This window comes from Pinus tabuliformis, chromosome 4_2 (genome assembly GCF_031772625.1).
Source record: "Pinus tabuliformis cultivar Carrire ecotype Pingquan chromosome 4_2, CPIR1, whole genome shotgun sequence".
NCBI classification, from domain to species: Eukaryota; Viridiplantae; Streptophyta; class Pinopsida; order Pinales; family Pinaceae; genus Pinus; species Pinus tabuliformis.
Genome location: NC_142304.1, coordinates 556,835,033 through 556,979,211, shown reverse-complemented (window position 1 = coordinate 556,979,211; position 144,179 = coordinate 556,835,033). Strand labels below are relative to the sequence as shown.

At 39.2% G+C, this 144,179-nt stretch overlaps 1 pseudogene; it reads right to left on the bottom strand.

Annotated features, from left to right (window-relative positions):
- Positions 1-26,001: 26,001 nt before the first annotated feature.
- LOC149170474 (F-box only protein 6-like) lies at positions 26,002-82,770 on the bottom strand (annotated as a pseudogene).
- Positions 82,771-144,179: the final 61,409 nt, after the last annotated feature.

Below are 144,179 nucleotides of genomic sequence, written 5' to 3'. Positions count from 1 at the left end.
AGGACTATTCTTATCTTGGGTTCCCAACCCTCAAAGAATATCAGTCCTATTGCCTACTCTTGTCTTGGATGCCCTACACATCCTTAAAGAGTATCAGATACCAGATGATTACCCAATCCTCCCATTCTTTCTTCCCAAGTGAAGACAAGAATGTTGTGTCTATCTTGTGTCTACATTTCCATTCATGGCCTTCATCTAGACTTACGGATGTTAGTCTTGGTCTAGTGCATGACCCATGAAATGGAAAACACAATTGTAACTCCTTTGTAATAAGGGGTGATCCAAAACTCCCTCTTTATTAGGGACCTGTCAAAGCTCCCTTTTAACTAGGGACTCTTTCCTTCATCGACAACTTCTCCTTTGTGGGTCCTTCAGTTGCTTGTTCTCCTTCCTTTCTTGATGTCATGAAGTCTTTGTTCGAACTTATTTTATGTAGGGTACCATCCATCGATCACTTTCCTTCCCAGATTGTCATGTATTCCTTCATGGAAAGTGGCTTTCTTGTCATTCATCAGGTTTTCTTTTTATCTTGGCCACTCTTTTGTCATCTTGTCCATGCTTTTGAATATTCTTCTCATGGATGCTTAAATGTACTTGCTTGTTTACATGTTTTCACCTAGTAGCCCATCATGACTTCATCCTAATATTGCTTGAACATTGGTTTTTATTTTGTTGGATGGCTTCTTCATCATGACATCTCTGTAGAGTAGAATCAATTATCTGCATATTTTATATCTCCAAGGCCTTCATAGGTGTCAAGGGTCCTTTCTTCCTTTATCAGAGTTGTATTGCCTTCTTTCAGGAGATATCTTCAAAGTATCTTGTTAGACAGTGATTCTCAGTGATCATGGTGTTCTTCCACATGCTTGATCTCTTTCTTCATTTGCTTCTTCTCAGATGGATAGGTCAACCATCTAATGCTTCTTGTGAGAGCATTCCTTCATTGCATTGTGGTACATGCCTTCGAGCATGCTCTTGGTGAAAGAGATTCTTTCATGTTTGATAATGTTATAGAACTATCCCATGACTTAATAATATACAAATGATAACATGACTAAACTTTAATGCATACATACCTCATCTTGATTCTAATTTGATCATCCTTTGGTGTGTCCCTTATTGCTTCATCTTAGCTTGCCTGCATATCATCCTTTTTCTTGATTCCCATGAATGGGATTCCCAACGAGACATATTCCTTGGTTCATGAACCTTCTTTTGAAGATTCCATCATAGGATCGTAAAGATCCTTTCCTTGGAAATGTTTCTTTTCCTTTGATGATGGAGGTCTTCTAAGATACTTAATCATGATCAAAATTTTCTTTTATCATGGATGAGGTTCTATACTAGTTATGCTCCTTGTATATGAATATCTTGAGCTATATCTACCATGCTACTATATTCTAGAAGATATTTCTACCCATGCATTTTCATTCTCATTATTAAATGCTACATCTTCGTGAGTATCTAGAACTCTATGTACATCATGCTTCTAGATTCTAGAGGATGTTTCTAGCCATGCAATTTTAATCTATTCCTACATGCTCCTATCTTACTCAAAACTTTGAAAGAAGTCTAGAAGTAAAGAGTTTGACCTAGTCATAGTAGAGATCCAGAGGATCTTCCTTCTTTCCTTCTTCTTTCATCTCTTGAGTTAGGTGAGCTTATTCCCTCTTCCCTTTGTTGTTGTTGTCCTTCTTAAGCTTAGGACAATTCCTTTTGTAGTGTCCATATTCTTGGCATCCAAAACATTGGATTTTGGACATGTCTTTGTTGTTTGTTCTTCGTGGACCAAACTTGCCAAATTTACCCTTTCTTTTGGCCATGGTAGCAAATGCTTTCTCCTTTGATCCCACATCTTCTTTTACCTTAAGTCTGGTTTCCTTTGTCCTGCATAGAGACCATATTTCACTGAGAGTGGTTACTTCTTTCTTGGCATATATGCTTGATGTGAAGTTTCCCCACTCCTCAGGTAGAGAATTAAGTACTACAATTGTCATCTCTCTGTCAAATATGACTTCCCCAAGCTCTTGAAGTTGATCTCTTATTTCAGAGATTTTCATGAAGTAGGGAGCTATTGCTTCCTTTGTTATCTTCATCTTGTATAATTCATTCCTCAGAGATATTACTTCTCCGGTTGTGGATACCGAGAATAGATCTACTAGCTTATCATAAATTTATTTTGATATCTCAAACTTGGAGACATAAGGAATGAGAGAGTATTTGATTGATTCTATCAGAATCCTTTGAGCTCTTGTCTCATCCTTATTGTACTTGGCTAAGGCTTGAGTTTGTTCCTTAGCAGGGATAGTGATATTCCCTTTGATATGCTCTAGGAGTTCATTCTGCTTGAGAAGTAGATCAATACTCTTCTTCCATGCAATAAAGTTATTGGTTCCTACCAATTTATTTCTTTCCTTGCAAAAAGACATTGATGTATATTCAGAAGGGGACATGTACTTACTTGATAGATCTTGAGATGTAATGGATTTTCTTCCTCCTTGAAGACTTGATGGCTTGTCTTCCCTAGATCTTGATGTTCGTCAAGTTGCCTTTTCCAAGTGGAATTGCTTGATGATGAGATTTGCTTGAAGACTTGTAACTTGATGTAGGTCCTGCTTCAATATGTTCTTCTTTGTAGGTGCCTTTATGTAAGGCTCTTCTTCTAGCTTTGTAGAATTCCTTGATGAATGATGTATTGTGTACCCTTCTTGTCCTTGAAGTGATTGAGACTTATAGGCTTGATGCTTCAACTTTGTAGATGATTCTTCTTGATGAGTGTTCTTGAGTTGCCCTTTCCTTGATGTGTCACCTTAGCTCTAATACCATGTTGAAGAATATAGGGCAAAGTAGCGTAGTGTGATTCTTCGTTACTTGATAACAATTTGTGGAGTATTTTTACTTTTCTTTTTAGATTCTTCTTCTTTTTCTTCTTCTTAGTGCATATGTGTGTACTTCCTCAAACTGCTACCAAAACATAAAAACAAGAACACAGGATGTCTGCTCTCTGCCAGGGCCACAACCTCTCTTCTCTTGAGAGGAAAACCCTTTAGTGAATTTCCCTTATTGAAGCTTCTATTGATCAATGCCAAACCCTAGACCCCTGACTAAGAGATCCTCCAAGCACAAGTCAAGTCTCCACTCCTTTCTACACCATATACCCTGACACTTCTTCCGACACTTCTTCCAACACTTTGTTTCCCGACACTTTGTCCTCCTACTTCCGGCACTTCATTTTCTAACTATGAATCTTGTTTAGAGATAGACCTTCTTTGATTGAGTCTTCTATATGAGATGTTCCTCTTATATCCCTTGCTCAAGTATACTTCAAACTTTAACCAACCGAGATCCTTCTTGAGTGTATGACTGTTCTGCTACCCTAGTTTATTGCACGTGTGGAGAGTATTACTAAGTGATATATGTCCCTCTTCTCCTTCACTTGAGTATCTTTCTTTCAAACTGGAGGAGGGGGCCTTGTAGGCCTATTTTTAGCCCAAACGAAGGTAGGTGTGTGTCTATGGGTTGCTGCTATCCTAAATGCAGGGAAAACCCTCAGATTTCACCACACGTGTGACTATAGCAACCCTTGGAACAAACTCTAGAATTCGGTGATGTACCCTTTCTCTTCGCTGCCTTTTGGAGACATTCTTACTTCGTCTTCCTTCCTTTTCCTTCACAGTTTTCAGAGCTCTTGAATGTGTTCTATTTGGAGTGGACAACCTCTACAAATAGAGGATTGTCCCTCCATTTAAGCCGACTTGGAGGTCGACTTGAGCCCATGCTTTTAGGCCGACTTGTCCTCTTAATTGTAGGCCGATTTTGAGGGCAGTTTGGTGGCTGATTTGTTGAGCAGAATTCAGATAGTTTCCATGGAGTTGTAGCATGCTTGATGGAGCTTCTTGAAGGTGCCATTGCATAGGAGTAGACTTGACTTTGCTTGGAGGTTTTCCCTTTTACTTTAATATATATTTATATATGGTGTAATATGCCTTCAAGGCCTTCAATAATTACTCTTGACTATTTGACTCACCTATAACACTTTGACATGTACTAGACCTACTTCAATGAGAAAGAAACTCATTGTCATATATTATAAAAAATAATATTTCTTTTCTTGAATAAGCACAAATATCAAAAGTACATTTATGAGGACCGAACCTAGTTACACTTCCTTCAACAGGTCCGACCTTCAAACTAATCCCTAGAGCCAACTTGTGTCTGTGGAGGTTTTAAAAGTGATCTAAGTTGAACAAGTAGACTCAACTTGGCTGACTTTAAAATATATTTGGAGGGAATTTATTTATGTTGTGTTTGGGGTGCCCCTTGGATGGTCTCAAACTAGAATTGAAGGATATTTGTTTGAATAATCCCCTTTTTGTTTCGTCCACATGCCCCCATGGAAAAATATTTGGAATCATTGCTTATGAAGATAGGAGAGCATTTTGGTGGCCTTTAGAGGTTAGGATTCCCATATTGGATCCTTATTTTTCCACTTGGAAAAATATCATTTCAAGATTGTATGTGGAGCATTGACATTTGAAGGGCCTTTGGTGGTTGGATGCTTTGCATTGAAGCCCCTTTGTCCTGGATTTGAGTATACATAGTACTTTGAGGGCTCCTTCCATTTATAAACTGTACACTTCTCTTGGAAAGGCCCTACATTACATTATTTAGGATTATTTACCTAAGCAAGAGGTTTTTTACCCTCTCCATAGGCTAGATTAGGGGGCTTTCACTTAGAAAAATATTTTTTTAATGTATAAGGAAGTTGAGTCTCTTTCCCTATAAATAGAGAGGCACTTCCTCTCATTTTCTCATGGTTGGGTCGGGGGAAAAATCCCTTAGCAAGTCTAAAAATTATGTAATTTTACTTTTCTCTTAAATTTGGCTATTGATGGATGAGTTAAGCAACCTCTTGGGGAGGACTTGTTGATGTGTATTGCACTTTTTTTTTGGATGGATATTGGTAAAGCTTGGTTTAATGCATGATAATCTAAGTATGGACTTTCATCTTCTTAGTTATGTTTATGGATGATGGTAATTAAGTGTTGAACAACTAGGTATAGTGTTTTATTTTCATTATCCCTTTTAAACAAGCCCTACATCCAAGTCTTTGAGGAAGGAGCAAGTGGGTTACTTCCCATATCCTTGTTGAAAAGCCTTGATTAAAGTTTCTAGGGTTAGTGAGCAGGCTTACCCTAGTCTTTTGAACCTAGTTTTACTCAATCCTCTTCAACTGTGTTGATCCTTACTACAAAGAATGAAATTTCCCAACTAAAGCACAAAACCTGCATTACTAATAGGATATTGTAGAGACAAAACAATTTAATATGCATAACATGGGAAAGATGATGTAAATAGCTTGTGTAAATAAAGAGAGTAAAATTTATTTACTCCTAGCAATCCCTTATTAATATGCATGACAAGGGAAAAATTATGTAAATAACTCATAAATACCCAAATTAGTATGCATGACATGGGGAAAACTATATAAAAATCTCATGTATATATCCAAATTAGTATGCATGACATGGGGAAAACTATATAAAAATCTCATGTATATATCCAAATTAATATGCATGACATGGGAAAAACTATGTAAATAACTTGTGTAAATAAAGAAAGTAAAATTTCTTTACTCCTGGCAATCCCTTATTCCTGATCGAATACCCACAAAATTTATCAGACTAAAAGTTCTATATGCTCGCATTCAAGTGTTGCATACAAGAAACTGCAAAGAATGAATTTGCCTGACTAAACTACAAAACCTCCATTACTAATAGGATTATGTATTGGATAACATAAAGTTCATGGAACCTTGATGGCAACCCCAATGTTTGCACTGTAGGGCTCAAAAAGGGGCAAATGACATTTTGGCCATGATTGTGGAATAAACCTATGGATGCATGAGACAACAAATATACAAAGCAACAAAAGAATGAAGAGAACAATTGTACACGTTACTACATCTAGTTTAAGATTCCCAATATATCTTATGTTAGGAATAGGCTAGTGTTGGCTTCTCAAACTCTCATTGGTTGACAAAGATTATGTAGCTTCCAGTAGAGCCACACCAAATGTCCACGTTATGCTCCCAGATCCAATAGTTATTTTCTCATCTTTTAAATACAACCCATTTGTAAGGAGTGCTACTACATATGCTGCACGAAAACAATACTCTTCTACAAATGGTTGTGGAACTACAATTTATGAGCATATTTCCATGTTTTTGAACAAAATTGTCACCTTTCTCTAATATCTCATGATAGGTGGCAACAAAAGATAGATTATAAAATTTGTAGACAAAAAAGAATCTAGACAGTGCATAAAAACTCCCATCTGGTGGTGGATGATGCTTTTTAAGGGCACAAGGGTACTTCTCACAATTTGTAGCTACAGATGAATGTGACCATAAAGAGGCATTAATAGTGGATTTAGCCAGTGCTTGGCATTCTACCCAGTCAGAGTCACCAACCAACTCAATCTCTGTTCCATAAATTTATTTCCTTGTAATCCTCCTACCATTTTGAATATTTCTAGCTTGATGTGGATAACATTTAGAACAATGATATGATTGTTTATAGCCAGCTTGCAAACACAAATGTTTTATCTGCTAATTCATTTGATTGTTGGAATAGTGTAGTTCTTCATGGCTCCTCTATGAAAGCTTCTTGTGTAGGAGTATGACTGAATTCTCAAAGGAATCATTCAAACCATAAGCTGGAAGTGAATATGCATAAAGTTGGTGCTCCACTGACCCAATGTTTAACTTCACAACATATTCACCTTTTGTCTCTTCCCCAGGTTCAAAAGTAACTTCCATTGAGGAACCACCTAAGTCAAGTGCACCAAATTTTTTGTGCCCATGTGTATTACCTATCTTATCCATGTTGTAATTAAGAGCCACCCATCCATAATAGGCCTCTTCTACCCCACTAATAACCCTTACCCAACTCCTCTGACACATAAATGGATATGACACCAATATTTTCCATGCCTTGTCCAAAATCCACTTTGCATCAAAAATTGGCAGGTTGCGAAGGTTAGTTGTAGGCAAAAGAAAAACATGAATATTTCTATGTGCATAAGAAGGAATATGTTGCTCTGCCCAATTCAGAAGATGTTCTATGGAAACCCTCAATCCAAATTCATTGTACAAAAATTTATCAAGTCGAGGTTTAGTTTGCACCCTAAGATATGCAAGGCCATTCTCATGACCATAAATTTTAGCATATTCTCCAGATACTGAATTCACCACTACTGGAAGATTTTCTTGAACCTTCCTACTATCACGTGACCACTCATACACATGAAATTGAGTACCTGTGCTTCTGCAATCCAAAATTATTATGAAGTGTGATGGATTTAGAGCCTAGAAAGATATTTTCCACCCATATCCTAAATAAGCAACATTTAAAAATAGGAAAAGAAATAAAAAACCTGCAACTATTTTTATCCACCTTCCATTAAGAGAGAATATGGAAAAAATACGTTTTCCTTTGAAAGTTTATCCTTTTGCATATTCAAAGATGAATACATTGTTTGAACCAATCTTGAATGAATTCCTGGTTCTGAATTAGTTTTACTAGTGATGCTTTACAACTCTGGAAGAGAGGATGCATGATGCAGGCTACATGCTCTTCCATAGTCTACATGTTTCAAATCAAAAGGGGGACTAGAGAGTGGTAATGGACTAGATGAGTGTGAAAATCCTGAAGTTGGTGTGGATGCTGAGAAATGTTGGGAAATCACCACATATGCTATGGCCAAACTATTGAGCCCCATCTAGTATTTTTGTCCACCTTCTGACATGTCTTTCCAAGAGAAATAACAACTCTAGAATTTTTGAATATAAAACACTATAATCAGTATAAAAAACCTGTAATTATTGCACAAATAAGCCCTGATCCTTCAGTAGAGTAGTTGAATCCAACACAGTTTCGTGCCATAAGCTAACAAGTACAATGTTTAAACTTGCACCTTTGTCATCGCAGTTAGTCATTTGAAGAATGATGCTGCAACAAATAATTTTTCTCTAAGCCTACCTTCCACTGATAATGTTGGATGTCATGTTGATTTATATTCTCATCACATGGTTCCTGTTACCACGTGAACAGAGTTAAAACCATTGAGACCATCTTTGGCATTGAGATTAAAATTCTTTGTGCAAATTAAGGAAAGTACAATCAAACTCAGTCACTTTTTCTTCAGTTGGTTTGCAGTTTGCTCCAGTCGCGTAACCTTTTTATATGGTTGAAGTCTAATTAACTATTGACAATAATTTTTAATAAATTAAACAATCCTAATGAGCTTAATGAAATAAATGTGATTAATATGAGTTCAATGAAAGAAATTAGCCTGACAATAGGCAATGCAAGAGAGAAAATACACTGTTAGGCTTGTAACACTGGAAATTACCATACATCTAATATTCAATAGTCTCAAGATTATGTTGTAAGTGGCATACAATTGCAACACAGATCTTGAAGAAGACATTATGATTACATATGATGGTTTTGAGAAATTTAAAGCATCCTGTCTTTTAAAAGGAGAAAAAAAGGGTTGTACCTTTTGTTTGATCTGCACAGAAAGGACCAAAACAAGATTGAAGCATCCAAAATTTTCCAGCCGTCTAGGCCACCAATCGACAGACCTCCTCCCTTAACTATGTGCCGGTGATTTGGATGGATCTGTTGCGGTGCTTCGCCCCTGTGCGGTCTCCATGAATCCCCTCACTAAATCATCTATAGTTGGCCAATAACACCATAGAAACCCAAAATCATTTCATTACTATACAATCATTGGTAAATGTCGAACTTCTCTTTCAGAACCAGTGCCAAAGGAGGGTATTACAAAAGCATTATCAATAGATTCATTACCTTACATCAAACAAATTTTGAGAGGTTTTATTCTTTTTAAGTTACCAAAACTTGGCAATATCTTAACTTAAAAATTACACCCTGGATGCTGTCACTTTTTTCCTTTCACGATATTAGCATTATGTACGAGCAACGCAGGAAATCTCTCAGCCCAAAAGAAACAGGTTGATTATGGAAACCAATAAAAAGACTTCTTACAAGCAAACATTTGTAAAAAAAAAGCAAGTGAAAACATAACCTCAAACATACAGGGAGATATGGAGTAGATGGCTAAGAATCAAGCACATCAACAACCATTCAAAACATTTCTATTTATATAAAAATTTGTTAAAACTTGCATCTTATAGATCTCCATAATATAAATATCTCTTCTAAACCACATTTGAGAATGTTTTTGGAAAAAAGAAAATTGTTGGTAAAGAAACTTTACATACTATAGTGAACCATGAAAGCAATAACACTCACCTCAACTTCAAAATAGCCAGAATGGAGTCTAGTTGGTAACCTCATCATATCATACACACTCCCCACATCAACAAAATTCATAGTACTATTGGTCACTAATTTGGAGCATCAATGTATGTAATCTTTTTGAATGATCTCTTTTGTCACAACAAAAGCTGTAGACTCATAACAAGTAATATCACGTAATTGGGTCCCTGTTGAAGATTCATTCATCTCATTTTGTCGGCAGTGATCAAAACCCTTAGATTTACCATTTTGATCAATCTCAAAAGAAAAATAACCATGGGGGCACTTGTCCTTTGAAATGCAAATATTTCCTTTAAGCTCTCCAGAATATAAGATGCCGCTCTCTTCTGAGCTATGAGTAGAGGAAAGCACATCCATTGAGGTTGATATGGAATTATGATGGTCTGACTGGAATTTCTTGCAAAGATGTCACTGGCAAAGAAAATCCATCGGCATAAAAGGCTCTTGCTGCTCCTGTAGAATTTTTGAAAGAGGACGTTGATATTTTTGTTTGTTATAGAGCTTATGCACAACTTCCATCTGGAAAACACAATCCATGGGCACTATCAGGATGGTATGATAAATCCCAACTAGAAAGTTCACAATTAAATAGAGTATGTAGTGAACTTAGTTTCAAGCTAACCTTGAAGTGTCTAATGCAAGTACTTTGTCTAGTCTTGGGGAAATCTGAAGCTGGTAGACAAAAGAGAATCATGTGAATTTAAAAAAAAAAGACATGTAAAATTTGCAATGCTTTTAAATGGAACAATATATACAGTGCTTTGATTTCCTGTAGTTGTTCTTTGAAAGGGTCAATATCAAAAAATGAATATGGCACCCTATACAAATACATGGATTTATAAATCTCTTTATTTTCGTCATTTGTATAAAATAAATAAATCTGTATCCAACTCATTTTGAAAAGAATAACACCTTTTTATTTTAACTTGGTGAAGCTTGGGGTTCATATTTTTCTGTGGTTATTATTAGACACCCACATCCTCCCTATTCCCTGGGAGGTTCCCTACAATTTGACGATCAACAATATGAGCGAAGCTCTTCCAACTCCCAATATCTGTATCACAAGTCTTCGTCCTACCCTGTTTTGATGGACTCAGGAAGTTGAACAAGATCTTATGCATCCAAAGAAATTGTGAATCACATGTTGAGTATCTTCAGAGAAGGAAAACACAACTTTTCTCAGTTATCCAACCGAATTGATAATTATTTGTGTACAAACATCTGCAGAGAGGACCTTGCAATCAACAATTGCATTCTTCAATATTCCTTGATTACAAGGATTGTTCAAGCATAAAGATAAGTGAGGCTTCCAATTGTAAGGGAAAGGGTTTTCCTTAATAGGCATGGATTTCTACATGTGCCTGTGGAGCAGGAATATATATGCATTGATGCATTGCACTAAAAAATACTTGGTATATTTGAGCTTCTTGTTGAAGTTGACCTTTTTGTTAGTGGGTTCAAAGGTGTGATGTTTGCTCCAAAAGGTCTACTATCATTTGTCAGCTTCACCTAGGAATATAACATATGTGAAGTTAGCACAAAAGAGATCAAAAAGTGAAAGTCCACTACAAAAATGCACGTCTCTTTCTTTGCAAGGAGACATTATGAATAGGTGCACCTTGTTTTCTAGGTTTCGCCTTTCTTTCATGTGGAGAGAAGAATTGCTTGTCCCAATGTTCTTTGACATGTTGGACTTCACTTTCTATTGTAAATGACAAATTTTAGGTCAATGCAGAGAACAAACAATTCATAACTTTCTTGAATATGAATAATTTTAAGTTGTAATACAAATTGCTTTATTTTTTGAGAAAATTTTAAAGCTTTAGCAACTATCATTATAATTGAATATTGAATGGAAGTAAACCAGACAACATCTCAACTTAATCAAATTCTTAGCAATGGATTAGGAGAAGGGAATTCTTGAAGAAGGCTTTTAAAAGGAATTTTGACATAAATGGTTTAGTATCTTAAATCACATCAAATCAAAGACTTTCATAATGCATGAAGTTACTCTGACTAAAATTCAGCACCCTAAAGCCAGAAGCTACCATGCAAAGACTATCAACTGAAGTCACATTCATAATATATCAAGAGCAACATTTTGTTTCTCTATAGAGAGAAGCACCAATGAAGGTGGGATGAATTTAAAATTATGTACTTTAACATGAAAAGGTATATAATAAATCAAATCACAGAAAGAAACAAAAAACAATAAATGTGAAGTCTTCATATATCATATATTTTATATGGAAATATCTAAAAGCTAATAGTCTCTACAAATTATCAGAGCAACAGTTGATTCATTGTATAGTAACTTTTGAAGGCATTAAGAAGTTAAAGTCAAACTTCGAGAGCCAAATCATGGGTGATTAATAGTTTGATGAATCATGGTTGTAGCGACACCTCTCAAACTCCATGAATAATGTCTTAGAAATAATTTCACCTTCTTATATTGCTTAAAAGTTAACAGAGAAAGCAGTTGGACAACTTATGTGTAGCTCTACTTCAATTTTATCTCTTGACCCAAATAGTGTGTAAAACCCTCGAATGCACTGAATTTAGTTAAAATTCAACAGATCAAGTTCAATACCGTGATATCAATTTAACTGCATATGCTTAGTTTTATATCGCCCAGTCCACTCCATCATCATGTGTGAAGAAACTTCTTTGGTAAAAAATAAGACTAAACACTTGCTTGTATGTAGAGCATCCTAGAATTGGCTAAATTTTATTTTAATTTCAACAAATCATCATCAATACTGTAACATGAATTTACTGCATATGCTTAGTTTTATATTGACAAGTTTTCCTCGTCACCATGTGCAAAGCAACTTCTACGAAGTAAAACATAAGACTAGACATGTTAGGATTATGCTTGTGTAAGTTCTTAGCTAAGAGAGCACTACAACAAATGCCAAAAATCAAGAAGATCAAACATTATTGAGGCCTGCAAAAGACACAAAAGAGGTGCCCCAATTGAAGACAATAGGAATAACATACCATATTATGAAGAATGGGTAGCCCTCTCCACCAACTAAATACTCATAAAAGAAATCAATTTAGGGAAAGCAAGATTCCTTTTCAGCAGTCAGCACTGAGATATGATTATAATATTGTCTTTACAAAACAGTTTCAAGTAAAAAACTACAAAATTGTGAATACAATGACATTTAGTAGTATTAAATGAATAATTACAAAATCCAAGGGATGCGATATAATATGTGCTTAGTGCACATATCAGCTGTACAAACTGGACAAACAGATAGGGTGACATTCTTGCTAGAGAACTAACTCCTCCTAAGGAACTTCACTCACTAAAGTTTTCAATTTGAATCAAGGCTTCCTTTTACCTACCAAGGACAAACTAATTGTAATCATTGCCTATTAAATATGGTGTCATAATCTAGTATAGTAATAATCAGAAGACTAGTTTCAGGTAAATTAAGAATATAAATGTTTTATTCTCTCCTCATTATACCATCACTAACGTTGACCATTAGAAAGAAAACTACATCTCATAGTACATAAACTGATGAACGTCATTTTGCAAATATACCAATCTAATCAAGAGCATGCATGATCTAAAATGTATAATCAACATTCATAAGTTCTCAGCCACATCCATAGCTTGAAATAGATAAACACCACTATGCTACAAGACTGTCACTTTGAATCACTAAACCTTATAAACCATAACCGAAAAAGATGCCATACATGACCACAAATTCTACCTAATCTTGACATCTAAGTAAACCACTGTGAAGGTAATTATATTATTCATGTTAAAATCAAAGAAATTCCATCTTAGACCAGACCATCTGTTGTAGCATCTATATCTTTCTTGTTTTTTACTAAAGCCCTTTTTCTAGTACCAACCTCAAGTTTCTCCAAGTCCCCAGCTATTGCAAGATAGCCATACAATACCCTCTTTTTCAGCTTAGTTTTTTCATCAGTGTCTACTAAGTTTGAATTCTCTTCACCATTTTCTTGATTCACAGTTGAAGATTGAACTCGTAGCCAATCTTTCCGCCCATGATTATTACTTTCAAAATATTTGATTAGTTGCTCTGCCTCTTGTAAACCAGCAGAAGAGGGAGAGAATTTTACAATTATTATGCCTTGATGGCCACCTCTTCCATATACTGCCTTTGACTTTCCACCAGTAAACCCAAGCTCTGCAAGCAATGACCAACAACAAGAATCTTACAAACAAATATCATAAATCCCCGGATAGAATATCATCTAAATATTTTGTGGGCCATAGCTTATCAAGGTAATTTAAGACAAGCATAAAAAATGTTAAATATCTAAACATTTATAAAATAAACAAAAGAATTGAAGTATCAGTTTAGATACACAAGCTTCAGCCATCTAAAGCAAAATGTTAAGAAGAATACCATGTTAAGTTGCTTGCAATGAGTTAAACACAACCAGGCCTATATAGATCTATATAGGTGTACTGACTGCAAGTGGAGGTGGTCTCCGTTGAGGTGGTGGTCGAGATAACTCAGGATTTGAGACCAGAAGGTACTTTGCCCCTAACTTAGAACCAATCTGCATGTGCCAATAATAAAGGTGTTTAGGCCGACATAACCCCTCAGAAAATACTACTACTCTCTATATATTTTTACTAGGATAGTAGAGGTAACTAAGTACTTAATTTGTTATTATACAACATGAAAATTATAAAAATATCAAATTCTTAGTTCTCCAAAGTCACTTTGTGTTTCTATTAAAAAAAAGTCACCACTGAAATTTCAAATGTATCAATAAAGAGTAAGGATGGGGGACCATCATTGGCAACCATGACAATCACTCTTACATTTTGGAAAACAAAATCGTTGGCTTCCTCAAAAGGATTTCATTGTGCAATGGACTTAGAATAAAATTGCTATAACCTGTAGGAAATAAAAGCCCTAATTGTTTCCAGACCAATATGCATCATATTAGATGTTTGTCTTATCAGAAACTTTCAAGTTATCAAAATGAGAATTGAGGTACATGATGTATTTTTAGTCCTTGGATAATCCAAGATGAATTGGTACATGAGAGATATTCCTTGGTGGATTTGCACAGTTGAGAAAGCTTGCTCAATGTATGCTTGACCTCAAAATGGTTTTTGACTTAAGAGTTTCTCTTAGGCATCGAAGTTCTCTTGGAAATTTGGTGCATGCCCTTCACTGGGGCCCCATGGAGATCCACTTGCTTAGAGAGCGCCCATGGATGAGGAGCATTGTGTGGCTTGGAGGAGGTCATCAAAGATTAGTTGGCATGTGATAGCTTGGATTTTTGTTCGAAGGTTTGGAGATGGATCAAGGACACCTAAGGCTTCAATAGTATTTTTACAAGGGCAGTTGGCTGAATTTATTACATTGCCTACGAGGATCGATGGAGTAAATGGAGGCTTGTAATGAAGGGACATGAGTGGGGGTACATTAAGGGATTTTCTTATTTTAATAGATAGCAGCAACAAAATTTTCAGAGTAACACTGAAGATTGAGTATAACTAAAAAAAAAAATTGAAACAGAAAATGAAGTACTATTCTAACTCTCTGCATCACATATCTATGTTGACCCTATATCTCAGAGCAATATGAACATATTTTCTATAACAAAACCATTTAGTCCTTCAGAAATTTATTTTTTGAAAAATTAAGTCTGGGCATCAGAAAATGGGAAAAGAAAAGTAATACAAACCAATGGAAAAACAAAATCCTAAATAAGAGAAAATGGAAAAGGAAATTTTTTTTTATTACAAACTAGTGGCCATTTTTTGTAAAATTGAATGAAAATATGAAGGCCTATGTGACTGCAATGTGAAAAGTGAGGTGTGTTGCATTTTGTAGCCAGAGATGAAGGTTGGATGACTCATCAACTCTTTGTATTTGTGCATGTATATTTGTGTAATGATGCATTGATTGAGCTCTCAACTTCAAGATGCATATCAAACCCCAATTTATGTCATGAGACCAAATTTTCAAGGCATATGGATGACAACAACAGGCTTGAAACATGAGTTAAGTTGCACTTCTTTAACCACACACAAGAACAAAAAATATCATAAAACGTTATGGAAGGAAATGAGCAAGGACCTTTGGTTCCACCACCATTGGTGGCATGGTCAGCTGTTGGTGAAACCAACATTCTAATCTCCTTAGCATTATGATCAACTGCCACTGTTCTTCCTAGGTCAATGAACTCAACTCCACCTTGGCATCAAAAGTGTAATTGCATAAAAGGAATGTCGGTCTCATGCCAATAGGTCTCCTACGATGAATGCGCAGGAACCTAGTACATAGACCATTTTTCTCTTCGCTTAGCTACCCGGGGCTTATTTCCCTTTCCAAATATCAATAATACTTTTCCAAGGAAATATAAAATAAGAATATTTTACTATATTCTAAAAGGTGAAGATGCTGAAATCGTGCCACAATGTGTAAAATATATTTCCTCAAACCACCAACTATATAAATAAAACAATAATAGTTATAATAATAAAACTAGATCTATCGATTTATGCATGAAATGAGAACTATAAGCATTTAAGGGACTAAAAAATATTTGACCAAAACAAACCAAAAATTTCAAACTCGACAAAATCCTCTAAACACAAGCAAAAAAAAAACCACTAAAATTTTCTAAGATATCAGAGCTAGACATCAACACAATTTCATGTACTTGAATAAGGCCATTGTTGCTTAGCGTTAGACTTATTAAACTAGTTATTTATCATTTAATACTAGGACACTATCTATGTGAAAAGAAATAGGTCCCAACTTCATCAAATCTGACTTCATTTCCAATCAAAGATCAAATCCAACTTCATTTCCAGTACCAATATAAAATCACACCCTTTATAAATATTAACACCTAACCACTTAGACCCCTCATATAATCCTTTTCATAGCCCAACAAAAATATATCCCTGACAAAAATTAAACTTTTCAAAAATATAACATGATCATTTAAGACACTAAATACTAAATATGAACACTACTAGATAAGCAATAATTCAAGGTCAGTTCAATCAACCTTCATGCAATGAAGAAAAATCACTAACTCCTTTTGCGATATTGAATTCCACATTATTGTAATCAATAACTATGCTGACACTTGAGATGCTAATGTTGTGTCAAAGTAACCATTTCTCACTACCGACAAATTTTGAAATACAGGATGGTGCTAAAGTTAAAGACACAAAATAACAAAAAATAGACCTATAAGACTATATTGGTTGAGTGTGGCAGGGACACCAATAACAAAGACTAGAGATATTTATACAATGTGATAGTTACTAGTGTGTGCCTATTGTGCGATCAGTGGTATGGTGGAGAGACCTACCAATAAGGGATGTTGGTCTCGGGAAAGTATAGTAGGGAGATCCATAGAGCATTTATGTAAAAGGAATATGAGAAGTGTTGTCTTCAAGTTGGGTTATGTTATGGTAAATTTTTGTTGGTGATAAGAAGTGGTAACAAAAGACTTACATCAATAGGTAAAAAGTAGATTTGGGGCATGAGTTAGTCTGACTCATTTTATCTCATCCCTTAATGGTCCTAAGGTTATGTGGGGACTTGGACAACTTAGTACCTGAAAGACTTGAAAGCATGGCTGACAAATGAATGACAATACTCTATACAAAAGAATGTTGGTCTCATGTCAATAGGTCTCCTATGATGAATGCGGAGGAACCTAGTACATAAACCATCTTTCTCTTTGCTTAGCTACCCATGGCTCATTTCCCTTTCCAAATATCAATAATTATTTTCCAAGAAAATATAAAATAAGCATAGTAGTCTACTAGATTCTAAAAGTGAAGATGCTAAAGTCATGCCAGAATGTGAAAGCAAATAAAAACAAATTTCTTCAAACCACCAAATATATAAAGAAAACAATAATAATTATAAAACTAGGTCTATGAATCTAAGCATGAAGTAAGAACTGAAAGCATTCAAGGGACTAACATAATCTTTGACCAAAACAAAACTCAAAACTAACCAAAATGCCCCAAACACAAGCAACATATAACCCATTAAAATTTTCCAAGATATTAGAGCCAGACATCAAGGTAGTTTCATGTACTGGAATGATCCCATTGATGATTTGCGTTAGTCTTGTTAAATTAGTTATCTATCATTTAATACTAGTCAAACACTATATATGTGAAAAGAAATAAGTCCCAACCTCATCAAATCCAGCTTCATTTCTTGTCATAGATAAGAAACAAATAATGTAATGATTAAACATGAAACATCAATCTTAAGTAACATGCATCAAAGAAATGTAGGTGCAATGTTACAATGAAAAATACAAAATATAGAACCTATTTTTACCTGAATTTGACATTTAGTAATCTTGCATGATTAATGGAACATGTATACCAAAATAAGAGTCCTAAGGTATTTCAATTTCCCAGTTCTCATCTTGGTCCTCATTTTATACATTGTGAACATGATCTTCTCCAAATGAACTATCATTGTGAGCCTCCAAAACATTATGTTCTGTATCAAGTTCATTAGAGAAATTTGTTATATTGTTTTCTCCCCTTCTATCACAATCTGATTGCCAAAGAGCTAGTGCTCTTTCATATGGAAAATTGTTGATGTCATACTTTGTTACATATAATCTTAAACATGTATCCACATGTTTATCAAGCTTGTTACTCAACTTTGACTTCAAGAATGACGGTGCACTAAACATTTTCTCATCCTCCATTGACCCCAAAATCATGGTTTGACACAAATCTTCTAATTTAAAATATTCTCATATGTTTTCTTGCAGGTATTAGCTAGCACTTAAAGTAGTCCATAATCTTGTTATAACACCATTTTCATTAGGATTCTCCAAAAGAGGATATTACTTCCACATTGTTTTAGCAGAGTGTCCACCTTGTTGATACAATTTTGATGAATGTAAAATATTGTTTGATATCCACTTCACTATGGAAATTGAATCCAACGGAGCCCTTCCCTTCCTATATTTCCTTGTTACCCGCTTGCCCAATGGCTCCCTCTCTCATCAAGTCTACAGGAAAAAGACGCATATTGACTGTTATCTCCGTGCCCTGTCTCACCACCACCCATCCCAAAAGACAGGTTTCCTCAAAACCCTCTTTTCCAGAGCCTTAAAAATCTCCGACCCCCAATTCCTTTCTTTTGAAAAATCCCATCTAGTCAAGGCTTTCAAAGCCAATGACTATTCCTCTGCTCAAATTTCTAAAGCTTTGAAGTCTATGACTTACCCTAAGCCTAAAAAACTAGACCCCTCACCCTCTTGTGGCCAAGTCACCCTTCCTTACATCAAAGGGACCACTGATCTTATTGCTAAAATGTTGGCTAAGAAGAACATTAATACCGTATTTAAGCCCCTCAAAACCCTCAAGCAATTATTCCAGTCCGCTAAAGACTCATCAGATCCCATGCAAGGATCAGGGGCCTATAGAATTCCTTGTTCTTGCGGGAAAGCTTATATTGGCCAAACTAGTCGTCCTTTTAAAGCTTGCCTCAAGGAGCACATAACAGACACCAACCACAACCATGTGTCTAAATCAGCCTTAGTTGAGAACTCCTATAAATCTAAGCATTTAATGTGCTTCGATCAATATAAAATCATAGCTTCTGCGCCATTCTACAACTCTCGCATTATTCGAGAAGCCCTCGAAATCGAGAAAAACCCTAATAAATTTAATAGAGAGGATGGTTACAGGCTCAGTCAATCCTGGAAGCCCATTATCCACCATCTCATCCATTGACCATGGTTCCCCCTGTTTTCCATCTCCTCCCTCCTGTGCCTCTTTTCTCTCTTCCTTTCTCATAGTTGGCCTTTTAAATTTCTCCCTTTTGATTATCTTTTAGAAGCCCCATTCATTACATTTTTATAAACATCCTTCTCCTTCTTCGTTTTATTTTTTCTACGTTAACCTTCTATATTATAATCTTCCTTTGCTTAGCTAATTTATGTCTTTGGCTTATTTCTCAGATTACCTATTTACTTATTAAAACTCCCCCTACTCTATTAATTCCCTCTTTGGGTCCATACCCCTCCATTGGTCTCTTTTATATAAAATTTCAACCCTTTATGTAAATTTTCCAACCTATGGTTACTTTATTAATTGAATGGTGAATTTATAAAATTAATATTGTTTATTTCTAATAAAACTCATTTTCATCATAAATCTTATATTATATAAAAATAAATTTTAATTTGTTAAATCTCTTATAACATTTTTATCTCTGAAGATTTATCCTCTTGATAATTGAATTCACATTTCCCTTAAAAAAATCTTAAGAATTCTTCACCTCATTAATCTTTTTGATATCCCAATCCCGTTAATTCTAGTGGTTAAATATAATTTTTAATGCATAACTAGACAAGTATATTTACTCAATTGACCATTATACAAATTACATTTAACTGTTATAACATTTGGCTTATAATCCAATAATTTCTCCTATAAAAAGGCTCTCCAGCACTTGTTTAATTATAATTCTCTCTTTGGTCCCTGATGATGGATGGAGTCACCATCAGAAACATTGGACGGATCAACCACATTACATAGTGAATCCAGAAACATCAAATAATATGATTAATTGTGGAAGTCTCCAAACGCTCATCGAATGTAAAATACCTTCAATTTGTTCTCCATGTATCAAGACTTTCTTGCAAAAGTGGTCTACTAAACATTTTAATCTATTTTTGAAATCAACTTTTAAAGTTTTTGGACATTGACAATTGTTCCATTATTGAGGGTATACCACACACACGACCTGCAATAATTCATCTCGAGGAAATCCTTCTCTTATATATGATGATATTGATCTTGCAATTTCTATCAATTTTTGTCTCATTGAAATCACAATATTATCAAATTGGTCTCTTGACATGGGGCAATCTTTGGTGATTCATCCCGTTTTTCTAATATAATGAAAGGGAGCCATATACCCATGCACTGTGATACATAGTATCCCTTTTTCATCAAATGTCAATTTTTTTCTTCAATATTTTCTATATTGATGATCTTAGTCCAAGTTGTAAACTCTGGACCAGTAAAAGAGTTTGGCATCATATACAAATTATCCAATACAAGGCATGATGATTTTATCACATTTGTGTATTATTCAATATATTCTAAGACATTTTCACGAGGACATTCATTTCATGTAGCATAAGAAGAATTCCAGCCAATGTCAATAATGTCTCTATATCAGTTAATATGAAAATAAGATCTTGAGCTTTGTCTACATTGTAGCGATTTTCATGCATCAACCCTACCAAATATTTGAACTCACTAAATAGTCTTTGAGCTGGTCCATTCAATGAGATCCATCTTGTATCAACATCTTTCAATAGTTTTTTTCCATCCGCAACACCATCTGCAAATTGTTGAAACTCTAAAAATCATTTGGGACTACGAGAAAAGTATGCATGAGTCTCACGTACAAGATCTTTAACTTTTGAAATTGATGGAAACTTGCTTACTATTTTAAATGCACGATTCATCCTATGAGCCATACAATGAATATTAAGCATATATGGTGAAGCTAATAGTTGTAGTCTAACACAAAGGCCACTCCTTTGTCCTTGCATTACTGATGCTCCATTTGCTCCAACACATACCAACTTTTTAATGTAATTAGATAGGAATGACTAATATGGTCATTAACAATATAAATGCTCATGCAAATCCATGAAGTATTATCTACAGCCGTAACCTCATCCAAAGATAATGCGAAAAAGATAGCATTTGCAATATTCTCTTTCAAATCAACCTTTTCTATTTGATCTAGATATCTTGTCCATTCCCAACCACTAGTTACAGACCAATGAGAAGATAGAAAGTTTGACACTCGAAGAAAATATAGATATTTAATGTGATCTGGATAATCTGTCATAGGACAACCCTTAAATAAGATGTGAAATACAATGCTCAATTGTATCATCTTGGATAACAAACTTCTTTCCATTGCCTTTTCAAATAGAGATATGATGGTTCCTCGAGTTTCCTAGAGTTTTCTCTTACTTGTTAAATATTTTTTGTATTTTTCAGCATATTGGATATGTCAACATTCCTCAGAACATTTCCATTTGAGAATAGTTTTTTTCAGCATTTACAATTTTCTTTTCATACAACTTTCCTGCATGCTTTTGTATTGTATCTAAATTCATTTGAAATTTCACTACCTTGCAAGTTTTCCAACTACATGCATTACATCTAACTTCTTTGGAAACCTCATTCTCATTTGTAGGAGGTATTGCTTCAATAAATGGAAAACTTGAGACCCAATCTTCTTGGAATTGTCTCCCTTTGGTCCACTGGCCTTTTTTCCTTTTCCGTGAATGGATTGTGTCACCTTCCAAGGAAAAATCTTCAACATTTTCATCACCAATTTCTGTTGAAACTACATTTATCTCACCTTGATCACTTGAGGAACCTATTCTTTCATCCATCATATGGATATCAAATGCATTTTCACAATAGTTAACATCTCTCTCAGTAACAGATTGTTCAAAGGAGCTTGAAGCATGAAGAGAATGTGTATTCTTGGATGGATGCTTTTGAAAGTATGATAATACATCCATTTGCCTTGATGGTTTCTTCCCATGATTAGATTTTGACATCTCGCTGAATATTGCACAATTAAAATTTCAAACCTATCTACAAACTTGTATCAATAGTTTCCAAGAGTCGAGAATTACTAGATTTGTAAGTAGCATTCAAAGAAAAATAAGTGTAATGTTCACAAAAACCATTAAGCAATTTTTTATTAAAATGTTATGCCAAGCCCAAAAGCAAAAATAAATGATTGTACGCAAAACAATAACATCATGATTCATCATCTATAAAATAAAGAACATCATTCAAATGTAAAATATATAAAAAACTCCATTAAATTAATTCATATCTCCAAATCACCTGATGAACACTCGAAAGCTATAAACAAAACAACAAAGTATTACAATAACTTTAATCATCCTTTGCAAAACACCTCTCCATCCAAAGTTTACACACACACACACACACACACACACACACATCTATGGTGAGAATGTTCTCCAAGATCAAAGATTAATTAGAATAGGTGTTTCTTGCACTTATAGTTTTCCACTATACAATTTTTAATGTTGATGTATTTATAAACCAACTTATACATACTCAAGCATAAGTAGATATTTACTTCATGTATCCCCACCATACAGTGACTCAAAAGATGCACATTTCATACCTATGGTTTTTGTTTCTGGTGCTAAAATACATGTGGTTTTTGTTTCATGTCTTGTGGGCCCTGTTTGTCTTGTGGTTATTATCTATGAGATGGCCATAATAATAAGAATTCATTATACTAAATTAGCATAACCCCATACCGCTACAAGATGTAGAGAAATTGGGAACAACGTGTTCTGTTAAGGCACTCCTTGTGTGAAGGTTGTCGGCCCAAAATCCCGTGGGTACATTCAGATATTCCATGGGTACCTTACAATATTCCATGTCTATCTTAGTGAAAAAGGCTCTGCGATACCCATAAGTCATTCTTTGTGTTTGGATTCTCATATTGCCTCTGTAACTGAAGGTTTTTACTTGAGCCTTTTTCACTTGAATTTGTAAGGTATATGACAATGAATAACTTATGGGTATTGTAGAGCCTTTTTCACTTGAATTTGTAAGGTATATTTAGATGATTTTTTAGAATAATTCTAAATTTTAATACATTTGAGTCTTGATGAATGGACATATTGAGCTACCACCAACATTCCTTAACAACATCCTCACCTATAGACTATGAAGTACATAGGCCAATATGCTATTATATAAAATTCAAGTTATTGAAGTCACTCTCCTTCATTTCAATACTAGAAATAGGTGACAATTTTCTTTGTTCTATAGAAGTATGAGTTGGGATAACTGTGAAAAGTGGAGACACACTCTAATATGCCATTCTCTGAAATTCTAGTTAGTGAAGTTATTCTCCTTCATTTTGATAGTAGAAATAAGTGGCAATGTTTTTTGTCTTGTAGAATTATGAGTTGGGACAATTGTTTGAAAACTAAATTTCTCTTGTATGCTTCTAATTGTGTTGCTATAAGCAAATTCTTATCAATGTTTTTATAAATGGATTAAGATCCTATTACATCCTCTTAGTGTTCACTTATGGCATTAGTAGCTTAGGAGTACTCAACAATTTGGGGAAGTAAACGTGGCAGATGATGTGGGAAAACTATTACTAACTCATTAACAACAAATGAGACATCAACACAACAATCACACTTCATTTTTAGAATATAGAATAGCACAACCTAACCCTTACACTTCGTAGTATACCATGAACATGAAATTTCTTAAACCATAACAATATTTTGTGTTCACATCTGAAATAAGGCTGCCATGTGCCATGGTTGGGATTTAAAATTTGCATCCACATTCTATTTAAGTGCAGAATGGGAACTGCCTTCTTTGTTTGCATGAAATCTTGTCCAAACACCACCTAATAGTCATCCAATAGAACAATGGTGAGACTTGTCCTTCTGATCCATTCCCCCAACTTGATTCGAACATCCTTGACCATACCAACAATTATCTTCTCATCTAAGTTAATGGATTTGAATGAGGTTTGAATTGGCTCAAAATACAATCATAGACTCCTCACCACATCCTCTCTCACAAATTTATGAGTCATGGCACTCCAACTACTTCCATAGTGAAATTGATATTCTTTCTAAATATATCTTCCTAAAACAAGATACAATAGAGCATTGAGTAATGTCAACCAAATTGTGAAAAAGGTCTTCCTCCAACAAGATATATCATATAACAGAGAGCTGAGAAAATTCAACCAAATTGATGAAAGGGTCTACTATAGAGCACTGAATTTTGTGCATAAGCATAGTAAATATAACACCAATACTTAGTTTTACAGATTCTAATTTTTGGTCATTATCAAAAGCTGTGTGAAAACTGTTCCTATATTGCTTGATGTGCAAACTAGAGGTTTCCAGGAGAAATAAAACTCTAGAGAACTGAACTCCAAGGCAATTCTTGCCTAGCAACAACACATTGCTAGTTGTTTTCTACTGTGCAAGTACAATAAATTGCTACAATCCTAAGAAATTCTCTCTCATAATTTCTGTTGCTATATTTACACTATTCATTTGAAATAATTAATAATAATATTCCTCTAATTTTAAGGTCATTGCCTAGCCAAATACAAAATTTTCTCACCATGAAATAAATGAAAATCCCAAAACCAAGTAGTGTAGACTTCACACTGGCCTAAAGCTTCTAGATTCCCTTCATGACTAAATTTTTTTCTAACCATATTATATTTTTAAGGTCCCATCCTCCTTGTTCTTCAACAATGGTTGTAGAATTCGAAGCAGTGAGAGAAGATGTTTTTCTTTCTTGTTGTTGTCACTAGTTTGTTTTTTACATCTATTTGTTTTAAGGTGATTCAATGCACTGTTACATACACTTGTTACAAATAGGAAGTGTTGAAATCTTCCCCATCCCACCTTCAATGCTTATCAATAAAATTTTGTGATTCTTGTTAGCAAGACTATTTGAGTTTTCCTCTTTGACACCTATCAACCCTTTCATATCTACAGAAATAGTTGAATATACATCCATAGTTCCAAATTTATCTGTCTCACTTAAATATTTTTGTACACACCGTAGTAGCCTAGAAGTTACCTTATGAACTCTATTATAAATGGATTAAGATCCTATTACATCCTCTTAGTGTTCACTTCTAACATTAGTAGCTTAGGAGTACTCAATAATTTTGGGAAGTAAATGTGGCAGATGATGTGGGAAAAATATTGATAACTCATTAACAAAAAATGAGACATCAACACAACAATCGTACATCATTTTTAGAATATAAAATAACACAACCTAGCCCTTACACTTCAGATGTTAGTATGTCTGTTAACTTTCCCTATCTTTGTCACATAATTAGAGAGAGACACAAATGAAGGTAAAAAAGCCCACATTTTGAATGCAATTTACGAGATTGCATTATCGTGAATAGGTTAACTAAGATACCTACATTATACCATCGCATCAAGGCGAGGCTCCAATGCAAGGCAAAACTAACTTGGCTTACACAAGAAACTGTAAAGAGGACAGTGTGGCAATCCCCACCATCTATTCTCCAAAATATCATACATGAAAATGACTAGAGAGTAGTTTATGTAAAAGAAAATCTTGCCCCAAATACCAACAGTGAAAAAGTGATTAAGATTACCATGACTGAATTTACTGAAGAGATGATCAAGCATACTGCACACTTTTTTCCATTACTTAACAGGTTCATCGATCTCCCATATACTAATCTTATTCAAAACTCCAAGCTCCTTGATACCCCCAACAAGAATCAAGGACCCCTCTTGCTCCAGTATGTGCAGGCAAACCACAGGGGCCATGGTAACCTAAACCAAATCCCAAGTTCTGACATCAACATCAAAGTCCAACAAGTGATCAGGACCATGGGTGAGGTAGAACAAAAAACCTTATAAACGAGCAACATTCCTTATCTTTGTCAGATAATTACAGAGAGACACAATGAAGGTAAGAAGCCCACATTTTGAATGAAATTTATGAGATTGCATTATCGGGAATAGGTTAACTAAGATACCTACATTATACCATCGTGTCAACGCAGGGCTCCAATGCAAGGTAAAACCATCTTGGCTTACACAAGCGACTGTAAATAGGACAATGTGGCAATCCACACCATCTATTCTCCAAAAGATCATACATGAAAATGACTAGAGAGTAGTTTCTGTAAAAGCAAATCTTACCCTGAAGACCAACAGTGAAAAAGTGATTAAGATTACCATGGTTAAATTTACTAAAGAGATGATTGGGCATACTGTACACTTTCTGCCATTTCTTGACAAACTTGTTGAGCTCCCATATATTAATCTTCTTAAAAAATCCAAGCTCCTCGATAACCTCAACAAGAATCAAGGACCCCTCGTGCTCCAGTATATGTGGGAAAACCACAGGGGGCATGGTAACCTCAACCAAATCCCAAGTTCTAACATCAACATCAAAGGCCAACAAGTGATCAGGACCATGGGTGAGGTAGAATAAAAAGCCATCTAAATGAGCAACATTCCCCAACATGGCAAACCTCCCGTCAAAACTACCACAAATGTTCCATGAATCACTCCTAGAATCATACACCTATGAAGAAATCCCATCAACAATACTTACAACCAAAATTTGATACTCACTGCCTCTCTTTGGATACACCACCATTGCTACCACATAGGGAGAATTCATAGGTAACATGGGAGGCAAAATCCTATGGCTTTTGGTGAATAAATTATAGACAACAAGGGACCCCTTTCTGTTCTCTGCTACCAACATACCCCCACCTAATACTATAGGCTTACGAAGCCTTGAACATGTTACAAAACAAGGGCATGAAGATGACATGTAGGACATGGGAATAACAACCCACTTGTCATCTATAGGATTATAGGCAACAACAACATTTCTATTACAATTTTCTGCAAACAGAATGAAGAAAAGGTCTTGCAGGGGTAGCCTCTTGTAGGCCATCAGAAATGAATTTGAATACACACCATTGAATTCCAGGTTGTGCAAACTCTCAAAATCCTAAATAGGTTCGAAATCAACAGTCTAGCCAAGATATTCTCCCACAAATGATATGGAATATCAGCTGCCTGCAGTCCTTGTATTTCGCTCTGCTCCTTCATGATAAGAACCAATCTAAAAAGCAATCAAAAAGCCTCCTAATCCCTTAAAAACTTCGCAAGTCATAAGTTCAAGGTCATTTCCCAACATTATCAATTCATCATTGTCCTTGTTTGAAGAATCAAGATAATAAGTTTTACAATTGTATCCAAGTCTCCGATAGCATGCATCTGTACACACCATTGATGAATTATCATATACCACTTTTATTCTCTTGATCTGTAAACTGGGTAGTTTTATTCAATTTCAATAACTGCCTTAATATATATTTCACAATATTCCTGCTGACTGGTTAGTTACCATGTTGTTTGGTCACTTAGGGAATTTCCCATGAAAATACTACGTTCTGCCAAATTTTGAAAGCATATTCTGCAGACAATGTGAGACTAAGCATATTAAAAAATATGACCATATAGTTTGTTGGCAATTCAACAAAACCCATATTCAACATAGGGACTCAAACACAATATATGTGGGACTACCACGGGTGAAAAATAAAATGATGGATTTCAAGTACATTTGCAATAGCTTCTAATTGGATGACACTGAAATTATACCACGATACACAACATTCCCACGTCCATCCCCATATTTGTATTTTAATTTATTTTTGAATTATAATCTGTCTAGAATCAAATAAGAACCCTCGTTATATATTATGAATAGTTAATATAGAAGATATTTTAAAAAAATCCCTTGCATACAAGAGGTCAAACTTATTGTTTTGTAGACAATTTGAGAAACTATCAAGGCTTATAGTTTTATAATGAATCGATTTATCATAGCTATCCTCTCTCATATAATTTCCAATGATTTCCATGACAAGAAACACTTCATCTTTGAAACTGTAGCTCCAGAAAGTGGAGACATGTATTAGCCATAAAGAAGCTCATTGAACTCCTATGGACATTCAAATACTAGGCAAGCTAATGCAGGAAAAATATTCTAGGACGATTTGCTCATAAATATATATATACCATCTCAAAATGAGTAAACCACCAAATTTCTCAAGGTCATCATAATCACCCGTTTCCTATTTATTCAATTACATTCCCATGATAGGTTACTGCAAACAAAAAACTAGGTTTTAATAAACAATACAAACATCACAACTACTAAATATATCCTAATCAGAGATTTATATACAATTACATGTCAAGCTCTTCTAAGGTGCATAAAAAGATTCTCCTAGCATGAAAAGCAAAGCAATTCTAAGGTACTGCAATTCCATTCAAACTGCAACTCCCATTTGAAGAGTAACAAGACTCTGCAAAAGGTAGTGCAATTGGAAGGATGTGATAATGGAAACCATACCAATAGTTTTGGATAACCTACCTCCCAAAACCTCCCAACATATGATGTGCTCCTTGCCACAATTCTTGTTATACACAAAAAATAAAACTTTACGAAAATGTACACATTTAGGATTTCTGAAAAATATTTGTGCATGCAGCCAAACATATCAAAGATGAAAAACTAATCACTGGAAGACAAATATTAAATAGCTCTACCAATGGCTATGGGAAAACCGAAAGCACAAAAAATTAACCCAATACAATGACTTGGAAATACCCTGCCAGTAGTAGTAACCACCTTGCCTCAAACAAGATCGTATTCAAAAAATGACTAGAGAATTTACACATCTGCACAGTAGAATTCACACACTCACACTATAGAATTCACACAGGCACAACTTACACACCCATAGCTCAACAATGAGGACTATAGAATTTCTACAGGCGAATCGCCTAAATTCAACCCTACCCTCGATTTCCTAGAATGGTATAGGGATATTGCAACCAAATATGACCTGCAAACCAGGAAATCGAGGAATTTGTAACCAAATCCAACCTCCAATCCAGGAAATCAGGCAATTGCAACCAAATCCAACCTCCAAACCAGGAAATCGGGCGATTGCAACCAAATCCAATCTCCAAACCAGGCGAATCGGGCCTTTGGATTGTTTATCTACCTTATTTTTATGGCTAAAATGTAATAATGATTTATTTTTAAAATAATTTTTGGACTAACTATAGAAAAGGGGCGCAATATAAAAAAATATCTCCTCCAAAATATAAAACCCCTTAAATTTCACCCTTGGGCTAAGATTCACCCCTAAAATTTTCTATGGATTGAAGCTGTTATTTTGCATGAATAAATATTTGTTCGTGATTATTTTGCAACATGTCCAAGTCGAAATCACCAACAAGAACAACTGGGTATTTGTTCGATGTGTGATGTGTGCTATAAAATGAACATGATGAGTTCAATTATATCATCAACACTTGTATTTGTTGCAATGTATATATTTTCAAGTCTAATTGCTTTCCCTTCAAGATAGAAAGTTGCAATTGTTGACTCAATATGGCTTGTTGTATAAATGAGTTGATCGTAAATATAGTTATTTTTTTTGCAATGTGTGAGAATGCCATGTAAGTGAAACAAGTGTATGCAGTGATATTTGTTTGTAAACATTGGATTTGATGGAAGTGATTTTGTTTTTGTTTCTTGGAAACAAAGGATGTTAGTATTCATTAGATCATAGTCAACAACGATATCCCCAAAGTGTAATGATAATTTGCGTGTGTTTAATGAGCATATTGCCAAACATTCATTTGTTTGAGTTGAATATAAGCTATATTCAAGTTGATAAGAACCACTTTGTCTAAGTCTTTGTAGTTCAGTGGAAACTTTGTCACAAAGAAAAAAGTTTATATGTTCCAATTTGTTTAGCAAATACAAGGATTTAATATATTTGATATGAGACAATGTAGTGTAGATAAGTCCATGTTGCCTAATCCCTTTTGTATCAAACTCCAATCTATCCATTATCAAGCCTTGTGATCAATGTATGGTTTGTGCATATGCTAGTTAAATAGGAAATTGTTCTTGTGTGCATTTTTTTTTTTCTATTTGATTCAATATGCCTACAAATTCTAGTAATAAGTGTCCAATTAGACATTATTCCATCTTTGACCAAGTGGACCATTTTTCTTCGTTGAATAATGCCAACTGCTGGATCAACAAATTCAATCCAAATTGCACCATTCTAAAATGTTGTGGATGCTCTAAAAATATCTTCAACACCATTGACCAAGCCATATTGAATGTCATAATTCCTACCAATCAATTCAACAAATATATATTCTTTTAGCACAATGGTAGTTGGCAATTGCATATTGATGTTGCTATTGCAATTTGTTTTTATTGACTCATTTATGTTATCATATGCATTTAGTGTGATTGTTTCTGTGTTGATGAAAGATAACATTCTTTCATTATGTTCTTGTGATTTTTTGTTTAAGTAGAAGAGATATGGAATGTATGTGAACCTGTCATAATTCTGTGTAAAATGGACATAAATTCTTTGTTTTTTTGTCGCATAACGTCTTTTAGTTCATAAATTTTGACATTGTCTTTCAAAAAAAATGTAAGGAGCAGTAGTTCCTTTAAGAATCATCCAAGAATCATGCATAGGTGCTGCTTGGCACAAGTCGCCACCAAATATTACGTGAAGATTGCCAAATGGAGTAGTTGGAGTATGCATGATTTCATGAAGTCGCTTGCCAATGTTATATAATAGTTAAGAGCCAATTAATGAAGCTTCATATATGAGCAGTGTAGGAATTTACAGGGTAAGTTCCTCAGACAGAACACCAAAGGACACTGCTCACAACCAAATCGCAGATCAATACACCAGTATTTTTGACGTGGTTAAAACCCTCAAAGAGGGAAACAGTCCACGGCCTGAGCCAACGCGGCCACTTCAGGCAATTTATTAATAAAAGAATGAAAATTTACATATGTTTCTCTCATGCACGGATTTCTCTACAAATGACCCTCCATGCGCTTTAAATAGAAATCATGGACCAATCGGGTGTCAAGCCATAGATCAAGTGTCGGTAATACCGAGGAGAGAATGAACCGTTGGATCACTATATATCGTGACCGTCGGATTGTAAGTTACAAAATGTACAATGGTAAAGAAACACACTTTACCTAACTCTATACCTAACTCTATACTAGACCAAGTTGTACTTAACTATTTCCTATGTCTCGGAATATCCTAACATCCCCCCTTAAGAACAACTTGGGATAGGATTGAAGGATTTACAAATATGACACAATAGGAGAAGGAAGGAGGCACTAGAGCCTATCCCCCCTTAGTGACAACTTCCTGAACTCCAACCATAAATCGAAGTTTAGTGAACTTCGCCTCTGTGAGAGCCTTTGTGAAGATGTCTGCAACTTGATCATCTGTTGAACAATATTGCACTTCAAGAACATGGTCATGGATGAGCTTTCTGATGAAGTGCATGTGCAGTTCAATGTGTTTGCTGCGCTGATGTTGGACTGGATCTTTGCATAGCTGAATGGCACTTTGATTATCACACCAAAGTGTAGTCGGATGTTTCTGCTGAAAGCCAAACTCTGACAGGATCTGACGAAGCCACAAGGCTTCCTTACTAGCTTCTACGGCACCACGATACTCTGCTTCTGCTGAGGAAAGAGAAATGGCAGCTTGTTTCTTACAAGCCCATGTAATAGGTCCTGAACCAAGAGTGAACACATAACCGACAGTAGACTTCCGATCATCAGGGTCACCAGCCCAATTAGAATCAGTGAAACCAACCAATAGAGGAGCTGCTTCGGCACTATAATGAATCCCAAACTGAACTGTACCTCGAACATAACGAAGTATTCTTTTAGCTGCTTTCCAATGACTTTCACATGGGTGTTGCATAAACCGAGCAACAAGGCCAACAACAAAGGAAAGGTCAGGACGAGTATGAGTTAGATACAATAGTTTTCCTACAAGTTGACGGTATAAGGTAGCATCAACTTCAGGAGAAGTACAAGTGGCTAAAAGTTTGACTCCAGACTGAAAGGGAGAAGGGGCTGGATTACAGTCTTCCATGTGAAAATGACGTAGAATATCACAAGCATACTTGGACTGGGAAAGGGAAATACCCTCCTTGGATTGCAAGACTTGAAGACCAAGAAAATAGTGTAAGTGTCCCAAGTCTGTCATTTCAAATTTCCTTTTAAGGCTAGACTTCACATGGTTTATAAGGTTGGGATCACTACTAGTAAGGATAAGATCATCAACATAAAGAACAAGGATGATAAGAGAGTTGCCCACTTTCTTGGTGTAGACAGTATTGTCAGAATGACACCTAGAAAAGCCAGATTCTAAAAGAAAGCTATCCATTTTGGCATACCAAGCCCAAGGAGCTTGCTTGAGACCATAAAGGGATTTCTTAAGTCGACATACAAGGTTGGAGTCTGTTTGTATGAAGCCAATGGGTTGTTCCATATAGATTTCTTCATGCAAGTCCCCATGCAAGAAGGCAGATTTAACATCCATCTGATGGACTTCCCATTTGAAAGAGGTAGCAAGGGAAAGAAAAAGGCGGATAGAGTTCATTTTGGCAACAGGGGAGAAGGTTTCAGTGTAGTCAATGCCTTCAACCTGTGAAAAACCCTTAGCAACAAGACAAGCTTTATGTTTATCAACTTTGCCATCTGGTCCATACTTGGTTCTGTAAACCCATTTGCATCTAACAAGTTTTCGTCCCTTTGGTAGAGGAACAAGATCCCATGTATCATTTGCCAATAATGAATGATATTCTTCATTCATAGCTACTTCCCAATCTGGATGGCCTGAAGCTTCTGCAAAGGTGTCAGGATCATAATTTACTGGAGCTTGAGCCAGTAAAGAAGAGGCTCTCTCGAACTGAGAACGTGTGCGTCGCTGATCTGTAGGATCACCGGCAAGATCACCTGCTGCATCTCGAGTAGCACGAACCCATTTTGGAAGCTCAGGAGCTGAAGGAGGATCCTGAGATGGTGGGGGAGGATTGTCATCCTCACTTTCATCATCTGAAGAAGAAATGTTTTCAAAGGTAGAAGAGATAGGGAGAGGTGGCACATCCGCCGGACTAGGCTCGCAGGCCGATATATTTTCATCAAATTTTACATCTCTTCTAATGATAACATTTTTGGACTTAAATGGAATAAGTCTATAGCCTTTGACATCTTCAGAATATCCAACAAAAGTACATTTTTCACTCTTAGGTTCTAAAGCTTTATGCTTTTCATCTAGAATATGGGCCCACGCTTCACTTCCAAAAACACGAAAGTGACTTACATCTGGTTTGATTGAGCTCCATGCTTCTTTTGGAGTGATATTCTTTAAAGCCTTAGTAGGAGTACGATTTATTATGTAATTTGCACAGTTAATTGCTTCTGCCCAAAAACTAAGACCAAGTCCTTTAGATTGTAGCATACAATTAGCCATTTCCTTTAAGGTGCGATTCTTCCTTTCAGCTACACCATTTTGTTGTGGAGTATATGGAACAGTATGTTGCATTTGAATTCCATTCTCAGTGCAATAGTTGATGAATGTGTTTTTAACATATTCTCCACCATTATCAGATCTTAACTTAAGAATTTGATGTCCAGATTGTTTTTCAACAAAGGCCTTGAAGGCCAAAAAAGTGTTAAATACTTCACTCTTGAGTTTTAAGAAGTATACCCAAGTGCGTCTGGAGAAATCATCAATGAAAGTTAAGAAATACTTGCAGCCAGAGAATGACACAACTGGAAGTGGACCACATAAATCACTATGCACAAGTTGTAAAGGGGCTGAGGCGTGCCAAGAGGCACGTTTTTCAAAACTGTCCCGATGATGTTTTCCGAGTACACATTCGAAACAAACACCATCTCTGCAAGATACCATAGGAAGACCTGTCACCATATTTTCTTTACATAGATGCTGAAGGGAGCGATAGTTTAAGTGACCAAATCGCTCATGCCAAAGTTTGCACACTTCATCGTTATGAGCAACAAATACTGAGGGAAGATTTGATAACCCAAAGTTGTGAAACTTATACAACCTTGTAGAATCATCAGCAATGCCAGTAGCCAAAATCTGTTTAGGATCTCTTAAGTCCTTGATTACAACATCATGAGGTGAAAATTCAACGATTTTACCTTCACCTGAATGAGTTATTTGATATACAGATAGAAGGTTGCAGGATAAGGTTGGAACACATAATACATCATTAAACTGACCATTGTCTAGATGAACAGTTCCAGTCCCTACAACATTAAGAGATCTATCATCACCAACATATATATTTTTGGTGTTACAATCATTTAAAGAAGAAAACATGGCTTTGTTTTTGGCCATGTGATAAGAAGCTCCAGAATCAATGAGCCACTCATGAGAATGAGAAGAAGAAGATACATTTAATGCATAGCCAGACCGAGATGCTTGACAACCACATGCAGAAAGTGCCATTCCTGAAGATGAAGTTGAAGTTGAAGATTGCCCCAAATGGATGTTATGCTTCTTCATTGTTGCTTCCAAGGCTTCCATCTTCTTAAAGCATTTTGATTCTAAGTGGCCATCTCGATTACAAAAATTGCAATGTCTATCAGTCTTCTTCCCTTTGTTTTTATTTGTCTTATCATTTTGTTGAAATGATTTTTCATTTTGGGGCTGAAATTGCTTAGGACCCTTGTTTGGTTTAAGACCATTCTTTTTAGGATATGACTTCTTAGGATTCTTTGAATTTGGTTGCTGCTGGGCGGCTAACGCTTTCTTGGAAGAGTTTCCAAGATTAAGAAGACCAAGGTGTAAGAGTTTTTCTTGTTCTCTTATTAAAGAATCACAAAAAGAGTCAAAGGAAGGGGACTTGTAGTCTGTTCCTTGAGAAATGAAGGCTTCTCTTGTAGAATGGAAGGTGGAAACAAACACAGAGTAGGCTGGTCCCAACTTTGTAAGAATGGAATAGATAAGGTTACTATCTTCTTTCTTAACTTTAACACCTTCCAAGAGATATCTAAGGGTCTTGAACTTGGACAAGAAATCTTCAATGCAAGAAAAATTATTAGGGTCCAATGTAAGGAACTCATTTTCAAGTTGATGGGCTCTAAGTTCATTTTTAATCCCAAAAACTTTATTGATTTGTTTGATTGCTTCATCAGGAGTATCAAGTTCTGCAATATGGCATCTAAGATCTAGAGAAATAGACATCCCTATCAATCCACGTGCTTGATCTTGCCTATTTTCCCATTTAGTAGCCTTATCTTCATCCTTCGGTTTCTTTTCTTGGCCTGACGCTATTCTGTAGAGACCTTTACTTCTAAGTAAATCCTCAATGTAGGCCAACCATTGGAAGTAGTTGGTGCTGTCAAGGGTAAGTTGGTATTGACTTTCCATTTCAACGGAAACTGAAGCTAAAGATGCTAAAACTAAGTGTTCCAATGGATAAATCTCGAAAAATTAGGCTGGTTTAAAAAAAACGGCTCTGAAAACGGCTTCCGGATGAAGAAGTTATGGCTTTTTGAAAAAAAGTTGTTGAAGTTGCTGACGAGGTGCGGGAATGTGCGGAAATGAAAAAGTCCGCCCCCGCAAAATGGAGACTTGAACCCAAGACCTCTACTCTCTTAGAATAGTTTTGAACCAATTGAGCTATACAAAAAATTTGAGAGAGAGAGAGAGAGAGAGAGAGAGAGAGAGGGGGGGGGGTTGATGCTTTGGGTTGCGTCCTTGCTTTGAGAAGGCTCTTCTTCCCTACAAAACAAAAAACACAACACCCAACACGAACATGCAAAGAAAACGAACCTTACGGCTCGAAGTTAGCTTTAGCCAAAAAACTAAATATTTTCAAAAATGAACCTTGCGGCTCAAAGTTAGCTTTGGCCGGAAACTAAATATTTTCCTCAATGTTTCTGATTTTCCGAGATCACCCTAAGGTGCAGGGAAAAGAGCATATGCATGAGAAAAATCCTTCCTTTCTGTTTCTGATTTGCCTAGATCGCACAGAGTCGCAGGGCAAAGAGCATACACAGAAATGAAAGGTATAGATCTGGTAATAAAAAAAAGCTAAAGAAACCGAAACCGAAATAAACAGAGAGAAAATAACAATAAACTGCAAATAAACACTGTATACCTCCAGATCTTAAAAATGACGCAGCTAGGGCTACCGGAAACCTTTTCGCGTGAAACAAAAGGGGTTCCTCACTGGAACAGATGCTCCCAACACAACAGAGCAGTCCTCTCGGCCCGAAAGCAGTCAGAAACAACAAATCTAGGAAACAGTAGTCGGATGCAGTTCTACCGGCTTCAGATTTGGATCACCAACGGACGCGGCGCTCAAATAGCTCTGATACCATGTAGGAATTTACAGGGTAAGTTCCTCAGACAGAACACCAAAGGACACTGCTCACAACTAGATCACAGATCAATACACCAGTATTTTTGACGCGGTTAAAACCCTCAAAGAGGGAAACAGTCCACAGCCTGAGCCAACGCGGCCACTTCAGGCAATTTATTAATAAAAGAATGAAAATTTACATATGTTTCTCTCATGCATGGATTTCTCTACAAATGACCCTCCATGTGCTTTAAATAGAAATCATGGACCAATCGGGTGTCAAGCCACGGATCAAGTGTCGGTAATACCGAGGAGAGAATGAACCGTCAGATCACTATATATCGTGACCGTCGGATTGTAAGTTACAAAATGTACAACGGTAAAGAAACACACTTTACCTAACTCTATACCTAACTCTATACTAGACCAAGTTGTACTTAACTATTTCCTATGTGTCGGAATATCCTAACAAGCAGGAATTTAAATTGTTCATATCCTTTAGTCAATATATCAAGTGTGGTAGAGGTCAATGGCATCATGTCACACGATGAAAGAGGCAAATGCAAAGATGAATGTACCGTGACACCATTTGCAATGTATGCAACCTTGTCTGCAATTGCAACTATGATACCCTTTTTTTTCAAGGGGTCACTTTGTAAGTATTTTTTATAAAGTCACACTAGTGGATGGTAAGGTTCATGTGCAGTGATTTTTTTTCATGTTCCTGCACCTCCAGTGATAAAAAAATATAACGACTTCCTGGATTGTTTTTTTTCCATAGTACTATTTGTTTTATTATTGATTGTTGTTCTTGATTTAGGTGTCTCCGAATTTCATGATATGCTAGTGTGTCCAAAACAAAGGGATGTTTATTGAATTCATTGGTTTTTGTATATCCAATTTGGATGTTTCTAGATCTCACTTTCTCTTCCAGGTCACGTTGAATATCATATTTTTCAATAGAACAAGTATTAATTCCATTTTTCAATGGCAAGTGAAGCAAAAATATGTCCTTGTCTTTGGATGCAATTGTACTCAAAACAATTTCGATGTCACCCCATGATGACACTGAATGTTAAAATCATTTTTCAGTAGCATAGACAATGTGTTTTTGGGACAAGTATGCCTCAGTCCATGTCTAATGACCCTTCTTTAATATGTATTTAGATTTTCTGTATGGGATGTAGAACATCATTTTTTATTTACAATGGTTTTTTGAGTCCATTTGTTCATTGTATCGAATGAACCGTATGACACATGGGCATTTTTTTATCTAGTGGATAGTGATGGCCACTCGCCTATTCCATGTAGATCTCCAGTTGGTTTCATCCATTTCCTTGTTTATTGAAACATTTTCTATTTTTAGCTATTTTTTGTGTCCTGAACTTCTGGAGCAGTTTTAACCCCCTAAACGACGTTTTTTTGAGGTCCACAACAGAACCATATCCATAGGTAGGTGCATGTCACAAATCCTATAGTACTTAGAGAGATATTTCCAACAAGGTATCATGCGCATCAAACATAGATAATATGACCAAGCTATGACCTCAAGAATTTGGTTGCCTAACTAACCCCAATGAAACCCACAAAACCCTTGGCGTTCCATCTCCTGGGGTTAGGGTTTTAGTTTTTTATGGTTTTCCCTTGTTGTTCAATAATAAATGGGCCATTGAGCCTACTTGTAACACAGTTCAAAGGCATGTAGCCACCACATCTCTCCTCAGAGATAAGCTACCATCACCCGAGCAAGTTTATTTCCATTTTGTTTGTAAGCATATTTCAGTTTTTGATATTAATGGAATGAATGGTTATTTATACTACATCTCTGTATTTATGGTTATATATGTAATTTGTTGTGTTCTTGTTTAAGTTCAGATCAAATTTCTTTTTGTTTTTGTTGTTGTTGTTTTCATGGTTAAATATGAGGAAGCATATTTTGCCAAGAAAACTTTCTCAAGTTTATTGGGATGTGTGACATATTTATTAATCATTGTCATGCAAACAATATATTCAAAATTGTCGGGTTCTTACTGCAATAGAACATGCCTTTTAGCACATATGCTTGTTTTTCAGTTGGAGCAGTGTTAATGAAAATTGTCTTTCTAGAGGATGAGTACAAAGGAAATGAAAGAGCAATGTGGACTGCTAGTCGACTTGACATTTGTTGCATATTTAGCAATGCATTTCAAAGTTTATGAATAGTCTGAAAGTAGATGTCATTGTGCAATCCATCTTTGTCATATACGAGCTACAGTATGTTGCTGCGGCATAGACACCTAAAATGAATTGAGCATCTGTGTTTTCTTGCCACAATGGCGGTTTGTTTTTCGCAAATGAATTTATCCATACATCACAAGGATCTCTTTTGAGTGATACAATAGGTCGAGTGATACAAGAGCGAAGGAGCAACATGTCCTCATTTTTTGTAATTCCAAGTTCAGTTAGGAAAATGTCGAATGTTATGTTTTTTGAATAGACTTTGTTTTGTAGAAGAGAAGAAATATTTCTTTACATTACTTGATTCTCACGGTTTTCATTCAACAAAGGTTGTAAGATACAAGTTTCAACAATTGTTAGCAAAGCGAAACCAAATATACATGTATAATGTCTATGCTTTTTGCAATTTTTTGTGTGGTGATGAGTTTGAATTTGAGCCATTTTATCTGGAAAAAATGTTGAATCACATGTCAAATAATTATCAATGAAATCTTTGTCCCTCTGATTTGGAACTCTATGATAAAAAAATAATCACGCACATGACCAAACAATTCATTGCCGTTTGTAATCAAGGCGCATAGTGACAAGAATCTATGTCTATAATATCGACTATAAATGACTGGATGATGTCTGATCAATGTGTCAATGCATTGATCAGTAGAGTTGTTACTATGTTTTGCTACAAAACCAAGAGTTTGTTTTTCAATACATTTTTCAATGGATCCCAAAGATGCTCAGCACTAGTGAATGTGACAAAGAAGGTTGGTGGGCCAAGTTGTCATATCATTGAAAATATGTCATTTGTATATGTTAAAATTAATCAAGGGACATTTGAATGCTTTTTGAACATTGATATGCAATTGGTATTGCAACAATCTTTGAAGGTTTTTTTATTCTTGACATCTTTGGCAAGTAGTTTGTGTCATATGAGTTCTCCTTTCCGAATAGAAATCCAAGTTGAGCTGGAGCCCTGGTTTATCAATATACAAATTGGTTTAAAAAATATGTTCATAATGTGGCTTGAGAAGTCACTAGACATGTGCAACAACTCCCATTGTGAAATTTGTTGATAGGATAAGTGATTGACAACATCAATAGGTCGACTTGATCCATAAAATAATGTCGAGAGGTTAAGTTCTTCAAAGAATTTGTCTTGAAAAATGCCTAGGGGCTAGAATCCTTCATAACATGTAATTGGTATTATTATTGTATCAAGATTATAAATAATGTGGGAGTCTGAGTAACCATGTACAAGTGTTTCAGTTATCGACTCTAAATCATTATCAAAATTTGGTGAATCTAGTTGATCTAATGTTGGTTCAGTGTTCTCACGGTTTTCTTATTTTGATCAAATTGTTTTTTCCATTCCTTGTTGATTACTATTTTTTCATTTTTGTAGAAATAGGTGTTGTACAAGTAACATAAAGAAATCATTAATTTTTTGGGTCAAATGTTCCTTGGCAAATAAGCATTTTTGTACTCTATTTTTCTCTTTAGCATAACTGCAACTGTCATGCATTCATCAATATCTCTAGGTACAATTGTTTGAACCAAATTGGTAGGAACATTTATAATTGTGCATGTTAATCCAATTTGTGATATTTTTGTAACCAAGTTGTCTTATCTGCGCAAAATCCATTCTTGATGCTACTAATCTTTCCTCTAGGTGTGTCAGCTGTGCAACAAAGATCATTTTGGTTTCAACAAATATACAAAGGCAAGGAAAATGTAGGTATCTTTTCATTGAGTATTGAAATATTACAATATTTTAAAAGTTGTTCATCCATTTTAATGTGTTTGACTTTTGTTGTAGGCATGAGATAATGACAAGTGGACAATGTAGCTTTATGAATGCGTCCCATGTCTTTTCCAAAGTACAATCTATCACAAATGCAACATGCAATTGTAGGCGTGTCTTCGATTGATTGCATATATTTATCAACTGCTTTATTTGATTGCACATGCTTTTTCCATTCTTCATGTAGCAAGGCACCTTGTGCTTGCATTACATCTTTTAATTCATGCAAGCACATCGCTTATTCGATCCCCTGGAAGAAGGGACAAAGCCTAGTTTTCTCTTATGTTTGTCCATTGATGAAGAACGATTATCTTGTTTAGATGATGTGCAATTTTAGTCACTTAAACAAATTTTCTTTTCCTTAATGATATAATGTCAATTGTATGATATTTCAATTGGGTACAAGATGTAGTAGAAACAAACTCATTGTATAAAAATATGCCTAGAAGGCACATCTGTCATTGAGTTGTCATTTTCCCTTTTCGACATTACTTGGAGCATTCCATGTATGTTGTCATTATGGCTAATATTATCATAACTACTAATTTGCAAAAGTGCATGGTAATGTGCATGTGATGTGGATATTGGAAGATGCAAAAGGTACATGACTTTGGATGAAGTGTTTGATGAATACAATCTCAAAGAAATATTCCTCGTTTCTCTTTTCTAGATGCATATGTTTACATTATATATTTCACATATCCATTGTATTGCAAACCATTTTCCTTCTATATGTCCATATGCATATGGCATCGATAAGTTAATAATATAACCTTGCCACTCATTGATACATTGTTCCTTCTCAATGGTCCTAGCATGCAAGTGTTCCTCCAAGTAGTTGATAACTCTAATGTCATTGCAAATGAAACAATTGTTAAAAGTTTGTGCAATTGTTTTTTCTCACCGCAAACATATCAAACCATAGTGCAATTGTATAAATAGATTCGAACAAAGAGTCATTGAAGTCATTAACAAAACATCCATAGATTGCGAAGCCTTGTTGCAATAGGATTTGATCAATTGACAACATGTCAAATTGTCTAGATCGACATTTGTATGGACAAATGCATGAGAAATTGATCTAGGAATTGTAGTTAGAATGTTTGTTGTGCGATACAACAAGAGTGGTACAAAGTTGCGACATACAAGGTTATGGTTATGTAGCAAAATATTGGACTGATATCCATGAGTCTCTTGATTGAAGCGAAGATATGGTTGTCCATTTATGTATAGAAAAACATTCAATGGAATTGGAAACCAATCAAAGAACCATTTGAAACAAAAGGCATCTCCCCATAAGATAATTATAGATGGAGCATGAACAAAAGGTGTAGAAAATCCTTGCAATTACGTTTCAATATCATTAACATTGTGAGGTTCTCGAAGAAACTCAGTGTCAATTTAGTTCACAATGATTACAAAGCAGCGCATGTTGGTGATATAAGCAATGTCAAAATTGGTTTACAATTCCTTGTCGTATTTTAGCTGAAGTATAGCAGAAATGAAGAAGAACAACAAATGAGTCAAATAAACAATCATCAGGATAATAAGAAAAATGCTCCAATATATATAAATTGAATCTAGATAACTTGTGATCGATCTCTTACACATTGGTCTCATTCAATGCAAATGTATTTTTCGTTTTGATTAAAACATTATGACAAGTTGTGCAAAACAACACTACTCTATAATGCAAAGAGCAAAAATACATTGAATATTCAATCACCAGGCATCATTGTAGAGTGTTAGGTTCCTATACCAATAGGTTTCATTTTTCATGATTGACCTAGGAAGTGCTAAATATGTTCATCTTTTCATGCTGCAAAGGTTCCATATTTTGTAAAAAAATTAGAGAGAGTTAAAAAATGTAAAGAGGGTATGCCCTAAAAGAAAAATCAAAGGGCAAGAAAAATCAATTGGTCAGAAAAAATGATAAAAATGAACCCCAAAGAAAGACCATGAAAGTGGCTAGCCCAAATGCCACTGCTAGCTGGATGGATGGCCCAACAGTTCAATCCGGACCATGCCATGTTTTAAATTGCTTGTTCTAGACTAGAGAATGGATATTTCTCCAAACAGTTCAAGCTTGGCAGATCACTAGCTAGGTAGAGAAATTAAGGAGCCCAACTGCTCAATCTGGGCCCTTGGAAGAGATAAGAGTAGATTTAGATAGGAGGGCAATCAAAAGAAAAGAGGATAATCAGGGTTTGCAAGTCTAAGTGCACCCATGCAGAAGGAAGAAAAAATGTTAGGTTTATTAGGCTGGGTAGGTAGTTTAAGGTTGCAGAAGCAAGGTTTGGATCACCTGATGTGTTATCGGTCAGAGCTTGTCTCATCAATGAAAGAAATGTCAAAGCAGTTGTTTGATGGCAGAACTATGGAAGCATGTCTAACTCCCTTTCACCCTCCCCCTAAAAGTTTCTTACTAACACCCCTTAAGGACCTTGGGATCTGCCTAATAAGTCCTGCTCTCACTTCATTTTGTCAAATACTAAGTCAAGTTTTGGGTTTTCTTAAGGAAAAGAAGCCACATTTCTTGTGTGAAAACCTTTTCTAACACATTCCATTCACTTCTAAGTTTTCCTTCATAAACTTGGGTTCATGCCCCTACACTTTCACTCCACAAGGTCATATTAACTCTTAATTCTATTATATAGCTCCCTAGCTACTTTCCCACCCCTATTGCTACAAAAATTATATAAAATTCCAAAACATATTACATATCCTACCCTATAGCATTATAGCTATGTATATATAGTTTTGGGGAATAACAGTCCATTTGGGACTATTATCACCCCTTCCGCGTCCTAACTCCGGAGTTAACCTAACATTTGGTTAAGTTAATAACCTGTTTCCTCACTCCTTAACCCATAACATTTTACCATTCTACCCTATCGCGCTCATCGTTTAAAGTTCTGGTTTAAATGTTTATTTAAACATTAAACGTTACCCCGACGTATGCACATAAACCCACTTAACCAAAGTTTTCCCCCGCTGCATTCTGAATAATATTAAAATATATGGGCGGGTCCCTGCGCCGTATCACCCCGCCATGTTCGCGTCCTGTCAACTATTGATCTGTGCCCTGTAGATCTGACGGCCTAGGTGAATTTCAGAGCGCCCCCGACATACGGGAGTTAACTTCCGATAGCTCGGCAGTTTTCCCGCCGTACAAAAGACGCGTGTCCCGTTTTGATTGTATCGGGCCGCCTCTGACAAATACCGCCCTCGTACAGAAGGCGGTCCGATAAAACCACAAACCACCTTCTGTCTTCCCGCCCCTGACGTCAGTGCCACGTCGCCGCTCACGTCACTTTCGCGTCAACTTGTCGCTGCTCCGTGTCACCACCACCTCATCCCCCTTGCGTCCCCACCTTGCCACCGTGTCCTGTGCCACATCATCGGCCCCATCACCTGCCACGTCACCCTGCCGTACCTGGGACCCACCAATGATGTCATGCTGACGTCATCACAGAAAAGCGCCAAAAGCGCCAAATATGCCAAAATTTTCATAAAAACATGTGTTTCGACCATTTTGTTCATTTTTATTGGACAAGTTGGAAGCACCAGTGCATGCCGTTTTACGTCGTTTGTCCGCCCAAATGCAAATTTGACTATCCCAGCCGCTGCCGCCTGCAACTTCAACTCAATTTCTCGCCATTGAACCAGCTCGACACCCTCGGCTCTATAAAAACCAGGTATTTGCCCAAATTCTACCTGTTTACCCCTGTTTTCGCCGGTTTCTCTATTTTTCTTTCTTAAAACTCTGCAACTATCCAAACCAAGCACATTTCCACACCTAAATGTAGCCTGAATTTACTCAGTAACCCTCTGTTCACCAGGAACCCTCCGAACCCGCGACAACTTGCAAATTCACCATTAAAAAACGTTTTTAAGCTCGGGTTGCCAGCAAAACTCCATACAGCTCAGCATTCTCCCCTTTTACCACATTCCACTGTAAAAACTTCAGTAATTGGGCTGAGAACTATCCCCATTTCCCTTTGCAGTTTGCCCATAATTTTTTTAATCCCTGTCAATTCATCAAATAAAAGATAAGTTTTTCAAAAACTCTGCAAAGTAACCTCTTTATAATAGCCACAGACCTTGAAGTTTATTGCCTCATTTGAACTCATTGTGTAGCTATTTTGCAAATCCTCAGAAGCCCTTTCATCAGCCTGTTGTTACACTAATCCTGTTTCCAAGGATAAGCACATATAAACCTCAAAATTGCCACTCCCACAGAATTAAATATTGCTCCCCTGAATGCACCACATAGGAACCTGGAATGGCTGCCCCTTGCTGACAGAGATTACAAAATGAAGGAAACAGTGGAACTCACCAACAAATATCACATTGAAACCTTTTGTGAGTTAAGAAAGAGATATAGGAGCAATGCTGATATCCTTGGTATCTAGGAGTCCAATCTGCCAATTTATTATCTCCCACAAGTTAATGTATTCCCTGACCTTATCCATCAATGCTGTGAAAATTATGATCCCACTCAAAGGGCAGTTTTGGCTCCATCTGGGACTGTTTTGTTTCACATCACCCCTCAAGCCATAAATAGGATGCTCAATTTTGAGCCAACAAAGCCTTTGGTTCCTCTCTCCATGAAACTTTTGTTGGACCAAGGTGCCAAGCTGCTGTTATAGACATTTTTGTGCCTCGCAGCATGGAGCATGAAATGTCAATAATTACAGGGATCCTCAGTCCCTAAACATGTTTTTCTTACCCCTAGAGGAACAAGGTCAGCAAACCACAGCACTTCCTATCAGTTCTCTACCTGAAAACACTCAAAAACAGGCTATTTTTGGATCATGTCAGCTGCTCCACTGAGAAACTGCGCTGAATGTCAACTGCTCCTCCTTGTACCTGCGCTGAAAGTCAACTCTAAGGAAGGCTACCTGCGCTGGGCGAGATTGGCCAAGTGGCACAGTCATTCTGCAAGGTGTCAATTGCCCAGGAAGCTTCCAAACTGACACTTGGTTCAAGGAATTCGCCCTGTGATGAGTAAGAGGTACTTGATCTCCATGTGTAAGCAAGGATCTCCAAGTGGACTTAAGAACTGAAGATTAACTGAAGAGGGAGAGGACACAAGGCAACTTTATGTCAGTCTCAAGCTGACTCATCCTTTCTCCTTCTACCCTATATATAGAGCTCTTCTATGAGGTCTAGGGAGGCTGGAATTTTGTGCAAAGCAAGGAAGTGCTGTTGGTTTACAGTTAGAGCTATTGGATGATTGCTTTTATAGAGGAGAAGAGGAGATTTCTTGCTGCTGGGGAGGTGCTGCTGGATTGGAGCCATTTATGGTTGTAACCTTCTCAGAACCTTTTTCTTCTATCAATAAAGCTTTGATGTTCTCCTATATACTTGTATTGCAATGATGTATTGTTTTTATCTGTATATTTGATCCATTCTAATCCATGCATCAGTTATGAGTACATGTTTCTTGTAGTTTCCCTCTCTTGTTTTTGCAGGATCTTTGTGTAGTTGGGCCGGCAAAAGGAGCAAGGAGCTGGGAACAAGAGGCAAAGAGAGAAGACAGGATCGACAAAAGCGAAAGACATCGGTTGGTCAATCTTTTCTTCCTTCTCTGTACTTTCATAAAGGAAAAATATCAAAGCTTTACTTTCAGTTGTTGCTAAGGAACTATCACCCTTAGAGTAGGGATAGGGTCATTCCGAGTCGGATACTTTTCCCCACAACAAACTGGCGACTCCGCTGGGGAGCCTAGTATCTTGTTGGTGTTTGTAGTATCTTTGCTATTCATTTCCTGAACAAAAGAGTACCAAATCGAAAAGCTTTTGACTATATCAAAAGCGAAGTAGAGGGGCTGCTACTCTTGCTCATTTTCTGAGTAGGTTCATGATTTGAAGAGCTGATCTACAAAAGACTCTTGTGCTCTTTGTGATAGCTTTTCATCCTCTTGATCATCCCTTAGCTTGTACTTGACCTATAGCTTTTTATTTCAGCAAAAACAGTGAATTTTTGAGCTTTTTTATGACCCGGAAATCCTTGTAAACGCAACTCTCGTGTCTCAGTGCAGGCTGTCCAAAGGCAGTCTGCATTTCAGCGCAGGTACTCCCTTCGGGAATTGCGCTGAGAGTCAGTTTGACAGACCAGAGCCTGCGCTGGACCAGTTAGCCAGTGTCTTGCTGAGGTTTCCCACTGAGTCTTGGCCCTGTTTTCACTGTTATTTTGCTGCTGATTGCTTGTCATTTGTACTTGCTGTAAACCAACTTTCCTTGAAATTATTCCGCCTCAGTTGTATGATGAAACTGTGATTGTTCTTTCAGTATTTCTTGTTTCAGTTACAGTTTCCCATTGTGAAAAGCAAACCAGTATAGCTGTGGCCTCTTAGATCCTGAACTGTAAAAGTGTCTTTGTGATCTTAAGAGCTAGTTTTGTTACTGTTCATGGCCGTTTGAGTTTGTTTGTTTTTCATTTTTGTGGTTTGAATCTATACATTTCCAGTGTCTAAACAAGTCGATCTTAAGGTGTCTTTTGATTTTGGACAAGCTTGTTTACTTTCGCTTGAAATTAGATTCAAAGTTATACAACAGTTTCCTTTTTTGTCTTACATCAACATTAAGGAAAAAGAAAAGAAATATCTGCATTGTGCATGTGCATTATTGACAGTTTGCATGTGATTTAGGAAAAAAAAGCATTTAGTGTGTGTTCTATGATCTGTGAGAAAAGTTGATGTCTTTCTTTTCCCTCAGTAGATTAAGGTTTTCAAAGTTGAAAGATTGAAAAGTTTTGCTTCTCATCTTAGATTGCATTTAGGAAGTTGTATACATACATCTCGTGGTGATCCTTAAAGGCAAACTGCTAAGCAAGATCAACATTAAAATAAATCCAATTTACATAACAACGCTTTGTAACATAACGCAAACATCTAGAGGTCTAGGTAGAGACGTGTTCCGGCGTCGTTAAACATAGTGACTGTCGATCTCTACGAAGGTGGGTGATTCCTCCTGAGAGTCGGTAGCACTAATACGGACTTGTGCTCCCACGTACCGTCGCGTATATATTGGGAGACCCCTATAGGCAATTATCCTTTATCCATAGGAAGCCGTGTCGGCCGCCCTACTGATCGCGATGCAGTGAACACAGCATTCACGAAGATCGACCACCCGTACCGTAAAACGTATTCTGTGGTTTCGCGAAAAGTTTGGCACACCCTCTGCCTAGAACTCCAGAGCAGTTTCTTTTGGACTTTTTCAAACTCTATAACTGAAAAAGTCCAACCGAGCATTTGTCACTTCGGGCTCGTTAATACATCGAAGGCGACTAGAGTCATCTTTAGCTTTTTCTCGACTCTTAAAACATGAAAAAGCAAGTTTGTGTCTAAAAGCGTCGTTAATAAAATTTATTTTAAGCGGAACAAAATCACCTGTTATTCCCACGTTGATCTTTCAGTTGAAAAGTATGGAGCCCACCAACCAAGGAGGCAACCTTGGTGGAAGTCCAAATCCCTTCTCCTCTTGGGGAGATGTTGGTGCGCCTCATATGGCGACATTGTCACTTCCAGGATTGACAATTGGCCTACCTGTATGGCTCTTTTCAACTAATGTAGTCCAGATCGCCACTAATCCTGAACAGTCGAATCAACAGTCAGAACAGTCTAGAACTACCCACCAGCCTTCCACTTCTTACAATACTTCCTCTGATCCTTCATCTTCGCAAGGTAGAGCTGGCAAAAGTCAACCTCCCAAGGAGAAGAAGGAAAAGAAGAAGAAAGAAAAGAAGCAGAAGGAGCCTATGGCGAAGGCGACTGGGGGCAAGCAGAAGACAGCTGACAAAAACTCACACACTGCACCGACCGGGCCTAAATCGCCATGTGTCATATGTAGAGGAGACCATTTCCACAGAGATTGTCCCTGTATTCCCCGGATACTAAGGGACTGGTCCCCTCGTTTGCACAATTCGGGGGCATCAACCTCTGACAATCAAGTTGATTGCTTTCCGTCAACCAGCGAAAGTGAAGGATCAAGACAAAAAGGGGGAGTAAGATTCCCCTGTATGTTGTGTGAAGGCAGTCATGCCATCCACTGTTGTCCCTTCTTAGACGAAGCGAAGAGAGTTTTGGAAGATCGTCCGGTTTCACCGTTAAAACTTCCTCCTGGATACAAAAAACTCGTGCCAAGTCCTTCGTTGGTTGAAAATACAGCTGGCCCGCTCAAGTGGTCGGCTGAAGCGTTAGTCACTGAAAATGAACCTACTGAATCCAGACCGGACGAAAGTCCAAAGGTCGATACGGCAGTTGACCCGGTTCTACCTTCAGAAGTTTCATCTTCAAATGACACCGTCGCCGAAGAGTCATCTTCATGCGACACCCTCACTGAAGAGAATAAGGATGACACCATCCAGGTTCTTTTCATTAGCACCGACTCTGATGAGCGTCAGGGCAATGCGCCCATTCCTTTATCGCAGGAAGGAACATCATCAGGGTCATACCCGGCCGTATATTCGGTCCCACCACCAAGCAACCTGGTTGTATCCTTTGATTGGAATCAACTAGGCAGACCCCGGTTACCAGCCAGTGTACCATTCAGAATCATTGTCCAGATCTATAGAATGATTATGGCTGGTACTATCATTGATGAGGGGGCGTCTGTGAGTATCCTTTCCTCTGTTGCTTGGAAAGCACTGGGTTCCCCGGCGCTTTTACCTGAGTTAAGAAATCTCTCAGGTTTTGATAAAGGAACCAGTCGACCATTAGGAATCCTCCCCAATGTGCCTGTTACATTGAAAGGGAAGACCGTCAATTTGAACGTGATGGTCGTCCAGGGACCCTTGGATTATAACCTACTCCTTGGACGTGACTATATTTATTGCCTGGGAGCGATAGTCTCCTCACTCTTTAGAGTAATGTGTTTTCCACACGAAGGGAGGGTGGTCAAGCTCGTAGACCAACTTTCATTTCCGGGATCTCGCATCGCAAATAGTCAAATACCAATCCTAAATGGTCTGTTCACTCAAGATATGCCTCCACCCCCAGTCCTCCTTCCCGATGAGTGCGAGTGATTCAGAAAGAAAGACTGGAACCCAGGGGGCATGCACCTTGGTCTGCTTCGGGCAGAAGAAACCCTGGGTATAAGGTAGAATTTCCGCAGAAGAATATGACTAGTCCGTACCCCGTCCGTGGATGGAAGAGGGGTTGTTCTGGAATAGTATTCTTTTGTTAAAGTTATGTGTTTGGCAAAAGAGTCATTCACCTTTGTCTAAATAGGTGGGCACTGCCCAAGTGGGAATTCCCTTATTGCTACAAGTAGTAACCATCTTTGGGGAAAAGCAAGCCTCACCCATTAAAACAAATGTTTTGAAGGATAAGTAGGGGCAGCCTCCAAAGAAAGAGATTCTATTGTTGTGACAGAGGGTAACCATCTTTGAGTAACCCAATGATAGACATTGCCGAAGAAAGAGATTGATTTGCGGCAGCAAATAGAACCCTCTTCGGATAATAAGAAAGAGACAAGCCTCCCTCAATAATACCAATGTTTTGTCTTTGAGTAGTGTTCTTCTCTTGTCACAAATAGCTGTTCGTTAAAAGTTGGGCCGACGGGAAGACTGAGTACCGCGTAAGACCCCTTAAAATAACGAGAAGACTAGTATCGTTAACATTAGATTGGCAAGATGACAAGTAGCTGTGAACACCCAAAGAAAAGCAGAGGTAGGGGAGAGGAGGGGCAGCCTCGAAATTCTATCCTATGTCTGGGGGCATGCAAACTTTTGGAATGTGAGCGAGGGACGACTATTTATTTTTTAAATTTTTAGGTCCTCCCTTTAAACCTGTAGGTCTAACCCTTTAAACTCGTGGGATTAGCCGATTCCGACCTTGCATGAAGAAAGTCTGTGGGGCAAAGGTAAAAACTTGCCAAAATTGGAGCATAGCTTCGTGAGATAAAGCTCCTTAAAAAATAGCTATCTCACAGGAGGCGTTCTTATTCTATGACTGGTGTATCGAGCAGTTTTAGCACATAGTTCATGCTCGTTAAAAAATAAACGCAAGATTCGAGCAGTTTTAGCACATAGTTCATGCTCGTTAAAAAATAAATGCAAGATCCGAGCAGTTTTAGCGCATAGTTCATGCTCGTTAAAAAATAAACATAAGTTGTGAGCAATCTTCCCCTAGAGTTCAAGCTCACCCAGAAAAAATGAACCGGTAAATAACCTTGGTGAATGTAACCTTTGACAACCATATTAAAGCCCTTGGTCGTGTTCTTGCAGTCTCACCTCCATCCGTTCATTTGGCCAAACGTTCATCTCCATATGTTTGTTTACCCATTTTGAGGAACAGCTGCGAAGAGTGATTTCACTTAGCCATCCTTGTGACACTGCCGTGATTGGAATATTCCAACTTGTACCTGGAATCTGCTGCTATCCCTGTTTATCACTCGTTCCTCAAAAGACGAGTCTTCTTTGAGCTCTTTTCACTGACTCGTAAAATATGAAAAGTTTGTCGAGTTTTGGCCTTCCAGCTCGTTAAAGCGACCGGAAGAGCTATCCCTCCTCTAGATTTTAATCTTTTTGGACCTGAGGGATTATTGCACAAAAAGATCGAGCGCTTGTTTTGTTCGGCTCGTTAAAGCAATCGAAAATTCATCCCTTCTGTATTGTTTTATACTTTTTCGGACTTAAGGGATTAGATGACGAAAAAGGAATTATGGAGTTAACTTTCTGTACCTTTTCAGACTCTCTAAAAATGAAAAGGACCGAGTTTTCCTTGTCGTTAGACTCGTTAAAATGATTAAATAGCGACAAACTTGTCTTTAGACGAGAACGAGTTTCCCTATCGCTAAGCTCGTTAAATCATAGCGATGGGCTTGCCCGAAGGGCAGGTTATAGAACAAGCATATGTTATCCTCCTCAAGCTTGACAAAAATAAAGAGGTACTGGTCAAAAATGACTGGGGAAAAATTGGGAGAACATCAAAGCTTAATGGTAGCAAGTCGCTCTTGAACATGACACTTTTCTTCCGTACCACATCGGGTTGGGTTGTTTCATTCACCGGTCTCTTCACCATGGTCTTCGCCAAACCATCCACATTTTGGGGTAATGCTACCGATCCATCGCATCAGTGTCGTTATATGTTCAAGAGAGGTCATTCTGAAAGTGTCAACCGTGTCCCATCCACTGCCATACATTATCCTTCATCCATTCATGATCGCCACCCTGAATCATATGTCACAGTTTGTTTTCACCTCCACTAAAATCATTAGCTCCGTTCCGTGTCATTGATGTGGGATTCATTAAGGCCCTCCTTTGACGGATCGCTTCTTGTCGACTTCAGCTCATTATCCAAGAAGTTGATCTAGGAACAACCCCATCAGTACTTTGAAGCTTGCATGCCTCAATGGCAAGTTTCTCACTTCCGGCGACAGGTATACATCAATGACCTTCGACCAGAAGATTTTGCGTGGCGTTCGACGCCAAGTCCTTTATTCACGCCACGTGAATTGTACTGCAGTACCTTGAGGGTCATTATCATTATCGGTGATTCCTCTCGCGCTTGTTAACGGTTTTCATCATTGACCGGTAATCAAGCGATGTCTTTCCATGTTCGACTTCAGCGAAATTCTCACATGGATCGACTTGTACTTAGAGTGAAGATCGAACGAGTTTGAAGACCCCGGATCTAGTTTCATCCATCCGGGCTGCGATACATATTCAGGAAATATAAAAGCATTTGTCATGTACATCATTGCAGCAGATGATCATCCTACTCAAAGGATGATAATTTCAGCAGAGAATTATCAGTCTACCATCAGACGATCATCTGTTCTATGTACCAAAATGTATTTATAAAGCTGAGCATGGGAATGCCCGCCTCAGCTAGATCATGAAAACAGAATGAAAAATAATGTATTGTATTGTATTGTATTACAGGGCACCTCTCAGCACTTGAATGAACTTCGGACCCTCTGGATAAAGCATTTCACCCGATAAACGGCCTCATGCTTTAGGGGGCAACTGTTATAGACATTTTTGTGCCTCGCAGCATGGAGCATGAAATGTCAATAATTACAGGGATCCTCAGTCCCTAAACATGTTGTTCTTACCCCTAGAGGAACAAGGTCAGCAAACCACAGCACTTCCTATCAGTTCTCCACCTGAAAACACTCAAAAACAGGCTATTTTTGGATCATGTCAGCTGCTCCATTGAGCAACTGCGCTGAATGTCAACTGCTCCTCCTTGTACCTGCGCTGAAAGTCAACTCTAAGGAAGGCTACCTGCGCTGGGCGAGATTGGCCAAGTGGCACAGTCATTTTGCAAGGTGTCAATTGCCCAGGAAGCTTCCAAACTGACACTTGGTTCAAGGAATTCGCCCTGTGATGAGTAAGAGGTACTTGATCTCCATGTGTAAGCAAGGATCTCCAAGTGGACTTAAGAATTGAAGATTAACTGAAGAGGGAGAGGACACAAGGCAGCTTTATGTCAGTCTCAAGCTGACTCATCCTTTCTCCTTCTACCCTATATATAGAGCTCTTCTATGAGGTCTAGGGAGGCTGGAATTTTGTGCAAAGCAAGGAAGTGCTGTTGGTTTACAGTTAGAGCTATTGGATGATTGCTTTTATAGAGGAGAAGAGGAGATTTCTTGCTGCTGGGGAGGTGCTGCTGGATTGGAGCCATTTATGGTTGTAACCTTCTCAGAACCTTTTTCTTCTATCAATAAAGCTTTGATGTTCTCCTATATACTTGTATTGCAATGATGTATTGTTTTTATCTGTATATTTGATCCATTCTAATCCATGCATCAGTTATGAGTACATGTTTCTTGTAGTTTCCCTCTCTTGTTTTTGCAGGATCTTTGTGTAGCTGGGCCGACAAAAGGAGCAAGGAGCTGGGAACAAGAGGCAAAGAGAGAAGACAGGATCGACAAAAGCGAAAGACATCGGTTGGTCAATCTTTTCTTCCTTCTCTGTACTTTCATAAAGGAAAAATATCAAAGCTTTACTTTCAGTTGTTGCTAAGGAACTATCACCCTTAGAGTAGGGATAGGGTCATTCCGAGTCGGATACTTTTCCCCACAACAGCTGCCCAGCTCAGAGATCACAAGAATTGCCCAGCTGTTCATGCAACCAGATTGCCAATTCCAGCAGCCTCCTCCTTATCTGCATGTATGGTTTAATGAAACAGGAAGAATGCTGGTAGATATCATATCCTGCATCTTGGGATTCAATACTAGTGAGTATGTGGATGAGACAGTTTTAGTAATGTTGTCTATGTTTGCTCCAGGACAACTCCCTGCTGTCCAGTATGATTATGCCACCTGCATAGCTGATAAGATTCATGAGCAATTCATGAACCTGGAGAGAGAAAGGGTGTTCAAACATACCTCCTATATATATCACTTGCTGATGTACTATGAGCCTGATAGTTTCCCTGTTTTCCTCAGAAAATTAGATGCTAAGGGGGAGCGAAGGTCTATATTATTCTGGTCACCAGTCTGCCACCATGTTTATTACTCTCCATATACATATTGTGAGTTCATTGACCTTTTTTTCTATCCAGCTACTTGCTTATTATCAACAAATCCTCCTCCCAGACTTACTGATGAGATGCAAAAGATCGTGCAACTTTCCAAAAGCTACAGCATTGGTGACTGGTATTTTTACCAAAACCACATAGTAATCAGGGTTTATGGCTGTGAATTGGCCCCCTACAGATTGCCCAAATATGTCCCCATGAGACTATTTGCCTTGGAATACTTCCGACAATTTGGTAATGCAGATCTGATCCATTTCTATGGCAAAAGCAAAAAGGCATAGCTGAAAATCAGACATCATTTGGGCCCGTTCATTTTCAATAAGAGAGAAGAAGCCTGGGTGGAGGCAGACAAAATGTTGAAAAATTTTCTGTTACTAAAAACAAGCTTTTATTGGGCACCATATGACCCCAATCACTTTATAATCCTTAGAAGAATCAAATACAGGCTTGCAACATATGAACACTGCACTATCCCTCAAATTGAGCAATTTGCTAATCAACAAGAGTGGGTAAAGGGCACTCTAGTTGAAGAATTTTTTGAGGAAGAAATAGCAGAAAAATCAATCAAAGATCTTGAAAAAGCAGTTGACTTGGAATCTTTTGGATAGGTGTTTTTCACAGCTCCTTGGCATCTTGGAGAAGGTACCTCTTCTGCCATAGCTCCCGAGCAAACTGCCCAAGTAAGTGCCCCACCTGCAGCAACAGATAAAGGAAAAGCAGTGCAGCATTCAGAAGAGCAAGTGCAAAATTTGGAACAACAAGAAACAATGGCAGATCGGCCTACTTCTACAGATGGACAGAGTCAAGGGCAAGACCCTGTAACTCAAACAAAAGTGACTGAAATTCCTGTGTTACAGACACCTCTAAATGAGGAAAGGGCAAAGAAGAGGGATAGATAGGAAGAGACCCCTCCAGGGACATCCTCAGAGCAACAAGGAGAAAAGAGGCAAAGGTTAAATCCTTTTTCGGAAGAAGAAATGCCAAAGGGGCCCACAGAACAACAAATTCCCCCAAGCATGGAGACATCGGACAGCTCCTTTTAGCAGGAGCAAGAGAGACAACAGGGGGTGGAAGTAACATCCACCAGGAAACAGGGCAGACATGCCTCTGATATCAAAAAAGCATTCACTGATATCAAAGCTAGGAATGAGCCAGTGAGACTATAGCTATACAACCAGCTAATAAGGATGGCCCCTACCAATCAGCAAAGGCTAATGGCAGCCTATGACATCCAGGAAGGGAGAATAACCCTCGGTCACTTCAGACCTACAACTCAGCAACCCCAATCAGCTGCTGATTACATTAGAACCAATCTGGAAATGTTCGCCAAGGATATCCATCCAATGGACCAGATTGAATTGCACAAGCAGACTGGGGAGATGGTATATTCCACTTTAGTAGATAAAACAATGTTAGCCCACAGATTGAAAAACTCTTTGCACAATATTGCTTCCCAACTAGAGTTGGAGAAAGCTTCATCACAGGCAAAGGACAATAGAATCAAGTCCTTGGAGGAGATCATCATAGAGCTGGGACATGATCCCACTGATCCCAAGGGTGTGCAGGCTTTGATAAAAAAGAAGGATGAAGACATAGCTGCCCTAAGAAGACAAATCAAGCTGTCACCCACATTGCATCCTCAAGCTACAGAGGTGGCACAACAAAAAGAGGAGCAGGATGTAGTAGCTTTGCTTACAACCTTACATAAAAGGTTGGTAGAGACAGAGAGTGCCTTGGAGGCATCATTACAGGGGAGACAGGGAGAGTTGGCCTCTCAGCCAATTCAAACAGCTCAGATTCTCACAGCTGCTCCTCCCACGGCCACCACAACAGTCCCTCCCACTGTTACAACATCAGAAGCAGGTGCCTCAAGCTCAGCACCAATTTCAGCAACTACCTCAGCACCTACAGAGCAAGGCACCAGCTTGAGAATGGACAACATGATGAAAGAAATAGAAGCCTTGGAATTGCAAATGGCAGAATTGAAAGAAACCAAGGAAAAGCTGGCTAAGATTGAGGAAAAATATGATAAATCAAAACAAGAAGTGGCTGAGAAGACAAGGGAAGTCAAAGCCTTAGAAAGAAGAATAAAGGAGCTGGAGAAAGAGCTCACTTTTGATAGGACTCTAGCAGATATCAAGAAAATTTTGTGGGCCAAGATTGGCCAATCCATTACAGACCAATGGCAATCCATTGAAACTATTCATGAGCAAATGGATTTAATAATCTTGGCTCAGTTTGAAAACCAAAAGGCTAGAACATCTCTAGGAAACATGCCCAAGAAAGCTAACAGAATGATCCAATTTTTGAATACTCGCACCAAAGGGCAGTTGGCCGAATTGGGAATCAGGAATAGGACCGAAACTATTTTGCTAATAAAAAGGGTGTTAACCCTTAGGAATTTTGTGCAGACATTGGAAAGAAAATGACAAGAGATGCAAGCAGAGGTGGATGACTTCAGAATAAAGATCGCAGCATTATAGAACAGAGGGCTACCTAGCCTAGTAACCAGTGCTGGAAGACTGCTGTCACATGAGCATTATGCCAACAGAGTTAACAATTATGCTGCCAATCAAATCACAGCTTCCTCAAGCACTTTAGAAGATACAGGGCCTCCATCTGGACAGGCTGTCTTTGATAAATTAGAAAATCTATTCTATATTGCACATGAGATAAATCATCTCTTTGAAGACCAGCCAAATTTTTACAAATACACAGAAGCTGATGAAACACTGATAAAAATAGAAAGGCATCAGCTACCTACAGAAGATTTGTGGAGAGAAATGATGGAGACGTTGCTCAGGTGATTTTGATTATTAATTCTTTTTTGTAAACTACAGTTCAGCATATATAGATGGCACGGTCTAGCAAAGCAGCATAAAGAAGAATTGGAATGTTAATTACAGCTCATTAAAAGTAAAGTAGCCCAGCACCAAAGATGAAGACCATGAAGACCAAGACAACAACAGGCAGCATAACAACATCAGAAAAGCACACGCAGAATAAATGCGCGGCAGGCAGCCGACTCATTCAGCCCAGAAAGTCAAAAATTCTCTGACATAATAGACAGCTAGCAAGCCAATATTAACTACAGTGTTTAATTCTTCATTTACTTCCTTGGAAGGGTTGGTGATGTAATTTATTACATGAAGACTCATCATCTAGATATTTTGTATCATATTTTTGTATATATACCTCCCCATAGAACGTATTTGAGGTTGGTAGATGATTCTCTCTCAAAGAGCTGCGCTGTAAATTTTCAGACTTTCTAATACAAAGAGCTGGTGGAGTTTATGATTTTTGCACTGTCTGGATGTGAATGTGATGAGCTGCGTTCTGCTACAGAATTCCTGTGTTGTTTAATGAAACAATAAGTTTTCCTAAACCATGTTTTGTCTTTTCTATGTTTGCTAAATTCACATATATGTTTCATGATCTTAGTAACAGAGAAGGAAGAATAGCTCAGGACTTGTTTGAATACACCCTCTGCTCAATCTCTGTTTCTAACTGTGTTTTCTTCAGAATTAGTCATGAATATGAATTTTTAATTGTCATATTTTAACTGATTCTCTCATTATGAATGCTGTTTAGGAATTCTTAACTACTTCTAGATAATATTCTCACACTTTCCCCTTATCAACATAATGAAAGATCCTTGACTGCCTTTCATTCCCTGATTCTATACCATCGATTCCTAGATTTGAAGATTTGTTTCATGGATACCTGTCTGGCTCTGTAGTAGTACCTCTTCCCCAACAAGCACCTTCAGTAGTATACAGTCATTGACTCCATTGCCCAATGGTCTAAGCTATTCTGAGAAGTGCATATCAGTTCTATTTGAAATCTTCATCCAACCAAACTTAAAACAAAATCCTGTGCATTATAACTAGCCTAAAATTACACCAAAACAAAGTTAAATCATAAAGAGAGATCCCTCTCTGGTTGCAGGTAGGCTAGGACCTGTAGCTAAAAGATTGGTTAGTGGTTACCTCGGCCGTATTCCCTTGGGAGTCAAAGGGAACAACCTGAGTGATAACATCATTGGCGACTCCAATGGGGAACAGAACAAATTTTTCCAATTGCTGTCTATTCTTTAAAACTACAGATGAAGCCTGAATGCTAGCCAGCAAGCCTTTGAAACTGTTCTTGCTTTGCATTTACAGGATTAAATAAAAGCTGCTTCAGTCAATCTTCATTCTAGTTTTAAGGTCCAAACAACTGTTCGAAAAATTTGATCAATTCCTTCCTAAACTAGAAACTTTCCCGTAAAATACCAAAGATAAACTTGGAAGCTGGCTCCAAGGAAGAAAACCCGTTATACCAGGTCAAATCCTGACCCAGATCCTCCAGCGGTTTTTGACAATCCCAACTTAATCCCTAAGATCCTCAGAAAACAAGAAGAACAAGAAGATCTTGCTGATTCTAGCCCTGAAGCAGTTCAACAAAGTTATATTCCAACCCCTGCTAAACCTTCAGTCCGTCCTCACATAACTCCTTCTTCTCCTTCTTCCTCATCCACCTCTCAAAGCACCTCCTTTACACCACCATCTACTACCCATATTTCTACCACCGTTACTGCTGTTCTAGCTGTCCCATTTCTTCCTGTTGTTCCATTTGTTCCTGTAAATATGGCAAATAGATATGCCCCTTTGCAGCTACCTAGAAATCCTGGGGCTATGCCTCAGGATTATCAAAGTAAGATCACTTATTTTGATGGTACAGGTACATATACTGCCCTACAGCATACAAAGAAAATGCAAGACTACTTTGAGAATTATGAGATAGATGATGATGATGTGAGAATGAAAATTTTTGTCCAAAGTTTAACAGGTGAAGTAAGAACTTGGTTTAGGGCACTTGCTGCAAATTCCATAGCCAATCCGGATGCCATTTACCAAACATTTCTCAACATATGGGAAAAGAAAAAAGATCCACTGCACATTTTATCTGAGTATGACACTATAAAAAGAGGCCCACAAGAAACTGTCCTAGATTATTGTGCAAGATTCAACAATGTTTACAATGCCATCCCTCAAAACCTTAGACCTCCACCTGACTTAGCCTTAATCAAATTCCCTGATGGATTTGACTCTGACATGGCATATCAACTGAGGGAAAGAGCCCCTCTGACCTTAGCAGACATGCAGAATATAGCTGTTAGTGTAGAGGCAAACCTAATTGCTAAAAGAAATAGGGCAAGAGCTGAAAGAAGAACTACTTTTAAAGAAGAACCTTCAGCATTTGAACAAAAATTGGATGCAATCATCAAAGGTATGGACAGACTTGGGGATAGGGTGGAAACCATCGAGAGAAAGTCATCATGGGAAGGTCAACCAAGTACTGCTAGAAACCCAAACTTTAGAAAGAATCAAAATTCAAATGTTGGAAGGCCTGGTCCCGACCAAAACATCAGACCTCATTTTCAAGAAAACTATGCTGAAGCCTCAACATCTAGTGAACCAACCGAGGACCCTCACATCAACTTAATGGGTTTGGACAGTGAACATCAGGTCTTTCTAACACAAGAGGATCAAGAGGCCCATAATTGCAATCAATTTCAAACCAAATCAGGAGAGTCATTTGACTTTAGGGAAGGCTATGATGCAACATTTTATGAGGTACATAAACAGTATAAACTAAGGAGTAGAACCATAGATGTGCCAGAACCTGTCAAACCAAACGATTCTAAGCAACCAAAGAAAGTAAAAGATAAAGCTGCTCTCACATAATTCTTTGATAAAATAGACCCAAACCCAAGAGAAGTCACTGTGGAGGATACATCAGATGTACAGCCCTCTAAAAATCAGCCATCCTCATCCCTCCCCTCAAAAGCAAATTCAAACAGTCTTCCTGAAAATATCTCTAAAAAGAAGATACCTCAAAATAACAGTCAAAATCAAGAGAGGGTCATTGAAGATCTAACTGAAAAAGAAAGGCTTGCTGTCCCTAGCCCAAAGATTCAGATAGAAAAACCTTTTAACTTGGAAACAGAAATAGGTAAGCTGAAAATAGCTATTCCTCTCTCTGAACTTGCCAAACATGAAGTATATAGACAGCAAATCAATAGGTCACTCCAAATATCAGACAATAGGGATGCTGTAAATGTTCTAGATGATCAACCTGAATTACTGTTTGGTCCTGAAGTTAATGGAAAGACAACAAATGGAGGAGTTCCACCTTTTTATGTCAGTTTAAACATTCATGACAAGGTGTTACACAATGCAATGTTTGATTCAGGAGCTTCACACAACCTAATGCCTAAATCTGTGATGGAAAAACTAGACCTAGATATCACAAGACCATACAAAGATTTGTTCTCATTTGATTCCAGCCAAGTCAGGTGCCTAGGCCTAATTAAAGATTTGTGTGTTTCCTTGGTCCAATACCCAACCAAAACAATTCTGATGGATGTGGTGGTAGCTGCTATTCCACCCAAGTATGGCATGCTTTTATCCAGATCATGGGGGGCCAAACTCCAAGGATCCTTACAATTGGACAGGTCCTATGCCACTATTTCAGTCTTTGGACAACCAAAGAGATTGTACCGTGAAATACTAATGAAATATGTGGTGAGTAGTCAAGAAAAGCCCCAAAACTTCCCCATCTATTCAATACATTCCGACATGGATTCATTCATTTTGTATAATGCTGACATGTGCACCAAAACTGATGCCAAACTCCTGATAACAGCACAACCAGAGAGTATGAATGAACAATCTGCTGATCCAGATCAAAAAATTGTCAACGTGACTAATGCAATAAAGAAAAATGACACATCAAATGACTTACAAGAACCCAATCTGGCCATGGTGCGACTTTCTAAAAATCTCAATACTAATCATGACCATGAAATCTTATGGTATTTAGAGTTTGATGGCTCAGTCAAAAAATTAGGAGCAGGGGCAGGGGTCTGGGTACACAACATGCAAAATGACCAGGCTGAAGGTCATGCATATAGATTAAACTTCAGATGCACAAACAATATGGCTGAGTATGAAGCCCTTTTGTTAGGTCTCAAACTCATCAAAAACCTAGGTGCAACCAAAGTCTCAATTTTAGGGGATTTAGATCTGATCATACAACAAATGAAGGGAAATTTTGTCACAAATGATCTTAGATTGAGGGCTTACAGAGGTGCAGCCATTGAAATACTAAACACTTTGTTAGAATTTCAGCTCACCAAAATCTCAAGAAAACATAATTTACATGCTCATAGCTTGGCAACTTTTGCCAGCACATGCAAGCTACCCTTTGAACCCAATCACCATTTCACAGTTGAAATCAAACATAGGCCTGCTGTCCCTGTTAGACTAAAATTTGTCACCATGACTATTTACAGTCGGTATGGCTCCATCAACTGTCATACTGTCCTCCTTGGCAAGTCTTATACCTCTGCTCCTCATGTCAAACTCCAAGAAAGAGAGAAAGTCCTTAAAAAGTCAAATAACTCTGGTTACGCAGTTTCTCTTAACCTTACCTGCGTGTACGCACCTCAAGTTCACAATACCTGCGTACTTGTACGCTCTGTCTGTAAAGGGGTGGGTGCGTACTCCTGTAAAGGTCAAAAGGCGCGAGTTTTACTTCAAAAAAGTTACTTGTGGTCGAATCTAGAGCATTCTAGAAGATGGTTTGACGTGTATTAGGCGCCTCCAGATGGTTCATGCATCCCTATGAAAGAGGAACTTATCCCATCAAGAGGGGAGCTATCCCATTGAAAGAGGGGCTTATCCCATTGATGGTGGACCTGATTAACTTCCTCCAAAGCATTATAAATACAGGCATTGGGCCAGAGGGAGGGGAGGTTGAAAGCTGAACATTCCTAAGGGTAGATGCTGCTGAAATTAGGACTCCCTTATAGAGCTTGAGAGGAGAGATTCCCATCCTTTCGTAGCTTCATTTGGAAGTGGGTGAGCTGATCAAAGTAAAGGAGAACTCTTGCTGGACCCTGGGAGGGACCTGCACAACACCAAGGCACTGGTTGTAATGGTTTCTTTTGTTTCCACCTAATACAATTAAGTTCATTTTTCTCAACAAGTTGTTATATATAATTTGTTTCATATACTCCTTGGTCTTTATGATGAATATGTTTTATTTTATGAGTTATTCAGGTGCTATGTAATCGTTTGCTTGTTAGTGAATGCAAGTTTCAAAGAGAAGGAGGAGCTCATCTGGATCGGAGAGGCTGGACTGCTACGAACAGCGTTGGACTAAAGGTATGTTTTAAACACCTGATTTCTTGTATTCTAAATGCATATTTAGGGAAAGATAGTGCTTAATTGTCTTGTTTGTCACTAGAAAGCCTTAGCTTCTAGGGAGGTCGGTTTTGTCCGCAAAATTGACTCTTTCCGCATGACAAAATGGCGACTCCGCTGGGGAATCCATGGATTTGATTGATTTCTCTTTTGATTGATACTTTGATTTGAGAAAAGTCATTTTCTTTCTGGTTTTTGACTGATTGACTGTGAATTTGGGTGGAATAGATTAGGGTTAAGTTAGATTTTATTTTTCTTGGTTTTGCTAGCAGTACGCACCCTCTGCGTTAAGCACAGTGCGTACTTGTACGCACTGCAGCTTTGTACACAGAACGTACACGCACCTGTGCAAACAGGCTGCCTGCGTACCTTGTCAAAAGTTGAGAAAATTTCAATTTTTTCCTTTTTGCCTCTTAGATTTTGTTTATAATTTGTTTTTGCTGCCCAGATCCACTGGTTACCTGTCAGAGGTCTTCATCTAAGCTTGTTTCATTAGTATCAAGGGTTTTAGTGAAATTCATAGAAGTTCTAGCCCTAGGGTTTGATTTTTGCATTGGTCCTGTAGTTACTTTGGCTTTAGAAGTTGTAAAACCTTGGATATCCCTGGTCTTTTCAGTCTTCTTAAGAGTCGGACCTTTCATAAAATCCACCTTTGTGAGAAACCTACCTTTGTGTTGTCTCTTTGCGGAATTTCGAGAAAGCTTGTTGGTTAAGCTGTGAATTTCATTCTTAAGAAAAAGAACAAAAGATTTTGATTTTTTGTTTTCGACTGGTTTATGATTCTGCATGAACTAGTCCTTGGTTGAATTGTAACTGAGTAAAACATCCTGGAATTATACTTTGTAGGCTTTTGCCTCATTAGGTTTGCTTTTAGGTGAATTTCTCTTAGATTTGCTTTTAGGTAAAATTGATTTGATTGTCATAGAGTTTTTAAAATTGATTTTTGTTAAGTAGTTTTACATGCTTTGTTAATATAGGAAAAAATACAAAAATCTCTTTTGAAGAAAAGTTTGTTTTAGTAGCATTTCAAGTCTTTGAAAAGAAAAAGGAGTTTTCGTGAAATAATTAGTGGTCATGTGTTGTATGCTTTGGAAAAGATAAAGAGATTGTTTCTTTGATTTTCATTGCCAAGAAAGTTGTCTTTATATCAATTTTGCATTCTCCAACTCTCTTAGCTAGGGAATTCATTGAAAAAAGAAAAATAGTTTAAATCATCCTAGGTGCATCTTTTTAGTGGATTTGAGTCGAGTCTACACACCATCAGTTTCATCTCCACTACCTTTTGTCCTAAAGAAAAGCCATAAAATTAACGCTTAAAGTAAAATTAGCTTAGTAACTTTTTATTTACTAGGGCTCTGAAACACCAATATAGATCAGGCTAGTGTCTTGGAGTAGGAGAGTAATTAACTCTCCAAGACAGCAAAACCAAACAAGTAGCTCATCTTGTGGTAGGATAAATCCAGCTGTTACATTTATGCTCTGGGAAAGCTCCTCTTAAAGGAGAAGCACGAGATCGTGTCCGAACCAGTGAGGGGATCAATCCTCCTTCATTGGGAACGACGCTAGATACGCACGTACTACAAACGGTAAACCTCAGATTATTGTCGAGGAGCCTGGGGTCACTTGTCGGTAAACCTTGGATTATTGTCAAGGAGCCGGTAAGGGGATTGAGCTTGTTACTCTGCCCTTGCGTGCTATCGGATCGTAGACTGTTCCCCCAGGTATATTTGTTGCTGTTGGTGACCTTAGTGACCATTATCTTTAGGGTTCTACCCAAGGTGACGGTGGAGGGAAGATCCCACTGTACCTGGAGCAGACGTCGGCTAGACTCACTTGGATTTTCCGGGGGGTTCACTTCACCCGAGATGGTTAAAGTGGAGGAACTTGTGCCGGTCTATTCATTAAGCAGGTTTCCGGGGTAACTGTTCCACCCGCCACTTCTGTACTGAATTCGGCGATGTTGGACTTCATCACCAACTAGTGTTTTCGGTCCGGAAGGCTACTGTTTGTGTATGGTTTGACGCCCTAGATTCTTTAGGCGTGTGATTCGAATTTGTTTGGTTCTTTAGAGACTTTAGGCGGTTTGCTTTGAGATTTTACTTTTTTTGTGTGTGCAGTAGTTAAAAGTTTTTAACTGTGGCTGAATTACCGAGACAATCCCGTAGACTTCGAGGCCAGTCTCCTGAGATTGTAACCGTGGCCGATTTGTTGAGGAAGTCCCGTAGACTTCGGGGCCAACCTCCTGAAGACGTCCCGCGTCATTACGAAGGTTTAAAAGTCCTTGTAACTCCTAGTGGTAGTAAAGTAGGTTCACCTGAAGAAGGAGAGTCTTCGTTGGTAGTTCATCCTGATTACCAAAGTCTAGAAACAGGTTATAATCCTGAAGCTATTGCAGTGTCTGAGCTTGCTGGTAGTTTTTCATCTACTAGTGATATAGGCGAAGAACCTGAGATATCTGAACCTGTTACTCCAACTTCTAGTGCTCCTGATTCACCTAGGGTAGAAAGAGTCATCACCGAAAATCTTCCTTCTGGTTTGATAGCTATTGAAGAACTTGCTCCAGAAGAAGAAACAGGCGTCCCTATCCCTGAAAATCAGCCTACTATTGATCTAAGGGAGCGTGAATCCATTTTTTACAGTCCACCTAGAAGTACTACTTGGTATCTTTCGTTAACTAATTATTTGGACAACTCAGGGTTAAGTTTTTCTCCACCTCGTGCTCCTTATCCACTTGGAGGTATTTATACTCCTGTAAATATGTCTGGTCAGTCATCCATGTTTACTCAATCGCCTGAATCTTTCTTGTACGGTGGTCCTTCTGTTCCCTCTGGGTATCAGTCACTTTCTGGTACGTTTGCAGGAGCATCTCCTCAACCCATTGAACATGGGTCATTAACTGGAAACAATGGTAATAAACCGTTGGGCGTAGGAGACATTTACATGATGTCAGGTTCAATTCCCAGTTCTCAACCTCAAGGTGGCCAGTTACCGCCTGGGGGGCAGCCTCAATTAACGCCTGGGGGGCAACCTCAAGGTACACAAATTGCGTCTGGAGGGCAACCCCAAGGACAGTATGTACCCGTGGTGCAATACATTCCTCAAGGTCAACCCCAGCCTCAATATGTACCCCAAGGTCAACCTCAGTATCAATTTATACCTCAAGGTCAACCCCAGTATCAGTACTTACCTCAAGGGTATCTACCCCAAGGTCAGTACTCGAGTCAAGGTTATCTACCACCCCAAGGTCAGTCTTATGTTCAAGGTACGGGAAATGTACCTTTCAATTATCAATCCTACCCTCAATCCGGTTATGGATCTCAATATCCTCAACCTGTCATGGGTCAATACCCCGGAATGAACATAGTGTGGGATCCATCGCAAGTTCAACAGGTATTGCAGCCAAGTGTACAGTTGTCATCTCAAGCTGGACAACCCTTAGTTTCTGGTTCACCCCAGCAACCAATCCAGTCTAATGTTCAAACTTCTATACCTTCGGTAGTTTCTCAGTCTGGGCCTATTGCACCTAGTACTCCATCCCAAACAACTGCTGCAACTACCGCAACATCTGTTCAATCTACTACACTTACTTCTGGAGTATCGACAGCTCCGATTTCTACTGTCTCTGTAACTACTCCTCAGACATCTTTACCATGGTCTGGATCCACGATTCAAACTACGGTTCAGATGCCTGTAGGACAACCTGGTTTAAGTACGGTTGTCACTAGTCAACCACAATTCACTTATCAACCGTACCAGGGACAGTACCAATACGGGCCTGCTGTCCAGCAGCCAGTTTACCAGTATCAACCGTATCCTGGGTACACTTATCAACAATCACAACAACCCCAGTACGGTCCGGTTAATCCTGGTTTTCTGGGAGGATACAATATCCCGAATGCGATTCCTATTCCAAGTTATCCTGGATATCCTCCTCCTGGGACTGGTCTCGTGACCCAGAGTTTTAGGGATCCTAATCGGCAATTACCGTTTATCGCAACTTTGGATTTACCAGACTTGTCGCGCCTAACGAACGATCCAATAAATTATCTTCCGTTTTGGCCGCCAATGCCAAATAAGTTGCCCAGTGACATACCCAAGTTCGAAGGTAAGTCTGGAGAGGACCCGTCGAATCATGTGATGACTTACCACCTCTGGTGTGCCTCTAATTCCATCTCGGATGATTCGATCCACTTACGTCTTTTCCAGCGTACTCTCATTGGTCTCGCGGCCAAGTGGTACATTGAGTTACCACGGGCCTATTTTTATAATTTTAGCCAGTTAGCTACCTCTTTCTTAACTCATTTTCAGTTGCCGGTTAGATATGATAATGGCACGGAGTTACTAACTTCATTAAAACAATCGACGTCCACTTATATTTCCAATCATATCCATGAATGGAGATGTCGAAGGCGGTTAGTGAAAGTTTTTATCCCGGACCAAATCTTAGCTGAATGGTTTGTTAAATCATTGTTACCGAAGATTACTGAAGACGTAGCTAAGGCCGGAGTAGTTACTGAGGAGCAAGTGATTGCTCAAGCGCAATACCTTGACTTAGTTTACACTCAGTCAGGTACGTTACACGAAAAGATCCCAGATCTTCCTAAGTCAAATCAAATCGCTGCTGCTCCTTCGGGGTCTCATGCCGCTGGTGGCATGATTGGTACGGTAAATACTAAAATCAAGAAGAAATCCTCAAATAATTCTTCTCCTATTATAACCTTACCAGACTCCCCGACAGGAGAATCTTCTGCTGAAGTTTCCGCCGATATTCACGCCGTAGAGTCATCTACGGCTAAATCAAAATCCGGTGGGAAAAAGAAAGGTAAGAAGAAGAATAAAGCAGATAAAACTCCAAAGGAGAAAACTGAAAAGTCGGAAACCAATGACGAAAAGCGCAAACCTCGATATCCTTGTCTTATTTGTGAAGAGGATCATTTTACAAGAGATTTCCCTCATCGGGCCGAGGTTGTGAAAATCGTCAAGGGTTCCCCAACTCCTGCTGTTTTGAAAGATCCATTTCCAAAGCAGGAGAGTAAGATGATAGGTTCTTCCTCGAGTGCCAGTGAAGAACCCATATTGATGATGTCTCATGTAAGGATTGCGACTCGATCGCAAGATTATGGTAGTAAAAGTCCTGTTGATGGCAAAGAAGCAGAATCTTCTCATTCTAATCCATCAACCTCAGCTCCTGGTTCCGATCCACTACAGATCGAGAAACCTAACCCGGACTTAGTAATCAAACCGCCCGCCAAGGGAGTACTTCGAAGGTCTGCTTTCAATCCACATGCGAGAGCGGCCCAGAATTACAACATTGTTGAGGATTTAGCTGTTTCACCCTCAGCAATGTCGGCTTTGGAAGTGCTGCAATCATGCCCAACACAACGCAAATTACTTTTGTCGGCTATAGGAGCTGTTGATGTTCAGGACCCGAACCTAATAATCTTTGATCTAGAAAATAGTACACCGCGTTTACCTCATCAAATGGCTTTCCAGATCCCAGTGATAGTAAAAAACAGGCCTATTCATCGGACTGTGATTGATGAGGGAGCTTCCACGTGTATTATGTCGATCCAGTGTTGGAGATCTCTTGGTTCTCCTTCACTAAATCAATCCCCGACAATTCTTAAGGCCTTTGATGGGCATGGGTTTCATCCGTTTGGCATTCTATAGGATTTGCCTATAGGGGTTGAAGGAAAAACCGTTAGTCTGGATGTGGAGGTGGTTGATGCCCCTCTAGACTACAACCTTCTCTTGGGTCGAAGTTGGTCTTACGCTATGACAGCGGTCGTTTCATCAGTCTTCCGAGTAATCAAGTTTCCATATAATGGCAAGATCGTAACAATAGACCAGCTGGCTTGCTTTTCATCCGACCAGCCTCTTCAGAGAGTATCCAGCATGTCGGTAAAACGACTATCCCTTATAAGGATGTTGGAGTAGGATTAGTTAAAGATGCCATTTAGTGGGAACTTTTCCTTTTCCTCCAATCAACGCCTTGTCTTCGTTTGCATCCATTCATATGATTACATCAGATACCATTGTTTATGACGATCCTTGGATCGTTCCTTCTGAATCTGAGATAGACTCATTTGGTGATGCTATGCCTTTGAGTCCATATGAAATTGCCTATGAAGCTGTGCAGTCTTTTACCGACCCGCGTTCAACCAAAATCGACCAAATGAATGTGGTCCGTGAGGAATCACTTTTCGCGTCAACCTCGGAGTTAATAGCGTTTCCCGAAGTTGTGTCATCTGACGAGCAACTTCGTGAAGTCCTGTGCGTAGACGATTTACCATGGGAAGATCTTCATCACAGATCTTCGTTTTTACCTGAGGATGATCGTTTCGAAAATGATTTCTCATCAATCTTTACAACTGAATATGTCAAAGAAGCTCAAAATCCAATGAAACATCCTGATTCAGAGCTGAATTTGGGAAACATTTCTCGCACTATTCCCATTGACATTTCAGTCAAGCCCGGAATTGCTGAACACATTCATATAGGTGCCTCGTGTTCAGATGACGAAATTCAGACATACAAGGCCCTATTTCGAGAATTCCGCGACGTGTTTGCCTGGTCCTATGAGGAAATGCCAGGAATTGATCCCGCGATTGTTGTCCATGAGATCAAGACTTACCCGGACGCTAAACCCGTCCGGCAACGTCTGCGTCAGATTCACCCACGAAAAGCGGCTGCAATTAAAGAAGAAGTTGAGAAGCTGTTGAAAGCAGGTTTCATTTATCCCATCCCGTTAACGGATTGGGTATCGAATATTGTTCTGGTTAACAAAAAACAGGGAACAATAAGAATATGCATCTACTATAGGGATATCAATCGAGCTTGTCCCAAGGACAACTACCCAACACCCTATATCGATCAAATAATTGATGATTGTGCCCGAAGTGAAATATTTTCCTTTATGGACGGTTTTTCCGGTTACAACTACCTGCCGATCAACCAAAAACGACTTTCATTTGTCCATGGGGGACATTTTCTTATTGCAAATTACCTTTTGGGCTTAAGAATGCCGGAGCCACTTTTCAAAGGGCGATGTCTTATGCGTTTCATGACATCAAACACATTGTGCAACCGTATCTCGATGATTTTCCCGCTCATTCATTACGTCGAGCTGATCACCTTGTCCATTTACGAGCAATCTTCATGAGGTGTAGGTATTATCGTATTCGGTTGAACCCACACAAATGTGTCTTCTGCATAGAAGTGGGACGATTGCTGGGATTTGTAGTTTCAAAAGCCGGCATTCGCGTCGATCCCTCGAAGGTAGAAGCTATCATCAAATTGCCTCCCCCTTCGAGTCTTCGCCAACTCCAAAGTTTGCAGGGGAAAGCAAACTTTTTACGACGATTCATTCCTAACTACGCCGAGATTACAAAGGGTTTTACCTGGTTGTTGAAACAGAATGCTCAATTCTCTTGGGATGAGATAGCTCAGAAATCTTTTGATGCACTCAAGAACGCGTTGGCCCATGCACCATTGCTGCATCCTCCCAATTACAACCAGGATTACTTTTTGTACCTCGCCGCCGCCCATTCCACCATCGGCATGGTCTTAGTACAGGAAGATGAATTCTGAACGGAACATGTGATTTATTACCTTAGTCGGATGTTAAATCCAACTGAGCTCAAATATTCACATGTGGAGAAATTGGCCTTGGCAGCCGTTCAAGCTGTCCAACGTTTTCATCACTACATTCTACTCCGTAAAACTACAGTCATTTCAGATTGCAACCCTATGATCTACATTTTGACTAAACAATTGCTAGGGGGCAAGTACTCTAAATGGATCGTTATCCTGCAGGAGTTCGACTTGGAGTTTGAGAAATCTAAGTCTAAGAAATCTTTAGTTTTTGCAGAGTTAATGTGTGACTTCCTGCGTGCTGACACAGAAACTGTGGCAGAGGAACCCATTGTGGACGAATCTTTGTTTCTCATCAGCACTTTAGATCCGTGGTATGGGGATATCATCATCTATCTCCAGATCCAATCCTTTTGGCCCGAAGTTTCAAAGTCGGAACGTCGGAAAATTCGATTCCAGTCCCAACAGTACAAAATTATTGGAGATACCCTTTATCGCCGGGGCGGACTTGGTTTTTTGACGTTGTTTAAATCATGAGGAAGCTGAAAGGGTTTTGAATGACTGTCACTCTGGAGCGTGTGGCGGTCATATGTCTGGGTATGCCACAACCCAAAAGATATTGCGCGCTGGCTACTTCTGGCCGTCTTTGTTTAAAGACTGTATTACTGCGGTCCGGAAATGCCACAACTGTCAAGTGTTTGATCGTAAGATGCGCACTCCACCTGCTCCTCTCCACCCTATAATTGCCGTTGGTCCTTTTGCCAAATGGGGTATCGATTTTATTACATGTAAGCCTCACTCGGCTAGGGGGCATGCATATATCATCCTTGCGGTAGATTATTTTACTAAGTGGGCCGAGGCGATGCCTACATTCGAGGCAGACGGCAAGACAGCTGCAATTTTCATATTCAATCACATTATTGCTAGGTTTGGTGTCCCATAAGCGATAATCACTGACCATGGGCGCCATTTTCGAAACGTTATGATGACAGAACTTACAGGCCAGCTTGGTTTGCGTCATGATAGCTCAACTCTTTATTATCCACAAGCGAATGGTCTGGTTGAGTCCATCAACAAAGTTTTAGTTATCATGATCCGACGAATCATTGGTATTCATCGGTCGAATTGGCACAACATGTTATTTTCCGCGCTTTGGGCGTACCGAACCTCAGTGAAAACATCAATAGGGTTCACTCCTTTCCAACTAGTTTATGGTTTGGAAGCTGTGCTGCCCATTGAATGCGAAATCCCGTCACTTCAAATGGCTGTCGAATTACTTCCAGCTACTTCCGAAGAGGAGAAGCGTTTATTATACTTAGCTCAATTAGATGAGACTCGACGTGATGCTGCATTGGCAATCGAGACTCATGCAAAACGTATGAAAGCTCAGTATGATCGAAATGTGACCCCTCGAAATTTTTCGGAAGGAGACCTAGTGCTATTATATGATCAAGCTAACGATAAATTAGGTGCTGGAAAATTCGTTCCTATGTGGCATGGGCCCTATATTGTCAAGCGAAAGCTAGCAAAAGGGGCCTATGAGCTGGTAGACTTTGACGGGGACTCTTTGGGTAAACCCAGAAATGGACTTTACCTAAAGAGGTACTATGCTTAAATGATGGGTATGGAGATTTTAGTTAGGTTAGGTTTTTCTTTCTAGCTGATGTGTTTGTTAGTTTAGACAGTGTGCTTAGCTTAGAAAGTGTGTTTTTCATCGTGTTTTTCGTCGTTATTCTGCTTATCTTGGTTTTACGCTTGATGTTTGCAGATGTCGATGCCTCTCCAAACATACATTGGATTTGCTGATGGTGCTTGTCGTAGTACACGGAATATCTCTTCCGCAGCTTGGGTTATCTATTCGCCCTCTGATGAGTTAGTTTCTATGCATGGGGTAAGCCTCGGTCAAACAACAAACAACATTGCAGAGTACAGTGCAGTGATTGAATTATTGTCTGAATCTATTTCATTTGGGATTCGGAGTTTGATAGTGAGGTTAGATTCTGAACTCGTTGTATTACAGCTTAATAGAGTGTATGCCATTAGAAATCCAGTGTTATTAAGGTTATTTTTGAGAGTGTGTCTCTTGGAACGTGAATTTGATTACATTGAATATTAGCATATTCCAAGGTCTTTAAATACATTAGCAGATGCAATTGCTTCTCGAATGTTAGACAGACATTTGCAATAATCATACATGTAAATTTAAAAACATTTCATCACACATGTTTAACAAGATAAGCCGGTAATAATGATATATATATAGATAGGAGTGTGTCAAAAAATACATCGTCTTCGATCATAGGTTGAAAAACACCTTATGATCGGAAAAAATGATAAGTACAAAAAACCAAAATGTCACATGTGTCTACAAAAACGACCATCCAATCACTGGTGATGCTCTCTATACGACACCACTGCACGAGCCACCCTACACAAGAACCTCCTAAAAGGTCCTGGGACTGCGACTACATAGCGCTGAAGTCTGATAGGAATATCATCTATAGTAGTCTCTGGTATGTCTACTGTAAGACGCTCTAGGTCTTGTTCCAACTCACCTAGGGTCTCTGTGGCCTCATCCCGTGGGGCCGGTGCCGCTGCAACTGGTAGTCTCCTCTCGAAAGGCCGGAGATTGGCTGGACGACGTGGGCCTACATCTGCATTTTGAAAATTATTACTGTCAGTTTTGAGACGATATAAAAAACAAAAAAATAAATAATTTAAAAACTTGTGAAAAATGAAGTACTTGTGTCATCTCATTGTTCTCCCGGTGGAAGAACCATGTCCGGATCTCCACGAAAATCAACTCCGGCATAAGGAAAATCCTGTATAGAAAAGATCTGGTCCTCCAACCAGTGAAAATACTTCGGAGTAAATCGGACAACCTCCGTGCCCTCGTCAGGATGACGGGCCATAACCGCAACCCATCGCATCAATTTAGGCTCTCGGGGAGGCCCAATCTCAACAGTGAGCTGCTGTGGGATCAGCATTAGAACCCTCTCTAGGGTAAAACTCACAACTAAAGGCCCATAACCAAAAGTCTTTAGCTGTCGGTTTTTGGTCCTAGTCAGTTGGCCAACACAGCATCACACCAGTTGAAAATGGTGCCCCGATAGCAATCAATCGCCATCCGTATCTGGGATCCAGTGGCAATGTGTAAAGCGGCAGCCCCGCAAAGTCTGGTAACTGTAAAAGCAATCACCATAAGTTCAGGTCGGGATATAGTTTTGATCTCTATCCCCTTCTCCTGAGACTGAGTGTTACACCACTCTTGTCGGAGACTAGTGATGGACTGGCCACCCGGCCTAGTCCCGAACAGAGTCAAGTGTTCGCCTCTCTTGGGCAAACCAGTGAGGAAGTAAATATCTGAGGGCTCTATCTCGAGCTGGTGCCCTCCAATGTAAAAGCACTGGTCCTGGACGTTCCATCTCTCTACCAGCCACTCTAGAAAGTGCACCTGGGCCCTCATGCCAGGTATGGCCCAGTATTTGTAAAGGCCGCATGCCTTCAAAGCATCAATGGACGGTTGATGATTAATGGCGGCCAAATCAACATCTTCGTGCTCTCTCTCGCGCCAATCAAGCATGGTGGGCAATCTACACACCAGAAAACATCCATTAGAATTCATAAAATCAAAATTTATTGGTCCAATTTGGAGAATTTGGGGTTTGTAAACCCTTTGCGTGGAGTACGCACCCCGCCTTTAGGAACAGGACGTGGGTACGTGGGTTCCCTTAAGGCAAGGTGCGTACGCCCGACATTTTCCCAATTGAGAAAATGTCGGGGTACGCGGGTCACCAGTGGAGCACCTGCGTACCCCGAAAGGCAGACCTTGAAACCCCAAAGCCTCCAAAAAATGAAACTAGGGCCTAAAAACAAATTCTAAATGGATGAAAATGAAGAGGAGGATGTTGTAGAATACCTGATGAGACGACGTTCGATTTCGATGGTCGGATTCTCCGCAATGTCCACGGGAAGTTTCTTGCCAAAAGCCCTTTTTCTCTCCTCAACAGTAAAATGGTAAAAATGAATTGGTAAAAGCCTTTTTTATAGGTTTTTTGGGTAAATAAATAGTAAATTTGTTTATTTTTCACCATGAAAAGGTATTTTTCAAAGTATTTTTATCTATCTTTAAACAGGTATGAGTAATGTGTTGGTTTTTGTGCAGGATAAAGGATTTTCAGGGAAAATTGTCATTTTTCACAAACAAAAACATCAGAGTCATCTTTAAGCCCTTTTCTGACTCCTAAAACATGAAAAGATTGCCGAGCGTTTCTTTTACACTCGTTAAAATGGAATTAAAAGACGGTCCCCTTATAGCCCTTTTCTGACCGTAAAAACTAAAGAAAAGATTGCCGGATTTTTGTTGTTTCAAATTCGATACTGGAAATAAAACGACGTGTCCTTGATCGCTTTTTACTTTTCAGGTCAAAGACACTAATTATGAAAGTACTCCTTGGTCGTAAAAGATCAAGCGGTTCTCTCAAGTATTATTTTATACTTTTTCGGGCTTGGGAGACACAAATTTACGAAAAAGTCAACCCTGGAGTCTTCTTAAGTTTTTTCAGACTCTCTAAAATTGAAAAACGCCGAGTTTCTCCTATACTGGACTCGTTAAAATTTCACAGTAAAGGACCTGTTCGATTACAAACAGGAACAGACCACTCCTTCTTAGGGTTCGAATCTAAACTAAGTTGGACTCATCCGAAGGATGAGCTTATAATCAAGCATATGTTATCCTCCTCAAGCTTGTAAAAAATAAAGAGGTACTTGCCAGAAATGGTGGGGGAAAAGAGAGGAAAATGAGCCTATTTGTTATCCTTTGTCTCAGAAGAAACCTTATCACCACTCTTGAACACGACACTTTTTCATTCACCTGGGTTGGGAAATCCTTTGCCTAACAGTTAATCAAACCACATTGAAAATCTTCAACCGGTTCTGGGTATTAACTTTGGGTCAATTGTCACCAAGCCATCTCTCATGTCATTATGTGTTCAAGAGGTCACTGCAAATAAACCATTCATCTGCAAAATACCTGTCATCCATCTCGACCATCCCTGAGTCAGTCCTTACAGCTACATTTCTTCAACTTGATTTATGATTTCGTGTTGTGGGCTTGCCTGCAACGGGTCGCTTTCTATCGACATCAGCACATTATCTAGAAAGATGACCTAGAAATCGTCAGTACCTTGAAATCTGCATGCATCAATGGCAGGTTTCTCGCCTTTGACGACAGTTTACATAATTGACTTTCGATCGAAGGATTCCGTGACATGTTCGACATCAACGCATTCATTCGCATCTCATGGATTGTACTGGGTACTTTGAGAACCATTGACATCACTTGTGGTCTCTCTCACACTTGTTAACAGTTTACATCATCGACTGGTAATCAAGTGGTTTCTACCATGTTCGACATCAACTCATTTATTCGCATGGATAGAATCGTACCATTTCGGGAAGTAGAAATGAAGACCCTGGATCTAGTTTCCACCATCCAGGCTGCGAGGAGTTTTGTATTCATTATACAGTAGACTAATCATAAACAGATGGCTGCGTCCATACTGTGTCTACATGAGTCTACGATTATGATGTACTGCGAAATCATTCCTATATCAGAGTAGTAGTTAGTTTGTTAGTTAAAGTTTTCAATCTGAGTATGGGAATGCCTACCTCAGTGATGATATGATCTTACATATGTATTTTGTGTTGAATATTTACAGGTTTCGACTGGGCTCTCCATAAGATAATCCTTGAAATGATAAAGTACTTCACCCTTCCTAGATGATATGAAAACCTAATCTACTACAGACTTCGCACTTTAGGGGGCAATCTGTTACACTAAAATTTGTCACCATGACTATTTACAGTCGGTATGGCTCCATCAACTGTCATACTGTCCTCCTTGGCAAGTCTTATACCTTTGCTCCTCATGTCAAACTCCAAGAAAGAGAGAAAGTGCTTAAAAAGTCAAATAACTCTAGTTACGCAGTTTCTCTTAACCTTACCTGCGTGTACGCACCTCAAGTTCACAATACCTGTGTACTTGTACGCTCTGTCTGTAAAGGGGTGGGTGCGTACTCCTGTAAAGGTCAAAAGGTGCGAGTTTTACTTCAAAAAAGTTACTTGTGGTCGAATCTAGAGCATTCTAGAAGATGGTTTGACGTGTATTGAGCGCCTCCAGATGGTTCATGCATCCCTATGAAAGAGGAACTTATCCCATCAAGAGGGGAGCTATCCCATTGAAAGAGGGGCTTATCCCATTGATGGTGGACCTGATTAACTTCCTCCAAAGCATTATAAATATAGGCATTGGGCCAGAGGGAGGGGAGGTTGAACGCTGAACATTCCTAAGGGTAGATGCTGCTGAAATTAGGACTCCCTTATAGAGCTTGAGAGGAGAGATTCCCATCCTTTCTTAGCTTCATTTGGAAGTGGGTGAGCTGATCAAAGTAAAGGAGAACTCTTGCTGGACCCTGGGAGGGACCTGCACAACACCAAGGCACTGGTTGTAATGGTTTCTTTTGTTTCCACCTAATACAATTAAGTTCATTTTTCTCAACAAGTTGTTATATATAATTTGTTTCATATACTCCTTGGTCTTTATGATGAATATGTTTTATTTTATGAGTTATTCAGGTGCTATGTAATCGTTTGCTTGTTAGTGAATGCAGGTTTCAAAGAGAAGGAGGAGCTCATCTGGGTCGGAGAGGCTGGACTGCTACGAACAGCGTTGGACTAAAGGTATGTTTTAAACACCTAATTTCTTGTATTCTAAATGCATATTTAGGGAAAGATAGTGCTTAATTGTCTTGTTTGTCACTAGAAAGCCTTAGCTTCTAGGGAGGTCGGTTTTGTCCGCAAAATTGACTCTTTCCGCATGACAGTCCCAGATAATGTTAAAAATTGGCAAGTCTTTGAAAGTGACACACAGATAAATAACTTCCTGACTTTGAAGGAAGAGTTTTCCAGTATGAACATTGACACTTGAACTATGGATGATTGACAACAGACAGACAGAATTGAGCAGAATATATCAGCTGAAACAACAAGTCTGATTTTGCATCCAACTACTTTTAATGACAAGAATGTACAACAGCTGAAGCAAATAGATTTTGATGAAATAGCTGAGGGAGAAGCTGAAGTAATTGATCTAAAGGACAATTTTCTGCCTACAGGCTTAACTCCTTTGGAGGATTTATTCGATTCAAATGACATCTCAAGGAAGCCAAAGATGCAACCACTAAATGCTGAAATTGAAGACTGCAACATTGGAACCACACAAAATCCCAGAATCGTAAAACTATCCAAAGCATTGCCTGCTGATCAGAAATTGAAATACATTGACTTATTTAAGGAATTCCAAGATGTGTTCGCTTGGAGTTATGAAGACCTCAAATTCTATGATACCTCAGTCATCCAACATACTATACCTTTGAAAGAGAATCAAAAGCCTTTTAAACAGAAGCTTAGAAGGGTCAATCCCGTCCTCCTTCCCTTAATTGAAAAAGAAGTTAAACGAATGTACGAGGCTGGAATCATTGCTCCAATCAGGTTCTCAGAGTGGATTTCAAATCTAGTGCCCACTAGGAAGAAAACAAGGGAGATTATATTGTGTGTTGACTTAAGGAATTTGAACAAAGTCTCTCTCAAAGACCATTACCCCTTACCAAAAATGGATCATATCCTACAAAGGGTAGTGGGGGCCTCTAGGATTTCATTGCTGGATGGATTCTCAGGATTCAATCAGATTTTAGTACACCAGGATGATCAAGACAAAATTGCCTTTACAACACCTTGGGGAACCTTTAAATATGTCAAAATGCCTTATGGGCTTAAAAATGCAGGGGCCACTTTTCAAAGAGCAATGGACATAGCCTTTGCCAAAGAGATCCATGATTTCCTAGTAGTCTACCTTGATGATCTCACTGCCTTTTCAAAATCAGACCAAGAAGACTTAGAACATTTAAGACAGGTGTTCCCAATTTGCAGAAAGTATGGCATATCTTTAAACCCAAAGAAGTCACTGTTTGGCCTACAAGAGGGAAAGCTCCTAGGTCACATCATTTCAAAAGATGGCATTAGGATCGACCCGGACAAAATTCAAGCTATCCTTCAAGTGCCTCATCCAAGAAACATCAAAGAACTACAAGCCTTTTTAGGGAAGATTAACTTCTTGAGAAGATTCATTCCTAATTTGGCTGAGCTCATAAGACTGCTAAACAATATGCTGAAGAAAGACTCTAAAGTCAAGTGGACCATGGAAGCCAAACAAGCCTTTGAGGATATCAAAAGAGCTTTGACAAATACACCAGTCCTCACAAGTCCCAGGTTTGATAGAGATTTCATCATTTTTTCCTTTGCATCTGAGCATACAATTTCTGCTGTCCTATTGCAAAAAGATGATCAAGGGTGTGAGAAGCCCATTGCTTTCTTCAACAAAGCTCTTAGAGATGCCCCACTCAAATACCAAATCATGGAAAAGTAAGCTTATGCCCTTGTAAAGGCCATCAAGGATTTCAGAATTTACATTTTATACTCTCATGTGATTGCCTATGTCCCAAATGTTGTGGTTAAGGACATTTTAACACAAGAAGGAATTGAAGGTAAAATGGGCAAATGGATTGCCAATATCCTAGAATATGACATTGAAATCAAGCCTACAAAACTAATAAAAGGACAAGGGCTAGCCAAACTGATGACTGAAACCAATTTCCAAGCCCTTGATATCAATGAACTGGACAACAAACAGGAGATGGCGACTCCACAGATCAATCAAGCCTTTTTGCAATCTCCCTGGTATGCTGATATATGTTTTGTATTGTTAAACCTGCAAGCTCCTCCAGGGTTGTCCAGAACTAAGAAAAGATTCTTGAAAATGAAAGCATCAAAGTTTTGTATCATAGACAATGTTTTGTTTTGGAAAAATCATGAAGGAATTTTACTTAATTGCCTAACATTGGATGAAACTGACAATGTCCTCAAGGAATTTCATGCAGGTGACTGTGGAGGACACTTATACTGGAAGTCTACAGCTGATAAAATCCTAAGGGCTGGATTTTATTGGCCCTCCTTGTTTGCTGATGTGAAAAAATTTGTAATGTGTTGCCACAAGTGCCAAATCTTTGAAGGCAAGAAAAAGTTGTTACCTCTACCACTCAAACCTATTTCAACCAAAAGACCATTTCAGCAATGGGGTTTAGACTTCATTGGAGAAATCCACCCTTCCTCCTCAGGCCAGCATAGGTGGATTTTGACTGCCACAGACTACTTTACCAAATGGATAGAAGCCATCCCTTGTACGCAAGCTAATGACTCCATTATCATGCAATTTTTAGAAACCAACATCTTGTCCAGGTTTGGCTGTCCAGATAAAATTATTACAGACAATGCTGCTGCTTTCAAATTGGAAAAAATGATCAACTTTTGCCATAAATACCACATGACCTTGGGCCATTCCACAACCTATTACCCTCAAGGCAATGGCCTAGCTGAGTCCTCCAACAAAAGCCTCATCAACATCATCAAAAAAATCTTGGAGGAGAACAAAAAGAATTGGCATAAGAAGTTGGTAAATGCATTATGGGCAGACAGATTGACCACTAAAAGATCCATTGGTACAAGTCCATATGAACTGGTTTATGGAATGGAGGCAAGGTTCCCTTCATCTTTGGGAATCCCTGTAATCAAGTTGCTGCAAGAAATACAAGCTGAGCCTAATGATATTCAAAGAAGGATCAATCAGACTATACACTTGCAGCAAACAAGAGAAGAAGTATATCAGAGAACCCAGATTCTACAAGATAAACTCAAGAAGATCTTTGACAAAAGAACAAAGGCTGAAGACTTCTTCATAGGAAACAAAGTGCTCAGATGGGATTCTAGAAGAGAGGACAAAGGGAAACATGGCAAATTTGATTTTCTTTGGAAAGGACCTTATGTCATTCATGCTATACAAGGTAACAATACTTATTTCTTGAAGAGTTTGGATGGCACAAATACTGAGGAAGGCCCAGTCAATGGGAGAATGCTCAAACATTATTTTGATCCCCTTTGATGAACACAACACAACTCTATATTGTACATAAATATTTGTAATTCCAACATTTGTATTTACAGTGGTTAGATAAGGAAACAAGTGAAGAAAATTTTGAGGAAAATCAGGGAACTGCACCATTTTTTGATATATGTTTTGTGTCTATCGTTGGAAATCAAGAAAGCACTTGGGAACTATAAAGATGATGATAAATATTCAGAGAAACTAGCAAATACAAGGCTGTAATTTCACAGCAGATCAGCTCATAAGGACTGTATACAGGATATAGAGGTTCAGATCATTGATATTCAAGAGAAGAAAATTTCATGCCACAGCAATAGTTAAAAAACAAGGCAATCTGACATGCTGTTCTTGGCCTTTCACAAGGAAAGGCCATCCCCAAGTGGAGCCACTGTTAGGTTCCTATACCAATAGGTTTCATTTTTCATGATGACCTAGGAAGTGATAAATATGTTCATCTTTTCATGCTGCAAAGGTTCCATATTTTGTAAAAGAATTAGAGAGAGTTAAAAAATGTAAATAGGGTATGCCCTAAAAGAAAAATCAATTGGTCAGAAAAAATGATAAAAATGAACCCCAAAGAAAGACCATGAAAGTGGCTAGCCCAAATGCCACTGCTAGCTAGATGGATGGCTCAACAGTTCAATCCGGACCATGCCATGTTTTAAATTGCTTGTTCTAGACTAGAGAATGGATATCTGTCCAAACAGTTCAAGCTTGGCAGATCACTAGCTAGGTAGAGAAATTAAGGAGCCCAACTGCTCAATCTGGGCCCTTGGAAGAGATAAGAGTAGATTTAGATAGGAGGGCAGTCAAAAGAAAAGAGGATAATCAGGGTCTGCAAGTCTAAGTGCACCCATGCAAAAGGAAGAAAAAATGTTAGGTGTATTAGGCTGGGTAGGTAGTTTGAGGTTGCAGAAGCAATTTTTGGATCACTTGATGTGTTATCAGTCACAGCTTGTCTCATCAATGAAAGAAATGTCAAAGCAGTTGTTCGATGGCAGAACTATGGAAGCATGTCTAACTCCCTTTCACCCTCCCCCTAAAAGTTTCTTACTAACACCCCTTAAGGACCTTGGGATCTGCCCAATAAGTCCTGCTTTCACTTCATTTTGCCAAATACTAAGTCAAGTTTTGGGTTTTCTTAAGGAAAAGAAGCCACATTTCTTGTGTAAAAACCTTTTCTTCCACATTCCATTCACTTCTAAGTTTTCCTTCATAAACTTGGTTTCATGCCCCTACACTTTCACTCCACAAGGTCATATTAACTCTTAATTCTATTATATAGCTCCCTAGCTACTTTCCCACCCCTATTGCTACAAAAAACTATATAAAATTCCAAAAAATATTACATATCCTACCCTATAGCATTATAGCTATGTATATATAGTTTTGGGAAATAACAGTCCATTTGGGACTATTATCAACCCTTCCGCGTCCTAACTCCGGAGTTAACCTAACATTTGGTTAAGTTAATAACCTGTTTCCTCACCCCTTAACCCATAACATTTTACCATTCTACCCTATCGCGCTCATCGTTTAAAGTTCTGGTTTAAATGTTTATTTAAACATTAAACGTTACCCCGGCGTATGCACATAAACCCACTTAACCAAAGTTTTCCCCCGCTGCATTCTGAATAATATTAAAATATACGGGTGGGTCCCCGCGTCGTATCACCTCGCCATGTTCGCGTCCCGTCAACCGTTGATCTGTGCCCTGCAGATCCGACGGCCCAGGTGAATTTCGGAGCGCCCCCAACGTACGGGAGTTAACTTCCGATAGCTCGACGGTTTTCCCGCCGTACAAAAGACGCGTGTCCCGTTTTGATTGTATCGAGCTGCCTCTGACAATTACCGCCCTCGTACAGAAGGCGGTCCGATAAAACCACAAACCGCCTTCTGTCTTCCCGCCCCTGACGTTAGCGCCACGTCGCCACTCACGTCACTTTCGCGTCAACCTATCTCTGCTCCGTGTCACCGCCACCTCATCCCCCTTGCGTCCCCACCTTGCCACCGTGTCTTGTGCCACATCGTCGGCCCCGTCACCTGCCACGTCACCCTGCCGTACCCGAGACCTGCCGATGACGTCATGCTGATGTCATCACAGAAAAGCGCCAAAAGCGCCAAATATGCCAAAATTTTCATAAAAACATGTATTTCGATCGTTTTGTTCATTTTTATTGGACAAGTTGGAAGCACCAGTGCATGCCGTTTTACGTCGTTTGTTTGCCCAAATGAAAATTTGACTATCCCAGCCGCTTCCGCCTGCAACTTCAACTCAATTGCTCGCCACTGAACCAACTCGATACCCTCGGCTCTATAAAAACCAGGTATTTGCCCAAATTCTACCTGTTTACCCTTGTTTTCGCCGGTTTCTCTATTTTTCTTGCTTAAAACTCTGCAACTATCCAAACCAAGCACATTTCCGCACCTAAATGCAGCCTGAATTTACTCAGTAACCCTCTGTTCACCAGGAACCCTCCGAACCCGCGACAACTTGCAAATTCGCCATTAAAAAACGTTTTTAAGCTCGGGTTGTCGGCAAAACTCCATACAGCTCAGCATTCTCCCCTTTTACCACATTCCACTGTAAAAACCTCAGTAATTGGGCTGAGAACTATCCCCATTTCCCTCTGCAGTTTGCCCACAATCTTTTTAATCCCTGTGAATTCATCAAAGAAAAGAGAAGTTTTTCAAAAACTCTGCAAAGTGACCTCTTTATAATAGCCACAGACCTTGAAGGTTATTGCCTCATTTGAACTCATTGTGTAGCTATTTTGCAAATCCTCAGAAGCTCTTTCATCAGCCTGTTGTTACACTAATCCTGTTTCCAAGGATAAGCACATATAAACCTCAAAATGGCCACTCCCACAGCATTAAATATTGCTCCCTTGAATGCACCACATAGGAACCTGGAATGGCTGCCCCTTGCTGACAGAGATTACCAAATGAAGGAAACAGTGGAACTCACCAACAAATATCACATTGAAACCTTTTGTGAGTTAAGAAAGAGATACAGGAGCAATGCTGATATCCTTGGTATCTGGGAGTCCAATCTGCCAATTTATTATCTCCCACAAGTTAATGTATTCCCTGACCTTATCCATCAATGCTGTGAAAATTATGAGCCCACTCAAAGGGTAGTTTTGGCTCCATCTGGGACTGTTTTGTTTCACATCACCCCTCAAGCCATAAATAGGATGCTCAATTTTGAGCCAACAAAGCCTCTGGTTCCTCTCTCCATGAAACTTTTGCTGGACCAAGGTGCCAAGCTGCCCAGCTCAGAGATCACAAGAATTTCCCAGTTGTTCATGCAACCAGATTGCCAATTCCAGCAGCCTCCTCCTTATCTGCATGTATGGTTTAATGAAACAGGAAGAATGCTGGTAGATATCATATCCTGCATCTTGGGATTCAATACCAGTGAGTATGTGGATGAGACAGTTTTAGTAATGTTGTCTATGTTTGCTCCAGGACAGCCCCCTGCTGTCCAATATGATTATGCCACCTTCATAGCTGATAAGATTCATGAGCAATTCATGAACCTGGAGAGAGAAAGGGTGTTCAAACATACCTCCTATATATATCACTTGCTGATGTACTATCAGCCTGATAGTTTCCCTGTTTTCCTTAGAAAATTAGATGCTAAGGGGGAGCGAAGGTCTGTAATATTCTGGTCACTAGTCTGCCACCATGTTTATTCCTCTCCATATACATAGTGCGAGTTCATTGACCTTTTTGTCTATCCAGCTACTTGCTTATTATCAACAAATCCTCCTCCCAGACTTACTGATGAGATGCAAAAGATCCTGCAACTTTCCAAAAGCTATAGCATTGGTGACTGGTATTTTTACCAAAACCACACATTAATCAGGGTTTATGGCTGTGAATTGGCCCCCTACAGATTGCCCAAATATGTCCCCATGAGACTATTTGCCTTGGAATACTTCCGGAAATTTGGTAATGCAAATCTGATCCATTTCTATGGCAAAAGCAAAAAGGCATAGCTAAAAATCAGACATCAATTGGGCCCATTCATTTTCAATAAGAGAGAAGAAGCCTGGGTGGAGGCAGACAAAATGTTGAAAAATTTTCTGTTACTAAAAACAAGCTTTTATTGGGCACCATATGACCCCAATCACTTTATAAGCCTTAGAAGAATCAAATATAGGCTTGCAGCATATGAACACTGCACTATCCCTCAAATTGAGCAATTTGCTAATCAACAAGAGTGGGTAAAGGGCACTCTAGTTGAAGAATTTTTTGAGGAAGAAATAGCAGAAAAATCAATCAAAGATCTTGAAAAAGCAGTTGATTTGGAATCTTTTGGACAGGTGTTTTTCACAGCCCCTCGGCATCTTGGAGAAGGCACCTCTTCTGCCACAGCTCCCGAGCAAACTGCCCAAGTAAGTGCCCCACCTGCAGCAACAGATAAAGGAAAAGCAGTGCAACATTCGGAAGAGCAAGTGCAAAATTTGGAATAGCAAGAAACGATGGCAGATCGGCCTACTTCTACAGATGGACAGAGTCAAGGGCAAGACCCTGTAACTCAAACAAAAGTGACTGAAATTCCTGTGTTACAGACACCTCTAAATGAGGAAAGGGCAAAGAAGAGGGATAGACAGGAAGAGACCCCTCCAGGGACATCCACAGAGCAGCAAGGAGAAAAGAGGCAAAGGTTAAATCCTTTTTCGAAGGAAGAAATGCCAGAGGGGCCCACAGAACAACAAATTCCCCCAAGCATGGAGACATCGGCTAGCTCCTTTCAGCAGGAGCAAGAGAGATAGCAGGGGGTGGAAGTAACATCCACCAGGCAACAGGGCAGACATGCCTCTGATATCAAAAAAGCATTCACTGATATCAAAGCTAGGAATGAGCCAGTGAGACTACAGCTGTACAACCAGCTAATAAGGATGGCCCCTACCAATCAACAAAGGCTAATGGCAGCCTATGACATCCAGGAAGGGAGAATGACCCTCGGTCACTTCAGACCTACAACTCAGCAACCCCAATCAGCTGCTGATTACATTAGAACCAATCTGGAAGTGTTCGCCAAGGATATCCATCCAATGGACCAGATTGAATTGCACAAGCAGACTGGGGAGATGGTATATTCCACTTTAGCAGATAAAACATTGTTAGCCCACAGATTGCAAAACTCTTTGCACAATACTGCTTCCCAACTAGAGTTGGAGAAAGCTTCATCACAGGCCAAGGACAATAGAATCAAGTCCTTGGAGGAGATCATCATAGAGTTGGGACATGATCCCACTGATCCCAAGGGTGTGCAAGCTTTGATAGAAAAGAAGGATGAAGACATAGCTTCCCTAAGAAGACAAATCAAGCTGTCACCCACATTGCATCCTCAAGCTACAGAGGTGGCACAACAAAAAGAGGAGCAGGATGTAGTAGCTTTGCTTACAACCTTACATAAAAGGTTGGTAGAGACAGAGAGTGCCTTGGAGGCATCATTACAGGGGAGACAAGGAGAGTTGGCCTCTCAGCCAATTCAAATAGCTCAGATTCTCATAGCTGCTCCTCCCACGACCACCAAAACAGTCCCTCCCACTGTTACAACATTAGAAGCAGGTGCCTCAAGCTCAGCACCAATTTCAGCAACTACCTCAGCACCTAGAGAGCAAGGCACCAGCTTGAGAATGGACAACATGATGAAAGAAATAGAAGCCTTGGAATTGCAAATGGCAGAATTGAAAGAAACCAAGGAAAAGTTGGCTAAGATTGAGGAAAAATATGATAAATCAAAACAAGAAGTGGCTGAGAAGACAAGGGAAGTCAAAGCCTTAGAAAGAAGAATAAATGAGCTGGAGAAAGAGCTCACTTTTGATAGGACTCTAGCAGATATCAAGAAAATTTTTTGGGCCAAGATTGGCCAATCCATTACAGACCAATGGCAATCCATTGAAACTATTCATGAGCAAATGGATTTAATAAGCTTGGCTCAGTTTGAAAACCAAAAGGCTAGAACATCTCTAGGAAACATGCCCGAGCAAGCTAACAAAATGATCCAATTTTTGAATACTCGCACCAAAGGGCAGTTGGCCGAATTGGGAATCAGGAACAGGAATGAAACTATTTTGCTAATAAAAAGGGTGTCAACCCTTAGGAATGTTGTGCAGACATTGGAAAGAAAATGCCAAGAGATGCAAGCAGAGGTGGATGACTTCATAATAAAGATCACAACATTATAGAGCAGAGGGCTACCTAGCCTAGTAATCAGTGCTGGAAGACTGCTGTCACATGAGCATTATGCCAACAGAGTGAACAATTATGCTGCCAATCAAATCACATCTTCCTCAAGCACTTCAGAAGATACAGGGCCTCCATCTGGACAGGTTGTCTTTGATAAATTAGAAAATCTATTCTTTATTGCACATGAGATAAATCATCTCTTTGAAGACCACCCAAATTTTTACAGATACACAGAAGCTGATGAAACACTGATAAAAATACAAAGGCATCAGCTACCTACAGAAGATTGGTGGAGAGGAATGATGGAGACGTTGCTCAGGTGATTTTGATTATTAATTCTTTTTTGTAAACTACAGTTCAACATATACAGATGGCACGGTCTAGCAAAGCAGCATAAAGTAGAATTGGAACGTTAATTACAGCTCATTAAAAGTAAAGTAGCCCAACACCAAAGATGAAGACCATGAAGACCAAGACAACAACAGGTAGCATAACAACATCAGAAAAGCACACGTAGAATAAATGTGCGGTAGGCAGTCGACTCATTCAGCCTAGAAAGTCAAAAATTCTTTGACATAATAGACAGCTAGCAAGCCAATATTAACTACAGTGTTTAATTCTTCATTTACTTCCTTGGAAGAGTTGGTGATGTAATTTATTACATGAAGACTCATCATCTAGATATTTTGTATCATATTTTTGTATATATACCTCCCCATAGAATGTATTTGGGGTTGGTAGATGATTCTCTCTCAAAGAGCTGCGCTGTAAATTTTCAGACTTTCTAATACAAAGAGCTGGTGGAGTTTATGATTTCTGCACTGTCTGGATGTGAACGTGATGAGCTGCGTTCTGCTACAGAATTCCTGTGTTGTTTAATGAAACAATAAGTTTTCCTAAACCGTGTTTTGTCTTTTCTATGTTTGCTAAATTCACATATATGTTTCATGATCTTAGTAACAGAGAAGGAAGAATAGCTCAGGACTTGTTTGAATACACCCTCTGCTCAATCTCTGTTTCTAACTGTGTTTTCTTCATAATTAGTCATGAATATGAATTCTTAATTGCTCATATTTTAATTGATTCTCTCATTATGAATGCTGTTTAGGAATTCTTAACTGCTCCTAGATAATATTCTCACACTTTCCCCTTATCAGCATAATGAAAGATCCTTGACTGCCTTTCATTCCCTGATTCTATACCATCGATTCCTAGATTTGAAGATTTGTTTCATGGATACCTGTCTGGTTCTGTAGTAGTACCTCTTCCCCAACAAGCACCTTCAGCAGTATACAGTCATTGACTCCATTGCCCAATGGTCTAAGCTATTCTGAGGAGTGCATATCAGTTCTATTTGAAATCTTCATCCAACCAAACTTAAAACAAAATCCTGTGCATTATAACTAGCCTAAAATTACACCAAAACAAAGTTAAATCATAAAGAGAGAGCCCTCTCTGGTTGCAGGTAGGCTAGGACCTGTAGCTAAAAGATTGGTTAGTGGTTACCTCGGCCGTATTCCCTTGGGAGTCAAAGGGAACAACTTGAGTGATAATAGTAGAGCATTTTCAAAATTTCCTATACAATATGTAATCTTCGTTGTCTATCTGACTATTGTTGTAGTTGTTTTTGTGTGTTTTTTCTTTCTTTCCTTGTTTTGTTTGTTAATAGTGTGAACTTGAGTACCCGGATTTGTGACAAATACGATGAATAAATTAAAGTGAAGCATACAAAAAACAATATAGTCAAATAACAAACATTGAATCTAATCAATAAATGCATCTTAAATACAAACTACTAAATCTACACAGTAGTAGTGACAATAATTTGAAACATTGTCTAATGAAACAACAGCTTAAGACTTTCAACTATTTAAGAAGGTGTATACATTTCACCATATTCTAGACATTATGCTAATTGTGCAAGACTCAAAGAGAGATATACTGTTGACCAGGTTTTGTAGAAAATTGTTACCAACCCCTCCACATTCTTAAACAAAGGCCCCCCACTACTTGTTTCAATAATTTTTCATATTTCATCCAATAAAGGAATTAATGTTTTCGTTATTTTAATGTGATTTCCTAATGACATGTTTCTTGCGATCAACATGCCAGGCTCACCCATTTTCCAAGTGGATGCTTGCAACTACTAATGTTAACGAGACCACGAGGCCAGTCACACCTAAGTTCCAATGAGACTTGTAGCTTAACAAGAACAATTCCATCCTGAATGAAACACCCCCACATGAAAACCGTGGGGAACACTCATAACTAAGTTTAGGGAAAATTTGCATCTGGGGTTCCCAGGCTTATTTTATCTGACATTCATGCAACAACTACGCATGAAAATAGATTCTTGGCCACTAAAGTTTTAATTGATGAGGAGAAACCACCAAGAAACTGATTCAACTTGTTGACTATGTGCATGGGAGGCCTACCTGTTGGCTAAGCGAATACTTGGAGATGGAAACCTTCCCAGAGGAAAAGCATGTAGGAAAAATGTGCCTAAGTTTCAGGGAGACTTGCATGTTAATCATAAAAAATTCATCCTGGAGGAAACCTTGTCTGAGTAAAACCTCGGGGAACACTTGTACCTAAGTTCCGGAGAGATTTGTATCCAGGGTCTCGAACTTATCTTATCCGGGATTTGCGCAACAACTAAGCATGCAAATATATTCTCGGTCGGGAAGGATTCAATTGACCAGTGAGCAGTTACTAGGAACTTGATTCAGTTTGAGAAAAATGACGTGAATCATCTTAGAATGTTAAAAACCTAAAATTTAGACAATTATAAGCTCAAAAACGAATGATTACAACGATACCACAAGTTGAGTACTAGAACTATTCTGAAGTCCTCAATTTTGATTTAATTGTAGACTTGTATCTAGCGTTTCAGACTTATTTTATCCTAGATTCACGCAACAACTAAACATGCAAACAGATTCCCGACCAGGAAAGAATAAATTAATTAGCGAGAAATCACCAAGCACTTGATTCAGTTTGAGAAAATGATGTGAATGATCGTAGAATGTTAAAAACCTAAAAGCCAAACAACTATAAGCTCGAAAACGAATGGTTATAGCCATACTACAAGTTGACTACTAGAACTACTTTGAAGCCCTCAAATTTGATTTGATTGTAGATTATACAAGAGTGAAAAGCTTCAATGCCAAAGACTACTCCTAAAGCACAAGGCTCTAATGCCACTAAAGTAGAATGTTTGGAGGAATATTCTTAACTTGTTATGGATATACTTTATAATTTGAAAGCGGGGAAAGGTCCCCAAAATCCTCTTGCACTGAGAGAGAAGAATAATTGATAAAATATCGAGCTATAGCTACTAAGTAGTCTATTGAAGAATAAGAGGAACATTATTGAACAAAGGGCCTCAAACTACTTGTTTCAATCGTTTTGAATTTTGGTTTAGGAAAGTAATTAATGTTTTCATTATTTTAATATGATTTCATAACTAGAGGTTTCTTGCAAAGGGCATGCAAGGCTTACCTGTTCACTAAGCGAATTCTTGCAGATACTAATGTTAACAGGAAAAATTTATTCCCAGAGGAAACCTTGTCATAGAGAAACCATCAAGCACATTTGTACCTAAGTCCAAGTTCCGAGTAGAATTTCATCCAAGGTTCCCATGCTCATTTTATTTGCCATTCGCGTAACAACTACGCATAAAACTAGATTCATGGCCAGGAAAAAAATAATTGACCATTGAGCAACCAACATGCACCTGATTAAACTTGAGAAAAGTTATGTGAATGACCACAAAACCTTAAAATCCTAAGATCGAGACCATTATAATCTTGAAAATCAATGATTACAACCATACCACAAGTTGACAATGGGCATGTGAGGCGTACTAGTTGGCAAAGCGAATGCTTGCGATACTAATGTTAACAAGAACAATTTCATCCTGGAGGAAGCCTTCCTAGAGGAAAAGATCGTAGCACATTCATACATAAGTTCTAGAATTGAATTCGAGGTTTCCAAACTTATTTTATACGAGATCCGCACAACAATTACACATGCAAACAAAGTCTCGACCAGGAAGAATCAATTGACAAGCAAGCAATCACCAAGCACCTGATTCAGCTTGAGAAAAATGATGCAAATGATCATAGAATGTTAAAATCCTAAGGTCGAGATGATTATAAGCTCGAAAATGAATGATTAGAGCCATAGCACAAATTGATTATTAGAACCATTATGAACTCCTCAAATTCCATTTAAATGTAGATTATACAAGAGTGAAAAATTCCAATTTCCAAAACTAATCCTAAAGCAAAAGGCTCTAATGTCATCGGGATAAAATATTTGGAGGAAATCTCTTGCACTAAGAGAAAAGAAGAATTCACACAACATCCATCAAGCATATCAATAAAAGACAATGGCAAGGGAAAGGCCTCACCCAAAGCCCAAAAGAAGGCAGTAACAAATCAACAAAGTCTACGAAGGAAACTCTTGGAACCTGTAGTACTGAGAAGAAGAGGTCAAAGAAAAAAATATAGAAACCATGTTATATGGTCTTGCATGAGTCCAACTTACCAAAGATTTTGCATGGATGAAAGAAAAAAAATATAGCTACTAAATAAGTTTAAGGATTAGAAACATGTTGAAAAAAATCAAGCTATAGAGAGAAAACTGATACAAAGTTAACAACAATCAAGATAGTCAAGAAAATGAGAAACATATTTTCTTGTTGCTCACCAACCCGTGGCTAAAAGAAACAGCTAAGGACCTGTCAATGCTTCTCACAAAGTTCACATCAGAGAACATTTGCAATGAAATTAAATTAAAATAGACTAACATCCAAGAAGAATAAGCTACATGCATCATGAAATCAAATTTTATTGAATTAATCATATAATTGCAAATTACTTTATGAATAAGTAGAAGAAGTTACTTGAAGCTACCTTTTGCGAACACTTTTAGAAACCCACCAGAACGAGAAAACCACCAAAATTCTCTACATCTTCTACGAACACTAGGAAATCCACACCCTATACAAACACTACGAAACCCACCAAAATGAGAAACTCAACAAAATTCTCCAAATCCTTTGAAAACACAGGGAAACCCACCAAAATTATCTTTAAACCCCAAAACAGAATTGTGTCTCACAATTCTCTCTATGAATCCAAAGTTCTAAACTCTAAAGTCGTTAGATTTGATTTAATTGTAGATTATGCAGAACTGAAAACCTTCAATATCCAAAACTACTCCTAAAGCACAAGGTTCCAATGCCATCAAGATAGAATGTTTCGAGGAAATCTCCTGCATTATGAGAAAAGAAGAATTGACACAACATCGAGCTATAACTAATGAGGAGTCTATTCAGATAATCTATAGGACATGCATCCTATCAAGAAAATACAATGGCAAGGGAAAGGCCTCACCCAAAGCCCAAAAGAAGGAACTTACAATCCAACAAAGTCTACGAAGGAAATTGTTGGCACATTTGGTACAAACAAGAAAAGCTCAAGGAAATATATAGAAACCATGTTAGAAAAATGAGAAGCACACTTCCCTGTCACTCACCAACTTGTGGCTAAAAGAAATAGGTATAGAGTTGCCAACGCTTCTCACCAATTTTGCATAAGAAAAAATTGCAATGAAATGAAATTAAACTAGACTAACATGTAAGTAGAATAAGCTACATGCATCATGAAATCAAAATTTACTTTTTGAATCAACAGAAGAAGTTACCCGAAGTTACGCTATGTGAGCACTTAGAAACCCACCAAAATTCTCTAGATCTTCTGCAAACACTAGGAAACCCACACCCTATGCAAACCCTAAGAAACCTAGCAAAAATCCTTCAGATCTTTTGCAAATAATGGGGAACCAACCAAAATTCTCCAAATCTTCAAACCCGAGAACAAAAATATGTCACACAATTTTGTCTATGGATCCAAATTTCTCAAAAGCCAAGATGAAGTCACGAGTTCCACCTGTCACAACCCTCTAATTCATTCTCTATGCTATACCATGTACATTCACATTTCAATATCACAAAATCGAGAGTTCACCTACAACTTTGCATTTAGAACCATTGTAAAATTAATGCATGTTTTTAAATGTTGACATCCACCACATCTTTCATTGTAGCAACATCTACATTCAACATCAAATTCCTTTAATGCAATACTCCTCAAACTGGGTGAAGTGAGAAGGTGTGGCACTGACTGAGTATGAAGGCACATTCTTTGGTGTCCAAGCAGGTCTCAGCGTGGCCAACGAGGTTTTGGAAGCACCAAACCTGTTTTAAAACAGGTGAAAAAAAACAACCATGGATCAATCGTATTGAGGTCTCGACTTTCAGAAGCAAAACAAAGGAACGCTGTGGTACTATCTTGGGCTGCTCACATAAAAAATGCCATTAATGACCTTACCTCAAATGCCTTGGGAGCCGAACTGGAGCGGTACAACACCAAACATCATCCCTCGGGCTTTGGTCCGAGCATGCAGTGACGTGCTGATGTCTGCTAAGAAATATATGCAGAAATCCAAAGTCCACATTAGAAAAATGCAAAAAAAATCCCATGTATGTACAAAACTAATGCCTCCAACTCGTCCCTATATGTCACACAGTGACATAACAATAATTTAAAAGAGAGATTTAAATTTCAAACCGAGAAAGATCTTTTCACTAATATATTTATGAAAATAAATTCTAATTTATGTTATGTGATTTGAGTCAAACTTTTTTATGTTATGTGATGTGATTGAGTTTGAATTTTTTAAGCAATAAAATTGTTAAAATAATAAGGAATGTTCTTAATATTATTTCAAGGTTGCATTAAAAAAATTAAAATATAGAGATGTGTAACGATGAAGATGGAAAAAAACAAAAGAAAATTCAAAAATTATTAAAACTTTAATTTTAAATGAATTTAATGTATATTTTAATTTTACATCTGAAATATTGTATATAGGGCATAGAATAGACATTGACACGGTGCTTTGTTAAAACACTCCAATGACGAAAGGTTCAAAACCCAATAAATAAAATTTGAACATGTTAAGAGTTGGTGTACCTTAAGTCAAGTGCGATCCTTGATTGATTTTAACAAAAAAAACCATAAATTATAATTACTCATGGCACATGTTAATGCTAATCATCTCACTTGAAAAAAAATGCATTTGAAATATTATATTTTAATAAATAAATAAGAATAAAAATGAAATCATAATAAATTAATTGTTAATGATGTTTGACTCTCGACTATATGATTCTAGTCCATGATTCTACATAGCCACTAGTCCATGATTCTACATAGCCATTTCGATAAGCACTTGCGATTTTACTCTTTTGGAAAATTGTGATATGAATTTGCTGAACTTTTTAACTTTAATCATAATTTGTGCAAATCATGGTTTTTATGGCATAATCACACTTTTGTTTATGATGGAATTGTGCCATAAAAGTTTGAACGACCAAATCAATTTTAACGCGTTTTCACCAAATTTCAAATTGAACGCCCCCAGAGTACATAACGCCTAACGCTTTCTTTCGCGATCTTGCATTTAAGGACAGAGTGGAGATCATTCATTAGACTACATCATGTTTCGATATAAATTATTAAGACATCGTAAGATGGGCCAATGTTTAATACTGAATGTTCTTATTCACCATTAGACATTTAATGTTATTTCGAGAATTTTATAGAAGGGAATTTATTATATAAATTATATACCGTAACTAAATTGTAATTTAAATATATATATATATATATATATATATATATATTTTAAATAATAAGAAGAAAAAGGGTAAAAAAATTAATATAAAATTTATTATATTTATTTTTTATTAGTGGATATTAATCTAATTGTAATAGGAGCATTTTTAATGGTTGGATTTATTTTTAATTAAAATAACAAACTTATTTATGGAAGGAGTTTTGGAAACCATTGAGGCAACTATTTTTTCACTTGAGTCATGCAATTTTTTGTTTTGTTTTTGTGGATTTTCTGTAAATCGTTTAATGTCGAATCCCTGTGATTCGGTGAAAGAAACAGTTTCTTTTGCAGGATGGCTATTGGCCAAGCTAGCTTTATTCGGTTTCGTACAACGTTATGCTAAAATTCGATTCTAGTCTTACTGTGGTACAATAAATTTCTTCCCTCAGTGTTCTTGTGGATGAGGAAGCTTTCTGTTGTGAAAAATATTTTTCGGAGAATGGCTTGGTTTGCATGTTTAATGGGTACTAGCCGCGGCTGGTCGATCTGCACAAATGGATCTCCAAAACATGGAAGCCCCTTTTAACGGACAAATTGAATATTTACCCTATGGCTCGAGGTTTTGTCTATGTGATTTTGATAATATAGAGGAAATGAAGGTCATATTTGAAGCTAGGTCGTGGTTTTGGGGTAGTGTTGGCCTCTTCATGTAGCCTTAGACTACCACTTATGACCCAATAACGACATCAATCTCCACAACCCTAGTTTGGATAAGGCTTCCAAACATTCCCTTGCATTTTTGGAATCTTACGTCACTTTCCTCAATAGGGAATGCACTAGGAAAGTTTTATCATCATTGTCTTGAAACCATTTTTTTACAAGGCCACTTATGCCCGTATTTGTGTGGAGATGGAATTCAATAAGGGTTTTCCCACAAAGATTAATTTGACAACTCCAATCCATGTTTGGTTCCAACAACTCAACTATGATAATATTTCATTTAGATGTAGAGCATGTTGTGAAACATGGCATGTAATTAAAAATTGTCCCAAACATTCTCAAAATAGCAAAGATCGGAAAAAATCCTGAAGGTCCAAATGGTAAGGAGGAGTGCAAGGTGATACCGTATTAAAGAAGGAAGAGCTTTAGGACAAAAAAGAACCAAAAAAAACAAGAAGGGAGTAGATACAACCAAAGAAGACACATTCGCGACAACAAAATCTAAGCAAGAAAAATCACATGCTAATGTGGATCCTTCGGTAGCTAATGAGGATTCCCCAGATGCAACGTTAGTGGAAAATAAATAATCCATCATGGAAAATAGATCCTCTCTGAAAACCACAAGGAGTAACATTGAAAATAAAACTTCTTGGGTAGATCAACCAAATGAAGAATATTTCAAGAATATTACCATGCACTTGCCAAAGAACAATCTGCTGAAATTTGCAGAAATTGTGGGTCAGACTCAACTTGGGAATAAAGGAAAAAGTTTTTTACTAAGAAAAACAAGAAGCCAGACTAGATCAAAATAAAATTAGTGAAATATGGAATGTAATTGTGTTTGGATATTGGGGGCTTTTTGGAATTATTTTACTTGGAAAAGGGCTAAATTTTTTGTGTCATGGAGAACTTGCTTTAGGGTTTGGATTGAACGTCCATGCTCAATCCCAAAATTGTAAGCCTTGGATATCTCTGAAACATGTAAATGATTTTGGCTATGTATCAAACTATTTTAATATAAATGCTATCCGTTTTATTTAAATAAAAAATAACAAACTCATTTATTCAAAATTCCAATTTTGACAAAGATGCATACATGGATTTCGATGATAACAAATTTACAAAGTTTAAATTCATAAAATATTTAGCCATGGCATAAGGACATGCTTTTAATTAAATGCAATAATATTAGGATAAATGTTTTGCCTTCCTAAATAATTAAAATCTAGATGGTGTATAATTTAATGTTGGATTACTTGATGCACAACACTTGTTACTCTTTATTAAAGGTTGCAAGTGTAGGGGGATACTCTTTGTTATCAAGGGATATACTATGAGATCTTTGGAAAGTAATTTGTGTCATGTTAACAATAAGCATGCAAAGGTGTATGACTTATTGTGAGTCATACTTATAACTAGGGAGGAATAAATGATCTCAATGACGATAATCAGGAATTTTATGATTTTCATTAAAGCCATGACAAGTAAAGTGATCCCATGGACAATAACCTAGCCAATGTCATTGCAAGGGTAAAAATGAGAGCTAAGTTTCTTCATGGAATTATTTTTTCATGTCAAAAGGTGCCTCAACTTTGTAACAAACCAATGGGCTATCATAACCCAAACCTAGAGCTAAGAATTTTTATGAAAAACATGGGCAACAACACATGTTTTATCCCACGAAGTTCCCCACAGAACAATGTTCATTCATTACTTATTTCCTCATGAATAAGTTGATAGAGCATCATACACCCAACTTCGATATGGGAGATCGAAGGATGCATCATGGTACTTATAGCATGTGAGCATTTATATTGGCTTCAAGATTTGTAGAGCATGAAGGGGCTTCGATGAAGCTTGCAACAACAACACAGCTGCTAGGCTTTGCTGAGTCTCTTCTCTACTTTTGCCACTTTACTCTGATTTACACGAACCCATTCATGAACCCATACATGAACCTACTAGCACATTTCTCGCTTTGTCGAACTTCTTGAACGGCTTCCTCGCCTTACATGGTCTGGCTTCCCTTGTGTGTGTTGGCGAACCTCTAGTGAACTTCAATACAGAGTAACTCAAATAGATACTACCTCAACAGATCATTGATAAAGCACAAGTACTCAGATGCGGAAACAAGATAACACTCTTTTATATTATTTCAGAAATGGATTACAGAAAGATTACAATCTGTTCAATCCTGAGATAGACTGTGTTCGCGTTTACCAGACTTTAGCTACTTAGCTAGGAGATAGCTTACTGGAGGCTACCTGGCGAGATCACAGACTCAGTCTTTGAACACTGCTCTTAATACTCATAAAGATAGACTCTCTATAGATCTGGCCACTTTAGGTTCTCACCTGTGCCGAACACACAGATGCACAGGCTTCTCAGATCACCTAAGACTTTGAGATTTCTTCGTGATGCAAGCAGATCAGACCGCAGTTGCAGAGCAGGAAAATCTCTCGACTCTAAAACTCTTCAAACTCTGAATGCCCCGAATGAGCCTTACTCCCTTTCTTATATAGATAAAGGAGGGGACAAGCATCCGACCAACAGGACGACAAACTTGGTACTGAAGGAATTTGTCAGATCACGAGATGTGTCTCAAAGTGCACTAGAAGTCAGAGAAGTGCTTCGAGTCTCATCACTGAAGATTATTACAAATCTACGGAGAATAAAATTTACAAAGTGGATGCTTTTTGAACAGGAAAAGCCCACGGGAAAATTTGGTCACAAATTGTCCTTGTGACTGGACATCATTTTCACAGTGTGGAGACTTTTACGGACAAGTCCACGGGAACCAAAAATAAATTAAAAAACTGTAATTTCGGGAAGCCAAAATTTTTTATACACATTTTCATCCCAAGCCTTGGTAAAAATCCTTCTCACAATCATAGGCTTGTTTAGTATAATTTGATGCTTAATTTTTGTGAGAATAAGCCATTGGTGATGTCTGTTCATATATTCTTTTAACACCTCGTTATCTCGGAGAGGATATCAATCTGGGAGAGAAAACATGTCTTTAACAGTCTCATAAGGAGAATGGAAGCAATCAGGAATATTGTGTTCAAAACATATATCACAACCCATTCTAACATATGATTCATGGTAAACAGGATCTATGCCTGTTCTGTTCATACCATAATCAGTCCACCAATCCCGCATCCAATCACTTTGTTGGTTCCGTTGCATGATTCCTGTGGTCCCAAACTTTATCTTGGTGTAGTGGGTTTCTTCTTTGCTGTCTTTATTTAATATGTCCCACCACAATCTTTTATAGATGCCGAAATCATAGACTGTGTCTGGAAAGATGAGGTTGGGGTCCTTTTCGGGCCATAGTGCTGCATTATGTGTTGGAAAAGGCCAAGAAGTGTTCCTCATTCGATTTATTGAAAAATATCTTTCATAGACCCCACTTCTGCTTCCCCCATGTGACCATATCATAGTCAAATCATGAAAGTCATGTAGAAGAGCATCTTGTGCCTGGCTTGCAGCGTTTATGCTGTTGGAATAGACCATATCGTGGATCCATCTGCTCCCTTTTGGGTACACTCTTCTTTCAGGTACTAGATGTAATATATCAGTGTGTGCTTGGAGATTAGCATCTAATACTTTTGTATTTCTTAATTTCCAAGTGGGCTTCCAACTTTCTTTGTATTCTGACCAACTGAGATTATCTGGAATTGTTATAAGCACTTCTTTTTGTTGGCCTTGATCCCATTCTGTTACTATTATCATCACATGTTCAGCTGGCTAAATAAATTCTCCACTGATAAAATCTGGCAGATAATTTTCTTTCCCTTTAATATGCTCCACTTTGAAATAAAAGTTGGTGAACAAATCCTGCCACCGAGCAAACTTGGCTTCTCCCATCTTTTTAATGTCTTTGGTTAAGACTTTTTTCATAGCCAAGGCATCAATCCTTAGCAGGAATTTTTTATTTACAAGATTTACCTCAGATTTATTTATACAATTCTAGGTGGCTTTAACTTCCTTCTCTATAGTAGAATAATTTTGTTCCGCTGGATTCCAAGTTCCTGAAGCAAACTGTACAATTTGTTCTGCACCTTCCTTTTTCTGTTTGAGAATGCCTCCCCAACCAATATTGCTTGCATCTGATTCTATGATCTTGAAAGCATTTTCATCAGCTACATAAAGGATAGGCAGTGTCTTGACTTTACCTTTGATTCGTTGAACAACTTTGGTATGGGCCTCAGTCCATGGAGGTGGATTTTTCTTGAGCCTTTGATTTAACAAACTTCTATCCTTTGCGCAATCTTGATAGAAGTTACTCACATAATTTAGACATCCTAGAAATCTCTGAAGCTGGGTTTTATCAATAATAATGTCAGGGAACTTTTCAGAGAATTCTAATGCATGTTTCTGCAAGGATATTTGGCCATTGAATATGGTATGGCCAAGAAACTTTACAGAGGTTTGGAATACCTCTATTTTCTTTTTGCTTAAAACCAAACCATTTCTTTTTACCAACTGTACAAATGTCTGTACATGCTTGAAATGATCTTGAATATTTTTCAAAAAAATTAAGATGTCATCAATATAGACCAGGAGCGAATAAAAGTAAGGTTTGAAGATGGAATCCATCACCTTCTGGAACTTAGAGGGAGCATGATTCAATCCAAAAGGCATTACATTCCATTCGTAATGTCTTGTAGGCACGCTAAAGGCTGTTTTGAACTTATCTTTTTTAGAAATGGCGACCTGCCAAAAGCCTGACTTTAAATCAAATTTTGAAAATATTTTTGCTCCCGCTATCCTCCCTATCAAATCACCTTTGTGGGGGATAGGATATGTATTATCTGCAAGAACAGAGTTCAGAGGTTTGTAATTGATTACAAGCCTTGGGATGCCTCTAACCTGTTCTGATATTTTATTTACATAGAATCCGTAACAGTTCCAAGGACTGTCAGATTCCCTGATGAGTCTTCTGTTCAGGAGTTGCTTTATCTCTTTTTCACACAGCTCCCTGTACTCTTTGTTCATTGGGATTGCTCTACTTTTGCATGGCTTCCTAGCATACTCTGTTTTGTATGGTAATTCAACTATGTGTTGTTTCCGATGCCAAAAGGCATTTGGTTCTTCTGAACAACATTCATCCTCTATTGTCTTTTTGAGCTCAGCAATTTTCTTTTTGTTTAGAGGACTTTTCAATTGTTCTTCAATTTGTATTGAAGACTTCAGATCTTTTAGATCTGTTAACTTTGCTTTGGCTCTGTCTAAGTCCCTGATTGTCTGGACCATGGTTGAAATCCTTGGGCTTGTGATGTAAGGCATTTCAATCCTTTTTGACTTTCCATTTGAAGTTGGGACTGTAATGAAGTAGCCAACTTTATTATTCTTTAATCGTATTGAACCATGGGGTTCAACTGCGGCTAGAAAGATATTATCGAAAATGAAATCAACGAGCATATCTGAGACTGCAAACTTAAGCTTTATACAATGTTGGTCAAAACATACAGAGGCTTTTGGTACTTCATATATGAGTGTTTTATTCCCTAGACCAACAACTTTCCTTTCTACACCAATCCAGTATTTTGCTGGAATAACTTTTGAATTTAAGATATTTACATCTGCACCAGAATCTAATAGTGCAGTTAGTGAAAACATTTCTCCTTGTATACAAAGACTTATTTTTACATGGTACTGCTGATATTCAATAGCCATGATCCTCATCTCTCTGAATCCTAGAATAGGATCTTTCTACCCTTCAATGATTTCTACATTCAGGTTTTGGTAGGAGGTTGTAGTGTTCCAATCTGGAACACTTTCAAGCTGTTTTCCCTTTTCTAATTCTGCAATTCTAGATTTTAAACTAGAAATTTCAGATTTAAGATGGTGTATTTCTCTACTTACCTCCCCCAAGGTGAGTGAGTGAACCTTGTCATGCGGTTGATGTTTCTGGAAGGATTTGGTATTTCGCTCAAACGAGGCATCAACAAATAATGGCTTTTTGGCAGTATTTTTGGAAGAACTGGATAGACGTAGCTGGTCCATGAAAGCTGCAGTAAGTCTTTCCTTCATATCACCTTCTTCCATTGCTCGGATTTGAGAAAGAATCTTGAATTCTTCTTCTTCAGCTACGGCCATCAACACCTTCTCCTTTGGTGGTGCTATGTGTGTTTCCTCAATAGAGGATTCACTGTAAAAATCAGAATCATAATCATAAGGACATGCACAATTTTCTGAGTTTGAGCATGCACAAGCTTGCATATGTGCATGTAAATCTTCACTAGATGAGTCTGATGAAGAGCTGAAGGAGTCACCAGATGACTCTTCTAGTTGTTGCTGCTGTAGATGTTCTGTGATTGAAATATTTGGGCAGCGATTTGTGTCATGATTTTTAGACCCACACTTTTTGCATTGTGTTTGGGTCTCTATTTTGACAGCTTTGTCCTGTCTGCTTAGAGGCTGATTTTTCTTGCCTCTGTTCTTCTTTGATTCTTCTCCTATTGGACATCAATTAGATGTATGTCCCGACTTACCACAAAGCCAACAGGTAAGCTTATTCCATTTTTCTTGTTTGGAAGTATGCAAGTGTATATCTGAAGGCTTATAGTAATGTGTCTTAGGCACATACCTGTAGTGTCCCTTTCTTGTCCTTGGTGTGACTTTTCTTCCTGATGATTTTCCTTTATAAAATTTGGCAGTCTGCTTATATTCTTTTATGGCTCGCCTTTTGGCTTTCCTTTTTCTAACCAAAGGATCATCAATGGTTAGACCATATTTGCTACAGATAGATTTACTATCTGGAAGCCTTGACAACTTTTCCAAAGATCTATTTACTTTAGAATTGGTGCACAAACTGACCAATGTTTTTGTAATGAGAGAATAAATTTCTCCCCAGGTATATGATTCGAATGGTAATTGAAACACTTCTTGTAGTTTGATATAATCAACAAATTTGGATGGTAGGGCTACAAGATATACCTGTTTCCATAATAAATTTTTGGAATCTTTCACTTCATATATCCTTTGCACCCAATCTCTGTGAAAGTCTTCAAATTGTGAAATTTTGTTACATTTGAGGTTCATCAATATAACCTCATGTTTGTCAGCCAATTCTTCTTCAGAGCCACACTAGTGCTCTAAGATCATTGAAGTCAAAGCTCTGATCATATTACTTTGAACTGACCCATCTGCAGTATGTATGATATTTCCATCTGTATCTTTAAGGCATTCTTCTTCCATCTTAGCTATTAAGGCCGGGGATGATTCTGTTTCCCACCATCTGAGAAGTGTTCCAGTGAAACACTGTATGATGGTCTTGCATGCTTCAATTTTGCTCTTACCCCTGAGACACATTAGCTTATATTCAGAAAAAATTACATCAATTAATTGTCTGATTTGGCCAATGCTAAGATTATCAATATTCCATTCCTTGTGGGATTCTGGGAAGAATGTATGTGTCTCTGGAAGTTTGCCTTTTCCAGCTAGATCAGGAGATGGATATTTATTGAACCAATTTTCTAAAGGCTCATAGATGGGAAGAACCTTGGTTGGTTTTTCTTCTTCTTCCTGAAATAATGATGCCAGAGAAACATGTTCTGAAGATTCTTCCTTTTGTGATACTACCGTTTCTTTAGGAAATAAGGATGGAAATCTATCCACTGGTTTGACTGGGTCCTGTATCTTTACGCTTATTTTGCGTAAAAAGGAATCTGGAACTGGTTTGTCTATCTTTGATAGTGATATCTTTTCTATTTTCCCCACCAGTTCACTTATTATTCCTTTAGTGGAATGGAAGTGTTCTTCCATTTTTTCTCCTACTTCTTCTATCTTGTCCAAGGATTCTCTAGTATATCCTCTAACAACTGAAAATGTAAACTGTACATCATTGAAATTTTTATTTACATCATTCAAAGAAACTTGCATGGCATCAAATTGATTTTTAACCTCTGCAGATTTTATCACATTCATCTCTAGACCTTTAATGGCTGTGTTTGTTCGGTTTAGCTGTTCACTGGCCTTCTAAATTCTGCCATCTATTCCCAAGGCGTTATCATCCTTTAATACAATAGGAATGGCCTTTGCAGAATTTTGACCTTCTCCTAAGACAATACCTTTATAGGGAGGGAAGGTAGTGTTATAGACATTTTTGTGCCTTACAGCTCTAAGCATGAAATGTCCATAAACCAAGGGCTCCTAAGTCCCTAAAAGTGTTGTTCTAACTCTTAAAGGAACAAGGTCAACAAATTACAGCTTCTCCCAGAAGTTCTCCACCAGAAACTGCTCAGAATAAGTCAAATCAGGATCATTTCAGCTGCTCCACTAGCCAAGTGCGTTGCATAGCACCTAAGTCCACTAGCTAGGTGCGTTGCAATGCACCTAAATGCACTACCAGGGTGTGTTGAGCGGGAAGTGACAAGTGGCAGAGTCATTCCACGAGGTGGAGAGACAATGGAAGCTTCCAGAATCTTCTCCAATGACACTTGCCTCACTGAATTCGACCAAGGATGAGTAAGAGGCTCTCAGTCTCCAAGTGGAAGCAAGAACTGACAGAGAGAAGCCACTAATCAATTCATGAGCTGACTCATCCTCCTTGCATACATCTATATATGGATCCCTCATCCCAGAGATCCAGAGGCTGGAATTTTGCACATTGTAAGGAATTGCTGTTGGTTTTGAGATACATATCAGAGAATTGGGTGATCTATGCTTTGTTGGGGTTGAAGAAGGGATTTCTTTGCTGGGAGGTTGATGCTGGGTCAGGAATCATCGGTTGTAACTCCTCCTGGATCTTCTTGTATATCAATAAAACTATTTGAGTTTCTTCTCCATGCTTGTGTTTCATTGATGCTTGTTGCATTTGTATGGTTAACTTAAATATGATCCTAAGTTATTTATGAATATAAACCCATGTCTTTGTATAATTTCCTTCTTCTGTGATCTTACAGGTACTTGGTGAAGCTGGGCAAGTGAGGGAGCAGGTAGTTGGGAACTGTCAAATAGAAGAGAGATTGGATCAAAGGACTAGCGCAAGACACAGGTTGGTTCATCCTATTCCTCTTTGTTTATAGTTCATAAAGAAGAATACAAAAGTAGTTTTCTCTGTTTGTTTCTAAGGTAGCTGTCACACCTTAGTGGGATAGAGTCGTTCTAAATAGACACTTTTCCCGATAACAAAATGGCGACTCCACTGGGGATCATGTCTAGTTAGTTTGTTTGTGTTTCTCTTGTTGTTTATTTCATAAGCTTAGAAGCAGCAATCGAACTGCATTTGCCATTAACAAATGCAAAGTAGACATCTGCTGCTTCGATCCATTCACTGGATTTGTTTATGATTTGAACAGCTGATTCATAAACTAACTGATTGCCCTTGTGATAGCTCTTAGAATCCCCCTTAGATCTACCTCTGATTGTGCATTACTGATTGCTTTTACTCGGCCAAAAACCATAGATTAAACTGCAAACCGTGACCCAGAACCCGGATAGAATTCTCATTTATGCCCCAGCGCAGGCTCTGTGAAGAGGTTCTGCATTTCAACGCACTTCCTGAGAGGGCTACCTGCGATGCAATGCAGTTTCTCTGTGTAACAGGTGCACTGATCAGCCTAGCCCTGTGCAGCTGAGGTTCTTTGCTTCATTTTTTCCAGTTTTGTCTCTGATTTTTGCAGCCTGTGATCAGTATTTCACTATTTCAAACCCCTTTTCCTTACTGATATTCTGCCTTAGTTGTACAAAAGAAACTATAGATGTTTTTATGTGTTTGTTGCGTCGTTTACAGTTTTCCATTGCAAAAGTAGAATAGTCGTACTGTCGTCCTTTGATTTAGATCTGTCGCAAGTGTCAATTTTGATCATAGGAGAAAGTTTATTTGCTGTTGATAGTCGATTATGCTTTTACTTTTGCCTTTGGTTTGAATTTGTGACTTTCTAGTGTCGAAACGAGTATTTATTTCAAAATCATAAAGTGTCGTAATCATCTCTACCTTTTGATTTCGAAAAGAAGCTTGTTTGTGTTTGTCACTTGAAAGCAAATTCAGATTTGTACAACAACTTTCTTTTTAGGCATCAATATTAAGAAAGTGAAAAACAAAACAGATGCATGTGCATTTGCATATTGGCAGTCTGTTTGGCTTGATTTAGGAAAGTGCATTTACAGTGCGCTCTTTGCTCTTTGTGAAAAGATTGTGTCTTTCTTTTCCCCTAGTAGCTAGGATTTTCATTGCTGAAAAGAGATAAAAGTTTGTTTATCATCTTTAGATTGCATTTTAGGAATTACATCTACATCTCATGGTGATCCCAAAAGGCAAACTTCATAAGAAAGATCAACTTAAAATAAATTCAATGAACTTAACAACACTTTGGAACTTAACGCACAACATTTAGAGGTCTAGGCTAGAGACGTATTCCGGCGTCGTAAAGCCTGGTAACTGTTGTCCTCACTGATGGTTGGGTGATTCCTCCACTTTGAGACGATAAGTGCCAGTACGGGCTTGTGCTCCCACGTACCGTCGAGTATATATTGGGAGACCCCTATAGGCTTAAAACCTTTATCCATAGGAAGCCGTGTCGGCCGCCCTACTGATCGCAATGCACCGAACACAGCATTCGGGAAGACTGACTGTCGTACCGTAAAAAGTATTCTGCAGTTTTGCGATTGGTTTGGTACTCCCTCTACCTAGACCTCTAGAGCAGTCCCTTTCGTTCCTTTTCAGACTCCTTAACGGAAAAGGTCCATTTGAGCACTTGTCACTTCAGGCTCATTAAAAATCGAAGGAGACTAGAGTCATCTTTTGTTGGGTCCCTATAATACTAGTGATTACCCCATTACTATTGTAGTTATACCCCCTATTTATATTGTTGTGCCCCTATTACCCCCATATTGTTATTTCTGTGCCCCATAGAATCCCTCTATTGTTATTTTTGTGGCTTTATATTATTATTGTTAGGTCGGCTGGATTATATTGTGACTCCTTAGACTCCTATATATAGAAAGGAGGTTTTGTCATTTGTATCATCCAAGAATTGTTCATTTATGTAATGTAAAGGAGGTTGCCCCCTCGAAGAGGCTGAATTCTAAGGCGTGGATCTCTCTTTTCTATCTTTTTGTGAGCTGGTTTCATAACATTTGGTATCAGAGCTTTGGATTCTAGGGTTTCGCTGCTCCAAACAGGTCATCGTGGCATTTTCGCTATAACTTTTTTTCTGTGACGTTTCAGAAATTGAAAAAAAAACCCATTTGAGAAGAAATCATGCTGAACCTTGGGTCCAAATTTCAGAGCTTTTTTCGCAATATTTGCGGAGATATGATCTGAGGAAGTTGGTCTTTTTGCAGACTCCTGAATTACATTCAAAACAGGTGACCTGGGGAAAATCGTCATAACTTTCTCTCTGGGGATCGGATTAAAGTTTCGTAAGAAGGTACAGAAAGAGGACGGACTATAGTTTCTTGTGGGTGTTTTTCAGATCCAAAGGTCGAAACAGTGACTCGTGGCACGCCGTACAAGTTCGCTCTACTGAACTAGTCTATAATCAAGTCACTGTGGGAGATTTCGCATAACTCTTCCTTGGAGAATCCAATTTGGGTCAGAATTGTGGCATTGGAAAGAGGACACAGAGGGCTATGACAGGTCAGAAATTCAGAACTAGATAATTAGAAAGTACAGAGATACATCAGAGGCAATATCGAGCTCCTACAAAGTGAAAAAAAAGGTGTGTAGATTTTCTTAAATTTTTGCTTAAGCTTGGTTTGAAAATTTATTTTGAAGGAATTCAAAGGGCATAGTAGAGCATTATTATCGGTAACTGATGCCCCGAGGAAAGAAAATGCAAACACCTAGTAAGGAACCTGAAAGCTCTGGCATGACTCATGAAGAAGAGGAAGAAATGCAACATGATATATCAAAATTACAAGACCAAGTGCAACAATTGTCCCTTACACAAAAAGGAACAGAATCTAAGATGGATGGTTTAAAGAAAGGTGTAGAAGCTAAGATGGACTGTTTAAAGAAAGGCGTAGAAGCTAAGATGATTGAAGTGGAAGCTAAGATGGATGATTTGAAGATAGATTTGAAGACAGACATGGAAGAATTGAAGAAGTTGCTACAAGAAATGGTCACTAATGGTGAAAAGGTAGTAAAGGAAACTCATGATGAGAACAAAAGAAATGTTAATCATGATTCCATAGACTCTAATGTTGGATCGAAGACTCACCATGTTCCAAAAATCGATATGAGGAAGTTTGATGGCAAGGATCTCGCCACATGGATATTACAGATGGAGCAATTCTTCGATCTCAATAATGTGCAAAACACACAAAAGGTACGTATGGCAACTTTATATTTGGAACCAAATCAGTTTGTATGGTATCAATGGCTTTGTTCTCGTAAACAATTTATCACTTGGGCAATTTTTACGGAAGAATTGATAGCACATTATGAGGATACAAAAAGCAACACTTTTTTTAGCCAATTGATAAGTCTCAAACAAAAGGGTTCAATAATGGAGCACATTGAGGAGTTCCAAAAATTGAACATAAGGGTAAAAGATATTCCAGAGGAGCATAGGATTGATGTGTTCATAGGGTCTTTAAAGGATAATATCCAACATGATGTGCGCCTTTGGGAACCTGATTCATTAGAGAAGGCATTCAGGTTAGCAAGAAAAATGGAAAGCAAAATTATGGCAACTAGGAAGCATACCATTCACAACTATAAAGACGGAAGTGTTGTTGCCCATAGTCTTCCACAACCTACAAGGTTGACACCACAACAATTGGAAGAAAAAAGAGCAAAAGGGCTTTGTTACAATTGTGATAGCAAATACACAAAAGGTCATAAGTGTACTGAGAAGAAATTATTCTACATAGATTGTGAAGAGGAAGAAGAAAAGGAGCAAGAAAGGTCAAAAGAAGAGGATATATTCTAGCAACAAAGCCTAGATGAAGAACAAATAAATCCGACCATATCTTGTAATGCATTGGCGGGAATTACCACTCCTCAAACCATCAAGATAGAAGGACAAATCAAGAAGAAAAAGGTAATAGTGTTGATTGATTCAGGAAGCACCCACAATTTTATTCATTGTAGGGTAGCAAAAGAATTGAATTGCTTCCTATATCCAGCACCAGAGTGTCAAGTGATGATTGCAAATGGAGGAACAATAAATTGTTCTGGAAAGTGCCATAATATCAAGCTATCCATGGGAGAATATGTATTGACTAGCCCAATGCTTTCCATTCCAATGGGAGGTGCTGATGTTGTACTAGGAGTCCAATGGCTACAATCCTTGGGTACAATAGCTTTTAATTTTCAAGAACTTTTCATGAAATTTTCTGTGGAAGGAAAGGAAGTTGAATTAAGGGGTATTGCAGGGAAACCAGGAAAGATAATCAGCTCTAATGGCATGACAAAGCTTCTAAAAAAGGAGCAAAGAGGTGTAATTGCACAATTATGTTCGCTAGATGTTTCCACATTGGAATCATCTATTTCTCCAGATCTCCAAAAAGTCCTGGACAATCATTCCAAGGTATTTGAGACTCCCAAAGGTCTCCCACCTATGCGTGATCATGATCATGCTATTCATCTGATTCCAGGAAGTGTTCCTCCAAACATCAGGCCGTACAGATATCCATATGTCCAAAAAAGTGAAATTGAACGTATGGTTGCAGAAATGCTAGAGGCTGGTATAATTCAACCGAGTCAAAGTTCTTTCTCAGCTCCAGTAGTATTGGTGCACAAGAAGGATGGATCATGGCGCATGTGTCCAGATTATAGGGAGCTCAACAAGCTCACTATTAAAGATAAGTTCCCCATTCCTGTTATTGATGAATTACTGGATGAATTGCATGGATCAATTTACTTCACCAAGTTGGATCTTCGTTCGGGATATCATCAAATTAGAATGAAGATTGAAGACATTCCAAAAACGACATTTAGAACTCATGAGGGTCATTATGAATTTTTGGTCATGCCTTTTGGCCTTACCAATGCACCTTCAACATTTCAAGGTTTGATGAATTCAATTTTCAAACCATTCCTTAGAAAATTTGTGTTAGTATTTTTTGATGATATACTAATCTACAACAAGTCTTGGAAGGATCATGTTGAACATGTTGACAGGGTGTTACAACTATTGGAGGAGAAACAATTATATGCAAAAAGATCCAAATGTTTCTTTGGAGTCCAGGAGGTGGAATATTTGGGTCATATTGTATCTCATGAAGGAGTTAAGGTAGACCCTAGCAAAATTAAAGCCATTAAGGAATGGAAAATCCCCACATCCATAAAGCATCTGCGAGGATTTCTTGGGTTGACAGGGTATTATCGCAAGTTTGTTAAGAATTATGGGAGAATAGCAGCACCTCTAACAACATTATTGAAGAAAGATTCATTTTCATGGACTTCGGAAGCAACAAAGGCCTTTGAACATCTTAAAGAGGCAATGTGCCAAGCACCGGTCTTAGCTACGCCGGACTTCACAAAAACCTTTATTGTGGAATGTGATGCTTCAGGAAATGGAATTGGTGCTGTTCTAATGCAAGATGAAAGACCCATTGCTTTTGAAAGTCGTCCAATCAAGGGAAAGTTTTTAAGAAAAGCTATTTATGAGAAGGAAATGTTGGCAATACTCCATGCACTTAAGAAATGGCGACCCTACCTAATGGGAAGACACTTCAAGGTAAAAACGGATCATGATAGCCTTAAATACTTTTTAGAACAAAGATTATCCTCTGAAGAGCAACAAAAGTGGGTCACAAAGATGTTGGGTTATGACTTTGAAATCATCTACAAAAAAGGGAAGCAAAATGTGGTGGCAGATGCACTCTCAAGAAAGGATGAGGATGTGGAAGCATTGTTGTGTGCCATTTCTATTATCCAACCAGATTGGATAAACGAAGCAAGGGAGGAATGGAAGAACGACGAAGAAGTGTGGGCACTTATTCAAAAGCTACAACAAGATTCCAGTACTTCTGATACATTTAGCTGGCAAAATGATTCGTTATGGTACAAAGATCGCTTATACCTCTGTAAGAATTCCCAGCTAAAACAAAAGATTCTTATGGAATTGCACACTTCTCCCTTAGGAGGGCACTCAGGATTTTTAAAAACTTACCACAGGGTTAAGAAGGAATTTTTTTGGGATGGCCTTAAATCAGATATTCAAAAGTTTGTGGCGGAATGTTTGGTTTGCCAGCAAAATAAAGTTGAAACAATTAAGACACCAGGTCTATTACAACCTTTATCCATTCCAAGCCAACGTTGGGAGGAGGTTTCAATGGATTTTATCACAGGTTTACCCAAGTCTGAGGGAAAGAGTGTCATCATGGTGGTAGTTGACAGACTTACCAAGTATGCACACTTTTGTGCATTATCACATCCATTTAAAGCCAGTACAGTTTCTACTGCATTTATGGAAACAGTTCAAAAGCTACATGGAAACCCAAAGATTATTGTAAGTGACAGAGATCCCATTTTCACTGGAAATTTTTGGACAGAATTATTTTCTTGTCTTGGTACTCAGTTAGCTCATAGCTCATCTTATCATCCTCAATCTGATGGGCAAACTGAGATAGTAAACAAATGTTTGGAAGGATATCTTCGTTGCTTTGTATCTGATAAACAGACACAATGGGTCAAATGGTTGCCTCTGGCTGAATGGTGGTATAACACTTCCTTCCATACAGCAACAAAAATGACCCCATTTATGGCACTTTATGGGTATCAACCACCATCCATCACATCATATTTAAGAGAAAATTCTAAGGTTCAGGTAGTGGAACATCACATCGAACATCAACAACAAGTCCTCCAACTCTTAAAGGATAACCTCGTGTTGGCACAAAATAGAATGAAACAACAGGCAGATCAACATCGCAGTGAAAGAAGTTTTGATGTAGGTGATTGGGTATTCCTACGGCTACAACCATATAAGCAAATGTCCCTAAAGCAAGCTAAGAAGGATAATAAATTATCACCAAAGTATTATGGTCCGTACAAGGTGTTGGAAAAGATTGGTACTATGGCATACAAATTGGAGCTTCCTGCAGCTTCTCGATTGCACCCAGTTTTCCATGTTTCATGTTTAAAGAAGGTTATAGGTGACAAGCTCCCAATTCAAACAATATTGCCAGAACTTGACGAGGAAGGAAAAATTATATTGGAACCGGAAGCAATCACAGAAACAAGAACTCGACAGCTACGAAATCGATCAATTTCAGAGTATCTTATCAAGTGGAAGAACTTATCCGCTGAAGATTCCACATGGGAGGATGAGAATTTTATGCAGAAGTATCCAGAACTACTCAAGCATTGAGGACAACACTTTTTTGAAGGAGAGGGGCATGTTGGGTCCCTATAATACTAGTGATTACCCCATTACTATTGTAGTTATACCCCTATTTATATTGTTGTGCCCCTATTACCCCCATATTGTTATTTCTGTGCCCCATAGAATCCCTCTATTGTTATTTTTGTGGCTTTATATTATTATTGTTAGGTCGGCTGGATTATATTGTGACTCCTTAGACTCCTATATATAGAAAGGAGGTTTTGTCATTTGTATCATCCAAGAATTGTTCATTTATGTAATGTAAAGGAGGTTGCCCCCTCGAAGAGGCTGAATTCTAAGGCGTGGATCTCTCTTTTCTATCTTTTTGTGAGCTGGTTTCATAACATCTTTTGTTTTTTCTCGACTCTTAAAAACTGAAAAAACAAGTTGTGTCAAAGCGTGTTAAAATTTATTTTAAACGGAATATTCATACCCTTTTCCTACGTTGATCTTGGGTTGAGAAAATGGAGCCTAGCAACAAAGGAATTCCCCTTGGTGGAAATCGTAGTCCCTTCTCCTCTTGGGGAGATGTTGGTGCGCCCCATATGGCCACATTGTCGCTTCCAGGACTGACAATTGGCTTGCCAGTATGGCTCTTCTCAACCAATGTCGTTCAGAACACCGCCATTCCTGAACAATCGAATCATCAATTAGACGAGTCCAGAGTTGCCCACCAGCCTTCTACTTCCTCTAATTCTTCCTCTCCTCCTTCCTCTTCGCTTGATGGAACTGGTAAAGCTAAAAGCCATGTTCCTAAGGAGAAGAAGGAAAAGAAGAAGAAAGAGAAGAAGAAAAAGGAGCCAAAGGCGAGTGGGGGAAAATGAGTGTCGTCTAATGAAAATCCACACACTGCACCGACCAGGCCTAAATCGCCATGTGTCATTTGCAAAGGAGACCACTTTCACAGAGATTGTCCTTGCATCCCCCGTATACTAAGGGACTGGTCTCCTCGTTTGCACAATCTGGTGTCATCAACCTCTGGTGATCATGTTGAAAGCACACCGTCAACTAGTGAAAGTGAAGCCCCAGGACAAAAATGGAAAGCTAGATTTCCTTGTAAACTGTGCGAAGGCAATCATGCCCTCCACCGTTGTCCCTTCTTAGATGAAGCTAAAAGAGTTTTGGATGATCTTCCGGTTTCACCGTTACAACTTCCTCCTGGATATAAAAAACTCTTGCCGAGTCCGTCACTGGTTGAGAATCCAGCTGGCCCGCTCAGGTGGTCGGATGAAGCGCCTATCATTGAAGATAAACCACCTGAATCCATACCAGATGAAAGTCAAAAGGTCGAGGCGGCAGTTGACCCGGTCTTGCCTTCAGAGGTTTTATCTTCAGATGATACAGTCACTGAAGAGAACAAGGATGACACCGTCCAAATTCTCTTCATAAACACAGACTCCGACGAACATGGGGGCAATGTACCCGTTCCTTTACCACAGGAAGGAAGTTCGTCAGAGCCATACCCGGCTGTCTACTCGGTCCCACCTCCAAGCAACCTAGTTGTCTCCTTCGACTGGAATCAACTAGGCAAACCCCGTTTACCAGCAAGTATACCATTCTGAATTATCGTTCAAATATATAGAATGGTCATGGCTGGTACCATCATAGATGAGGGGGCTTCTGTGAGTATCCTTTCCTCTACTGCTTGGAAAGCGCTTGGTTCGCCATCGCTTTTGCCTGAGATGAGAAATCTGACAGGCTTTGATAAAGGAACCAGTTGACCTTTAGGGATCCTTCCCGATGTGCCCATAACATTGAGAGGGAAGACAGTTCACATGAACGTAATGGTAGTTCAAGGACCCTTGGATTATAACCTACTCCTTGGACGAGACTATATTTATTGCATGGGAGCCATTGTCTCCTCACTCTTTAGAGTAATGTGTTTTCCGCACGAAGGAAGAGTGGTCAAGCTCGTGGACCAGCTTTCATTTCCCGGATCACGCATAGCAAATAGTCATATACCGTCCCTAAATGGTATCTTCACGCAAGAAATGTTTCAATCCCCAGTCCGTCCTCCCGATGAGTGCGAGTAATTCGGAGGGATATGACTGAAACCCAGGGGGCATGCGTCCTAGTCTGCTTCGGCAGGAAAACTTTGGGTATAAGGTAGGTTCCGCGGGAGAATATGACTAGTCTGTACCTCGTCCGTGATTGGAAGAGGGGTTATTCTAGAATAAGATTCTCTTGTCAAAGTTATGTGAGTTGGCGGGCGTCGCCACTCACCTTTGTTTATCTCGGTAGACATCGCCGAAGAAGTGTTTTGTTTGCTGTGTGAATAGAACAATCTTTGGGTAACCTGTAAGAGGTAGTACCCTTCCTGATAAAACGAATGTTTTGTCAGCTCGAATAAAGGGTGACCCTTCCTGATAAAACAAATGTTTTGTCAGCTCGAATAGAGGGAGACCTCGAAACTCAGTTTTATTCCTGGGGGCATGCAAACCTTTTGGAGTGCAAGCAAGGGGCGGCTATTTATTTTTTAAATTTTTAGGACCTCTAACCCTTTAAACTCGTAGGATTAGTCATCACCTAACTTGCATAAAGAAAGGATGTGGGGCAAAAATCTAAAAGTTGCCGTTTTTATATGAGACATTCTTATCATATGACTGGATTAATCGAGCAGTTTTAGCACATAGTTCAAGCTCGTTAAAAAATAAACATAAGACCGAGCAAATGTTTCCACCCGCGTTTAAGCTCGTTAAAAAATGAACTATCCCTTGGTAAATAACCACCGTGAATGTAGCATTTCAGCCATTAAAGCCTTGGTTGTGTTTGCACCATCACCTCCACTTTTCCATTAGCTGATCATTCACCTCCATTTGATTGTTTACCCATTTTGAGGAACAGCTGCGAAGAGTGATTTCACTAGCCATCCTTGTGACACTGCCGTGATTGGAAAATTCCAAACCTTACCTGGAATCAGCTGCTACCCATTTTATCACTCGTTCCTCAAAAGACGAGTCTTCTTTAAGCTCTTTTCAACTGACTCGTAAAATATGAAAAGATTGCCGAGTTTTGGCCTTCCAGCTCGTTAAAGCGACAGGAAGTGCTATCCCTCCTCTAGATTTTAATCTTTTTGGACTTGAGGGATTATTGCACAAAAAGATCGAGCGCTTGTTTTGTTCGACTCGTTAAAGCTAATCGAAAATTCATCCCTTCTGTATTGTTTTATACTTTTTCGGACTTAAGGGATTAGATGACGAAAAAGGAATTTTGGAGTTACCTTTACGTACCTTTTCAGACTCTCTAAAAATGAAAAGGACCGAGTTATCTTTGTCGTTAGACTCGTTAAAAAGATTAATAGCGACAAACTTGTCTTTAGACGAGAACGAGTTTCACTATCGCTAGGATCGTTAAAACATAGCGATGGGTTTGCCCGAAGGGAAAATTATAGAACAAGCATATGTTATCCTCCTCAAGCTTGACAAAAATAAAGAGGTACTGGTCAGCAATGACTGGGGAAAAATTGGGAAGAAAACTCAAAGAATCTTTATTGGTAGCAAGTCGCTCTTGAACATGACACTTCCACTCCGTGCCCTAGTCGGGTTGGGTTGTTTCATTCATCGGTCACATCGCCATGGTCTTGCCATACCATCCACATTTGGGGTTAATGCTACCAATCCATCACATAAGTGTCGCCGACATGTTCAAGAGAAGTCATCCAGAAAAGGCCACCTGTGTCCCGCCCACTACCATACATTATACTCCATTCTTTCATGACCGCCACCCTGAACCGTATATCATTAGATCGTTTTCACCTCCATCAAAATCATTTGCTCCGTTCCGTGTCATTGATGTGGGATTCATTAAGGCCCTCCTATGATGGATCACTTCTTGTCGACATCAGCTCATTATCCAAGAAGTTGATCTAGGAACACCCCATTCAGTACTTTGAAGCTTGCATGCCTCAATGGCAAGTTTCTCACTTCCGGCGACAGGTATACATCAATGACCTTCGACCGAAAGATTTTGCGTGGTGTTCGACGCCAAATCCTTTATTCACACCACGTGAATTGTACTGCAGTACCTTGAGGGTCATTATCATTATCGGTGATTCCTCTCGCGCTTGTTAACAGTTTACATCATTGACTGGTAATCAAGCGATGTCTTTCCATGTTCGACTTCAAAACATTTCTCACATGGATCGACTTGTACTTCGAGTGAAGATCGAACGAGATTGAATACCCCGGATCTAGTTTCATCCATCTGGGCTGCGATATATATTCAGGAAAATAAAGACATTGAAATGTACAACATTGCAACACAGATAATCATCCTACCAAAAGGATGATGGCTCTATCAGAATCATCAGTCTACCATCAGACGGTTGTCTGTCCTATGTACATGGAAATGAATTTATAAAGCTGAGCATGGGAATGCCCGCCTCAGCTAGATCATGAAAACAGTATGAAGATAATGTATTGTATTGTATCTTATTACAGGTCTCCTCCCAGCATTGAAAGAACTTCGGATCCTCCTAATAAAGCATTTCACCCGATAAACGGCCTCATACTTTAGGGGGCAACTGTTATAGACATTTTTGTGCCTTACAGCTCTAAGCATGAAATGTCCATAAACCAAGGGCTCCTAAGTCCCTAAAAGTGTTTTTCTAACTCCTAAAGGAACAAGGTCAACAAATTACAGCTTCTCCCAGAAGTTCTCCACCAGAAACTGCTCAGAATAAGTCAAATCAGGATCATTTCAGTTGCTCCACTAGCCAAGTGCGTTGCATAGCACCTAAGTCCACTAGCTAGGTGCATTGCAATGCACCTAAATGCACTACCAGGGTGCATTGAGCGGGAAGTGACAAGTGGCAGAGTCATTCCACGAGGTGGAGAGACAATGGAAGCTTCCAGAATCTTCTCCAATGACACTTGCCTCACTGAATTCGACCAAGGATGAGTAAGAGGCTCTCAGTCTCCAAGTGGAAGCAAGAACTGACAGAGAGAAGCCACTAATCAATTCATGATCTGACTCATCCTCCTTGCATACATCTATATATGGATCCCTCATCCCAGAGATTCAGATGCTGGAATTTTGCACATTGTAAGGAATTGCTGTTGGTTTTGAGATACATATCAGAGAATTGGGTGATCTATGCTTTGTTGGGGTTGAAGAAGGGATTTCTTTGCTGGGAGGTTGATGCTGGGTCAGGAATCATCGGTTGTAACTCCTCCTGGATCTTCTTGTATATCAATAAAACTATTTGAGTTTCTTCTCCATGCTTGTGTTTCATTGATGCTTGTTACATTTGTATGGTTAACTTAAATTTGATCCTAAGTTATTTATGAATATAAACCCATGTCTTTGTATAGTTTCCTTCTTCTGTGATCTTACAGGTACTTGGTGAAGCTGGGCAAGTGAGGAAGCAGGTAGCTGGGAACTGTCAAAGAGAAGAGAGATTGGATCAAAGGACTAGTGCAAGACACAGGTTGGTTCATCCTATTCCTCTTTGTTTATAGTTCATATAGAAGAATACAAAAGTAGTTTTCTCTGTTTGTTTCTAAGGTAGCTATCACACCTTAGTGGGATAGAGTCGTTCTAAATAGACACTTTTCCCGATAACAGGTAGTTATTGTCTCAACCTTACTACCATTTGAGGTTGATCAAGAGTGATGTTATGAAGTAGAGGCTCTAGCATCAGCCATCATAACATGTTTTGTCTGTCTCATATTTTTCCAAGAATAAAAAGATATCCAGGAATTTGTTTCTTCCATATACTGTTTCCATTCATGAGACAACTTAACTTTTTCTTCAATAGTATGAGCAAAACCAAAAGATTCAACTTCTGGATGAGTAGGAAGATCCCAATTTAACATGGCTTTCATCCATGCACCTCCAATTTTATGTTTGGGACAACCATCCATTAATGTAAAAAACTTTTGCATTTCCATTACAGCAGGTTTTTTATAATCATCTGGAATTGGGCCGAATCATAAATCAGGGATTAGTCCATTTGCTTGTTCTAGGAATCCAAGCCCATATCTAGGCTTTGTTGGCATCAATGTGCTGAAGATTGCTGTTAACCTTGGATCCTCTTTTTCCAAAGTAGTAATCTCATGCATCATCATGATATGTCCAGCTTCATGGGGAAAAGGTATATCTGAACATTTAGGATTAGGACAAGGATTTATAGAAGTGGTAGGTGGAGCATCTCCTGTCCTAGGGTTATGGTTTTCATGCATGACAATATCAACAATATGACTGAGGTTAACAGGGCAATGACACTCTGGACATTTTACTTCATGAGAGGAAAAATTGACTAATTGTGCAAATTCAAACAATGAAATATGTTTATAGGAGTTTGAACTAGAACTAGAGCAGGCTGTATGTACAAATTCGAGGTTTTTGTACAATGGTGAACCTTTGCACATCTGGTTTATTCTTTGCCTATCAATAGTTTATCTTCAAGGGAAAGAAAGAATAGTAGAAGAGGGTTCTTCTCTAATATCAGCAGAAGTAATTTTCTTTATAGCAGGAGGCTTGGGATTGGATACCACCCAATGTTCTGGGAAAGTAAGATCTTCCCATCTTATAGTTTGGTGTTCAATATTTATTCTAGGTAGTTGCCATCTAGCAGAGGGCTGTGTTTCCTGATACTCTGATTCAACATAATTTAAAACTCGACTAGATGCAGATGCGAACATATCCCTAAGGGGATTTTCTTGAATAGATGAATCTCTTTCCTCTATTTCTTGGAAAGAAATAGACTTTCTGAAAAGCTCCATTTTAATATAGAGTGTTTTTCTGAGTACTAACCTGAACCAAACTCTTTGGCTCTAATACCAATTTTATGCAGGGGCTTCGATGAAGCTTGCAACAGTAACATAGCTGCTAGGCCTTGCTGATGCAAGCAGATCAGACCGCAGTCTGCAGTTGCAGAGCAGGAAAATCTCTCGACTCTAAAACTCTTCAAACTCCAAATGTCCCGAATGAGGCTTACTCCCTTTCTTATATATATAAAGGAGGGGACAAGCATATAATCAATGGGACGACAAACTTGGTACTGAAGGAATCTGTCAGATCATGAGATGTGGCTCAAAGCGCACCAGAAGTTGGAGAAGTGCTCCGAGTATCATCACTGAAGATTATTACAAATCTATAGAGAATAAAATGTACAAAGTGGATGCTTTTTGAATAGGAAAATCCCACGAGAAAATCTGGTCACAAATTGTCCTTGTGACTGGACATCATTTTTACACTGTGGAGACTTTTACGGACAAGTCCACGGGAACCAAAAATAAATTAAAAAACTGTAATTTTGGGAAACCGAAATTTTTTATACACATTTTCATCCCAAGCCTTGGTAAAAATCCTTCTCACAATCATAGGCTTATTTAATATAATTTGATGCTTAATTTTTGTGAGAATAAGCCATTGGTGATGTCTGTTCATATATTCTTTTAACACCTCGTTATCTCGGAGAGGATATCGATCTGGGAGAGAAAACATGTCTTTAATGGTCTCATAAGGAGAATGGAAGCAATCAGGAATATTGTGTTCAAAACATATATCACGACACATTCTAACATATGATTCATGGTAAATAGATTGCGGAGATTTTCCTGCTCGGAAATTGCAGACTGCGGTCTGATCTTTGCTAGTCGTTGGGTGAGGATGACTATCTGCGCAGTTCCCCTTACATTGTCATACTGCTCCTGCAGTTCGCACACCTCTGTTTCCAGGCGCTGTATGTTGGAGTCCTCCTGTAAGGATGTGAGGACGTCAAAAGCTTGATCCAACATACTGGTATAGTCCTGCACTTCCCGTCCAATTTCTTCCAATCTTGTTTGAATCGCACTAACGCTTTGTTATTTAACTTCCGGAGGAGTGGAAGGCTGTGCCTTCATTCGCAGCTCAACAATTTGTAGGTTCAGCTCTAGCTGCACTCGTGTTGTTTCCTCGCATGCGCTTCAGACTCCACTTGCCAGACAGTGGATCCACATCTTTGTTGGTAATTCTGTGGTGATGGGTAGCTCTGGAATGCGCTGGCATGCTTCATCAACTATTTGGGCAATCTGCTGATTCTATGACACTAGCTCGTCACGTTGCAGGCTGAGCTATTCGATGTTGATCTTCTGCTCACTCAATACCTAGATCGTGCGGCCTTCCCTGGCACGTAGCTTTGTTGTTATGCCATCCTATAGCTGGTACATTGTGTCTCGCGGAAGGGCAGCCAAATTGAGGCCAAGTCCGTTGATCCTGCCTACCGCGGCTCTGTCATCCTCGTTCTCCACTGTTAACGCTCCTTCTGGGAGAACTATAGTGTTGGCCATCTTTGCACGTAACAGTTGCTCCGCTACTGATGTACCTGCGGTTCCATAGGTAGCTACTACTCCTTCCTGTGGGGGCCGCACATGAAGTTCCTACAACTATGCCCTTTGGCCCCCCAACACAATCTGTTAATCCGTCATGGCTTCCTGGATCGCTTCCCTAGTGACCTCATGAACCGTGTCGCCAATGTTGTAGAGATCGCTTTCTATCAGTGTAATCGGTTCGATGTCTAGTTTGGATTCCTTGACCTTCTTTCGTGGACCTGATCTCTCCGTGCTGGGTGGATTTTGTGCTCGAGTTTGCGCCTTCTACTGTGTCTGATCTCTGTCTCGTAGAAAAGTTTGAGCCCCCTTCCTCCTGCGTCATGGTGGCCCCTGTTGCCTGTGTTGCTGCTGCTTTTTCGGTGGCCTTTGCCTGCTCTACGGCTGCTTTCACTACCTCGTAGACAACCCTTACCTCCATGGCCGCTTGTTCGTTCTGCTTTTGCTGGGCCAACTAGGTGATACACAACTTGGTTACAGCCTTCTGCTTTTGTGATGCTGTTCTTTCCTTCTCCACTAGATCCGGGGTGCGCCACTCAGGAGGCCATGATTCCAACACTGAGAAGATCGCATCATCAATGGTGATAAAGGGGAGCTTGGTCCATGTTTGTGCCAGATCTTTATGCACCTTGATATACACATTATGAATATCTGCCTTGAAGTCTGTAAAGCTCCGCAGTCTGTTGTACACTATGGGGGATAGGCGTGACCTCTTGTTGATCCACATCCGGACACTCGCCTCCATGAGCACCCAGAAGATCTTTGTTTCGCGGATTTGCGTGGCGTCCTTAGTAGCCCAAAGCGACGCGTACTTCCCGTCCTCTGGTAAATCATATTCAATATTAAGGAACTGAATGTCCTCAGGCAGTTCCCCTATTACCAGTATAATCGACAAGAGCAACCACGTGTAGTGGAAGGTCTTGCCCTACTCCTGGGCTTCTTTGTAGTTAGTTAGGAACTCCTCGCAGAGGAACTTGGCCCAGTTGAATTGGACCCCCTCCGCGCATTGTTTTGCCAATGCAACTACTGGTGCTGGTACCTCATCTCCGCGACATTTTCGTATTACCTTCCCGGCCAGGAGTTGGGTGGCTACGTGCACCCCTTTATCGTTAATGCTACTGATTGCGTAACCCCTCTTTTTCTTTTCCAGTTTGTATTTCTTCCTCATGGCCTTTGCGAGCGCCACATCTTCACTTTTTATGGCTATCTCCGTGGGGTCCTTTCCCTTACAGGGGAGCCGGGAAATCTTGTGGATAAGATCCGTTGTGATGGGAATAGGCTCTCCAGCCATAAGTAACCATCGTGCACTAGGCACAACATCTACTTGATGACGAAAATCGTGATAGGCATGCGGTGAAAGTGTGGAATGCATAGTAGCTGAAGTAGTCTGGCCTTCTCCACACTGTGCAGCCATTTTTGTGGCTCTAGTGTCGTAACTGACCCCTCCGTGCTCTGCTTCATAAGGTTCTCAGTCTCTAAATGTGAGAACTTCTCGCTGTCCGCGAGGTCCCAATATTCAAACTTCATTGTGGGCACGCGACCCAGGGCTAAGCCCTCAAACACAATTCCATTGGGGAGGAGTGGAGTTTGGAGTGCGCTCTTAGCAGCATCCAAATCCTTGGGAACCTTAGCTTTCCCTTTCTATGGAGGAACATACTTGGGCAATTTCGCTGCAGCGCGCACCGACTGGATGTCTTCTTCCATGTCTTCTGCTACTTCTATCTCATTTACGAGAGCTTGTAGGTCCTCCTCCTCGTCGTCTGTCTCAATGGTGATAGCCTTACCCTTTTCTTCCATGGATAATTTACCGAACCGCAGATTCCGTGGGGACATGTGGACTGGTCCCACCGCCTGCTTATCTTTCTTGGGCCTCGGTGTCTGAGGCAATTTTGGGATTTCCGGCGTGACCCTAGTGTCTCCGGGAACATCATGCACTGTGGGGTTCTGTGCGGCCTCGTCGGTGGTTCCTTCTACATAGCCTAAACCTCTCCTGGTAGCTGTCATCTTGTTTGAGCTGTTTGTGGTCGTTCGTGAACTTCGAGGCTCAATTATCGCTTAATGCTCAACACTCTATGCTCTACGTAATTGCTCAAATCTCAAATAAATAAGTATTGTCTCGTGGTTAGCCCTTGGAGTTTTATAGTGCCTTTTGAATTCAAATCTGACCGTTCCCCACAATTCTGAGCCATCAATGCTTTCTTGGTGGCAAATTGCCATAAATCTAGCTCTTAATTCGTGTCTTAAATTCCCGCCGCCTACTCCCTTTTGCCTTAAATTGGACATCTCGTCATGAATAGTGACACCAACAGTTACTTCCTAGCCTACCCTCGTGGCAGCGCAGTCCCTCGTGCTCGGGCGCGAACCTTTTGCCATGCTAACTTTGCTCGCACCTCCCTCATCGCGCAGCTCCCAAACAGACTCTTTTAGAGTCCCGTGCTCTCTTTCAACTGTCTGGAGCGCTGAGACTGTACTCCTTACATCTAGTCAGGTGGTTACATCACTTGTGCAAGACTTCAAATCGCCTTCCAAAATAGTCCGCGGAAACTCCTCAATTGTCTACGCGACCGCCGGTGTCGCACATTCTACTGTATGTAGTACGCTCCCCTGGTTACTGCATTTGGAGAGGTGCGGTCGTAGCCATGGCAGTAGAGTCATAAATTCTTGACGATACTCTTCTAATGTAGTGGTACGATCATCTGTATTTTGCCTTGTCATTCTGGGTTTGAGACATTCCTGCGCGATCTCGTTTTCCAGCTTCTTGATCTCAGCGTCCATCAAAATGCTTTTCTTCCTCAATCATACTCGATCCTTTTTGAGTTCACGAAGTCTAAGGTTTCCTCGCCGAATGGCTTCCTAAATCCTTATATGTTCGACCTTGCGTAGATGTGTGATTTCTTCCTCCTCGTCATTGCGCACTGTCACCACTACAGGGTTCAGTACGTGCGGATTTCTTTTTGTATTTTCTACAGTAATTACGCTGTAAGGCGTTTCCCTTTGAAATGAATTGTCCCAGCCAATGTTGTTTCCTATCATTGACCGTGGATTTGTGGTGTTAGACGATTGAATGAATTTTGATCGTTGATCCAAAACTGAAATAAGTTATGAAAACGGTTAATGAAGAAGCGTGTTCCGTGCTTCTCGGTTCCTGCGACTCAAAAGATTGTTCTCATTTTCAAATCTCGGCTGCGATTTTCATTTTCAAATCTCGGCTGCTTGTGGAAATCGCAGTGGACCAGAGTTCTCAGTGTCGAATTCAATTGGAAGCCGAACGATTAAAAGCAGTTTTCCTGTCATTCTCCTATTGTATTCCTTCTGCCCTTGCGAGCTGCTTAGTTTATTCTTCGTTAAGTTTGTCATTTCGACCTTTTACGCTCCATCTCATTTGCCCAATATCAGGTTCTCACTCACTAATTTTCGGTTCAAAGGTTTTATCAGAGCTTTCCACCGCTGTTTGCAGGGCATTTCAAGTTCTCAGGGCGGAATTCGACCTGTCTGTTATCCGCCAGGTTGGCATTAACTAACCCTTTACCCACATTTTTCAGATCTGCAAAAGGCCTTTTTAAATTTCTGTATTTCAGGCTCTGAATTGATCACGGTAGAACAATTTAGTGGTTAATTCTTCTCGGCCTTTACAGTCTGTAGCGGTAGGTTTTAGGGTTTTATTTTATGAAAAACATCTAATGCATTTTATCTTTAAATACTTGAAATCTTGTGTTGCTTTTATCTCTTATGTGTTTGGAGTAAGTCTGTTCTCTGTCGCATTTGTTTTACATTTCCTCTGCTAAAACGTGATGCAGATTCCTTCATTTCCCGCAATCATATCTGTTAACTTCAAAATCTCCTTATAATATGCTCTGAGAATAGAATCTTGTGCACTTGAAACTGGTACCCGTCACTCAGCTTTTAAGGAGTCATAGGAAAATTCAAAGCCTTCATGCAGGTCCCACGCAGGTCACATCTGGAATTGGATTTGCGACAGAGTGCTTTGAAGCTAGATGACAAAAGTGTTGGCCTATCTTGGTTGTCCTCACGCTGTCCTTGTGTCTCCCTGGAATTGGATTTGCGGCAGAGTTCTTTGAAGTTTCTTGTTGATAAATAAAAGTGTTGGCCCATCTTGGTTGTCCTCACACTGTCCTTTTGTCTCCCATCCCAATGGCCTCTCTATCTTCAGAGTTATTTTTCGGGGTTGTTTCCTTTGGAGGTGTGGGAGCTAGGGTTGCAGCACACAAATCTTCTTTGGTGGCAGAGAAAAATCCAGAATCTGTTCCCCCATGAACCAGCTAGATGACGACATGCCAACTCTCCAGAAGCTATGGATATGCGAGGGGTTTGAACACTGATTTTTTTCCTAAGAGTGGAAAAACCTATCATAACGTAGTTGTCATAACTCAGTTGTCAAGACAACAGTGACCACAGTTACCTCTGGCTACTATCAAAGTGACGACAGCTATCTCTGGCTACTATCCACTAATGCAAGGTGACTTTTCACCGTTATTCAAAAAAACCATGACACCTAGAATAACCCGCTCATAGTCTGTAAGGTGGCAAGTATTCACTCCTGCCAGATGCCTATGAGTCTTCGGCCATTAACCTATTTCTTTAGGTCCAAAAACACAAGCTCTTAGGCCATTAACCTGTTTCTTTAGGTCCAAAAACACAAGCTCTTAACCAAGTAGTAGTTTTAGTGGCCGAGGGGGTTTGAACACTGATGTCCCACCAGTCTTCCAACACTGATTTCCCTCCAGTACAATGTTTTTTATTTTCTTCGAATATTTTATCCACACTGTAGTGTAATTTTTTTGTCTCCACGGGTAGTATACCTGCTTGATATGTAGAATCGACCAGAGCAGAATAGTTTGAAACTGGCTATGACTATTTTATGTGAAGGCTGCGATCTGTGTTTGTATTACACCACTGACCAGTTCAACTACAACCCTCTCCTAATGCAAAACATAACCATTACTGCTAAAAAAAAATGTTACAAATACAACACAGGTATATACAATTGTTTTCTCTAAAATGCAAAATTGATCGCAACTTAAGCGTTTGCTCTTTTGAAAGCCATTTTCTAGGTTTACATGAACGTTGAATTATCAAAAATGTCCTCAAAGTCTCTCAACCTAACATTGTTCGATCAAACTGTCCTGAAAGTCTCAAGCTAACGGATTCTGCCGAGGTCTCTGTAAATATTTTTGTGCATATTTATATTATTAATGAAATTCCCTAGTACAGTAAAAAATGTGCTAGATGCGTCTTCCAAAATCCATCCCAATATATACTTTAGCCAAGTGTACACCAATTCCAATACTGTCCATAGATCGACTCTACTTTATGTGAAAAAAGGGTTATTTCAACCTTTGAATAAGAAAATATTGCATCAATTCTACATACAGTTGCAACAACGCGGCCACTTTTTGGAGCTCCCAAAAAATAGAATTGAATAAAGGCTTATAATTCCCAGTTATTCAGTGGATGATTGTCCCGTTTTTAACGGAAATTATGGTATTTACACAATAAAATAATGAATTATGTTTTTTTAATGATAAAATAATGAATCGTTTTAGTTGGCACATTTCGGCATAGAACTTCACAGAGCTGTATAAATTTTATTTGAAAATTCATCTTCATTCAACTGGCCAGACAACCAACGTACTATAATAATATAATTTATTTAATAGAGGATTTGTAACGGATACTTCACAAACAACTTCAAATGCAACAATTTCTTTTACAGAACATGAAAAACCATAAATATCCCAATACAATATAGTATATACCCATTTCATATCCACCACAAATTAATAAATATATTAAAACATACAAAAAAATACCAAGGTATCTTCAGCTATGGAGACAGCGAAATAATTAACCCATGGTGTTACTCGAATAGAAAAATACTTTCATGTAATTCAAGTATTATTGAAATTTTGGAATGATCAGAAGCAACTGTAAAAATTTCCAAGACAAAATGTTCACATTACAATGACAATATGAAAACTAAAAAACAATCATCTGCCAGTTATTTAATACTCAATGCCTTAAAATTCCACAGATTACAGGAGGAATCACCTACTGTTCACAGTTGCAGCTGCAAAGTGTTATCGTCTTCATATAACTAAGAATATTTACCCAGGTCTACATTATTCAAATGCTAGTAGCTGCAAATGCCGATGAGGTAATTGATTCAAAGGCATGACTGATCCCTCTGCTGAAAAGCATTATATGCTCTAAAATTAAGTTATGATATTTGCTTCTGCATAGGCTCCTCTATAATATAAAACAAATAGGATTTGTATCATCATTAACAAGACTCAGTATAGACAAAAGAAACAATTATCTTGAATAGCTGCGAGAAAATCATGTCAAGCAACACATGAAATTGGCATTTTACACTGACATTCCAAGCAAAACTACAACAGAAAATGACCATTGTGCTTGCCAATACATGCACAAATTTGCAAACAGCTTTCAACAAATCTTCTAATACAAGTCACTAATCAAGAGAAGATGCCACCAAGTTTCCTAGCAAAGTCGTGGTCATCATCATCTTCTAGAAAGTCTTTATCTTCTTGCTCATCTTCATTCTTTTCTCACTCTTCATTTCCTCATGCTCTGCATGTTCCAAATCATACTCTTCATGGTCAACATCTTCATCTTCATTGCTGTGAACAACATCATTCATTATTGCATCTTCCTGGTCATCCACTACAATAGGCTTTGCTCCATTTGAAAAGGCTGATGGTTTGTCTTCTACAAGAGTATCGACGTCATTGGATGCTTCAGTGTCATTCACCCCAGGAGTAAAAGTGGGCAGTTCAGATGTATAACTGTCACCAGTTGGAAGTTCTCCCTCTTCAACATCTTTTTCAAGTGGTGGCAAGGCATTTTTTCCCTTGCTCAAATTGAAACCCTAAATGGCCTGACCCTGCCCTTCTGTAGGTATATTTCCTTCATTGTCACCATTTTCTTGAGTCACTTTCCATTTTTTCTTCATAATATCACTTAATGGCTTTGGAGCCTGAAAGTCCTGTTCCCCACTTGAATCACTAATTACCTTGCCCAATCTCATCTTCCTTTCTTCCCAAGGAAGATTTTGTTTGTGTTTGTCTGGACTCTTCATAGAGGGATTTTGTAAGGATCCATGCTCTGTTGATTGTGCAGTAGAAGGTTCTTCACTGCTCTCATGATTCTTTTCTTGTTTGATTTGTGCAAGAGTCTTAGGCCCAGCAAAATTTATGGCATCTGTCCTTGTTTCAGTGTTCCTAAAAGTTTGACCTCTATGTACCCTGGATACTGATGATATAGAACCATCTGCAGGCATTATGCCCCTCTCCTTTTCATGATACTTGCTTCTGAAATGGTCATTTAAGCATCGTCTGCTTGGTGAGCTTCTGGACCAAGCCCTCTCTAACTTGCCTTCTTGATCAGCTTTTATATTGTCATATGGCTCTCTTTTGAAGCCACTAGCCTCTACTTGAATCCTACCCTACAATCACCTACTACTATGATTCATACCTTGCCTTAACTGATCCCTATATATATCTTGCTGTCTACGGTCATCATCTTGTTGCCTAGGGCTACGGTGAAATTCACCATGTTGACTATCCACATGCTGTCTCTTTGAGGGGCTATCCACTACTTTAGCCTCACCAGCCCTCCTACATGTTGAAATCCGGTGGCGGAGATCCTCCATATTGTTCCGTTCACGATCATCTTCACTAGACAAGGACCTCCTTTCTTGCACAATCGGTCTCTCTAGAACCCTGTCATCAAAAGCATTAGACTGCTTTCGGCCACCACGCTCATATCCCCTGTTTTTATATGGTTCATAAGCTCCATGGTCATACTGAAATTCAGCATCATAGTAGCCAGTTCGGACAAGCTCTCGTTTGTTGTGCATATTTCTTTCTCGACCATTGATTGCATCTCTTCCAGATCCATATCATATTTATAGTAATCAACATCCTCCCGATGGCTTAGCTGGTCAGGTCCATCATTTGCAAGTACATCAAATCCTGGTGATGATCCACCCAGCAAATCCTCCGATTTTAATCCATTTTGTAGTCTCTCTTCTGGAGGATGAGACAGGCGTATCCGAAACCTATTTCTTGAAGCAACATGTATCCTCTGTCTTGTAGGTTCAATCTCTGGCAAAAATTGTTCGACTTCATGTGGAAATAATGAATCTTTTTAGTTGGCACATTTCGGCATATAACTTCACAGAGCTGTATAAATTTTATTTGGAGATGTCATCTTCATTCAACTGGCCAGACAACCAATGTACTATAATAATATAATTTATTTAATAGAGGATTTGAAACAGATACTTCACAAACAACTTCAAATGCAACAATTTCTTTTATAGAACATGAAAAACCATAAATATCCCAATACTATATAGTATATACCCATTTCATATCCACCAAAAATTAATAAATATATTAAAACAAACAAAAAATTCCAAGGTATCTTCAGCTATGGAGACAGCGAAATAATTAACCCATGGTGTTACTCGAATAGAAAAATACTCTCATGTAATTCAAATATTATTGAAATTTTGGAATGATCAGAAGCAACTGTAAAAATTTCCAAGACAAAATGTTCGCATTACAATGACAATATGAAAACTAAGAAAAATCATCTGCCAGCTATTTAATACTCAATGCCTTAAAATTCCACAGATTACAGGAGGAATCACCTACTGTTCACAGTTGCAGCTGCAAAGTGTTATCGTCTTCATATAACTAAGAATATTTACCCAGGTCTACATTATTCAAATGCTAGTAGCTGCAAATGCCGATGAGGTAATTGATTCAAAGGCATGACTGATCCCTCTACTGAGAAGCATAATATGCTATAAAATTAAGTTATGATATTTGCTTCTGCATAGGCTCCTCTGTAATATAAAAAAAATAGGATCCGTATCATCATTAACAAGATTCAGTACAGACAAAAGAAATAATTATCTTGAATAGCTGTGAGAACATCATGTCAAGCAACACTTGAAATTGGCATTTTACATTGACATTCCAAGCAAAACTACAAGAGAAAACCACCATTGTGCTTGCCAATACATGCACATATTTGCAAACAGCTTTCAACAGATCTTCTAATACAAGTCACTAATCAAGAGAAGCCACCAAGCTTCCTAGCAAAGTCGTCGTCATCATCATCTTCTAGAAAGTCTTCATCTTCTTGCTCATCTTCATTCCTTTCCCACTCTTCATTGTCCTCATGCTCTGCATGTTCCAAATCATACTCTTCATGGTCAACATCTTCATCTTCATTGCTGCGAACAACATCATTCATTATTGCATCTTCCTGGTCATCCACTACAACAGGCTTTGTTCCATTTGAAAAGGTTGATGGTTTGTCTTCTACAAGAGTATCCACGTCATTGGATGCTTCAATGTCATCCACCACAGGAGTAAAAGTGGGCAGTTCAGATGTATAATTGTCACCAGCTGGAAGTTCTTCCTCTTCAACATCTTTTTTAGGTGGTGGCAAGCCATCATTTCCCTTGCTCAAATTGAAACCCTGAATGGCCTGACCCTGCACTTCTGTAGGTATATTTCCTTCATTGTCACCATTTTCTTGAGTCACTTTTCGTTTTTTCTTCAGAATATCACTTAATGGCTTTGGAGCCTGAAATTTTTGTTCCCCACTTGAATCACTAATTACCTTGCCCAATCTCATCTTCCTTTCTTCCCAAGGAAGATTTTGTCTGTGTTTGTCTGGTCTTTTCATAGAGGGATTCTGTAAGGATCCATGCTCTGTTGATTGTGTAGTCGAAGGTTCTTCACTGCTCTCACGATTCTTTTCTTGTTTGATTTGTGCAAGAGTCTTAGGGCCAGAAGAATTTATGGCATCTGTCCTTGTTTCAGTGTTCCTAAAAGTTTGCCCTCTAGGTACTCTGGATTCTGATGATATAGAACCATCTGCAGGCATTCTGCCCCTCTCCTTTTCACGATACTTGCTTCTGAAATGATCATTTAAGCCCCATCTGCTTGGTGAGCTTCTGGACCAAGCCCTCTCTAACTTGCCTTCTTGATCAGCTTCTATATTGTCAGATGGCTCTCTTTTGAAGCCACTAGCCTCTACTTGAATCCTACCCTGCAATCGCCTACTACTGTGATTCATACCTTGCCTTAACTGATCCCTATATATATCTTGCTGTCTACGGTCATCATCTTGTTGCCTAGAGCCACAGTGAAATTCACCATGTCGACTATCCACATGTTGTCTCCTTGAGGGGCTATCCACTACTTTAGCCTCACCAACCCTCCTACATTTTGAAATCCGGTGGTGGAGATCCTCCATATTGTTCCGTTCAGGATCATCTTCACTAGACAAGGACCTCCTTTCTCGCACAATCAGTCTCTCCAGAACCCTGTCATCAAAAGCATTAGACTGCTTTTGGCCACCATGCTCATATCCCCTATTTTTATATGGTTCATAAGCTCCATGTTCATACTGAAATTCAACGTCATAGTAGCCAGTTCGGACAAGCTCTTGTTTGTTGTGCATATTTCTTTCTTGACCATTGATTGCATGTCTTCCAGATTCCATATCATGTTTATAGTAATCAGCATCCTCCTGGTGGCTTAGCTGGTCAGGTCCATCATCCACAAGTACATCAAATCCTGGCGATGATCCACCCAATAAATCCTCCGATTCTAATCCATTTTGTAGTCTCTCTTCTGGAGGATGAGACGGGCGTATCCGAGACCTGTTTCTTGAAGCATCATGTATCCTCTGTCTTGTAGGTTCAATCTCTGGCAAAAATTGTTCGACTTCATGTGGAAATAATGAATCTTTTTAGTTGGCACATTTCGACATATAACTTCACAGAGCTGCATAAATTTTATTTGGAGATGTCATCTTCATTCAACTGGCCAGACAACCAATGTACTATAATAATATAATTTATTTAATAGAGGATTTGTAACCGATACTTCACAAACAACTTCAAATGCAACAATTTCTTTTACAGAACATGAAAAACCATTAATATCCCAATACTATATAGTATATACCCATTTCATATCCACCACAAATTAATAAATATATTAAAACAAACAAAAAAATACCAAGGTATCTTCACCTATGGAGACAACGAAATAATTAACCCATGGTGTTACTCGAATAGAAAAATACTTTCATGTAATTCAAATATTATTGAAATTTTGGAATGACCAGAAGCAACTGCAAAATTTCCAAGACAAAATGTTCACATTACAATGACAATATGAAAACTAAAAAACAATCATCTGCCATTTATTTAATACTCAATGCCTTAAAATTCCACATATTATAGGAGGAATCACCTACTGTTCACAGTTGCAGCTGCAAAGTGTTATCGTCTTCATATAATTAAGAATATTTACCCAGGTCTACATTATTCAAATGCTAGTAGTTGCAAATGCCAATGAGGTAATTGATTCAAAGGCATGACTGATCCCTCTGCTGAGAAGCATAATATGCTCCAAAATTAAGTTATGATATTTGCTTCCGCATAGGCTCCTCTATAATATAAAACAAATAAGATTTGTATCATCATTAACAAGATTCAGTACAATCATTATCATTTGTTGGTCAACATTTTGAACCATCTGGAGTATACTAATAGATAGAGATTATGGCTCTGCAAACCCTTACTCTCAGTTGGGGGGATGCCATCGGCGCAAACGAGATGGAAACCGTGCCTCTCAGTGGGGGCATGACGAATGAGATTTTCAGGTGCAGTTGGGAGAACAGAGAGGACGAGAAGCCCAGGAAGGTACTCGTTCGAATCTATGGAGAAGAGAGCGTGAATGTGGTTTTCGATCGGGAATATGAGATTCGGGCATTTGACTCCATTTCCAAGCTTGGCCACAGACCCCGTCTCCTCGCTTCCTTCCCCAATGGTCGCATTGAGGAGTTTCTCAATGTCAGGCTGAGCTCGCGGTGGAGGATGGAGAAGGGCGGTTGCTTAGAGGGAGCTTGCAGGGTTTTCGACCAAAAGCCCAAACGCGATGGGTGTCTTAGGACATTGACAATTGGATCTTCCGCAAAGATTGGCCCTCCCCAGGAGGTCCTGTATCTCTTCCACCAGATGACAGAAACAGACGTCTCGCAGAATCTCTTCACCTTTGCCAATGTTCTTTCGGCTTATATCGCCTGGCCATCTCTGCATCTTAGTATGGAGATCCATGGCCGAATCAGAAGAAGAGGGTGTAAGCTCCATGAGGCTGTGGCGAATGCCCTTCTGGATTTGTACATAAAATGTGGAAGGGTTAAGATTGCACGCGAATTGTTTGACGAAATGCCTGAATGAGATGTCAAGAAAATGGCTTCGTGGAATGCAATGATTTCGGGGTTCATGCAGAATGGGCATGGCGAGGAGGCAGTGATTTCAGGATCTGCACAGATTGGGCAAGCTATGGAGGCAATGAAGATCTTTATCCAAATGCAGGCAGCTGGAGGGAAGCCAGTCACGAAGACATACCCCAGTATGCTCTCGGCCTATGCCAACTTAGCAGCTCCAGAGCAAGAAATTGAGACAACCTGCTTTTCTAAGGAGAAGATAAGCGATGGAAAGCAGCAGTCGGATCTCTCAGCCTCGTTCCAGATCCAGATCGGGCTCCTTTCTGGAAAAACTCTGCTACAATGGGTAAGCGCTTCAGATCTAGTGCAGAACCTCAAGCAAACTCTGGAATTTAGGCTGGGGATTCCCTCCGCTTCTCAATGACTCCTCTACGAAGGTAAACATATTGAGGATCTTTATCCCCTTTCTTTTTACAACATTAGAAGAAATGCCTCCATCATTCTTACCCTCTGTTTGAGAGGGGGAGCTGTGGGACAGTCATCTTCAGCTACAGCTCTTTCTTACAAGGATGCAGTCCATGCTCAGAAGCCCAAGAAAGCTGCTCCACCAGCTCAGGCTCCCAAACCGTTTTTGGTGGACAAGCTGGAGGAAACCCCCTCCATTGAAATAACACATCCTTCGCTGGATGATCAAATCCAAAAGTATGCAGAGCATGCCATTATTTGCAGGTTCAATGGACTATGGCCTCGCACAGCGGATCTCTACCACTGGATCCACTCTCACTGGACCAACAACTGCAAGGTTCTTCTTTGCTCAAAGGGTTTCTTCATTGTAGTTTTTGCTTTCAACGAAGATTACCAAAAAGCATTAACTGAAGGCCCATGGTTTTGGGGCTTAGCAGGACTATTCCTCACCCCTTGGTTCCCAGATTTCGATCCTTCTTCAGCAATCATCACCAAGCTCCCCATCTGGGTCAAACTTCCTAACCTCCTGGCGCATCTATGGCACTTTGCTGTATTCCAAGGAATCGACGACTCTCTAGGCTGCTTTTTAGCAACAGACACCTCTAGGGGGGAAAAAGGCATATACACCTTCGCCAGAATTTGTACAGAAATAGACATGAGCAAAGGTCTACCGGATCAGATTAATCTCAAAATTGGAGACTTCCATTGGACCCAGTCCCTAGACTACGAGAACACAGCCTTTCGCTGCTGAAATTGCCATCACACAGGGCACCTTCAGAACTCTTGTCCCTCGCGGCCTGCCCAAAAAGAAGAAAGCCAATCCTAAGCCGAAATCCAAAAGTTGGAAGCCTCATGATCCTCCTCCTATGGATGATTTTGATTCCAGTTCAGATGAAGAGGCAGGGGATGCAGAAGGAATGGAAACAAAGCAGGCACAGGATTTGCCTTCGACTGGTCATGAGGATTCTTCTGTCCCTCCAAACTCACAGAAAAGAACTCATGAGTCCTCTCCCTCGGATTCAGACAAGGAGTCCTCTCCGTCAGCCCAACTTAGTTTGCAAATCATGCCAGTTCAGCAGAGTCATCTTGATTGGGTCAACATTGGTAAAAAGAAAGGGAAAAAATGCCGAATAGTTGATCCTACCCACGTTGGGTAGAATCCTCTGTTTCTGCGCCTGTTTATCTGTTCCTCTTGTTACTTCTTGTTTAGCAATGTTCTCTTCCTAGTTTCTCTCAGGGGCCGAGGTGGATAGTCAATCCTTTTCGGCTGCCCGTTCTCTTGCTTCTCTTGGCTGTAATGTCATATTGTACCATATTTCCTCTTAATAGAATTAGTTTTTACCGAGAAAAAAAAAACAAGATTCAGTACAGACAAAAGAAACAATTATCTTGAATAGCTGCGAGAACATCATGTCAAGAAACACATGAAATTGGCATTTTAAACTAACATTCCAAGCAAAACTACAACAAAAAACCACCATTGTGCTTGCCAATACATGCACAAATTTGCAAACAGCTTTCAACAGATCTTCTAATACAAGTCACTAAACAAGAGAAGATGCCACCAAGCTTCCTAGCAAAGTCGTTGTCATCATCATCTTCTAGAAAGTCTTCATCTTCTTGCTCATCTTCATTCCTTTCCCACTCTTCATTGTCCTCATGCTCTGCATGATCCAAATCATACTCTTCATGGTCAACATCTTCATCTTCATTGCTGTGAACAACATCATTCATTACTGCATCTTCCTGGTCATCCACTACAACAGGCTTTGCTCCATTTGAAAAGGCTGATGGTTTGTCTTCTACAAGAGTATCCACATCATTGGATGCCTCAGTGTCATCCACCCCAGGGGGAAAATTGGGCAGTTCAGATGTATAACTGTCACCAGTTGGAAGTTCTCTCTCTTCAACATCTTTTTCAGGTGGTGGCAAGCCATCATTTCCCTTGCTCAAATTGAAACCCTGAATGGCCTGACCCTGCCCTTCTGTAGGTATATTTCCTTAATTGTCACCATTTTCTTGAGTCACTTTTCATTTTTTCTTCAGAATATCACTTAATGGATTTGGAGCCTGAAAGTCTTGTTCCCCACTTGAATCACTAATTACCTTGCCCAATCTCATCTTCCTTTCTTCCCAAGGAAGATTTTGTCTGTGTTTGTCTGGACTCTTCATAGAGGGATTCTGTAAGGATCCATGCTCTGTTGATTGTGCAGTAGAAGGTTCTTCACTGCTCTCACGATTATTTTCTTGTTTGATTTGTGCCAGAGTCTTAGGCCCAGCAAAATTTATGGCCTCTGTGCTTGATTCAGTGTTCATAAAAGTTTGTCCTCTAGGTACCTTGGATTCTGATGATATAGAACCATCTGCAGGCATTCTTCCCCTTTCCTTTTCACGATACTTGCTTCTGAAATGACCATTTAAGCCCCATCTACTTGGTGAGCTTCTGGACCAAGCCCTCTCTAACTTGCCTTCTTGATCATCTTCTATGCAAGTTATTTCCATTGATTGAGGAATCATTTAGGCAATTTCAGTCTTGTAGAAAAGATTCGTGTTGGTTCAGCCTGGGCCCGAAACTTTTTTTTTGTCATCTAATCAATGAATGCATTAGGTTGACCATAACAAAATATCCATTTTCAGAATACACATTATCATCCACCCTTGCTTTCAACAATGTCCATTCACATGTCGCTATTCTTCCCCACTCTATGCCTTACCACTCTATGCCTTACGGCGTTTCCTTTGTAACATAAGGTGCAAATGCTAGTTATGGTCTCCACTATATTCCGTACCTTGGGAATCATCTCTGCGTTCAGGGTTTTGCACATGGCCTGGTAGGCCCATCGAATCGCTGGCATGTGTAGGTCCCAATTAGTCTATTTCGCCTGGTCAACCTTGTTCAGTACTCTGCACACCCTATCAAATGCTTCAACGTGGATACTTGGTAACGCGCATCGCCTTTCCTACTACTACGATTTGTTTTGATTCTCTATCTTGGGGTTGGTGTGCACTTGTGCGAGCTTTACAGCATATGTCTATACCCATCGAGAAAGGTGGGCGCGTAAGTTGTTCTGCCCCTTTTGACTAACTTGTATTCGAAGCTGGGGTTTCCTAAAACGTAGGTGCATCATCCTTCTGCATCCATGCCAGTCCTCAAAATTTCCTTGATGTGTACCCCACGATCGTGCGGGTGTTGCGCGCAGTGCATCGAACCATTGCTGTTTTGGTATCGCGCTTTCAAATTTGCTCAGAAATTCATCCACCGCTGAAAACCCATCATATGTCGGCAGCTCCCTTGCATCTGTTGTCACGCAATGCAGTGATCTAAACATCATGTTGCAATTAAGCGTTGTTACTTTGTGCAACCGATTTTTCCATCGCTCTATCTCTTGGTTTGAATCTAAAGTGTAGGAGCTTTCGCGCTCCCACAAAATCCTTCCATCTGCAGTCGGATTCACCTAATCCTCTCCTTACGTAGTTATCTTTTAGATACAGTCGAGATCGTCATCACTATCGTCGTCGCGCAATAGTTCAGTGTATCGCGCTCCTTCGGCTAGATCTAGCGGTAGAACCACCCGCAGTGACTTTTTCTCAAAGATCATTTTGCACTTCTTCATATTTATGACTCCGTTCATATCGATAGCCCAATCTATGCCGAGTAGCGCGGGATAGGGATTACTGTCATCGAAAATGTCTATCACTTCAAAATCGCATGCACGCTCACGCCTTCAATATCGTCTGTTACCCCTTGCAATCTTCCCATGGGAAAAGTCTTCTGTTGGTTCACCATTTGTAAGTGAATAGGGGACCATTGTAACACGGGTTTGCCCATGCGTTCCCATGTTTTCTTTGGTAGTACATTCACGTCAGAACCTAGATATAGGATTACCTGATCCATTTCATACTCACCAATCTGCGCAGTCAACCTCATTTCCCTTCTGGTGTACAATGCATGCTTCCCCAATTTCCAGACCACGCGCAGTTCTCCTGACCCCACGCACCTAGTGATAAGTTCCTGTAGTCCTTTGACTACCTTATTGTCGCACAACAGTTTCATGCATGTCTCCAGAAAGGTAGTGAGCACTGAAGGATCCATCCCTGGTTCTAGTTGATCCTTACTACCTGAAGTGGAGGCCTTCGTGAAGCTCTTCTCAGCTTCCATGAATGTCTCCTTCGCGCGTTCTAGATCAAACTCAGGTTCCTTTGTAGGAGCCTTGCGAACCCATGCGCTTTCTTCTGGTTGCTTCCCTTTATCATCTCCCATGGTCATACCACTCTTGAGCATCATGTTTACATTTGGGTCTTCTTCGCGCGGCTCAGACCTCATCATTTGTAAATTCTGGGTTGGAGGAGGCTAGAGTACCCCCTTTGCATGCATTCTCGCTATCAACAAAGGGCAATCTTCTGCCTCATGATCAAACTGATTATAGTACCAACATGATATTCTTTTCGGGTTTGTACAATCATGGGCATAATGCCTTGGCCCTTCGCAATTGTAACAAATTATTTTTCTGCGATCTCTTCCTGGTCCCATTCCACCTCGACCTCGACTGCGCCCCTAAAACCCAGCTTGCGCCATCCCTGCATTTGGGTTGAGGGCTCGTGTTTCAGTCTGCACCCTGTAGGCAGGAGTCTGATCCATCATTAGTTCATAGCTTCGGCAGGTGCATTCGTCATGGCCTACCGACCTGTAGAAATTACAAAAAAATTGCTGGGATTTCTACGTATAGTTCTGCAACAGATGACAATTATCCATGGTGTGTTTCCCTCCTAACTGGCAGATCGCACACCATAATGTAGACGCCGCGCTGGGCCCTGCCTGTGCCTTAGGTATTACCGGCATCGGCCCTCCTCCTGCCAAGTAGTTCGCGAATACTGGACAGTGGTCCTTGTCATGCCCTTTTCCTTTGCATTTTATGCACCATACTTCCTCACGCACCTCTGGCCGAGGAGTCCTATCCTGCTTCAAACTTTGCTTTTCCAGACACAGATTCTGCAGTTGTGGGTGGATTTGTTGGACTCCCAACCCAGGGTCTTGTATAGGGTGTTAGCGCTTGAAATTTCACCTCAGGCTGAGAAAGGTAAACCTCAAGGCAACATCAAACCACTTAGCCTCGTAGCTAGCCCTACGGGGCAGGAGAGGGCTCTCTCCGGTCTATCTCGATAAAGATCTTCAATGGGCAAGATAACCAATAGGGTAACACTGATTTTAGGCTAGTAAACTGATCAAAAGGGTTGATTTGGGGTTTTTAGGGTTTTTGGTGGCGAATTGAGGAGATGGCAATTTTGGGTGCGGGGATTGGACACAGTTTCTGCAGGGGGTTCTTTGGGGCGAGGTAGGAGACAGTATTGATGCCTTTGATTGAGGTGGATGATTAAGAATGACAGATGAGGAGTTAAGGAGAGCAAACAATAACTTTGAATTCTCCTTAAACAGTAGAAAACATTGAAATTAAGCAAACTTAAAAGCAGAGCATGACAGTCATGAGTTCTACTTTAACACTTCATTTGCCTAATGTGCAGAAGGAAAAGAAAGGAAATGATTCACATAACACACTTACAAGTACATAGAGAAACACACCATCAATACATGTAACCACAAGAATCCCAAAAAGGAATGCAAAACCCTGATCTTCCTTAGCCAAAAATTGCAGAGATACAGTGAATAATACAATAGTAGCTTCTCCCTCAAGAGTCCAACCATGAAAATGAGCAAGACAGTACATAATATAGATCATCTAACATCTTTCCCTGCCTCTAGGGGTCGAGCTCACTATCCTAGGAGCTATTTCAACCAATTCTAAACTAAGCACTGAAAACTAGGCAGTCAAAACAACTTGCCTCTATAAACTAGGAAACCAATTCATTCATTTAATTTTCACCTATCTCATGAATGAATCTTCCAGAAGAGATACATAAGTGTAAAAGTGTCATAAATTTACATCATTTACAACAAGAAGGATAAAAATCAACTCCAAAAAGTCAAACACAGTCAAAACTGCGTTTTGCTGAGCTGTAGGCTGAAATCCTGAGCAATTTGCCTGACGGGTCGCGCGCCAAATCCTGACGGGTCGCGCGCCTTTGAGAGCACTTTTGGGACACTTCCAGGTGTCCAAATGGGGCAAGAGTAGGCTTGTTGGAAAGGTCTGTGAGTCTACTTTCCAACCCAACTAGAATTTCTGAATTTGGTCGTCATTTGCCCCTCCAAAATTGCAATCTCCCAAGACTGCTTTCTGTGTCTAAAAAATGTGGCAGAAAGTCATTTTTTGCTTGTTTTTTGACTTTCTGGAGGCCCAAAACTTCATAAAATCTCTTGGAAATGGATGAGCATGTGTAACTTTTCATGAAAAATCTAGAAATGCCGAGTTTTTGCAAAATGGAGTTGCCAAGTGAAAGGGTCGCGCGGGGGGTGAGACCCGTTAAAAGGACAAAACCTGTAAATTGCCTGAAAAAACCAAAATTGACCCAAAATGCTCAAAATTTCTTGGGATTTGTGCTATGACTAAGCTATTTAGTGCCTTGCTCCTTCAAGGAAGCCTCGGCCAAGATGTGTAGGGGATCGGGACTTTTTCTCCTTTTTTGTGCTTTGGCCAACCGCCTTTGAAGCACCTTCATCTTCGCCTTGCACACCTGCATCCGCGCCCAATAATGGTTCTTCATGTTTCTCAACAATTTCTTATCTTGGTTGGCCTTAGCCAACAACCTCTCCAAGTGAGCAATGAGCTGGATAAGCATGGACTCTCGCTCAACGGGCAATAGATCACCGGGTCTTCTTCTATTCAAGATGCGGTCTCCACGAATCCTCCACAACTCATCAAGAGCTTGCTCATCCTCCAACTGCTTGTTGCGCTGCTCTAGATATGTGATTGTCCATTGTGCCCCTTCTAATCTCTTCTGCAATGCATCATTTTCAGCTCTAAGGTGCTGAATGATCTCCTTTGACTCTAGGCTAGGAGAACTGACATCAAGATCAACAAGCTCTATATCTGGAACACCTGATGGCCCCTCATCAATCCTGGGCTGTTTGCCCCTCTCTGATACCTGTGCTGCTGTCAGAGACGAGGCCCCTTCCACCTGGTGTGGAGATAACACTCGTGGTGCTGATGAAGAAGGCGAGACCCCTTCCACCTGGTGTGGAGAAAATACTCGCCTAGCTGCTGCAAATAAGGCCCTGTGGCCTCTCTGATAAGTGACCAATGGAGAAGAGCTGAAATGGCTAGTCTCGGGGATATCATGCTGCTGTGATGGTCCTCCCTCCTCGTGAACAACCTCAGGATGTGACGGGGGTGGTGCTGTGCAAAGTTCACGAGAGATGAACTCCTCCCATGTGATGCCCTGCTGAGCCAACTGATGTAATACCACAAGCTGAATCAAACCATAATGGTAAAGGCTCCTATACTGCTGTGCTGGGCTCTTCCTCTGCATCAAGGGCACCATCCTCTCAATGTTCTGGCAGAAGAAAACAGGGATGTTCATCATCTGTACCCGTGTGAAATGCATCAATAGGCGAATATGGTACGAATATACCTGTGAAAATCTACCCTCACAGGTAAAATAGAGCATGATGAACCTCATCATGGGAGTATACTCGCTCCTGAGAAATCTGAAGGGAAACACACCTGTCAAGTGTCTCATGAATGCGGGTCTAACGAAAGGCTCAAACTGAACACTGTCCAACACCTTACGCTTATTCCATACCTCTCCGACATTAGGTATCCCTGTGGCTTGTGCAATCACCTCGGGTGTCAATGTAAAATCCACCCCGGCAAGGTTGACATGTCCATCATGCAAATGTAAAACAAATAGGCGAGCCAACTCCCTGTGATGCTGAATCCGAGAGATCCTCTCGCAAAACTCATAGCAAGACATATAACGGAAACATGAGACTGCCATAGGACAAGCCTGTAAATCTGCCAAAGAGGTGGGCTCCTTTCTTCTATGATGTCCACCCTTTCCACCCTTATGAGGCCTCCTCTGTACCTCAAACTCTGAAGCTGATGCCTGGTCATCACTTTGCTCGTAATTGGTTTCGGTTTCTGACATTGTTTAAGGAGCAAAGTGGCTGAAATGTACTGCTGTTTCTGCTTGGTAAAATGCTGATTAAAATGCTGTTTCAAGGGGACAAGGAGCACGAGGGGAATGTTAGGGGAGGGACACTTTAAAGGGAAAATGGGAATAAATATATAAAACAGGGATTTTGGGAAAAATCATTGCAAAATCATTGCATATACACCATTATACAAACTTATTAACATGGATATTATTAGAGGTAGGGTTAGGGTTTGATTTTTACTTGTTAGGGAAGAGGGGTAGGGTTTAGGGCTTTTCACTAATTTTGCAAGGGAAATTTACATGGAATGTCAAGGAAAAAGAAATGGGAATGGGGAAAAAATGATTACAAGGGAATACTTTAAAACAACATAAAACCCTAGCCACTTTTACAATTTGAAACTACAGCAACATGGAGCTTTTCTCTTGCACATGGAGATCTTGAAAATGTACTCATGATTTCTTTTAACCATAACAAGCAACAAATTTTTAAGCTTGGGGGCCTACCTCACACAATCCGGCGATTTTGTGGCTCCTTGGTGAAATTTGCAGGCGGTTTTATAAGGAGTGCGCTGACGGGTCGCGCGCCTCAGCCAACGGGTCGCGCACCACTGACGGGTCCCGCCTGTTATAAATTTGCACTGTCGGAGGGCGCTCAACGGGTCGCGCACCTGGTCTGACGGGTCGCGCGCCTGTCCAGCTCAAAAACTTCGTCCAATCTCTCGCCCAATCTCTCTTGCAAGTGACTTAGATGCACACTAAGGCTCGATGGAGGGAGATTGGGCTTTTATAACCTTGATTTGAATTAATTTCATGCCCAAACCCACTTTATAATGTTTTTCTTTGACACTTTATAAACTTGATGTTTTTGGTTTCCTTTTGTCCTGAAATTGACTAATTTGATGCTTTTGCTTGATACTTTTTGCAGGGATAACATCTGAGGGATCTTGGCAAGGGAGCCAGGGTTACATGCTGTCCTTTGAAGCCTTTTGAAATTTTACCATTTTTTACAAAAATTTGAAAAATGACCTTGGCTTTAAAAACAGGGTTTTTAAATCCAAGGTGAAAATTAACTGTACAAGATAGAAATTTTCGAAGAAACACCTTGAAAATCATCCCTCTGGCTTGCTGAGCACTTATTGACCTTCAGAGACATGGCCTTGAAGACAAACTTGACCAAAACCCTAGACCTAGAATTTGACTTCAAGACAAGACAAGTAAGCTTGAAAGAGTATAAGGATTGAAACAACTTTGATCCAACAATGCCAAGAGGGGGACAAAAACACCAGCTCTTCCATCAGGGTTATGGCATGCCTAATGGAATGCAAAAAATGACACTGATGAGACACCTACCTATGTAAATGCAAAGAGCTTTGATCCCTGATGGAGGGCTACTAGACCAACTCTAACATAGGGGTCTCATGCAATCTCATTTCCATCTCCAACGCTTCGGCCTAGATCTATGCAATTCCTGTGTTTGGGTGGTAATTAGAATGCTTGATATACCACGTTAATGCACGATCCTGCAGCGCGCTCACCAGTGTAGCCTTTTTAATATTATCATCCACGACGCCCTGTTCTTCCCATACTGCTCTTACCACGAACTAGAATTGGTTTGGATCTTCATTTCCCACTGCTCTGAATACAGGTAGTTTGATCGCACTCGCCATACTGAACTATGGTGGTGGTAGAGGTGGGGTGGGTGGAGATGGAGGTGAGGAGGGTGAAACGGGTGGCGGTGTGGGTGGAGGTGGTAAACGCGGAATTCGCTGTCTTATCAAACTAACCACGCTTCTCAGAGAAACCTTCGTGAGCTCTTCCTCGCTCTCCTGCGAGGGTGAAATTAAGGGACTGGTTTCTAGCTCTTCGCTACTTCTGCTTCTATAGATCTTCCCACTTCCTGTAGTCCCAAACATTAACTTATTCGTAGAACCCGCTTTTCACACAATAGCATCTTAATCCAAGTGTTCAAAGATTTAATATACTTACCTTGCGGTCCCTTGAGAAAACGTCGCTCCGCCTCACTGTCGCTGATGGTCATGTATATCAAGAACTCAGTGATAAATCCTTCTATTATTCAGTCGAGCCAATGGTCCATAGCTCGTGTGATATTATCTTTTGATGCTTCTAGCCTGGGCACTAATTTCGGAGTCCACACTATTGGTTTGTCGAGCCTACACCTTCCCTGGCTATCTGCTAACTTCACGATCCACTCATATAGCTCAGAAGGAAAGGATGCAAAGAAAATTTTGTGGATTTCCATATACAAGTAGCACTCCAACCACTGTTCCTTAGATACTCGCGGATTTCTGTTTTCCTACGCCGCGAACTCATGAATCTTCTTGTCCAACCACTCTTCAATTTCTTTCTTCGTAGGATTCCAGTGGCACGACATCAGACATCCTTTATGCAGATCCTGGTCCCAGCAATGAAACCATTTGTTGGCTTGTATGGGCCTGACCCAGGTTCAGAGGTGATTTAGCCAAGCAAATCTCGGTACTACTGGCCCTTTCGGCAATAGTCCGCGGAGCACGGACTGAGGTCTCACCCGAAGTAGTATGGGAGGGTGCTAGAACTAGGTTTCTGCACCCTGGGGATGTCTGATGGGATTCTGGAGGTCCGCGGTCGGACCTGTCGCTACGCGCACTTGTTATCCCTTTGCAACCTGCGGTGTTGCTTCCGCGCAGCCCTAGTCGGGGAGCAACCCGTAGACTACACAAGTTCCTTGCTATTTAGTCTGATATTATCTGATTACTTAACTTGTTTATGCAAGACTAATGATTATTACAACATATTCATCAATCATATCAGTGCGCGTGATAAATAAAATAGTATAAACATAAAGAAGGCAATGCACAACAATTACACATGAATAAGAATCAACTTCTCTTTATTAATCTTCAATCCCGATTACAGACTCGACACCGCCCTACGCACTCAGCTGCGGACTCTACTAGGCCTCTGCATACTCAGCTGCAGAGCCTCTTCCTACTACTATGACCCAAGACACTTAGAATCCTACTCTAAGCTCGAACCATTCATACTCTTCACTCTTTTCTATTCCTTAGCTATTAACTATCTTTACAACTTAGAGTCTCACTCCATTTATACAATCCCACCGACATGACTTTACATTACATTACATTACTTTAGGGCGGACAACCCTATGACTTGACCTCTACTTCGCGCTTCACGCCCGCAATTCGCGAAGTCTTACAAAACCTTTGACCAAAACTTGGGCTTTGAGCCCCAAAACATGCTGTGGGGGGATTCCATGCCCAACATATGGTGTGTCCAAGCTCAACTAAGTCTTAGAAAATTATGGTGAAATCAACCTACATTTGGATATATTGTTCTTCCATCCAACATTAGAGTTAGCCTCGACTTAGGCTCATCCTAATATGAAAAAAGAAAAACAAAACAAAACACAAATTTCTTGATTTCGACCAGCGTATATGGATTTTGTATTGCATTTGGCTCATTAAATTCTGATTATACTTAAATGTCGATATCATTAGTTATTCATCAAACCCAATTATCATTGTAATGTCCATAACAATTATTTCATAACAACTAATTTTTTTGTTTGCGATGCAAAATTCATTATACTTACATATATAATATAAGTTGAAGTTGAAATGTTAGTGTTATTGTAGCATAGTAATCTAATGAAGCAACTTTTTGACCCTTTTATGCATACATTCTCTAGTATATTTTGCCTAAGATCCAACTAGAGTTTGAGAAAATTATAGTTTTGAGTTGTTAAGTCTACATTGAGTAGCTTGGAAATTTTCTAGAGCGCTAAATCCATATATGCATTCAAAATTACAATATAAATAAAGAAAAATTATGATTTCACCTAGAATCATGTCATTAAATTTCGATAAAAAACTAAAAAGTCACCTTCTTAAAGTACACCTATTATAGATGTATTATAGATGACTCCAAGCTTTTGGTTATTCAATAATGAGCAACATCAACTCATTGACCATTTCAAATTATGTGAGTTTTTTCTATCTTGGTGAAATGGCATCTCACTTAATTTGAAACGTTGGTTGACAAAATCTCTTGATATCACTTAGGATAATCTAATTGACATGAGTAATTGCATATCATTGCTTATGTATGGTATTAAATTAGGTCATTGAAGTTAGTCTAGTTAATTTAACTTATCATATGTAATCTTTATTTATTCCCTTCATTTGAATTCTACTTTGTTGTTGTTTTTCTAGCTAGGTTGAGTCTAGGCAATTGGTTGAAAGGTCAATTATTGATTCAACACATAATTCAATTGCTTTAGTTTAGTCCACCTCACTTATTTCATTGATCACTCCACATTAGTAGGTGTTCACTATTAGTAGGAGGGATTCCCATGCGTGTAAATAATAAATTGATTAATTTTATTAAATTACATGAGTGTAAAAAAATATTTTCATTAATTCATATTAAATTGATTATTGCTAAAATGATAACGATGAT